Source organism: Xenopus tropicalis, chromosome 2 (genome assembly GCF_000004195.4).
Source record: "Xenopus tropicalis strain Nigerian chromosome 2, UCB_Xtro_10.0, whole genome shotgun sequence".
Lineage (NCBI taxonomy): Eukaryota > Metazoa > Chordata > Amphibia > Anura > Pipidae > Xenopus > Xenopus tropicalis.
The window spans coordinates 2,402,309-2,546,487 of NC_030678.2; the positions used below are offsets into that span (position 1 = coordinate 2,402,309).

At 51.8% G+C, this 144,179-nt stretch overlaps 3 protein-coding genes across 4 annotated transcripts in view; 1 reads left to right on the forward strand and 2 right to left on the reverse strand.

The window, feature by feature from the left end:
• spag17 (sperm associated antigen 17) overlaps nucleotides 1-27,121 on the forward strand; it is a gene marked incomplete in the record, with an annotated part of 127,296 nt that extends 100,175 nt beyond the window's left edge. Inside the window, 18 exon segments of the mRNA NM_001130282.1 lie at nucleotides 151-331; nucleotides 690-907; nucleotides 1,197-1,338; nucleotides 1,472-1,626; nucleotides 1,872-2,057; nucleotides 2,155-2,291; nucleotides 2,516-2,646; nucleotides 3,157-3,284; nucleotides 4,368-4,550; nucleotides 4,634-4,735; nucleotides 11,504-11,557; nucleotides 13,104-13,209; nucleotides 13,432-13,542; nucleotides 14,631-14,803; nucleotides 20,286-20,473; nucleotides 24,966-25,026; nucleotides 25,196-25,340; nucleotides 26,904-27,121. Coding sequence (NP_001123754.1) covers nucleotides 151-331; nucleotides 690-907; nucleotides 1,197-1,338; nucleotides 1,472-1,626; nucleotides 1,872-2,057; nucleotides 2,155-2,291; nucleotides 2,516-2,646; nucleotides 3,157-3,284; nucleotides 4,368-4,550; nucleotides 4,634-4,735; nucleotides 11,504-11,557; nucleotides 13,104-13,209; nucleotides 13,432-13,542; nucleotides 14,631-14,803; nucleotides 20,286-20,473; nucleotides 24,966-25,026; nucleotides 25,196-25,340; nucleotides 26,904-27,055 — 2,553 coding nt within the window.
• Nucleotides 27,122-27,981: 860 nt separating this feature from the next.
• On the reverse strand, nucleotides 27,982-29,626 carry cstb (cystatin B). The gene is given in 3 exon segments (NM_001113100.1): nucleotides 27,982-28,305; nucleotides 28,649-28,750; nucleotides 29,508-29,626. Coding segments are annotated over 3 exon segments (297 nt in total). The 5' UTR covers nucleotides 29,574-29,626; the 3' UTR covers nucleotides 27,982-28,176.
• Nucleotides 29,627-50,534: 20,908 nt separating this feature from the next.
• casr (calcium-sensing receptor) lies at nucleotides 50,535-111,593 on the reverse strand. 2 transcript variants are annotated; one of them, XM_031896429.1, is made up of 7 exons: nucleotides 110,846-111,593; nucleotides 82,407-82,816; nucleotides 81,715-82,021; nucleotides 79,963-80,835; nucleotides 60,616-60,846; nucleotides 58,894-59,017; nucleotides 50,535-52,255 (listed from the first exon to the last, which is right to left on the reverse strand). In XM_031896429.1, exons 2-7 carry the CDS (start codon nucleotides 82,601-82,603, stop codon nucleotides 50,862-50,864), a joined length of 3,126 nt encoding a protein of 1,041 aa, XP_031752289.1. In that variant the 5' UTR covers nucleotides 82,604-82,816; nucleotides 110,846-111,593; the 3' UTR covers nucleotides 50,535-50,861. The 2 variants fall into 2 exon arrangements, with proteins under 2 accessions (XP_031752289.1, XP_031752290.1); XM_031896430.1 differs by lacking the exon at nucleotides 110,846-111,593 and adding an exon at nucleotides 91,832-92,157.
• Between the last annotated feature and the right edge of the window lie 32,586 nt (nucleotides 111,594-144,179).

Consider the following 144,179-nt stretch of genomic DNA (forward strand, 5'->3'; position numbering starts at 1 on the left):
AGCAGTAAAGTCTATAGAGGTAGCTTTGATCTAGAATCTGGCCAGCAGTAAAGTATATAGAGGTAGCTCTGATCTAGAACCTGGCCAGTAGTATAGTAGACAGAGGTAGCTCTGATATATGTTTATCTTATTACCAATGTCCTGTGCTAGGTTCTGTTTCCTGATGGGACAATCAGCAGAAGTCCAGACTCTGGTCCCATTGTCCAGCCCCAGACACCCCCGCCATCATCATCTGGAGAGGCTTCAGCACATGCCGAGACGGAGCCACCACCTCAGTCACTTCCCACGACCCCCCAGGAATCTAAAGAGGCAGCGGCAGAAGTTAGGAAAGGTACTTCCTGTTTCCTGTTATGGATTCGGAGTCATTGTCTGACGGGGGATGATGGGAACTGGGATGGTGCAGGTTGGTGACCAGGCTTCTGGCTGTTATATTACTGCCCCCTAGTGGTGTCAGTTGGAAATGCAGGCAGTGCTGTAATTAGCAGCATAATGGAGTCTGTGCAAGTGGAAGCCCTTGAAATGGGCCCAATAAGTCCATATAATTAACCCCTGGGACCTTCAGACTGGGACTTGGCAACACTGCTGCATAGAATTATGGGTATTTCTACATGGGCACGCTGAGTGGGAAACATTATCTGCAATTGTCACTTATTTTATTAAGTCCTGATTGTTCTCTCTCTGCTCAATAGGCAAAAGTGGCCAAAAAGTGCCAGTGGGCAAGATGGAGATTCCGGAACCCTCTTTTCCCGAAACTTCCCCTTTAACTTCAAGCGCCACTAATGTCAAGCCAGCGGGCACCTGGATTACAACCACCTCCTCTGGGCAACAGATTGGTACCAGGGGCTCTGAGAGGCTGGAGCTGAACCCCCTTATGTCCTACATGGCTACCGACCCTGTAAATGGAACGGTGAGTGGTCCCCATGGAGATCCGTACTGGTGTCCAACGGTGCCACAGTGCTCCTGGGGGGAACTTGTACCCTATTGGGCTAATTACTGCCATAGCGGTGCCACAGCGCTAATGGGGGGGCTTGTACCCTATTGGGCTAATTACTGCCATAGCGGTGCCACAGCGCTAATGGGGGGGCTTGTACCCTATTGGGCTAATTACTGCCATAGCGGTGCCACAGCGCTCCTGGGGGGGACTTGTACCCTATTGGGCAGTAGTCCCCTTAACCCTTATTGTTCCATGTCCCAAGGTGATGATCACTCGAGAAGATCAGGTTGTTACTGTGCTCAAGTCCGATGGGACCAAGATCGTAGAACACGCAGACGGTACCAGGATCACAACATTCTACCAGGAGACTGAGATGCCGGTACTGCGGGACCACATGGAAACAGGTACTGGGGGGCCATCCACTTGCACCCCTAATATTTCTATGGGCATTAAATCTGTTATGGTATCGTTCTGCATTGTATGGTGCTGATCCATATCCACACATGGCACTGAGTGGAACCCTTTCCTGTTTCACAGGGGAAGTCCCGCCCACTGTCATAAAGAGGGTGGAGTTTGTACGAGTTGAGAGCCCAGACTTCGCCACCGTTATACTGAACCAGGAAGAGAATATCTGCTGCGTCGTGTTTGGGGATGGGACTGAGGTTCTGGCAACGCCTCAGGGGACCTATCAGGTATTCTGTTCTAGATAAATAGCCCCTCCCACCCCTGTGCATGGATCTAGGGATGGAGAATGGGAGATCTGTCTTCCTACCTTGGGGGGGTCCACAGTGCTGTCTGTTGTGGGGGACCCTGGGTGGCAAGTGTAGAACAGTGAATGAATGGGGCGGTGCCAGTGTCAGAAAGTGACCAATGACAGGGCACATACAGCTGGAGCTCCATCTCTTGCTCAATCTGGTTCTGTCCCTGTTTCGGGTAGGTGCACCCCTCCATGTCTGGCACCCTGACCATCAACCAGGATGGCGACGCAGTCTACTCTCCTCGCACAAGCGCCTCCATTTTGGCCTCCCCCAGGCAGAAGGACCTGCCCCCAGGAAGTTACATCATGAGTCACACGGCGCCAGTGATCTGTGAGGTTCTAGATCCAGAGGGGAACCTCTTCCAGGTAACCTTGGCACCATTGATTCAGCCGCTGGGCCTGGCAGATGTTGGGCACCGGGAGTGGCACAGACCCCTATAAACTGGTACAATATCCCCCCCAGGTGCTGGTAGATGGGAGCACATCGGTGCATATTGCCAGTGGGGAGAGCGGCGAGGAAGAGGAGGATGGTGAGAAAGGCCTGGCAGAGGCTGATACCAGGGAACCCAGCCCTGAGGTGTATGATCTGCACGTGCCCAGGTACGAGGAACATGTATAGAACATATATGATGGTACCACCCAGTCTTTGCATGGCCCCCCCCGTACTGGGCTGCACTGGGGGGTCCTGGTACCCCTAGTGTTGGTGTTGGGTATTGGAGACCATTCTATATGAATGATTTGCACTAATAGGAAGCTCCGGCCCAGTAGGGAGCCCATGGCCAATATGGACCAGTTCCCCTCAGTCCTTGTTGCCATTCCATTAGGTTCTTCATTGTAAATGCCGACGGCTCCGGGGGGGAGATTCTCCGCAATCGGGAAGTGGAAGATTTCTTGGCTTCTTGTTACTCCGACCCTGCGACTGCGGTGATCCGGGAACCGGCGCCGGAACTGCCAGGTGGGTCACAGGAATTGCCCCCTCTCTGCCCAACTATGCCATAACCCCCTGCGGTGCATCCTACTGGGCATGGAGTGTGGCTGTTGTCTGAGACAATTTGCAGTTGGTCTTCATTTTTATTATTTGTGGTTTTTCAATCATTTAGCTTTTTGTTTAGAAGTTCCTCAGCAGCTCTCTAGTTGCTAGGGTCCTGGTTACCTTAGCAACCAGACAGTGGTTTGAATCCAAGACAGGAATATGAATAGGGGAGGGGCTGAATAGAAAGATAAGGAATAAAAAGTAACAATAACAATAAAACTGGAGCCTCACAGAGCAATAGGGTTTGGCTGCCGGGGTCAGTGACCCCCATTTGAAAGCTGCAAAAAGGCAAATAATTCAAAAACTACAGAAAATAAATAATGAAAACCAATTTCAAAGTTGCTAAGAATAGGCCATTCTATTACTTATTAAAAGTTAACTTTAAGGTGAGCCCCCCCCCATCCTTTAATATATTTCCATCCGATCTCTCAGGAATCCAGTTCATCACCGTCCTGAAGCCTCTCCCCGAAACGTCTCCGTGGGTCGTACAGAAAGAAACAAGTGACCTGGTTCCCCCCAACCTCATCTCCCGACCGTGGCACAACTTTCCCCCTATAGAGGTAAGTGATTGGTACAGTCCCACCCCCCCCCCCCCCCAGCCCTGGCACATACCCACCCCCCCCCCCCAGCTTGTAATGCCCTTACTGTATCTTCTCTTCCTATACCTTCTCCCTGAGTGATTGGTACAGTCCCAGCCCTGGCACATACCCCACAACTTTCCCCTATAGAGGTAAGTGATTGGTACAGTCCCACCCCCCCCCCCCCTCCCCAGCTTGTAATGCCCTTACTGTATCTTCTCTTCCTATACCTTCTCCCCTGAGTGATTGGTACAGTCCCAGCCCTGGCACATACCCACAACTTTCCCCCTATAGAGGTAAGTGATTGGTACAGTCCCACCCCCCCCCTCCCCAGCTTGTAATGCCCTTACTGTATCTTCTCTTCCTATACCTTCTCCCCTGAGTGATTGGTACAGTCCCAGCCCTGGCACATACCCCACAACTTTCCCCCTATAGAGGTAAGTGATTGGTACAGTCCCACCCCCCCCCCTCCCCAGCTTGTAATGCCCTTACTGTATCTTCTCTTCCTATACCTTCTCCCCTGAGTGATTGGTACAGTCCCCCCCCCCACCAGCTTGTAATGCCCTTACTGTATATTCTCTTCCTATATCTTCTCCCCTGAGTGATTGGTACAATCCCCCCCCCCCCCCCAGCCCTGGCACATACCCCCCCCAGCTTGTAATGCCCTTACTGTATCTTCTCTTCCTATACCTTCTCCCCTGAGTGATTGGTACAGTCCCCCCCCCCCCCCAGCTTGTAATGCCCTTACTGTATAATCTCTTCCTATATCTTCTCCCCTGAGTGATTGTACAGTCCCCCCCCCCCAGCCCTGGCACATACCCCCCCCAGCTTGTAATGCTCTTACTATAAATTCTCTTCCTATACCTTCTCCCCTGAGTGATTGGTACAGTCCCCCCCCGCCAGCCCTGGCACATACCCCCCCTTACCCCCCTGCTAATGTACTTACTGTACCCACAACTGGTGCAATCCCACCCCCAGCCCTGGCTTTACCCCAGGAGGTGCTATACTTACTGTATCCCATAGAGAACACAGGACAGACCCGTATTTACCCCCCTTTGCTTACAGAGGGTACGTGCGGGGCCGCCGTTGGGCATTGGAGTTTGGAAAGGGCTCAGTATTGGGGCTAAAGGGGAAGCCAGATCTCACCCCCCAGCACTGAAATGCCCCAAGGTTCTCCAGATCCGCCAGCTCTCTTGCTATGAGCCAATCAGTAAAGAGCAGCGCGAGAGGCTGCAGTTATCTCTCAAGGTAAGGGGGCAGGGGCACTGAGCGGGGGCAGATAACAGCAGAGGGTGGGAATATGCACCCACATTCACTGGGCTTATTTGCAGGGATACATTGATCATGTGCGCAAGAAGGAGGCGGAGCTAATGGAGGCAGCCAATAAGGAACCCAGGACAGAGAATTCCACAGACCTGCTAAAGCTGGTCCTGGTGAGTCTGTTGTGCCCCTCCTACTCTGCTGTACAGGGAATTGGCCCCTCCTACTCTGCTGTACAGGGAATCGGCCCCTCCTACTCTGTACTGTACAGGGAATCAGCCCCTCCTACTCTGCTGTACAGGGAATCGGCCCCTCCTACTCTGTACTGTACAGGGAATCAGCCCCTCCTACTCTGCTGTACAGGGAATTGGCCCCTCCTACTCTGCTGTACAGGGAATCGGCCCCTCCTACTCTGCTGTACAGGGAATCGGCCCCTCCTACTCTGTACTGTACAGGGAATCGGCCCCTCCTACTCTGTACTGTACAGGGAATCGGCCCCTCCTACTCTGTACTGTACAGGGGATTGGCCCCCCCATACTCTGTACTGTACAGGGGATTGGCCCCCCATACTCTGTGCTGTACAGGGGATTGGCCCCCCCATACTCTGTACTGTACAAGGGATTGCCCCCCCCATACTCTGTACTGTACAGGGGATTGGCCCCCCATACTCTGTGCTGTACAGGGGATTGGCCCCCCCATACTCTGTACTGTACAAGGGACTGCCCCCCCCATACTCTGTACTGTACAGGGGATTGGCCCCCCCATACTCTGCACTGTACAGGGGACTGCCCCCCCATACTCTGTACTGTACAGGGGATTGCCCCCCCCCATACTCTGTACTGTACAGGGGATTGCCCCGCCCCCATACTCTGTACTGTACAGGGGACTGCCCCCCCCATACTCTGTACTGTACAGGAGACCGCCCCCCCCATACTCTGTACTGTACAGGGGACCGGCCCCCCCCATACTCTGTACTGTACAGGGGACTGCCCCCCCCATACTCTGTACTGTACAGGGGACTGCCCCCCCCATACTCTGTACTGTACAGGGGACTGCCCCCCCCATACTCTGTACTGTACAGGGGATTGCCCCGCCCCCATACTCTGTACTGTACAGGGGACTGCCCCCCCCATACTCTGTACTGTACAGGGGACTGCCCCCCCCATACTCTGTACTGTACAGGGGATTGCCCCGCCCCCATACTCTGTACTGTACAGGGGACTGCCCCCCCCATACTCTGTACTGTACAGGAGACCGCCCCCCCATACTCTGTACTGTACAGGGGACTGCCCCCCCCATACTCTGTACTGTACAGGGGATTGCCCCCCCCCCATACTCTGTACTGTACAGGGGACTGCCCCCCCCCCCATACTCTGTACTGTACAGGGGATTGCCCCGCCCCCATACTCTGTACTGTACAGGGGACTGCCCCCCCATACTCTGTACTGTACAGGGGACTGCCCCCCCCATACTCTGTACTGTACAGGGGATTGCCCCGCCCCCATACTCTGTACTGTACAGGGGACTGCCCCCCCCATACTCTGTACTGTACAGGGGACTGCCCCCCCATACTCTGTACTGTACAGGGGATTGCCCCGCCCCCATACTCTGTACTGTACAGGGGACTGCCCCCCCCATACTCTGTACTGTACAGGAGACCGCCCCCCATACTCTGTACTGTACAGGGGACTGCCCCCCCCATACTCTGTACTGTACAGGGGATTGCCCCCCCCCATACTCTGTACTGTACAGGGGACTGCCCCCCCCCCATACTCTGTACTGTACAGGGGACTGCCCCCCCATACTCTGTACTGTACAGGGGATTGCCCCGCCCCCATACTCTGTACTGTACAGGGGACTGCCCCCCCCATACTCTGTACTGTACAGGGGACCGGCCCCCCCATACTCTGTACTGTACAGGGGACTGCCCCCCCCATACTCTGTACTGTACAGGGGACTGCCCCCCCCATACTCTGTACTGTACAGGGGATTGCCCGCCCCCATACTCTGTACTGTACAGGGGACTGCCCCCCCCATACTCTGTACTGTACAGGGGATTGCCCCGCCCCCATACTCTGTACTGTACAGGGGATTGCCCCGCCCCCATACTCTGTACTGTACAGGGGGACCGCCCCCCCATACTCTGTACTGTACAGGAGACCGCCCCTCCCATACTCTGTACTGTACAGGGGACCGGCCCCCCCATACTCTGTACTGTACAGGGGACTGCCCCCCCATACTCTGTACTGTACAGGGGACTGCCCCCCCCATACTCTGTACTGTACAGGGGACCGGCCCCCCCATACTCTGTACTGTACAGGGGACTGCCCCCCCATACTCTGTACTGTACAGGGGACCGCCCCCCCATACTCTGTACTGTACAGGGGACTGCCCCCCCATACTCTGTACTGTACAGGGGATTGCCCCGCCCCATACTCTGTACTGTACAGGGGACCGCCCCCCCCATACTCTGTACTGTACAGGAGACCGCCCCTCCCATACTCTGTACTGTACAGGGGACCGGCCCCCCATACTCTGTACTGTACAGGGGACTGCCCCCCCCATACTCTGTACTGTACAGGGGACTGCCCCCCCCATACTCTGTACTGTACAGGGGACTGCCCCCCCCATACTCTGTACTGTACAGGGGACCGGCCCCCCCATACTCTGTACTGTACAGGGGACTGCCCCCCCCCATACTCTGTACTGTACAGGAGACCGCCCCCCCCCATACTCTGTACTGTACAGGGGACCGGCCCCCCCATACTCTGTACTGTACAGGGGACTGCCCCCCCATACTCTGTACTGTACAGGGGACTGCCCCCCCATACTCTGTACTGTACAGGGGACTGCCCCCCATACTGTGTACTGTACAGGGGATTGCCCCCCCCCATACTCTGTACTGTACAGGGGACTGCCCCCCCATACTCTGTACTGTACAGGGGACTGCCCCCCCCATACTCTGTACTGTACAGGGGACTGCCCCCCCCCATACTCTGTACTGTACAGGGGACTGCCCCCCCATACTCTGTACTGTACAGGGGATTGCCCCCCCCCCATACTCTGTACTGTACAGGGGACTGCCCCCCCATACTCTGTACTGTACAGGGGACTGCCCCCCCCATACTCTGTACTGTACAGGGGACTGCCCCCCCATACTCTGTACTGTACAGGGGACTGCCCCCCCCATACTCTGTACTGTACAGGGGACTGCCCCCCCATACTCTGTACTGTACAGGGGACTGCCCCCCATACTCTGTACTGTACAGGGGACTGCCCCCCCATACTCTGTACTGTACAGGGGACTGCCCCCCCCATACTCTGTACTGTCGGACCCCCCCATACTCTGTACTGTACAGGGGACTGCCCCCCCCCATACTCTGTACTGTACAGGGGACTGCCCCCCCATACTCTGTACTGTACAGGGGACTGCCCCCCCATACTCTGTACTGTACAGGGGACTGCCCCCCCCATACTCTGTACTGTACAGGGGATTGGCCCCCCCATACTCTGTACTGTACAGGGGACTGCCCCCCCCATACTCTGTACTGTACAGGGGACTGCCCCCCCCATACTCTGTACTTTACAGGGGACTGCCCCCCCATACTGTGTACTGTACAGGGGATTGCCCCCCCCCATACTCTGTACTGTACAGGGGGACTGCCCCCCCCATACTCTGTACTGTACAGGGGACTGCCCCCCCCCATACTCTGTACTGTACAGGGGACTGCCCCCCCCATACTCTGTACTGTACAGGGGACTGCCCCCCCATACTCTGTACTGTACAGGGGGACTGCCCCCCCCATACTCTGTACTGTACAGGGGACCGCCCCCCCCATACTCTGTACTGTACAGGGGACTGCCCCCCCCATACTCTGTACTGTACAGGGGACTGCCCCCCCATACTCTGTACTGTACAGGGGACTGCCCCCCCATACTCTGTACTGTACAGGGGACTGCCCCCCCCATACTCTGTACTGTACAGGGGACTGCCCCCCCCATACTCTGTACTGTACAGGGGACTGCCCCCCCATACTCTGTACTGTACAGGGGACTGCCCCCCCCATACTCTGTACTGTACAGGGGACTGCCCCCCCATACTCTGTACTGTACAGGGGATTGGCCCCCCCATACTCTGTACTGTACAGGGGACTGCCCCCCCCATACTCTGTACTGTACAGGGGACTGCCCCCCCATACTCTGTACTTTACAGGGGACTGCCCCCCATACTCTGTACTGTACAGGGGACTGCCCCCCCCATACTCTGTACTGTACAGGGGACTGCCCCCCCATACTCTGTACTGTACAGGGGACTGCCCCCCATACTCTGTACTGTACAGGGGACTGCCCCCCCATACTCTGTACTGTACAGGGGACTGCCCCCCCCCATACTCTGTACTGTACAGGGGATTGCCCCCCCCTTACAGGGCCCCCCATACTCTGTACTGTACAGGGGACTGCCCCCCCATACTCTGTACTGTACAGGGGACTGCCCCCCCCATACTCTGTACTGTACAGGGGACTGCCCCCCCCATACTCTGTACTGTACAGGGGACTGCCCCCCCCATACTCTGTACTGTACAGGGGACTGCCCCCCCATACTCTGTACTGTAGCAGGGGACTGCCCCCCCCATACTCTGTACTGTACAGGGGACTGCCCCCCCAACTCTGTACTGTACAGGGATGCCCCCCCATACTCTGTACTGTACAGGGGACTGCCCCCCCCATACTCTGTACTGTACAGGGGACTGCCCCCCCCATACTCTGTACTGTACAGGGGACTGCCCCCCCATACTCTGTACTGTACAGGGGACTGCCCCCCCCATACTCTGTACTGTACAGGGGACTGCCCCCCCCATACTCTGTACTGTACAGGGGATTGGCCCCCCATACTCTGTACTGTACAGGGGACTGCCCCCCCCATACTCTGTACTGTACAGGGGACTGCCCCCCCATACTCTGTACTTTACAGGGGACTGCCCCCCCCATACTGTGTACTGTACAGGGGATTGCCCCCCCCCCCATACTCTGTACTGTACAGGGGACTGCCCCCCCCATACTCTGTACTGTACAGGGGACTGCCCCCCCATACTCTGTACTGTACAGGGGACTGCCCCCCCCATACTCTGTACTGTACAGGGGACTGCCCCCCCCCATACTCTGTACTGTACAGGGGATTGCCCCCCCCCCATACTCTGTACTGTACAGGGGACTGCCCCCCATACTCTGTACTGTACAGGGGACTGCCCCCCCCATACTCTGTACTGTACAGGGGACTGCCCCCCCCATACTCTGTACTGTACAGGGGACTGCCCCCCCCCATACTCTGTACTGTACAGGGGACTGCCCCCCCATACTCTGTACTGTACAGGGGACTGCCCCCCCATACTCTGTACTGTACAGGGGACTGCCCCCCCCATACTCTGTACTGTACAGGGGACTGCCCCCCCCATACTCTGTACTGTACAGGGGACTGCCCCCCCCATACTCTGTACTGTACAGGGGACTGCCCCCCATACTCTGTACTGTACAGGGGACTGCCCCCCCCATACTCTGTACTGTACAGGGGACTGCCCCCCCCATACTCTGTACTGTACAGGGGATTGGCCCCCCCATACTCTGTACTGTACAGGGACTGCCCCCCCCATACTCTGTACTGTACAGGGGACTGCCCCCCCATACTCTGTACTTTACAGGGGACTGCCCCCCCCATACTGTGTACTGTACAGGGGATTGCCCCCCCCATACTCTGTACTGTACAGGGGACTGCCCCCCCCCATACTCTGTACTGTACAGGGGACTGCCCCCCCCATACTCTGTACTGTACAGGGGACTGCCCCCCCCATACTCTGTACTGTACAGGGGACTGCCCCCCCCCATACTCTGTACTGTACAGGGGACTGCCCCCCCCATACTCTGTACTGTACAGGGGACTGCCCCCCATACTCTGTACTGTACAGGGGACTGCCCCCCCCATACTCTGTACTGTACAGGGGACTTGCCCCCCCCATACTCTGTACTGTACAGGGGATTGGCCCCCCCATACTCCTGTACTGTACAGGGGACTGCCCCCCCATACTCTGTACTGTACAGGGGACTGCCCCCCATACTCTGTACTGTACAGGGGACTGCCCCCCCATCTGTACTGTACGGGGACTGCCCCCCATACTCTGTACTGTACAGGGGACTGCCCCCCCATACTGTGTACTGTACAGGGGATTGCCCCCCCCCATACTCTGTACTGTACAGGGGACTGCCCCCCCCATACTCTGTACTGTACAGGGGACTGCCCCCCCCCATACTCTTTACTGTACAGGGGACTGCCCCCCCCCCATACTCTGTACTGTACAGGGGACTGCCCCCCCCATACTCTTTACTGTACAGGGGACTGCCCCCCCCATACTCTGTACTGTACAGGGGACTGCCCCCCCCCCATACTCTGTACTGTACAGGGGACTGCCCCCCCCATACTCTGTACTGTACAGGGGACTGCCCCCCCATACTCTGTACTGTACAGGGGATTGGCCCCCCATACTCTGTACTGTACAGGGGATTGGCCCCCCATACTCTGTACTGTACAGGGGACTGCCCCCCATACTCTGTACTGTACAGGGGATTGGCCCCCCCATACTCTGTACTGTACAGGGGACTGCCCCCCCATACTCTGTACTGTACAGGGGATTGGCCCCCCATACTCTGTACTGTACAGGGGATTGGCCCCCCCCATACTCTGTACTGTACAGGGGACTGCCCCCCCATACTCTGTACTGTACAGGGGATTGGCCCCCCCATACTCTGTACTGTACAGGGGACTGCCCCCCCATACTCTGTACTGTACAGGGGATTGGCCCCCCCATACTCTGTACTGTACAGGGGATTGGCCCCCCCATACTCTGTACTGTACACATAACCAATGTTTCCCATCTTCCTCTGTTTTTCAGTCGTTTCCAGAATCCAGAGAATCATCACAAATATCAAGTTTGGACCAAGTTCAAGGTACAACCCCCTATTCTGCCCTGGACCCGCCCATTTGAGTCCAAACCAATGAGACTCACCTCCCTGTTTCCCCTCTGTTTATTTCCAGATGACATTGTTACCCTGTATGAGAGCGCAGTTGCCCCCAGCCCAGAGCCTCCTGCCCCCCCAGCCCAGCCGCACAGACATGGGGGAGACTGGCAAGAGATAAGGTGAGTGGCTGGGGGTGTAATTCCACATTGGGGGCACTAGGTGGCACTAGGTACCAAGAACTGCAGGGGCTGTAACTAGTTTTATTCCATTAAATCCTACTCCAAGTGCAGCAATTAGATGTATGTGGCCAATGAGAGCTCTGGTAGCCTTGGGGGGGGGGCTAAATAGCATCTCTTTTCTTCAGAGACAGACAGACAGACAGACCGAGGGCTGGGGGTCTCTCTGCCCATTCAGGGTAGAACAGGAAATGGGACCTTCTGCCTCAGTCGGGCACCATAGACAATATTCTTTCAGTACATTATAGAATGTCCTTTGCAATTGGTCTTCATTATTTATTTTTTTATAGTTTTTGAGTTATTTGCCATCTTCTAAATTTTTGCAGCTTTCAAATGGGGGTCACTGACCCCGGCAACCAAACCCTATTGCTCTGTGAGGCTCCAGTTTTATTGTTACTTTTTATTCCTTATCTTTTTATTCAGACCCCTCTCCTATTCATATTCCTGTCTGGTTGCTAAGGTAACCAGGACCCTAGCAACTAGAGAGCCGCTGAGGAACTTCTAAACAAAAAGCTAAACGATTGAAAAACCACAAATAATAAAAAATGAAGACCAATTGCAAATTGTCTCAGAATATCAATGTCTTTGTCATACTAGTTAAAGGTGAACTACCCCTTTAACTAGTCCAATTACACCAGGTCCATTACACACATCAGCCAATCAGATGTGCTGCTCTCCTTACTCTGGCCAGGCGTGTATATACCCAGGGGGGGTTATAATAATATAAAGGGACCCTTCATCTCACTCAGGACCTGCCTGTCTCCCATATTATGTTCTTGCTCAACTGCAGGTCTCACCTTCCCCTGATATAAGAGAGATTTATTGCCCCCCCCCAGGGCATTTCTCTTATACCAACTCCTTAATGAGCGGAGACTCAATGTCTCACTTACTCCCCCTACAGGAGAGAAATCCAGGAGCAGAAGGAGACCCTGGAGGCAATGAGGGGCCGGGACATCCCCCCCTACTTCCAGTCCGAGATGGGCAGGGCCTTCCTGGATACCCAGGTAAGTGCCAGTCACTGAGCGACAGTCAGGGTCTATAGGAAACTCCTATTTCCTCGTATGTTACTTGCCCTTTACTTGTCTCTGTCTCTTGCTTTGCACTCAATTGTGCTGCTCTTCCCAGGCTTGCAGGGGTTAAATCAGTCACATAAACACACGGAGAGGTAGGTGGTTCTACTGACCGCCGGGATCTGATTAACCCATGCAGTGCTGGCACAATGGTGCTTTACTGCTTAGAATACAGGAGCACGGAGCTGCCATACTGATCCTCCTTCATTCCCCCCCCCCCACCACAGGTGCCTGACATGGACCTGCTCTCCAGCCGGCTGCCCCCGTTCCCCCAGTCCCAGGAGAGAGAGGAGCAGCAGGAGTCCGGGTCCAGCGGTTCTGATCCTGCAGCAGGTACTGGTTTTTGGGCATTATGGGAAATCCCACAATTCCCTGCACTGCATCCAGCCAGTCAGATCTCTCTGGCCCTAATTAAAGTCAGGAGGGTGGGGCCAGGCCCAATGGGTTAGTGGGGGATCATTTCCTGATGGATTGTGAGCTCTGTGGCTCGCTGGGTGTGTAATGGGCAGGTCCAGGCAATAAGAATCTGACCCAACTGATATTTGTCTCTGGCAGACTTGAATCATGGGGAGGGGCCCTCCAGCTCTGAGGAGTCCGATGAACCCACCCGAAGCTCCAGCGCCCCCCGGAGAGACACAGAAGCAGCCAAGGAGCCCCCCCCATACGGTAACCCAATGCCCAAATCCTTATTGTACTGATATACAGGAACCGGGGTTAGCAGCGCATTACTGGGGCACTTACAGCCCATGAACCCCCGGTTCAACCTTCTGGCCACAGTATCTTCATACTAGCCATACCGGCCAACTGGCTACTGTCTCCCTGTGCCACATGGGGTGCAACCTCTCCCCTTGCAAAGTGCATACAGTGCCCCCCCCATATCCTCCCCCCTTATTTACTCATACACAGACCTCCAATTATCTGAACTACTCCTGGGCTGGTCAGACAGGAACCCCCCCCCCCCCCCTGGGTAAGTGAATCCAATCTCCCCCCAGTACTTACCCAGGTACAGAGCTCTGATTCTCTGTACTTCCTGCTCCTGGGCTGCTCTCTTTCCCATGGTCAGGCAGGAACCTCCCCCTGGGTAAGTGAATCCAATCTCCCCCCAGTACTTACCCAGGTACAGAGCTCTGATTCTCTGTACTTCCTGCTCCTGGGCTGCTCTCTTTCCCATGGTCAGGCAGGAACCTCCCCCTGGGTAAGTGAATCCAATCTCCCCCCAGTACTTACCCAGGTACAGAGCTCTGATTCTCTGTACTTCCTGCTCCTGGGCTGCTCTCTTTCCCATGGTCAGGCAGGAACCTCCCCCTGGGTAAGTGAATCCAATCTCCCCCCAGTACTTACCCAGGTACAGAGCTCTGATTCTCTGTATTTCCTGCTCCTGGGCTGCTCTCTTTCCCATGGTCAGGCAGGAACCCCACCCTGGGTAAGTGAATCCAATCTCCCCCCAGTACTTACCCAGGTACAGAGCTCTGATTCTCTGTACTTCCTGCTCCTGGGCTGCTCTCTTTCCCATGGTCAGACAGGAACCTCCCCCTGGGTAAGTGAATTCAATCTCCCCCCAGTACTTACCCAGGTACAGAGCTCTGATTCTCTGTACTTCCTGCTCCTGGGCTGCTCTCTTTCCCATGGTCAGACACAAATGATCACTTCACACTTGCTGCTGCCACAGTTCCAAACAAAACGTGAAAAGATTTAACCCTCGCCTGTTTAGGTGACGTGGATGGAACCCTGTCTGACACCTACATTTTCTTCAGTTCCAGAAAATTCTGAGCCGAACTTTAATTGGGCAGAGATAATCCCGCCCAGGAACTATTACCCAATGGCACGAAGTCTGAATTTTGATGTAACTGGGAGGCCAAGGAAAGGGAAAGTAAAACTGCCGACTTCCATCCTCAGTTCCAAACCTGCCTCTGTGCCCAACATTAAGGTGAGGGTCTTATGGGAGTGTCTCCTACTGTCTCCATCTTGCCCTACTGTCCCCATCTTGCCCTACTGTCCCCATCTTGCCCTACTGCCTCCATCTTGCCCTACTGTCCCCATCTTGCCCTACTGTCCCCATCTTGCCCTACTGTCCCCATCTTGCCCTACTGTCCCCATCTTGCCCTACTGTCCCCATCTTGCCCTACTGTCCCCATCTTGCCCTACTGTCCCCATCTTGCCCTACTGTCCCCATCTTGCCCTACTGTCCCCATCTTGCCCTACTGTCCCCATCTTGCCCTACTGTCCCCATCTTGCCCTACTGTCCCCATCTTGCCCTACTGTCCCCATCTTGCCCTACTGTCCCCATCTTGCCCTACTGTCCCCATCTTGCCCTACTGTCCCCATCTTGCCCTACTGTCCCCATCTTGCCCTACTGTCCCCATCTTGCCCTACTGTCCCCATCTTGCCCTACTGCCCCATCTTGCCCTACTGTCCCCATCTTGCCCTACTGTCCCCATCTTGCCCTACTGTCCCCCATCTTGCCCTACTGTCCCATCTTGCCCTACTGTCCCCATCTTGCCCTACTGTCCCCATCTTGCCCTACTGTCCCATCTTGCCCCTACTGCCTCCATCTTGCCCTACTGCCTCCATCTTGCCCTACTGTCTCCATCTTGCCCTACTGTCCCCATCTTGCCCTACTGTCTCCATCTTGCCCTACTGCCTCCATCTTGCCCTACTGCCTCCATCTTGCCCTACTGTCTCCATCTTGCCCTACTGTCTCCATCTTGTCCTACTGTCTCCATCTTGCCCTACTGTCTCCATCTTGCCCTACTGTCTCCATCTTGCCCTACTGTCCTCCATCTTGCCCCTACTGTCTCCATCTTGTCCTACTGTCTCCATCTTGTCCTACTGTCCCCATCTTGCCCTACTGTCCCCATCTTGCCCTACTGTCTCCATCTTGTCCTACTGTCTCCATCTTGCCCTACTGTCTCCATCCTCTCCTACTGTCTCCATCTTGCCCTACTGTCTCCATCCTCTCCTACTGTCTCCATCTTGTCCTACTGTCTCCATATTGCCCTACTGTCCCCATCTTGCCCTACTGTCCCCATCTTGCCCTACTGTCTCCATCCTCTCCTACTGTCTCCATCTTGTCCTACTGTCTCCATATTGCCCTACTGTCCCCATCTTGCCCTACTGTCTCCATCCTCTCCTACTGTCTCCATCTTGCCCTACTGTCCCCATCTTGCCCTACTGTCTCCATCCTCTCCTACTGTCTCCATCTTGTCCTACTGTCTCCATATTGCCCTACTGTCCCCATCTTGCCCTACTGTCTCCATCCTCTCCTACTGTCTCCATCTTGTCCTACTGTCTCCATCTTGTCCTACTGTCCCCATCTTGCCCTACTGTCTCCATCTTGTCCTACTGTCCCCATCTTGCCCTACTGTCCCCATCTTGCCCTACTGTCCCCATCTTGCCCTACTGTCTCCATCTTGTCCTACTGTCCCCATCTTGTCTTACTGTCTCCATCTTACATAGTTACATAGTTACATAGGGTTGAAAAAAGACCATTGTCCATCAAGTTCAACCCATCCGAGTAAACCCAGCACACAACCTATACTAACCAATCTATACACTCACATACATAAACTATATATACATTATACAACCAGTAATACTAACTGTAGATATTAGTATCACAATAGCCTTGGGTATTCTGATTGATCAAGAACTCATCCAGGCCCCTCTTATAGGCACTAACAGAATCTGCCATTACCCCATCACTAGGGGCATTCCCCAACCCCCTCACTGCCCTCATCTTGTCTTACTGTCTCCATCTTGCCCTACTGTCTCCATCTTGCCCTACTGTCTCCATCTTGCCCTACTGTCTCCATCTTGTCCTACTGTCTCCATCTTGTCCTACTGTCTCCATCTTGCCCTACTGTCTCCATCTTGCCCTACTGTCTCCATCTTGTCTTACTGTCTCCATCTTGTCTTACTGTCCCCATCTTGTCTTACTGTCTCCATCTTGTCTTACTGTCTCCATCTTGTCTTACTGTCTCCATCTTGCCCTACTGTCTCCATCTTGCCCTACTGTCTCCATCTTGCCCTACTGTCTCCATCTTGCCCTACTGTCTCCATCTTGCCCTACTGTCTCCATCTTGCCCTACTGTCCCCATCTTGCCCTACTGTCTCCATCTTGCCATACTGTCTCCATCTTGCCCTACTGTCCCCATCTTGCCCTACTGTCTCCCATCTTGCCCTACTGTCTCCATCTTGCCCTACTGTCTCCATCTTGCCCTACTGTCTCCATCTTGCCCTACTGTCTCCATCTTGCCCTACTGTCCCCATCTTGCCCTACTGTCTCCATCTTGCCCTACTGTCTCCATCTTGCCCTACTGTCCCCATCTTGCCCTACTGTCTCCATCTTGCCCTACTGTCCCCATCTTGCCCTACTGGCCTCCATCTTGCCCTACTGCCTCCATCTTGCCCTACTGCTCCATCTTCTCCTACTGTCCCCATCTTGCCCTACTGTCTCCCATCTTGTCCTACTGTCTCCATCTTGTCCTACTGTCCCCATCTTGCCCTACTGCCTCCATCTTGCCCTACTGTCTCCATCTTGCCCTACTGTCTCCATCTTGCCCTACTGTCTCCATCTTGCCCTACTGTCTCCATCTTGCCCTACTGTCTCCATCTTCTCCTACTGTCCCCATCTTGCCCCTACTGTCTCCATCTTGCCCTACTGTCCCCATCTTGCCCTACTGCCTCCATCTTGCCCTACTGTCTCCATCTTGCCCTACTGTCTCCATCTTGCCCTACTGTCTCCATCTTGTCCTACTGTCTCCATCTTGTCCTACTGTCCCATCTTGTCCTACTGCTCCATCTTGCCCCTACTGTCTCCATCTTGCCCTACTGTCTCCATCTTGCCCTACTGTCCCCATCTTGCCCTACTGTCCCCATCTTGCCCTACTGCCTCCATCTTGCCCTACTGTCTCCATCTTGCCCTACTGTCTCCATCTTCTCCTACTGTCCCCATCTTGCCCTACTGTCTCCATCTTGCCCTACTGTCTCCATCTTCTCCTACTGTCCCCATCTTGCCCTACTGTCTCCATCTTCTCCTACTGTCCCCATCTTGCCCTACTGTCTCCATCTTGCCCTACTGTCTCCATCTTCTCCTACTGTCCCCATCTTGCCCTACTGTCTCCATCTTCTCCTACTGTCCCCATCTTGCCCTACTGTCTCCATCTTGTCCTACTGACCCCATTTTGCCCTACTGTCTCCATCTTGCCCTACTGTCCTCCATCTTCTCCTACTGTCCCCATCTTGCCCTACTGTCTCCATCTTCTCCTACTGTCCCCATCTTGCCCTACTGTCTCCATCTTCTCCTACTGTCCCCATCTTGCCCTACTGTCTCCATCTTGCCCTACTGTCTCCATCTTCTCCTACTGTCCCCATCTTGCCCTACTGTCTCCATCTTGCCCTACTGTCTCCATCTTCTCCTACTGTCCCCATCTTGCCCTACTGTCTCCATCTTCTCCTACTGTCCCCATCTTGCCCTACTGTCTCCATCTTGTCCTACTGTCCCCATCTTGCCCTACTGTCTCCATCTTGCCCTACTGTCTCCATCTTCTCCTACTGTCCCCATCTTGCCCTACTGTCTCCATCTTCTCCTACTGTCCCCATCTTGCCCTACTGTCTCCATCTTCTCCTACTGTCCCCATCTTGCCCTACTGTCTCCATCTTGCCCTACTGTCTCCATCTTCTCCTACTGTCCCCATCTTGCCCTACTGTCTCCATCTTGCCCTACTGTCTCCATCTTGTCCTACTGTCCCCATCTTGCCCTACTGTCTCCATCTTGCCCTACTGTCTCCATCTTGTCCTACTGTCTCCATCTTGTCCTACTGTCTCCATCTTCTCCTACTGTCCCCATCTTGCCCTACTGTCCCCATCTTGCCCTACTGTCTCCATCTTCTCCTACTGTCCCCATCTTGCCCTACTGTCTCCATCTTCTCCTACTGTCCCCATCTTGCCCTACTGTCTCCATCTTCTCCTACTGTCCCCATCTTGCCCTACTGTCTCCATCTTGTCCTACTGTCCCCATCTTGCCCTACTGTCTCCATCTTGCCCTACTGTCTCCATCTTCTCCTACTGTCCCCATCTTGCCCTACTGTCTCCATCTTCTCCTACTGTCCCCATCTTGCCCTACTGTCTCCATCTTCTCCTACTGTCCCCATCTTGCCCTACTGTCTCCATCTTGCCCTACTGTCTCCATCTTGTCCTACTGTCCCCATCTTGCCCTACTGTCTCCATCTTGCCCTACTGTCTCCATCTTGCCCTACTGTCCCCATCTTGCCCTACTGTCTCCATCTTCTCCTACTGTCCCCATCTTGCCCTACTGTCTCCATCTTCTCCTACTGTCCCCATCTTGCCCTACTGTCTCCATCTTGCCCTACTGTCTCCATCTTCTCCTACTGTCCCCATCTTGCCCTACTGTCTCCATCTTGCCCTACTGTCTCCATCTTGTCCTACTGTCCCCATCTTGCCCTACTGTCTCCATCTTGCCCTACTGTCTCCATCTTGCCCTACTGTCTCCATCTTCTCCTACTGTCCCCATCTTGCCTACTGTCTCCATCTTGCCCTACTGTCTCCATCTTGTCCTACTGTCCCCATCTTGCCCTACTGTCTCCATCTTGTCCTACTGTCTCCATCTTGTCCTACTGTCTCCATCTTGTCCTACTGTCTCCATCTTGCCCTACTGTCTCCATCTTGCCCTACTGTCTCCATCTTCTCCTACTGTCCCCATCTTGCCCTACTGTCTCCATCTTCTCCTACTGTCCCCATCTTGCCCTACTGTCTCCATCTTCTCCTACTGTCCCCATCTTGCCCTACTGTCTCCATCTTGCCCTACTGTCTCCATCTTCTCCTACTGTCCCCATCTTGCCCTACTGTCTCCATCTTGCCCTACTGTCTCCATCTTGTCCTACTGTCCCCATCTTGCCCTACTGTCTCCATCTTGCCCTACTGTCTCCATCTTGCCCTACTGTCCCCATCTTGCCCTACTGTCTCCATCTTCTCCTACTGTCCCCATCTTGCCCTACTGTCTCCATCTTCTCCTACTGTCCCCATCTTGCCCTACTGTCTCCATCTTGCCCTACTGTCTCCATCTTCTCCTACTGTCCCCATCTTGCCCTACTGTCTCCATCTTGCCCTACTGTCTCCATCTTGTCCTACTGTCCCCATCTTGCCCTACTGTCTCCATCTTGCCCTACTGTCTCCATCTTGCCCTACTGTCTCCATCTTCTCCTACTGTCCCCATCTTGCCCTACTGTCTCCATCTTGCCCTACTGTCTCCATCTTGTCCTACTGTCCCCATCTTGCCCTACTGTCTCCATCTTGTCCTACTGTCTCCATCTTGTCCTACTGTCTCCATCTTGTCCTACTGTCCCCATCTTGTCCTACTGTCCCCATCTTTATTTGCTTGTTGCCCCCAGCATGCAGTGGCAGAAGATGCAGCGCGACACAGAGGGAACATGGGTTCCGCCCCTTTAGGGGTTTGTACCAGACACGTGCCGCGAGGTTTCCATCTCTCCCCGCCCGCTGTGCAGTTTGGGGTCCTGCGGGAAGGCTACACCTACACAGCGACAGTCACAATAAAGAATGTGGGGGTGGATCTCTGCAGGTACCGTCCAACCAACTGGGCCGCATTCTCCTCGGTACCCACTGATACACAAGATGCTGCCTACTTACCCTGCTGGGCTCAATAGGCCATTGTATATATATATAGGGCTATGGGGTTTAGTTGAGTCTCAAGGGGCAGCAGAGAGTTACGCCCCCCCCCCCCCCCAATCCTTAGTCATGTGATTCTCTTGCAAAGTGAAATGGCTTCCCCATCAGGAACACAGATCCTTTCTCTTCTCCTGAAACAATGTAACAGTCAGTTCCCTTTCAGATCTACTTACATGCCGTCTGCTACATTATATCAGGAGTCAGAACCAGCAGTGCAGGGAAGGGAAAGGGACAGACACAGTGACAGTTACACATAACTATAAACCCAGTGAGAATGAGGGATGAATGGGTATTGGGGAGTTGTATCAGGAGTCAGAACCAGCAGTGCAGGGAAGGGAAAGGGACAGACACAGTGACAGTTACACATAACTATAAACCCAGTGAGAATGAGGAATGAATGGATATTGGGGAGTTGTATCAGGAGTCAGAACCAGCAGTGCAGGGAAGGGACAGACACAGTGACAGTTACACATAACTATAAACCCAGTGAGAATGAGGGATGAATGGGTATTGGGGAGTTGTATCAGGAGTCAGAACCAGCAGTGCAGAGAAGGGAAAGGGACAGACACAGTGACAGTTACACATAACTATAAACCCAGTGAGAATGAGGAATGAATGGATATTGGGGAGTTGTATCAGGAGTCAGAACCAGCAGTGCAGGGAAGGGAAAGGGACAGACACAGTGACAGTTACACATAACTATAAACCCAGTGAGAATGAGGGATGAATGGGTATTGGGGAGTTGTATCAGGAGTCAGAACCAGCAGTGCAGGGAAGGGAAAGGGACAGACACAGTGACAGTTACACATAACTATAAACCCAGTGAGAATCAGGAATGAATGGATATTGGGGAGTTGTATCAGGAGTCAGAACCAGCAGTGCAGGGAAGGGAAAGGGACAGACACAGTGACAGTTACACATAACTATAAACCCAGTGAGAATGAGGAATGAATGGATATTGGGGAGTTGTATCAGGAGTCAGAACCGCAAGTGCAGGGAAGGGAAAGGGACAGACACAGTGACAGTTACACATAACTATAAACCCAGTGAGAATGAGGAATGAATGGGTATTGGGGAGTTGTATCAGGAGTCAGAACCAGCAGTGCAGGGAAGGGACAGACACAGTGACAGTTACACATAACTATAAACCCAGTGAGAATGAGGGATGAATGGATATTGGGGAGTTGTATCAGGAGTCAGAACCGCAAGTGCAGGGAAGGGAAAGGGACAGACACAGTGACAGTTACACATAACTATAAACCCAGTGAGAATGAGGAATGAATGGATATTGGGGAGTTGTATCAGGAGTCAGAACCGCAAGTGCAGGGAAGGGAAAGGGACAGACACAGTGACAGTTACACATAACTATAAACCCAGTGAGAATGAGGAATGAATGGGTATTGGGGAGTTGTATCAGGAGTCAGAACCAGCAGTGCAGGGAAGGGACAGACACAGTGACAGTTACACATAACTATAAACCCAGTGAGAATGAGGGATGAATGGATATTGGGGAGTTGTATCAGGAGTCAGAACCAGCAGTGCAGGGAAGGGAAAGGGACAGACACAGTGACAGTTACACATAACTATAAACCCCAGTGAGAATGAGGGATGAATGGATATTGGGGAGTTGTATCAGGAGTCAGAACCAGCAGTGCAGGGAAGGGAAAGGGACAGACACAGTGACAGTTACACATAACTATAAACCCAGTGAGAATGAGGGATGAATGGATATTGGGGAGTTGTATCAGGAGTCAGAACCAGCAGTGCAGGGAAGGGAAAGGGACAGACACAGTGACAGTTACACATAACTATAAACCCAGTGAGAATGAGGAATGAATGGGTATTGGGGAGTTGTATCAGGAGTCAGAACCAGCAGTGCAGGGAAGGGAAAGGGACAGACACAGTGACAGTTACACATAACTATAAACCCAGTGAGAATGAGGGATGAATGGATATTGGGGAGTTGTATCAGGAGTCAGAACCAGCAGTGCAGGGAAGGGAAGGGACAGACACAGTGACAGTTACACATAACTATAAACCCAGTGAGAATGAGGGATGAATGGGTATTGGGGAGTTGTATCAGGAGTCAGAACCAGCAGTGCAGGGAAGGGAAAGGGACAGACACAGTGACAGTTACACATAACTATAAACCCAGTGAGAATGAGGGATGAATGGGTATTGGGGAGTTGTATCAGGAGTCAGAACCAGCAGTGCAGGGAAGGGAAAGGGACAGACACAGTGACAGTTACACATAACTATAAACCCAGTGAGAATGAGGGATGAATGGATATTGGGGAGTTGTATAAGGAGTCAGAACCAGCAGTGCAGGGAAGGGAAGGGACAGACACAGTGACAGTTACACATAACTATAAACCCAGTGAGAATGAGGAATGAATGGGTATTGGGGAGTTGTATCAGGAGTCAGAACCAGCAGTGCAGGGAAGGGAAGGGACAGACACAGTGACAGTTACACATAACTATAAACCCAGTGAGAATGAGGGATGAATGGGTATTGGGGAGTTGTATCAGGAGTCAGAACCAGCAGTGCAGGGAAGGGAAAGGGACAGACACAGTGACAGTTACACATAACTATAAACCCAGTGAGAATGAGGGATGAATGGATATTGGGGAGTTGTATAAGGAGTCAGAACCAGCAGTGCAGGGAAGGGAAGGGACAGACACAGTGACAGTTACACATAACTATAAACCCAGTGAGAATGAGGAATGAATGGGTATTGGGGAGTTGTATCAGGAGTCAGAACCAGCAGTGCAGGGAAGGGAAGGGACAGACACAGTGACAGTTACACATAACTATAAACCCAGTGAGAATGAGGGATGAATGGGTATTGGGGAGTTGTATCAGGAGTCAGAACCAGCAGTGCAGGGAAGGGAAAGGGACAGACACAGTGACAGTTACACATAACTATAAACCCAGTGAGAATGAGGGATGAATGGGTATTGGGGAGTTGTATCAGGAGTCAGAACCAGCAGTGCAGGGAAGGGAAAGGGACAGACACAGTGACAGTTACACATAACTATAAACCCAGTGAGAATGAGGGATGAATGGATATTGGGGAGTTGTATAAGGAGTCAGAACCAGCAGTGCAGGGAAGGGAAGGGACAGACACAGTGACAGTTACACATAACTATAAACCCAGTGAGAATGAGGAATGAATGGGTATTGGGGAGTTGTATCAGGAGTCAGAACCAGCAGTGCAGGGAAGGGAAAGGGACAGACACAGTGACAGTTACACATAACTATAAACCCAGTGAGAATGAGGGATGAATGGATATTGGGGAGTTGTATCAGGAGTCAGAACCAGCAGTGCAGGGAAGGGAAAGGGACAGACACAGTGACAGTTACACATAACTATAAACCCAGTGAGAATGAGGGATGAATGGATATTGGGGAGTTGTATCAGGAGTCAGAACCAGCAGTGCAGGGAAGGGACAGACACAGTGACAGTTACACATAACTATAAACCCAGTGAGAATGAGGGATGAATGGATATTGGGGAGTTGTATCAGGAGTCAGAACCAGCAGTGCAGGGAAGGGAAAGGGACAGACACAGTGACAGTTACACATAACTATAAACCCAGTGAGAATGAGGGATGAATGGATATTGGGGAGTTGTATCAGGAGTCAGAACCAGCAGTGCAGGGAAGGGACAGACACAGTGACAGTTACACATAACTATAAACCCAGTGAGAATGAGGGATGAATGGATATTGGGGAGTTGTATCAGGAGTCAGAACCAGCAGTGCAGGGAAGGGAAAGGGACAGACACAGTGACAGTTACACATAACTATAAACCCAGTGAGAATGAGGGATGAATGGATATTGGGGAGTTGTATCAGGAGTCAGAACCAGCAGTGCAGGGAAGGGAAAGGGACAGACACAGTGACAGTTACACATAACTATAAACCCAGTGAGAATGAGGAATGAATGGGTATTGGGGAGTTGTATCAGGAGTCAGAACCAGCAGTGCAGGGAAGGGAAAGGGACAGACACAGTGACAGTTACACATAACTATAAACCCAGTGAGAATGAGGAATGAATGGATATTGGGGAGTTGTATCAGGAGTCAGAACCAGCAGTGCAGGGAAGGGAAAGGGACAGTGACAGTTACACATAACTATAAACCCAGTGAGAATGAGGAATGAATGGATATTGGGGAGTTGTATCAGGAGTCAGAACCAGCAGTGCAGGGAAGGGAAAGGGACAGTGACACATATTGGGAACTGCGCAGAATTATACTTTGTTTTATTAGATAAACAAAATCATTTCAGGGTGTATTTCCCCTTTAAGGACAGGAATATAAGTTGCTTTATTACCATTGGCTCTCAGGGTATCAGCCAATCAGTTTTGACATTTTCCCCAACAGGTTCCGAGTGAAGCAGCCGCCGCCCAGCACTGGTTTGAGGGTGACGTACACCCCGGGACCGGTGAGTGACCCCAGAGAACAGGCTTTGCTTACTGTGGGGCTCTGTGGGTGGGACTGAGTGGGAGGGGGTATTAAGGGCAGCAGGGGGTATTTGCATTGGGACATGTGGGCAGGAGCTGCCATGTTGGTTGCGCTTGAGGAAATTCTCACTGTATTTGCTTTCTGTGCAGGTGGCGCCAGGGATGGAGAGCGACTTGGAGGTGGAGCTATTTGCTATGGCGGTGGGACTGGGGGGGCCGGAGGGGGCGGCAGAATGGTCTCACTGCATAGAGATCCACAGCGAGACTGAGATTCTCTTCCTCCCAGTCACTGGCAATATCCTTTCCCTGCTGAGGTTTAGCGCCCCCTGTGGCTCTTACTGGTTCTAATCACAAACCAGATATGTAATGGGGGAGGAGCTTAGAGAGAGGGGGAATGAGTGATTCATTGGGGGTGGGGAGGAAAGGGGATCTCACCATCAGCATAGGAAGGGATTCCTTACTGTAAGGGCAGTCAGGTTATGGGGTTCCCTACCCAGAGAGGGGGAATGAGTGATTCATTGGGGGTGGGGAGGAAAGGAGATCTCACCATCAGCATAGGAAGGGTTCCTTACTGTAAGGGCAGTCAGGTTATGGGGTTCCCTACCCAGAGAGGGGGAATGAGTGATTCATTGGGGGTGGGGAGGAAAGGGGATCTCACCATCAGCATAGGAAGGGATTCCTTACTGTAAGGGCAGTCAGGTTATGGGGTTCCCTACCCAGAGAGGGGGAATGAGTGATTCATTGGGGGTGGGGAGGAAAGGAGATCTCACCATCAGCATAGGAAGGGGTTCCTTACTGTAAGGGCAGTCAGGTTATGGGGTTCCCTACCCAGAGAGGGGGAATGAGTGATACATTGGGGGTGGGGAGGAAAGGGGATCTCACCATCAGCATAGGAAGGGGTTCCTTACTGTAAGGGCAGTCAGGTTATGGGGTTCCCTACCCAGAGAGGGGGAATGAGTGATACATTGGGGGGGGGGAGGGAAGGGGGTCTCACCATCAGCATAGGAAGGGGTTCCTTACTGTAAGGGCAGTCAGGTTATGGGGTTCCCTACCAAGAGAGGGGGAATGAGTGATACATTGGGGGGGGGGAGGAAAGGGGGTCTCACCATCAGCATAGGAAGGGGTTCCTTACTGTAAGGGCAGTCAGGTTATGGGGTTCCCTACCAAGAGAGGGGGAATGAGTGATACATTGGGGGGGGGGGAGGAAAGGGGATCTCACCATCAGCATAGGAAGGGGTTCCTTACTGTAAGGGCAGTCAGGTTATGGGGTTCCCTACCCAGAGAGGGGGAATGAGTGATACATTGGGGGTGGGGAGGAAAGGGGATCTCACTATCAGCATAGGAAGGGGCTCCTTACTGTAAGGGCAGTCAGGTTATGGGGTTCCCTACCCAGAGAGGGGGAATGAGTGATACATTGGGGGGGGGGAGGGAAGGGGATCTCACCATCAGCATAGGAAGGGGTTCCTTACTGTAAGGGCAGTCAGGTTATGGGGTTCCCTACCCAGAGAGGGGGAATGAGTGATACATTGGGGTGGGGGGGAAAGGGGATCTCACTATCAGCATAGGAAGGGGTTCCTTACTGTAAGGGCAGTCAGGTTATGGGATTCCCTACCAAGAGAGGGGGAATGAGTGATACATTGGGGGTGGGGAGGAAAGGGGATCTCACTATCAGCATAGGAAGGGGCTCCTTACTGTAAGGGCAGTCAGGTTATGGGGTTCCCTACCCAGAGAGGGGGAATGAGTGATACATTGGGGGGGGGGGAGGAAAGGGGATCTCACTATCAGCATAGGAAGGGGTTCCTTACTGAGAGGGGGAATGAGTGAATTATCAGTGGGGCTTTCCTTAACCCTTTCCCACCAGTTCTCACTGACTCAGTGTATGAGGCTGGAAGACTCCCCTGCGGGGGGAGGGCCCCCGGCATCAGATTAGTCAGCACCGTCCCAAACTCCCGACTCCAGATCCTGCGGCCCAGACGGACACCCGACACAGTGTCATCCCTGGGATCCTGAGCGTCTGACCCCCGACCAACAGCTTCATCTCTGCTCCCCCAGCCAATAAAATCATTCCTCTCATCATCCCGTCACAGAGTATCACTCATGTATTATAAGGGATAATGTACCCCCTACTGTAAATGATAAGGATATTAGCAGTCACTGAGGGGTTCTGTGCCCATATAAAGGCACAAGGCTGCAGGCTGAGTTATACAGGGAACTCTGAGTATCACTCATGTATTATAAGGGATAATGTACCCCCTACTGTAAATGATAAGGATATTAGCAGTCACTGAGGGGTTCTGTGCCCCCCATATAAAGGCACAAGGCTGCAGGCTGAGTTATACAGGGAACTCTGAGTATCACTCATGTATTATAAGGGATAATGTACCCCCTACTGTAAATGATAAGGATATTAGCAGTCACTGAGGGGTTCTGTGCCCCCCATATAAAGGCACAAGGCTGCAGGCTGAGTTATACAGGGAACTCTGAGTATCACTCATGTATTATAAGGGATAATGTACCCCCTACTGTAAATGATAAGGATATTAGCAGTCACTGAGGGGTCTGTATTATTAGTCAGTGGGGGCCCCAGGGGCCAAACAATCAGATCTGGACATTTTACCCAGAGCAAAGGTGATACTCTTCCCTCCTACCTGGGGACCCAGGAATGTTCTTACCCACTACCTGTTGGTTATTGCCCCACATAGAGGGGGGGGGGTAATTGCTTTGCTCAGTTACCCCTGTATTTCCACCTATTCTCCGGCACCCACTGGCCGAGCCCTCAGCCTTCCCAGAAGTATCTGTAGGGCCACCTTTAGTGACATTGGGGGGCACAGCCGATACAAGCACAACCCCCCCCCGTGAGTGCATTGGAAGCCCCGCCTCTATTATCCTTACTATACACACACAGCACAAGAGCAACAGAATAAATGAGAAAAGACTCAAGTTTACAGATTTCTATTTTTTTTTTATATATATATATAAAAATTAAATGGCGGATATAAAATGACAGTTAAGGCTGTTACCGGGCAGATTAGAGGGGGCACAAAGCAGGGGCAGATGGTCCCGCGGGAATTGCATTTAACCCCTTATGTGCCATCGGCGGTCGATCTACAGAAATGATCCGTGTTGCAGGGTTAGAAATAAACAACCTCCTCCTCCATGGTCTTGTCCAATAGGAATTTGTCAAGGCGCAGCGCCTCCTGCTGGTGGGGCAACATCCTATAGACCCGCAGATGGACACACTTGTTATCCCCAATGTGCGCCTGGGGGGGTGAGAAGAGAGACGGGGGGGGGGGGGGGTAAGAGCAAAGTTACACCGGTTCTGGGGGGACCCAGTATTCCAACCCCCAGTGGTTCTGATGCACACAGGGACAATGCTGGGGGGGCAGCATCATAAGTGGGGCAACAGCAAAGCCCCCGACCCCTGCTACTTACATACAAGCCCCACCCCATTTCAGCCAAGCCCCACCCCATTTCAGCCAAGCCCCACCCAGCCCATGGTGCCCAATGGAGCCTTATATTAAACATCTGCTAATGGGGGAGCTTTGGGGGAGGGGCAGTAGTGGGCTCCGCCCCTGAGGAACCTGCCCTTAGGGCCCCACTCACCTTAATGAAGAAGTTGGTTCCGGCCACCTGCTGAGTTTTGTAGGAAATGGGAACGAAGAGGTCGGTGTTGAGCCCGGATTTCTCTATGAACTGGTCCCTGATCTGCGGAGAGAGGGGTCCGATTAGCGGGGGGTTCTGTGGGCCGGGTTTGGGGGGGGCATTACAGCCTGTTCCATTCTACCCTGGGGGGGGCACCAGTCACAGAACCATAGAACACCCATAAGTTCCGCCCATTGGGTTCTTGGGTCGGTTCTGGGGCAGAAGTACCAGTGAGAGGTACAAGAAAGCTACATACCGGGTCTGGGTTCCGACCCATGTCCTGCTGATGGGTTTGGGCTACTGGAATGGCAGTACCGGGGGGGGGGGCAGATCCAATTGGGCCCCTCAGTGTCTGGGGCCCCCCAGTCTCTCCAACAGGGAACGGACCCGGGGCCCCAAGTGTCTCTCCGGGTTTATTCTCATTATTATCACACAGAACCCAAGTGTCGGCCGGTACCGGCCCATATATCCCTATAGCAGCTCCTTATACACCATCCCTAGGGGGTTCTGCCCATGGGGGGGGCACAAGCCAAATAACCCCCAGGAACATACAGTAAGGATGAGGGAAAGTGCCCAGAATTCCGCAGCACAAATGCCCGGGGGGGGGGGGGGGGGGGGGGGGGGAGTGCCGGTACCTGTGGGCGGGGCATCACACGGAGCCGAGTCACCGGCACATGATCACTCAGCCTGAGGGGCCACTTCTACCGGGACGGGCAGGTACCCCCGATACAGCCCAAGGCTCAGCCCCCCCCCAGTGACCCAGTGGGGCCCCTCTCCCCCCCCAGTGACCCAGTGGGGCCCCTCTCTCTCTCTCTCTCACCTTCTGGCAGATTTCCTGTACTACCGCATCCGCCGGCTGAGAGGCCCCGGTCCCGCCGCACATTATCCCCGCCATGGCTCCGCACTGTAACTACCCGGCACCGCCGCTCAGAGAAGGAGAAGAGGCGCCGCTGTCACCTGACTCACTCGCTCTGGTATTTATGGGCCTCTCTGTGGGCGGGGCCTGAAGGGGCGGGGTCTGAGTCCTGAAAATGCGGAAGGAAAGGAATAAATAACCACGCCCACTCAGAGCGCTAGTTGGGCTGCTGGGGCCGGAGGGAGGGGTTGTTACTCCTATTGGGGCCGGTCTGTGATATAGAGGGTACCGTATGTACCTGTGTATATGGGAATGAGTGATATAGAGGGTACCGTATGTACCTGTGTATATGGGAATGAGTGATATAGAGGGTACCGTATGTACCTGTGTATATGGGAATGAGTGATATAGAGGGTACCGTATGTACCTGTGTATATGGGAATGAGTGATATAGAGGGTACCGTATGTACCTGTGTATAGGGGAATGAGTGATATAGAGGGTACCGTATGATACTGTATATGCCTTGGCAATAGTGCAGGCACCACTGCAAGTGACTTGCCCCCCCCGGGGGTAATAACACACAAGCCTGGGCACATTTATAGGCACCAATGTCCCAGACACGAGGAAGCTCCTGGGGGCAGTGGGGGGGGGGGGGGCAAGCTGATCCCCCAGACACTTATATGAGATTCACAAATGATCCAGGGATCGTGTTGATTTGCCCACTGGGCATTTGTGTAACAGCCCCCGGTGCTGCTGGGGTAGATATTTGGGGCAGAAATACTGATGCGGCCTGAGCTGTGACGCTGTCCCTTTAAGAGCTGCCCAGGTGATTTCTAATAAAAAGGAGTTGCTGCCGGAGTCAGTGATGGGGTAACAAGGCTGGGGTTGATGGGGTAACAAGGCTGGGGTTGATGGGGTAACAAGGCTGGGGCCGATGGGGTAACAAGGCTGGGGCCGATGGGGTAACAAGGCTGGGGCCGATGGGGTAACAAGGCTGGGGCCGATGGGGTAACAAGGCTGGGGCCGATGGGGTAACAAGGCTGGGGCCGATGGGGTAACAAGGCTGGGGCCGATGGGGTAAGAAGGCTGGGGCCGATGGGGTAACAAGGCTGGGGCCGATGGGGTAACAAGGCTGGGGTTGATGGGTAACAAGGCTGGGGCCGATGGGGTAACAAGGCTGGGGCCGATGGGGTAACAAGGCTGGGGCCGATGGGGTAACAAGGCTGGGGCCGATGGGGTAACAAGGCTGGGGTTGATGGGGTAACAAGGCTGGGGCTGATGGGGTAACAAGGCTGGGGTTGATGGGGTAACAAGGCTGGGGCTGATGGGGTAACAAGGCTGGGGTTGATGGGGTAACAAGGCTGGGGCTGATGGGGTAACAAGGCTGGGGCTGATGGGGTAACAAGGCTGGGGTTGATGGGGTAACAAGGCTGGGGCTGATGGGGTAACAAGGCTGGGGCCCATGGGGTAACAAGGCTGGGGTTGATGGGGTAACAAGGCTGGGGTTGATGGGGTAACAAGGCTGGGGTTGATGGGGTAACAAGGCTGGGGCTGATGGGGTAACAAGGCTGGGGCTGATGGGGTAACAAGGCTGGGGCTGATGGGGTAACAAGGCTGGGGCTGATGGGGTAACAAGGCTGGGGCCCATGGGGTAACAAGGCTGGGGCTGATGGGAAGAGCTGTCTCTCCTGTAGGAATGTGTCGGGCCCCGGGGCAGTACCTGGTTCTGTATCAGCCTGTCCCTCGTTGCACTTGGGTGGCTCCTGAGTGGGGGAAGGGCTGAGAGCCCCCCGGGGCCAATTACCCCCCCCCCCCCCAACTTCTCTGGAAATTGTCTGACAGGTTCATGACATCAGGTTGCAGAGCTCCGAGGGGTCCGACAGGGCCGGGGCCCCCCCCTGTGATCCTTATATTTCCTGTATCTGTACAACCTGCTGGGGGGGCAAAGGCGCCCCAGCCAGTCTATGTGCAGGATTTCTGTCTTTCTAAGCAGGAATGTAGCTATGTACAGGGGTACATACCCCCCCCCCCCTGCCAAGTGCTGGAGGGGTAAACTCCGCATGTGAGGGGCAAAAAGCCTAAAGGCAGCCCTGAACTATGGGGGATCAAGTTGGATATTGGGGCCCCCCCCCCATCAGCCCTGTATATGGCCCTCACACACGGGGAGCAGTCTGATTGGCTCACAGCACAACAGTACATAGATATACCCTAAGGGCAGCGGCTCCCCAGGCTGAACTGCACCTCTCAGCTTCTCTGGGTCGGGACGTAATGGAGCAGCGGCACATTCTGGGGGCCCAGGGGGGATTGGGGGGATCTGAACAGGTTCATTTGTCAAATAGGGGTCCCTATAAAACTATTTCTAAGGGTCCGAGCACATACCCCCCCCCCCTTCCTGTTCCGCGGAACATTCTATGCACATAACATAATATCCAGGCTACAGTTACATTGCGGGGAAGTTGCCACTGGGCCCTTTACCCTGTAGCTCTATCCCTGTACATGGGGGGGAGCAGAGTATATGGGGGGGCACTGGCAGTTTGTGGGGTACATATCGGCTGATAGAGACAATATTTATCCCTGTATGGGATCCCTTATCCGGAATGGGTGGCGCATTAGGCAGATTGGGGCAGGGGTTGGTCAGCACTGTATTGGTGCCCCCTCATATACACACAGCCTGCCCCACTGTGTTACCCCCACCCATTATACCCCCAGTGACTCCCCCAGTCACAGCCTGCCCCACTGTGTTACCCCCACCCATTATACCCCCCGTGACTCCCCCAGTCACAGCCTGCCCCACTGTGTTACCCCCACCCATTATACCCCCAGTGACTCCCCCAGTCACAGCCTGCCCCACTGTGTTACCCCCACCCATTATACCCCCAGTGACTCCCCCAGTCACAGCCTGCCCCACTGTATCACCCCCACCCATTATACCCCCAGTGACTCCCCCAGTCACAGCCTGCCCCACTGTGTTACCCCCACCCATTATACCCCCAGTGACTCCCCCAGTCACAGCCTGCCCCACTGTGTCACCCCCCACCCATTATACCCCCAGTGACTCCCCAGTCACAGCCTGCCCCACTGTATCACCCCCACCCATTATACCCCCAGTGACTCCCCCAGTCACAGCCTGCCCCACTGTGTCACCCCCACCCATTATACCCCCAGTGACTCCCCCAGTCACAGCCTGCCCCACTGTGTATCCCCCACCCATTATACCCCCAGTGACTCCCCCAGTCACAGCCTGCCCCACTGTGTCACCCCCACCCATTATACCCCCAGTGACTCCCCCAGTCACAGCCTGCCCCACTGTATCACCCCCACCCATTATACCCCCAGTGACTCCCCCAGTCACAGCCTGCCCCACTGTGTTACCCCCACCCATTATACCCCCAGTGACTCCCCCAGTCACAGCCTGCCCCACTGTATCACCCCCACCCATTATACCCCCAGTGACTCCCCCAGTCACAGCCTGCCCCACTGTATCACCCCCACCCATTATACCCCCAGTGACTCCCCCAGTCACAGCCTGCCCCACTGTGTTACCCCCACCCATTATACCCCCAGTGACTCCCCCAGTCACAGCCTGCCCCACTGTGTTACCCCCACCCATTATACCCCAGTGACTCCCCCAGTCACAGCCTGCCCCACTGTATCACCCCCACCATTATACCCCCAGTGACTCCCCCAGTCACAGCCTGCCCCACTGTATCACCCCCACCCATTATACCCCCAGTGACTCCCCAGTCACAGCCTGCCCCACTGTGTTACCCCCACCCATTATACCCCCAGTGACTCCCCCAGTCACAGCCTGCCCCACTGTATCACCCCCACCCATTATACCCCCAGTGACTCCCCCAGTCACAGCCTGCCCCACTGTATCACCCCCACCCATTATACCCCCAGTGACTCCCCAGTCACAGCCTGCCCCACTGTATCACCCCCACCCATTATACCCCCAGTGACTCCCCCAGTCACAGCCTGCCCCACTGTGTTACCCCCACCCATTATACCCCCAGTGACTCCCCCAGTCACAGCCTGCCCCACTGTGTTACCCCCACCCATTATACCCCCAGTGACTCCCCCAGTCACAGCCTGCCCCACTGTATCACCCCCACCCATTATACCCCCAGTGACTCCCCCAGTCACAGCCTGCCCCACTGTGTTACCCCCACCCATTATACCCCAGTGACTCCCCCAGTCACAGCCTGCCCACTGTATCACCCCCACCCATTATACCCCCCAGTGACTCCCCCAGTCACAGCCTGCCCCACTGTGTACCCCCACCCATTATACCCCCAGTGACTCCCCCAGTCACAGCCTGCCCCACTGTGTTACCCCCACCCATTATAACCCCCAGTGACTCCCCCAGTCACAGCCTGCCCACTGTGTACCCCCACCCATTATACCCCAGTGACTCCCCCAGTCAACAGCCTGCCCACTGGTATCACCCCCACCCATTATACCCCAGTGACTCCCCAGTCACAGCCTGCCCCACTGTATACCCCCACCCCATTATACCCCCAGTGACTCCCCCAGTCACAGCCTGCCCCACTGTGTTACCCCACCCATTATACCCCCAGTGACTCCCCCAGTCACAGCCTGCCCCACTGTATCACCCCACACCAATTATACCCCAGTGACTCCCCAGTCACAGCCTGCCCCACTGTGTTACCCCCACCTTAACCCGTGACCCCCCAGCACAGCCTGCCCACTGTGTTACCCACCCTTATACCCCCAGTGACTCCCCCAGTCACAGCCTGCCCCACTGTATCACCCCCCACCCATTATACCCCCAGGACTCCCCCAGTCACAGCCTGCCCCACTGTTTATCACCCCCACCCATTATACCCCCAGTGACTCCCCCAGTCACAGCCTGCCCCACTGTATCACCCCCACCCATTATACCCCGCAGTGACTCCCCCAGTCACAGCCTGCCCCACTGTATCACCCCCCACCATTATACCCCCAGTGGACTCCCCCAGTCACAGCCTGCCCCACTGTATTACCCCCACCCATTATACCCCAGTGACTCCCCAGTCACAGCCTGCCCACTGTGTTACCCCACCCATTATACCCCCAGTGAACTCCCCCAGTCCACAGCCTGCCCCACTGTATCACCCCCACCCATTATACCCCCAGTGACTCCCCCAGTCACAGCCTGCCCCACTGTATCACCCACCCATTTACCCCAGTGACTCCCCCAGCACAGCCTGCCCCACTGTATCACCCCCACCCATTATACCCCCAGTGACTCCCCCAGTCACAGCCTGCCCCACTGTGTTACCCCCACCCATTATACCCCCAGTGACTCCCCCAGTCACAGCCTGCCCCACTGTTTACCCCACCCATTATACCCCCAGTGACTCCCCCAGTCACAGCCTGCCCCACTGTATCACCCCCACCCATTATACCCCCATGACTCCCCCAGTCACACCTGCCCACTGTTACCCCCACCATTATACCCCCGTGACTCCCCAGTCACAGCCTGCCCCACGTGTTACCCCACCCATTATACCCCCAGTGACTCCCCAGTCACAGCCTGCCCCACTGTATCACCCCCACCCATTATACCCCCAGTGACTCCCCCAGTCACAGCCTGCCCCACTGTATCACCCCCACCCATTATACCCCCAGTGACTCCCCCAGTCACAGCCTGCCCCACTGTATCACCCCCACCCATTATACCCCCAGTGGACTCCCCCAGTCACAGGCCTGCCCACTGTATTACCCCACCCATTATAACCCCAGTGACTCCCCCAGTCACAGCCTGCCCCACTGTGTTACCCCCACGCCATTATACCCCAGTGACTCCCCCAGTCACCAGCCTGCCCCAACTGTGCACCCGCCACCCATTATACCCCCCCAGTGACTCCCCAGTCACAGCCTTGCCCCCACGTATCACCCCGCCACCCATTATACCCCCAGTGACTCCCCCAGTCACAGCCTGCCCCCACCTCGTATCACCCCCCCACCCATTATACCCCCAGTGAGCGCCCCCCAGTCCACAAGGCCTGCCCCACGTGTATCCCCACCCATTATACCCCCAGTGACTCCCCCAGTCACAGCCCGCCCACTGTATTACCCCCACCCATTTATACCCCCAGTGACTCCCCCCAGTCACAGCCTGCCCCACGTGTATCACACCCCCCACCCATTATACCCCCAGTGACTCCCCCAGTCACAGCCTGCCCCCACTGTATCACCCCCACCCATATATACCCCCCGTGACTCCCCAGTCACAAGCCTGCCCCACTGTGTTACCCCCACCCATTATACCCCCAGTGACTCCCCCAGTCACAGCCTGCCCCACTGTGTTACCCCCACCCATTATACCCCCAGTGACTCCCCCAGTCACAGCCTGCCCCACTGTGTTACCCCCACCCATTATACCCCCAGTGACTCCCCCAGTCACAGCCTGCCCCACTGTGTCACCCCACCCATTATACCCCCAGTGACTCCCCCAGTCACAGCCTGCCCCACTGTGTTACCCCCACCCATTATACCCCCAGTGACTCCCCAGTCACAGCCTGCCCCACTGTGTATCACCCCCACCCATTATACCCCAGTGACTCCCCAGTCACAGCCTGCCCCACTGTATCACCCCCACCCATTATACCCCCCAGTGACTCCCCCAGTCACAGCCTGCCCCACTGTGTTACCCCCACCCATTATACCCCCAGTGACTCCCCCAGTCACAGCCTGCCCCACTGTATCACCCCCACCCATTATACCCCCAGTGACTCCCCCAGTCACAGCCTGCCCCACTGTATTACCCCCACCCATTATACCCCCAGTGACTCCCCCAGTTCACAGCCTGCCCCACTGTGTTACCCCCACCCATTATACCCCCAGTGACTCCCCAGTCACAGCCTGCCCCACTGGTTGCCCCCACCCATTTACCCCAGTGACTCCCCAGTCACAGCTGCCCACTGTTACCCCCACCATTATACCCGCCAGTGACTCCCAGTCACAGCCTGCCCCCACTGTGTTACCCCCACCCATTATACCCCCAGTGACTCCCCCAGTCACAGCCTGCCCCACTGTATCACCCCCCACCCATTATACCCCAGTGACTCCCCCAGTCACAGCCTGCCCCACTGTGTTACCCCCACCCATTATACCCCCAGTGACTCCCCAGTCACAGCCTGCCCCACGTGTACCCCCACCATTATACCCCCAGTGACTCCCCCAGTCACAGCCTGCCCCACTGTGTTACCCCCACCCATTATACCCCCCCAGTGACTCCCCCCAGTCACAGCCTGCCCCACTGTATCACCCCCACCCATTATACCCCCAGTGACTCCCCCAGTCACAGCCTGCCCACTGTATCACCCCCACCCATTTACCCCCAGTGACTCCCCCAGTCACAGCCTGCCCCACTGTATTCAACCCCCACCCATTATACCCCCAGTGACTCCCCCAGTCACAGCCTGCCCCACTGGTATCACCCCCACCCATTATACCCCCCAGTGACTCCCCCAGTCACAGCCTGCCCACTGTTTACCCGCCCACCCATTATACCCCCAGTGACTCCCCCAGTCACAGCCTGCCCCACTGTTTACCCCCACCCATTATACCCCCAGTGACTCCCCCAGTCACAGCCTGCCCCACTGTGTTACCACCCCACCCATTATACCCCCAGTGACTCCCCCAGTCACAGCCTGCCCCACTGTATCACCCCCCACCCATTATACCCCAGTGACTCCCCCAGTCACAGCCTGCCCACTGTGTTACCCCCACCCATTATACCCCAGTGACTCCCCCAGTCACAGCCTGCCCCAACTGTGTTACCCCCCACCCATTATACCCCCCAGTGACTCCCCCAGTCACAGCCTGCCCCACTGTGTACCCCCACCCATTATACCCCCAGTGACTCCCCCAGTCACAGCCTGCCCCACGTGTCACCCCCACCCATTATACCCCCCAGTGACTCCCCCAGTCACAGCCTGCCCCACTGTATCCCCCACCCATTATACCCCAGTGACTCCCCCAGTCACAGCCTGCCCCACTGTATCCCCCCACCCATTATACCCCCAGTGACTCCCCCAGTCACAGCCTGCCCCACTGTATTCACCCCCACCCATTATACCCCCAGTGACTCCCCCAGTCACAGCCTGCCCCACTGTGTTACCCCCACCCATTATACCCCCAGTGACTCCCCCAGTCACAGCCTGCCCCACTGTGTTACCCCCACCATTATACCCCCAGTGACTCCCCAGTCACAGCCTGCCCCACTGTGTACCCCCCACCCATTATACCCCAGTGACTCCCCAGTCACAGCCTGCCCCACTGTATCACCCCCACCCATTATACCCCAGTGACTCCCCCAGTCAACAGCCTGCCCCACTGTATCACCCCCACCCATTATACCCCCCAGTGACTCCCCAGTCACAGCCTGCCCGCCACTGTATTCACCCCCACCCATTATACCCCGCAGTGACTCCCCCAGTCACAGCCTGCCCCACTGTGTACCCCCCACCCATTATACCCCCAGTGACTCCCCCAGTCACAGCCTGCCCCACTGTATCACCCCCACCCATTATACCCCCAGTGGACTCCCCACCAGTCACAGCCTGCCCCACTGTGTTACCACCCACCACATTATACCCCCAGTGACTCCCCCAGTCACAGCCTGCCCCACTTGTATCACCCCACCACATTATACCCCAGTGACTCCCCCCAGTCACAGCCTGCCCCACTGTATTACCCCCACCCATTATACCCCCAGTGACTCCCCCAGTCACAGCCTGCCCACTGTTTCACCCCCACCCATTATACCCCCAGTGACTCCCCCAGTCACAGCCTGCCCCACTGTATCACCCCCACCCATTATACCCCCAGTGACTCCCCCAGTCACAGCCTGCCCCACTGTATCACCCCCCACCCATTATACCCCAGTGACTCCCCCAGTCACAGCCTGCCCCACTGTATCACCCCCACCCATTATACCCCCAGTGACTCCCCAGTCACAGCCTGCCCCACTGTATCACCCCCACCCATTATACCCCCAGTGACTCCCCCAGTCACAGCCTGCCCCACTGTATCACCCCCACCCATTATACCCCCAGTGACTCCCCCAGTCACAGCCTGCCCCACTGTATCACCCCCACCCATTATACCCCCAGTGACTCCCCCAGTCACAGCCTGCCCCACTGTGTTACCCCCACCATTTACCCCCAGTGACTCCCCCAGTCACAGCCTGCCCCACTGTGATACCCCCACCCATTATACCCCCAGTGACTCCCCCAGTCACAGCCTTGCCCCACTGTATCACCCCCACCCATTATACCCCCAGTGACTCTCCCCAGTCACAGCCTGCCCCATGTGTTACCCCCACCCATTATACCCCCAGTGACTCCCCCAGTCACAGCCTGCCCCACTGTATCACCCCCACCCATTATACCCCAGTGACTCCCCCAGTCACAGCCTGCCCCACTGTGTTACCCCCCACCCATTATACCCCCAGTGACTCCCCCAGTCACAGCCTGCCCCACTGTGTTACCCCCACCCATTATCCCCCAGTGACTCCCCCAGTCACAGCCTGCCCCACTGTGTTACCCCCACCCATTATACCCCCCAGTGACTCCCCCAGTCACAGCCTGCCCCACTGTGTTACCCCCAGCCATTATACCCCCAGTGACTCCCCCAGTCACAGCCTGCCCCACTGTATCACCCCCACCCATTATACCCCCAGTGACTCCCCCAGTCACAGCCTGCCCCACTGTATCACCCCCACCCATTATACCCCCAGTGACTCCCCCGTCACAGCCTGCCCCACTGTGTTACCCCCCACCCATTATACCCCAGTGACTCCCCAGTCACAGCCTGCCCCACTGTATCACCCCCACCCATTATACCCCCAGTGACTCCCCCAGTCACAGCCTGCCCCACTGTATTACCCCCACCCATTATACCCCCAGTGACTCCCCCAGTCACAGCCTGCCCCACTGTGTTACCCCCACCCATTATACCCCCAGTGACTCCCCCAGTCACCAGCCTGCCCACTGTGTTTACCCCCACCCATTATACCCCCAGTGACTCCCCCAGTCACAGCCTGCCCCACTGGTATCACCCCCACCCATTATACCCCCAGTGACTCCCCCAGTCACAGCCTGCCCCACTGTGTTACCCCCACCCATTATACCCCCAGTGACTCCCCCAGTCACAGCCTGCCCCACTGTGTTTACCCCCACCCATTATACCCCCAGTGACTCCCCAGTCACAGCCTGCCCCACTGTACCCACCATTATACCCCAGTGACTCCCCCAGTCACAGCCTGCCCACTGTATCACCCCCACCCATTATACCCCCAGTGACTCCCCCAGTCACAGCCTGCCCCACTGTATCACCCCCACCCATTATACCCCCAGTGACTCCCCCAGTCACAGCCTGCCCCACTGTATCACCCCCCACCCATTATACCCCAGTGACTCCCCAGTCACAGCCTGCCCCACTGTATACCCCCACCATTATACCCCAGTGACTCCCCCAGTCACAGCCTGCCCCACTGTGTTACCCCCACCCATTATACCCCCAGTGACTCCCCCAGTCACAGCCTGCCCCACTGTATCACCCCCACCCATTATACCCCCAGTGACTCCCCCAGTCACAGCCTGCCCCACTGTGTTACCCCCACCCATTATACCCCCAGTGACTCCCCCAGTCACAGCCTGCCCCACTGTGTTACCCCCACCCATTATACCCCCAGTGACTCCCCCAGTCCACAGCCTGCCCCACTGTGTTACCCCCACCCATTATACCCCCAGTGACTCCCCCAGTCACAGCCTGCCCCACTGTATCACCCCACCCATTATACCCCCAGTGACTCCCCCAGTCACAGCCTGCCCCACTGTATCACCCCCACCCATTATACCCCCAGTAACTCTCCCAGTCACAGCCTGCCCCACTGTATCACCCCCACCCATTGTTACCCCCAGTGACTCCCCCAGTCACAGCCTGCCCCACTGTATCACCCCCACCCATTATACCCCCAGTGACTCCCCCAGTCACAGCCTGCCCCACTGTGTTACCCCACCCATTATACCCCCAGTGACTCCCCCAGTCACAGCCTGCCCCACTGTATCACCCCCACCCATTATACCCCCAGTGACTCCCCCAGTCACAGCCTGCCCCACTGTATCACCCCCACCCATTATACCCCCAGTGACTCCCCCAGTCACAGCCTGCCCCACTGTGTTACCCCCACCCATTATACCCCCAGTGACTCCCCCAGTCACAGCCTGCCCCACTGTGTTACCCCCACCCATTATACCCCCAGTGACTCCCCCAGTCACAGCCTGCCCCACTGTGTTACCCCCACCCATTATACCCCCAGTGACTCCCCCAGTCACAGCCTGCCCCACTGTATCACCCCCACCCATTATACCCCCAGTGGACTCCCCCAGTCACAGCCTGCCCCACTGTATCACCCCCCACCCATTATACCCCCAGTAACTCTCCCAGTCACAGCCTGCCCCACTGTATCACCCCCACCCATTGTACCCCCAGTGACTCCCCCAGTCACAGCCTGCCCCACTGTATCACCCCCACCCATTGTACCCCCAGTGACTCCCCCAGTCACAGCCTGCCCCACTGTATCACCCCCACCCATTATACCCCCAGTGACTCCCCCAGTCACAGCCTGCCCCACTGTGTTACCCCCACCCATTATACCCCCAGTGACTCCCCAGTCACAGCCTGCCCCACTGTATTACCCCCACCCATTATACCCCCAGTGACTCCCCCAGTCACAGCCTGCCCCACTGTATCACCCCCCACCCATTATACCCCCAGTGACTCCCCCAGTCACAGCCTGCCCCCACTGTATCACCCCCCACCCATTATACCCCCAGTGACTCCCCCAGTCACAGCCTGCCCCACTGTATCACCCCCCACCCATTATACCCCCAGTGACTCCCCCAGTCACAGCCTGCCCCCACTGTATCACCCCCACCCATTATACCCCAGTGACTACCCCAGTCACAGCCTGCCCCACTGTATTACCCCCCACCCATTATACTCCCAGTGACTCCCCCAGTCACAGCCTGCCCCACTGTATCACCCCCACCCATTATACCCCAGTGACTCCCCCAGTCACAGCCTGCCCCACTGTGTTACCCCCACCCATTATACCCCCAGTGACTCCCCCAGTCACAGCCTGCCCCACTGTGTTACCCCCACCCATTATACCCCCAGTGACTCCCCCAGTCACAGCCTGCCCCACTGTATCACCCCCACCCATTATACCCCCAGTGACTCCCCCAGTCACAGCCTGCCCCACTGTATCACCCCCACCCATTATACCCCCAGTGACTCCCCCAGTCACAGCCTGCCCCACTGTGTTACCCCCACCCATTATACCCCCAGTGACTCCCCCAGTCACAGCCTGCCCCACTGTATCACCCCCACCCATTATACCCCCAGTGACTCCCCCCAGTCACAGCCTGCCCCACTGTGTTACCCCCACCCATTATACCCCAGTGACTCCCCCAGTCACAGCCTGCCCCACTGTGTTACCCCACCCATTATACCCCCAGTGACTCCCCCAGTCACAGCCTGCCCCACTGTATCACCCCCACCCATTATACCCCCAGTGACTCCCCCAGTCACAGCCTGCCCCACTGTGTTACCCCCACCCATTATACCCCCCGTGACTCCCCCAGTCACAGCCTGCCCCACTGTGTTACCCCCACCCATTATACCCCCAGTGACTCCCCCAGTCACAGCCTGCCCCACTGTGTTACCCCCACCCATTATACCCCCAGTGACTCCCCCAGTCACAGCCTGCCCCACTGTATCACCCCCACCCATTATACCCCCAGTGACTCCCCAGTCACAGCCTGCCCCACTGTGTTACCCCCACCCATTATACCCCCAGTGACTCCCCCAGTCACAGCCTGCCCCACTGTATCACCCCCACCCATTATACCCCCAGTGACTCCCCCAGTCACAGCCTGCCCCACTGTATTACCCCCACCCATTATACCCCCAGTGACTCCCCCAGTCACAGCCTGCCCCACTGTATCACCCCCCACCCATTATACCCCCAGTGACTCCCCCAGTCACAGCCTGCCCCACTGTATCACCCCCCACCCATTATACCCCCAGTGACTCCCCCAGTCACAGCCTGCCCCACTGTATCACCCCCACCCATTATACCCCCAGTGACTACCCCCAGTCACAGCCTGCCCCACTGTATTACCCCCACCCATTATACTCCCAGTGACTCCCCCAGTCACAGCCTGCCCCACTGTGTTACCCCCACCCATTATACCCCCAGTGACTCCCCCAGTCACAGCCTGCCCCACTGTATCACCCCCACCCATTATACGCCCAGTGACTCCCCCAGTCACAGCCTGCCCCACTGTGTTACCCCCACCCATTATACCCCCAGTGACTCCCCAGTCACAGCCTGCCCCACTGTGTTACCCCACCCATTATACCCCCAGTGACTCCCCCAGTCACAGCCTGCCCCACTGTGTTTACCCCCACCCATTATACCCCCAGTGACTCCCCCAGTCACAGCCTGCCCCACTGTGTTACCCCCAGCCATTATACCCCCAGTGACTCCCCCAGTCACAGCCTGCCCCACTGTATCACCCCCACCCATTATACCCCCAGTGACTCCCCCAGTCCACAGCCTGCCCCACTGTATCACCCCCACCCATTATACCCCCAGTGACTCCCCCAGTCACAGCCTGCCCCCACTGTGTTACCCCCACCCATTATACCCCCAGTGACTCCCCCAGTCACAGCCTGCCCCACTGTATCACCCCCACCATTATACCCCAGTGACTCCCCCAGTCACAGCCTGCCCCACTGTGTTACCCCCACCCATTATACCCCCAGTGACTCCCCCAGTCACAGCCTGCCCCACTGTGTTACCCCCACCCATTATTACCCCCAGTGACTCCCCCAGTCACAGCCTGCCCCACTGTGTTACCCCCACCCATTATACCCCCAGTGACTCCCCCAGTCACAGCCTGCCCCACTGTATCACCCCCACCCATTATACCCCCAGTGACTCCCCCAGTCACAGCCTGCCCCACTGTATCACCCCCACCCATTATACCCCCAGTAACTCTCCAGTCACAGCCTGCCCCACTGTATCACCCCCACCCATTGTACCCCAGTGACTCCCCCAGTCACAGCCTGCCCCACTGTGTTACCCCCACCCATTATACCCCCAGTAACTCTCCCAGTCACAGCCTGCCCCACTGTATCACCCCCACCCATTGTACCCCCAGTGACTCCCCCAGTCACAGCCTGCCCCACTGTATCACCCCCACCCATTATACCCCCAGTAACTCTCCCAGTCACAGCCTGCCCCACTGTATCACCCCCACCATTATACCCCCAGTGACTCCCCCAGTCACAGCCTGCCCCACTGTATCACCCCCACCCATTATACCCCCAGTAACTCTCCCAGTCACAGCCTGCCCCACTGTATCACCCCCACCCATTGTACCCCCAGTGACTCCCCCAGTCACAGCCTGCCCCCACTGTATCACCCCCACCCATTATACCCCCAGTGACTCCCCCAGTCACAGCCTGCCCCACTGTATCACCCCCACCCTTTATACCCCCAGTGACTCCCCCAGTAACAGCCTGCCCCACTGTATTACCCCCACCCATTATACCCCCAGTGACTCCCCCAGTCACAGCCTGCCCCACTGTGTTACCCCCACCCATTATACCCCCAGTGACTCCCCCAGTCACAGCCTGCCCCACTGTGTTACCCCCACCCATTATACCCCCAGTGACTCCCCCAGTCACAGCCTGCCCCACTGTATCACCCCCACCCATTATACCCCCAGTGACTCCCCCAGTCACAGCCTGCCCCACTGTATCACCCCCCACCCCATTATACCCCCAGTAACTCTCCCAGTCACAGCCTGCCCCACTGTATCACCCCCACCCATTGTACCCCCAGTGACTCCCCCAGTCACAGCCTGCCCCACTGTATCACCCCCACCCATTATACCCCCAGTGACTCCCCCAGTCACAGCCTGCCCCACTGTATCACCCCCACCCATTATACCCCAGTGACTCCCCTAGTCACAGCCTGCCCCACTGTGTTACCCCCACCCATTATACCCCCAGTGACTCCCCCCAGTCACAGCCTGCCCCACTGTATTACCCCCACCCATTATACCCCCAGTGACTCCCCCAGTCACAGCCTGCCCCACTGTATCACCCCCACCCATTATACCCCCAGTGACTCCCCCAGTCACAGCCTGCCCCACTGTATCACCCCCCACCCATTATACCCCCAGTGACTCCCCCAGTCACAGCCTGCCCCACTGTATCACCCCCCACCCATTATACCCCCAGTGACTCCCCCAGTCACAGCCTGCCCCACTGTGTTACCCCCACCCATTATACCCCCAGTGACTCCCCCAGTCACAGCCTGCCCCACTGTATTACCCCCACCCATTATACCCCCAGTGACTCCCCCAGTCACAGCCTGCCCCACTGTATCACCCCCACCCATTATACCCCCAGTGACTCCCCCAGTCACAGCCTGCCCCACTGTATCACCCCCACCCATTATACCCCCAGTGACTCCCCCAGTAACAGCCTGCCCCACTGTATTACCCCCACCCATTATACCCCCAGTGACTCCCCCAGTCACAGCCTGCCCCACTGTATCACCCCCACCCATTATACCCCCAGTGACTCCCCCAGTCACAGCCTGCCCCACTGTATCACCCCCACCCATTATACCCCCAGTGACTCCCCCAGTCACAGCCTGCCCCACTGTGTTACCCCCACCCATTATACCCCCCTGTCCCCCTGGGGCTGTTATACTGGGGCTGTTATACTGGGGCTGTTATACTGGGGCTGTTATACTGGGCTCTTGCATAGCAGTTTCAGCTACTTTCTCCCATTACAGCTACCAATCTGCCCCCTGTGTGGGTAACTGTAGGAAAAGAAATGTTTTTTGTTGTTTGTTATTTTTAGCAGATCCCTATGGGGTGAGTAAGCGCTTGTGACTGTCAGCTGTTTGTGTGACTGGGTATAAAGCCTCGCTTGGTGGCAAATGTGTAACTGTGACTTACTCAGCGTTTCCCCCGCAGGGAGGGGCAGTGCCAGTAACAGCCTGGCAGTATCTATAGTATATATATAGTAATAATATCTGTACTGTATATATAGTAATAATATCTGTATGTATATATATAGTAATAATATCTGTATGTATATATAGTAATAATATCTGTACTGTATATATAGTAATAATATCTGTATGTATATATAGTAATAATATCTGTACTGTATATATAGTAATAATATCTGTATGTATATATAGTAATAATATCTGTATGTATATATAGTAATAATATCTGTATGTATATATAGTAATAATATCTGTATGTATATATAGTAATAATATCTGTACTGTATATATAGTAATAATATCTGTATGTATATATAGTAATAATATCTGTACTGTATATATAGTAATAATATCTGTATGTATATATAGTAATAATATCTGTATGTATATATAGTAATAATATCTGTATGTATATATAGTAATAATATCTGTACTGTATATATATGAATAATATCTGTATGTATATATATAGTAATAATACTGTACTGTATATATAGTAATAATATCTGTATGTATATATATAGTAATAATATCTGTATGTATATATATAGTAATAATATCTGTACTGTATATATATAGTAATAATATCTGTATATATATAGTAATAATATCTGTACTGTATATATAGTAATAATATCTGTATGTATATATAGTAATAATATCTGTACTGTATATATAGTAATAATATCTGTATGTATATATAGTAATAATATCTGTACTGTATATATAGTAATAATATCTGTATGTATATATAGTAATAATATCTGTACTGTATATATATAGTAATAATATCTGTACTGTATATATATAGTAATAATATCTGTATATATATAGTAATAATATCTGTACTGTATATATATAGTAATAATATCTGTACTGTATATATATAGTAATAATATCTGTATATATATATAGTAATAATATCTTTATGTATATATATAGTAATAATATCTGTACTGTATATATATAGTAATAATATCTGTATATATATATAGTAATAATATCTGTATGTATATATATAGTAATAATATCTGTACTGTATATATAGTAATAATATCTGTACTGTATATATAGTAATAATATCTGTATGTATATATATATAGTAATAATATCTGTATGTATATATATAGTAATAATATCTGTATATATATATATATATAGTAATAATATCTGTATGTATATATAGAGTAATAATATCTGTATGTATATATATAGTAATAATATCTGTATGTATATATATAGTAATAATATCTGTATATATATATAGTAATAATATCTGTATGTATATATAGTAATAATATCTGTATGTATATATATATAGTAATAATATCTGTACTGTATATATATATATAGTAATAATATCTGTACTGTATATATATAGTAATAATATCTGTATGTATATATATATAGTAATAATATCTGTACTGTATATATATAGTAATAATATCTGTACTGTATATATAGTAATAATATCTGTACTGTATATATATAGTAATAATATCTGTATATATATATAGTAATAATATCTGTATGTATATATATAGTAATAATATCTGTATGTATATATATATAGTAATAATATCTGTACTGTATATATAGTAATAATATCTGTACTGTATATATATAGTAATAATATCTGTACTGTATATATAGTAATAATATCTGTACTGTATATATATAGTAATAATATCTGTACTGTATATATATAGTAATAATATCTGTACTGTATATATAGTAATAATATCTGTACTGTATATATATAGTAATAATATCTGTATGTATATATATAGTAATAATATCTGTACTGTATATATATAGTAATAATATCTGTACTGTATATATAGTAATAATATCTGTATGTATATATAGTAATAATATCTGTACTGTATATATAGTAATAATATCTGTATGTATATATAGTAATAATATCTGTACTGTATATATAGTAATAATATCTGTACTGTATATATAGTAATAATATCTGTATGTATATATATAGTAATAATATCTGTATGTATATATATAGTAATAATATCTGTACTGTATATATAGTAATAATATCTGTATGTATATATATAGTAATAATATCTGTATATATATATATATAGTAATAATATCTGTATGTATATATAGTAATAATATCTGTATGTATATATATAGTAATAATATCTGTATATATATATATATAGTAATAATATCTGTATGTATATATATAGTAATAATATCTGTATATATATATATAGTAATAATATCTGTATGTATATATAGTAATAATATCTGTATGTATATATAGTAATAATATCTGTATGTATATATATAGTAATAATATCTGTACTGTATATATATAGTAATAATATCTGTACTGTATAAATAGTAATAATATCTGTATGTATATATAGTAATAATATCTGTACTGTATATATAGTAATAATATCTGTATATATATATATAGTAATAATATCTGTATGTATATATAGTAATAATATCTGTATGTATATATAGTAATAATATCTGTACTGTATATATAGTAATAATATCTGTATATATATATATAGTAATAATATCTGTATGTATATATATAGTAATAATATCTGTATGTATATATAGTAATAATATCTGTACTGTATATATAGTAATAATATCTGTATGTATATATAGTAATATCTGTATGTATATATAGTAATAACAGCTGCAATGGGTTAATCAGTGTTAGTTACCCTTAATCAGAGCTTCTGTCGGTGCCACCGCCCCCCCCCCCCAGCCAGTGAAGGGTTAAACTAGACAGAGACAGCGGGTTGCGCCGGGGCAGGAACTATTACCCCTCCTGTAGGAATGTGCCCTCTCTGGCTGTCGGGCCCCCGGGGGGCACTTAGTGCTGCCTGAACCTGTCCCTCTTCCCCTGAAACTCACTTTTCTCCCCTGACTGCTCCCTACAAAGGGAAAGGGGCCCCGGGGCCCAGTAATTACCCCCTGACCTCTCTGCTTTACAGGGTAATGACATAATGGTTAGGGCTAAATGCCCCGGGCCTTGCACTGTTTATTGCCCCATAGAGGGAATATTCCCCCTGTAGAACCTGCTCAGGAGCAAAGGCTTCAATATGCCGGTGGCTGCACAACAGGAATCAGGGGGCGGGCAGCTCGTGGGCAGGGGGTTGGTTATACTGTGGCACTGTACAGAGCGGCCATTGCATGGAAAAGCCCCACTGCAGCCCCTGAATGCATCTAACATAATAGCCAGAACACTACTCCCTGCTTTACAGCTGTTAGTAGTCTGTAGAAAATCAGTGACTTGAGGGGGGGCCACCTGGGACATAACTGTCAGTCTGTGAGCACTCGGGTCATGAGCAGTTATGTCCCATGTGCCCCCCCCTAATGTCACTGATTGGCTACTGACTGCTCACAGTCTCATCTGGACAAACATGCACCGATATTAACAAAAATGAGGTTTCGGACGATATTCGGCGCCAATTTCCCACAAGCCTCGGATATCAGTCGTCTCATCAATCGATTGGGCGGGACAAACGATTGTGATTAGGTTGAATGGACCCGAGCAGGGTGGGACTGAGCCAGCGGGACACTGGGAGAAAACCCAATGGGCCCCACCGGCCCTGACCCAAACGCCACAGGGGGCGGGAATAGCTCTCATTTTCCTATATATTTTCAACGTGCGCACAGGGGAGGGGGTTAGGCAGCCAGGGGGGGTCCCTAGGGGGGGCATGGGGGCCCCTTGGGGCAGTGGGGGGCTTTTGGGGCAGCAGCCCTGTTGGGCCCCATTCCCATCAGTCTGACCCTAGGCACAAGCAAAAGCTTGGCCACCTGAAAGCAGGAAGTAGTGTTCTGGCTATTATGTTAGACATCTGCCCGCTCCAGCCTGTATAGATGGCATTTGTGCCCAACTCACTATATTACAAATATTTTACTTATTTTTCGCTGTTAAACAGAACTGTTCCTTTAATACAGGTGCGTCTATACCTGTAAGCTCCTCCCCCATTGCTGGGTCCGTACAAGCGACTCGCATCACAACCCAAAATAGGGGTGTGGCCTTTGCCATCAATTGCTGATATCCCACAATCCAAGATGGATCCTGTATATCGGGGGGGGGGGGGGGCAGCAATAATTTCCCAACATTCCCAGCAAATATTTATTAATGTAAGTAACAGTATAACAGTATATTCCCTAATACAGGTTTCCCCTATAACATACACAGTGGAACACAGCACCCCCCCCCTCCCCCGGCCCAGCTATGCATCATGGGAATATTATTACTCTACAGTATTTACAGCATCTATGTGTCATTATGGGTAATGTGCTACATACAGACTATAGTGCGACATTGTAGGCTCCGTACAGACGTCTCATTGGGGGTCATCCTGTTGGGGGGTTGGGATTGGGGTGCACTGAATCCGCTACTTTAGGATCCGGCCGAACCCTCTGCCCCACGGCGCCCCCTAGTTTTGCTATAGGAGCTGCCAAAAAACATAATTATAGATGCAAGAAAATTCACCAATGAGAGTTCTACTCATTATAAATGCAAGAGAAGTGACCAATGAGAATGCTGATTCCCTGTGTCAGGCCCCTTGCTGGTACCTTACATATAGAGATAATGATGGCATTTTCCCGTCATTATATGGCACAGGAATCAGACATGGGGATAAAGGGACAGACTTGTTCAGTGCTGGGAAACTGTGCTTATTGCTCCCAACTCCAATTGCAGGAACAGAGAACAGGGAGCCGGATTTACTCACATCAGCTGGGATTCTCATTGGGGGAAAGTTTTTTTGGGCAATATTGCTTTAAGAATACAGCCCTGATGTTGCTGTACTACAGCTCCCAGCATGCCTCACCCTTCATTATATGTTACATTATTCTGGGATTTGTAGTCCTGCAACAGCTGAGTAACGTTTGGTTGAGCCGCAGGGTTTACTTCCCCTTTAATCATTCGGATTCGGTTAGGCCAGAGGAATGGATTCGGGCGAATCCTGGATTCCGTGCACCCCCACTTTGGAATGAACCCTATTTCCCACACTGATATGAATAAACATTTACAAGGCAGTAAGATTTGGGGGGGCTACGCCCGACGTATGTCTCGAAGGAACTGTCTTTGCTTCTCGGTGGAGCCGGGGCCCCAAGAGACAAGTTTAACAGAGTTCATATCTCCTAGCGGGTTCTGCAGAGCCACCGCTCCGTGTAAGTGCAAGTATTAGGAGTTCACCGCATTCTCTGTGATGGTTCCGTCGGTGACGCTCTTGGAGTTCCCCATCTGGGGCAGATCTGCGCTCTCGGGTTTGACCGATTCTAGGGATCCGGCCTCGTCGATGTTGGAGGCGGTTCTGAAACTGGACTCGCTGCCGGCGTCGCTGTTCTGCAGGGGGAGGAGAGCGCGGTGCCGCATCAGACTGTCGTCGCTGTTCTTGCCTTCCAGCGAGTTCTTGGCCCTGGTGGTTCTGTTGGACACGGCGTTCCTTTGGGTTTCGTCGAAGCTCAGCGACAGGGTGACGGTGCCGCTGCCGAAGCTGACTTTCTGCTTGCAGGCCCGGTTCTTGTCCCCTATGGAGAAATGCTCGTCGTGGTTGCTCTTGCTGCTGATGGAAGAGGACGGCGTGGAACCGGTGGACCCCCCGAGGCTGTTGGACCTCTTGTGCGAGACGTTGCTGCGCCTCAGGGTCGCCCTGGCCGCCACCTTGAAAGCGTGGGCTACGGTGCTGCAGCGCACTTCTTCTATGGTGTTCCTGGACGGTTTGAAGAGGATGATATAGACCTTGTTGAAGAAAATACAGGCCAGGAGGCCGAAGCTGGAGGCCAAGATGGCGATGACTTCGACCGCGGAGACAAATTTGCCGTAGGTGGAGGCGTAAGCGGGGATGAAGGAAATCCAGACGATGAAGAATATGAGCATGCTGAACGTGATGAACTTGGCCTCGTTGAAGTTCTCCGGAAGCTTCCGGGCCTTGAAGGCAAAGAAGAAGCAGATGGCAGCCAGGAGGCACGTGTAGCCAATGAGAAAGCCCAGGGCCATCAAGGAACCTTCGTTGCACGTAATGAAAATGATCTCGTCCTCCAGGTCCTGGTTTCTGTAGCTCCAGGGCGGCGCCGTGTACAGCCAGATAATGCAGGTCACGATCTGCACGAAGGTGCAAAGGAACACCAAAAGGAACTGCAGGTTCAGGCCCCACCACTTCCTCTGGAAACTGGTGGGGATTTTGGCTTCAAACACCAGCAGGATGCGGTTGGTCTTCACCAGGATGCAGGAGATGCACAGCACGAAGCTGATGCCGAACGCCGGCTGCCGCAGCCGACACGTCCAGTCCTGGGGCTCCCCGAGGAAAATCAGCGAGCTGGAGAAGCAGCAGATCAGGGAGAACAGGAGGAGGTAGGACAGTTCCCGGTTGGTGGCCTTGACGATGGGGGTGTTGCGGAACTTGATGAAGACGCCAAGGACAAAGGACGTCAGGCAGATCCCCAAGATGGCGAACATGGTCAGGGCGATGCCGAAGGGCTCCGTCCAAGACAGGAACTCGATCTGCTTGGCGATGCAGGAGGTGTGGTTGTCGTTGGACCAGTAGTCCTTGGCGCACTTCTCACAGGCGCTGGCATCTGGCAAAGCAAACACAAGCGCCGTTATTCATGGGCATAGCAACCGGGAGTTGGTTATGTATTGGCATAGCAACACTGGGAGCCGGTTATGTATTGGCATAGCAACCGGGAGTCGGTTATGTATTGGCATAGCAACCAGGAGACGGTTATGTATTGGCATAGCAACCGGGAGTCGGTTATGTATTGGCATAGCAACCAGGAGACGGTTATGTATTGGCATAGCAACCGGGAGTCGGTTATGTATTGGCATAGCAACACTGGGAGCCGGTTATGTATTGGCATAGCAACACTGGGAGATGGTTATGTATTGGCATAGCAACACTGGGAGCCGGTTATGTATTGGCATAGCAACACTGGGAGATGGTTATGTATTGGCATAGCAACCGGGAGCCGGTTATGTATTGGCATAGCAACACTGGGAGCCGGTTATGTATTGGCATAGCAACACTGGGAGATGGTTATCTATTGGCATAGCAACCGGGAGCCGGTTATGTATTGGCATAGCAACACTGGGAGCCGGTTATGTATTGGCATAGCAACACTGGGAGCCAGTTATGTAATGGCATAGCAACACTGGGAGATGGTTATGTATTGGCATAGCAACCGGGAGCCGGTTATGTATTGGCATAGCAACACTGGGAGATGGTTATGTATTGGCATAGCAACACTGGGAGATGGTTATGTATTGGCATAGCAACCGGGAGCCGGTTATGTATTGGCATAGCAACACTGGGAAATGGTTATGTATTGCCATAGCAACACTGGGAGATGGTTATGTATTGGCATAGCAACCAGGAGCCGGTTATGTATTGGCATAGCAACCGGGAGCCGGTTATGTATTGGCATAGCAACACTGGGAGCCGGTTATGTATTGGCATAGCAACACTGGGAGCCGGTTATGTATTGGCATAGCAACACTGGGAGCCGGTTATGTATTGGCATAGCAACACTGGGAGATGGTTATGTATTGGCATAGCAACACTGGGAGCCGGTTATGTATTGGCATAGCAACACTGGGAGATGGTTATGTATTGGCATAGCAACACTGGGAGCCAGTTATGTATTGGCATAGCAACACTGGGAGCCGGTTATGTATTGGCATAGCAACCGGGAGCCGGTTATGTATTGGCACAGCAACACTGGGAGATGGTTATGTATTGGCACAGCAACACTGGGAGCCGGTTATGTATTGGCATAGCAACCGGGAGCCGGTTATGTATTGGCACAGCAACACTGGGAGATGGTTATGTATTGGCATAGCAACACTGGGAGATGGTTATGTATTGGCACAGCAACACTGGGAGCCGGTTATGTATTGGCATAGCAACACTGGGAGATGGTTATGTATTGGCATAGCAACACTGGGAGCCGGTTATGTATTGGCATAGCAACACTGGGAGCCGGTTATGTATTGGCATAGCAACACTGGGAGATGGTTATGTATTGGCATAGCAACACTGGGAGATGGTTATGTATTGGCATAGCAACACTGGGAGATGGTTATGTATTGGCATAGCAACACTGGGAGCCGGTTATGTATTGGCATAGCAACACTGGGAGCCGGTTATGTATTGGCAACTGGGAGCCAGTAAAAATATCTATGGAAATGTTTATTATTTCACTTTAGCATGCCCTGATCCTAGTGAACTTCAAAGGAGCTGATTAAACAAATTACCAGTCCACTTAGAAGCCCCTAATAATCATCTTCTAAGTTTGTTCAGAGGTAGATATGGAGTTCTGAACAAATTGCTCTGTTTATAAAGGAAGGGAGGGGCTATAGGTGGATACTGTCCCTTTAAGACATGGAACAATTTTGGATGTGATTTTTAATCCTTGACGTTTATAGGAGTTTCCGGAAAGTTCCAGGCGGTTCCCAGACAAGCAGTGTATGTGGCAGTGGGCGGGTGGAAGGGGATTCGGGGCCCTTAGGCCCTTGTCTTTGGCCATTGTAGTAGGGAGTTGGCTCATGTGCCCCTACACCAATAAACAATGCTGTATTTTTTTGATAGGGTTTGTTTACCCTTTAGCAGGTTTACATTTAAAAAGATCAAATCTGGGAATAATATAATAATATAAGATTCTATAGTAGAAAAACTCTAACCATATGGGAGATACAGCAGAGAGCGGTGAGTTACCGGCCAAACTTGCCCCATTAATATCTGCCCAATTCTAGGCCAGCTATTGGTTGGGGAGGCCAGTTGGGAGGGGGGGGCCCATACACGGGCAGAATTGGTCCGAATTGGTCTCAAGTAAAGTAGCTAAAATCTGCCCGTGTAAGGGCGCCTTAAGGGGCCAGTTTATCAATAGTACTGTCTCTGTTGGAATCCTTTCTCGCTTTGTATCCCAGTCTGGGTGCAAATCTGCATTTGAATTAGGATGGATGAGTGTTAGCGCCCAGTGTTGCGGGTGTTAGCGCCCAGTGTTGCGGGTGTTAGCGCCCAGTGTTGCGGGTGTTAGCGCCCAGTGTTGCGGGTGTTAGCGCCCAGTGTTGCGGGTGTTAGCGCCCAGTGTTGCGGGTGTTACTGCGCAGTGTTGCGGGTGTTAGCGCCCAGTGTTGCTGGTGTTAGCGCCCAGTGTTGGGGTGTTAGCGCCCAGTGTTGCGGGTGTTAGCGCCCAGTGTTGCGGGTGTTAGCGCCCAGTGTTGCGGGTGTTACTGCGCAGTGTTGCGGGTGTTAGCGCCCAGTGTTGCGGGTGTTAGCGCCCAGTGTTGCGGGTGTTAGCGCTCAGTGTTGCGGGTGTTAGCGCCCAGTGTTGCGGGTGTTAGCGCCCAGTGTTGCGGGTGTTAGCGCCCAGTGTTGCGGGTGTTACTGCGCAGTGTTGCGGGTGTTAGCGGCCAGTGTTGCGGGTGTTACTGTGCAGTGTTGCGGGTGTTAGCGCGCAGTGTTGCGGGTGTTACTGCGCAGTGTTGCGGGTGTTAGCGCCCAGTGTTGCGGGTGTTAGCGCCCAGTGTTGCGGGTGTTACTGCGCAGTGTTGCGGGTGTTAGCGCCCAGTGTTGCGGGTGTTAGCGCCCAGTGTTGCGGGTGTTAGCGCCCAGTGTTGCGGGTGTTAGCGCCCAGTGTTGCGGGTGTTACTGCCCAGTGTTGCGGGTGTTAGCGCCCAGTGTTGCGGGTGTTAGCGCCCAGTGTTGCGGGTGTTAGCGCCCAGTGTTGCGGGTGTTACTGCGCAGTGTTGCGGGTGTTAGCGCCCAGTGTTGCGGGTGTTACTGCGCAGTGTTGCGGGTGTTAGCGCCCAGTGTTGCGGGTGTTAGCGCCCAGTGTTGCGGGTGTTACTGCGCAGTGTTGCGGGTGTTAGCGCCCAGTGTTGCGGGTGTTAGCGCCCAGTGTTGCGGGTGTTACTGCGCAGTGTTGCGGGTGTTAGCGCCCAGTGTTGCGGGTGTTACTGCGCAGTGTTGCGGGTGTTAGCGCCCAGTGTTGCGGGTGTTAGCGCCCAGTGTTGCGGGTGTTACTGCGCAGTGTTGCGGGTGTTAGCGCCCAGTGTTGCTGGTGTTAGCGCCCAGTGTTGCGGGTGTTAGCGCCCAGTGTTGCGGGTGTTAGCGCCCAGTGTTGCTGGTGTTAGCGCCCAGTGTTGCGGGTGTTAGCGCCCAGTGTTGCGGGTGTTAGCGCCCAGTGTTGCGGGTGTTGGAACAATTTTGGATGTGATTTTTAATCCTTGACGTTTATAGGAGTTTCCGGAAAGTTCCAGGCGGTTCCCAGACAAGCAGTGTATGTGGCAGTGGGCGGGTGGAAGGGGATTCGGGGCCCTTAGGCCCTTGTCTTTGGCCATTGTAGTAGGGAGTTGGCTCATGTGCCCCTACACCAATAAACAATGCTGTATTTTTTTGATAGGGTTTGTTTACCCTTTAGCAGGTTTACATTTAAAAAGATCAAATCTGGGAATAATATAATAATATAAGATTCTATAGTAGAAAAACTCTAACCATATGGGAGATACAGCAGAGAGCGGTGAGTTACCGGCCAAACTTGCCCCATTAATATCTGCCCAATTCTAGGCCAGCTATTGGTTGGGGAGGCCAGTTGGGAGGGGGGGGCCCATACACGGGCAGAATTGGTCCGAATTGGTCTCAAGTAAAGTAGCTAAAATCTGCCCGTGTAAGGGCGCCTTAAGGGGCCAGTTTATCAATAGTACTGTCTCTGTTGGAATCCTTTCTCGCTTTGTATCCCAGTCTGGGTGCAAATCTGCATTTGAATTAGGATGGATGAGTGTTAGCGCCCAGTGTTGCGGGTGTTAGCGCCCAGTGTTGCGGGTGTTAGCGCCCAGTGTTGCGGGTGTTAGCGCCCAGTGTTGCGGGTGTTAGCGCCCAGTGTTGCGGGTGTTAGCGCCCAGTGTTGCGGGTGTTAGCGCCCAGTGTTGCGGGTGTTACTGCGCAGTGTTGCGGGTGTTACTGCCCAGTGTTGCGGGTGTTACTGCCCAGTGTTGCGGGTGTTACTGCCCAGTGTTGCGGGTGTTACTGCCCAGTGTTGCAGGTGTTACTGCCCAGTGTTGCAGGTGTTACTGCCCAGTGTTGGGGGTGTTACTGCCCAGTGTTGCAGGTGTTACGGCCCAGTGTTGCGGGTGTTACGGCCCAGTGTTGCGGGTGTTACGGCCCAGTGTTGCGGGTGTTACGGCCCAGTGTTGCGGGTGTTACGGCCCAGTGTTGCGGGTGTTACTGCCCAGTGTTGCGGGTGTTACTGCGCAGTGTTGCGGGTGTCAGCGCCCAGTGTTAGCGCGCAGTACCTGCTGAACACCCAACTGACCATTCTGCTGAACTGACCCAGGACCTTTAATTGGTACAAGTACCGGCCCGTCACGCCCGCCCCTGCCCAAAGGGACCCTTCGCATTCCCGAGCGCTGGATAATAACCCCCCGTGTGCCGGGTGGGAAGGAAAAGGAAGATTCTCGGCAGAGGAGCGAGAGATGGGGGTGAATTCCTGCACGAATGTCTCTGCTAATTGGGCAGCTGGGTGCAGGGAATGTAAAGCCCCAGGGGCAGAAATCTAATGGCCATAAGGAATCATGGGTAATGAATCCCTGTTCCCCAGGTTCTGCCCAAGCGAGTTGCTTAGTTATGTACAGGGGAAAGGTTACATTCCTGGGTCAGGCACCTTTAAATTAACTCTTAGTTTGATACAGAGAGTCATATTCTGGGACAGTTTGCAATTGGTCTTCATTTTTTATTATTTGTGGTTTTTCAGTTATTCAGCTTTTTGTTCAGCAGCTGGAATTTCAGTAGCTGGTTGCTAGGGTCTTGTTTACCTTAGCAACCAGGCAGTGAGTTGAATAAGAGACTGGAATATGAATAGGGGAGGGGCTAAGAGATAAGGAATAAAAAGTAACAATAAAACTGGAGCCTCACAGAGCAATAGGGTTTGGCTGCCAGGGTCAGTGACCCCCATTTGATAGGTGGGAAGATGTAGCAGGGGAAGGCAAATTATTGTTTGTTTTTTTATAGTTTTTAAATACATTCTATAATATACTGAAAGTATTTGGAAGGGCCGCCCTGCTGTGTAACTGCACATCTCTGCTTTAGGGAAAGGGAAACGTTACAGCGCTGTGTAGGTTGCGACTCATGAATTCTTTCAACAGAAACAGAATCCACAAAAGCAAAAGTACAAAAATGATTCTGTGTGCGGAAATATCCTACATCAGCCTCCGAGTAAGGATTTTGCCTGGGGAACGTTAGTGTTGGGGGGGGAACGTTAGTGCCCGGGGGGGGGGAACCATAGTGACGGGGGGGGGGACCTTAGTGCCGGGGGGGGGGGGGGGGGGGGGGAACGTTATTGCCGGGGGGGAACCTTAGTGCCGGGGGGGGGAACGTTAGTGCCGGGGGGGAAGCATAGTGACGGGGGGGTGGGGGGGGAACGTCAGTGCCAGGGGGGGGGAACCTTAGTGACGGGGGGGAACCTTAGTGCTGGGGGGGGGGGAACGTTATTGCCGTGGGGGAACCATAGTGACGGGGGGGGACCTTAGTGCCGGGGGGGGGGAACCTTAGTGACGGGGGGGAACCTTAGTGACGGGGGGGGAACCTTAGTGGGGGGGGGGGGGACCTTAGTGCCTGCAAGTTCCATTACCGTGCCAGTGCCAGATGGTTCCATGGAGCGTCAGCGATTAAACTAAACTTGGCCCCTTCCAATAGGCTGCTGATCCCCATTAATCTGCTAATGACCCCCCCAATGGGGCCCCTACAAGAGATGGGAAATGGAGGCTGGGGGGAAACAAAGTGAAACAGAAGAGCTTAGAGCTGATCTGACAGTTACACTGAGATTTCCTCCATTTTGAAAATGTCGTTTAAAAGACAAATTCACAAAACTGTCAGTCTGTCACCAAAAACTAAAAAGTGGCGGCTGAGGGGGAATTTGGGGGGATTTCTGTGAATACGGGGGAGGGGTTTCACACCGGTTTTACTGACACTTTTACTCCAAAATGGGCTCTCTGCACTTTTATGAATTCCCCCCAAAGTGTCGGCTAAACGTCACAGTCTGGAAACTGTCGGTTTAAAGACAAATCCCCAAAAGTGACAGAGACAGAGGTTTGTTAATAAGGTGGGAAATCCGATAGTTCTGTCTCCCCTTTATTTTGTCTCAGTATCACCCCCCCCCCCAGGATTCCCACACACAGACAGATACAGAGAGGCGGAGCTATGCCGGGGGCGGGGCTGTACCTGTCTCGTCGCTGTATTCCCCATCGGGGCAGTCAACGCATTCGAAGCAGCAGGTGGGTTTCCCCTCGATGATTCCCTTCCGGGTCCCTTCCTGGCAGATTTGGCTGCAGTTGGAGAAGGGGACCTGCCCCCACGGGAGAGTTGGTGTTAGTGGCGCCCCCCCATACAGTACAGCTGAACCCCCACATCACTCATAAAGGGGATGTTCCTCTGTGAGTTACTGTGGTGTAGAGAGGGATATTCTGAGACAATTTGGCCTTAATTTTTTATTATTTGTAGTTTTTTAATCCTTTCCCTTTCAGTTCAGCAGCTCTCCGGAGAGACCCTGAATGCACAGCTAAACAAAATAACTAAAACACTACAAATTATACAAAAAGAAGACCAATTGCAAACTGTCTGAGAATATCACTCTCTACTAAGAGTTAACTCACATCCCCTATAAGAAGCCGAGGGCAATGGGCTGAGAGTTTATAATGGATTCCTTTTCTGGCAATCAGCCCCAATCCCTGATACAGATATCAATGTGTCTCTGCTGTTATTGCCCCCTCACCCTGCCCCCAGCCCAGCACCCAAGCCCTTCTGCTCAGCTCCCAAGCCCTCCTGCCCAGCTCCCAAGCCCTCCTGCCCAGCTCCCAAGCCCTTCTGCCAGCTCCCAAGCCCTCCTGCCCAGCACCCAAGCCCTTCTGCCCAGCACCCAAGCCCTTCTGCCAGCTCCCAAGCCCTCCTGCCCAGCACCCAAGCCCTTCTGCCCAGCTCCCAAGCCCTCCTGCCCAGCTCCCAAGCCCTCCTGCCCAGCTCCCAAGCCCTCCTGCCCAGCACCCAAGCCCTTCTGCCCAGCTCCCAAGCCCTCCTGCCCAGCTCCCAAGCCCTTCTGCTCAGCTCCCAAGCGCTCCTGCCATCTCCCAAGCCCTTCTGCCCAGCTCCCAAGACCTTCTGCTCAGCACCCAAGCCCTTCTGCCCAGCACCCAAGCCCTCCTGCCCAGCACCCAAGCCCTTCTGCCAGCTCCCAAGCCCTCCTGCCCAGCACCCAAGCCCTTCTGCCAGCTCCCAAGCCCTTCTGCTCAGCTCCCAAGCCCTCCTGCCAGCTCCCAAGCCCTCCTGCCCTGCACCCAAGCCCTTCTGCCCAGCTCCCAAGCCCTTCTGCTCAGCTCCCAAGCCCTCCTGCCAGCTCCCAAGCCCTCCTGCCAGCTCCCAAGCCCTTCTGCTCAGCTCCCAAGCCCTTCTGCCCAGCTCCCAAGCCCTTCTGCCCAGCTCCCAAGCCCTTCTGCTCAGCACCCAAGCCCTTCTGCTCAGCTCCCAAGCCCTTCTGCTCAGCTCCCAAGCCCTTCTGCTCAGCTCCCAAGCCCTTCTGCTCAGCTCCCAAGCCCTTCTGCCCAGCTCCCAAGCCCTTCTGCTCAGCTCCCAAGCCCTTCTGCTCAGCTCCCAAGCCCTTCTGCCCAGCTTCCAAGCCCTTCTGCTCAGCTCCCAAGCCCTTCTGCCCAGCTCTCAAGCCCTTCTGCCCAGCACCCAAGCCCTTCTGCCCAGCTCCCAAGCCCTTCTGCCCAGCTTCCAAGCCCTTCTGCCCAGCTTCCAAGCCCTTCTGCCCAGCTTCCAAGCCCTTCTGCCCTGCACCCAAGCCCTCCTCCTGCCAGCACCCAAGCCCTTCTGCCCAGCACCCAAGCCCTTCTGCCCAGCACCCAAGCCCTCCTGCCCAGCACCCAAGCCCTCCTGCCCAGCACCCACCTCTCGGGAGAAGCCGTTCCACAGGATTTTGCTCTCGTTGATGAAGAGGCGCTCGCCCACCTTGGCATAGACGTTATAGTACCCGACCTCCTCGAACACAATGGAGTCGTCCTCCTGGGAGAGGTGCCAGTTGATGATCGAGTAGTTTCCCACCAGGTCCCCGGAGTCATTGAAGTCCACCTGCTCCCCCATATTGTTGGTGAAGTTGAGGTGCCGCAAGTGTTTCAGCAGCTGCGGGGGGGGGGGGGGGAGATATTATTAGTTAAGCAATAACATTGCTTATTGAAGTGTTAAGAATCACCCTATGTGGCTTAACTCTGAGGTAAAGAAGTTTATAGGGAAAAAAAGGAAAGCTTTTAAGAAATATAAGTCAGAGGGGACAGTAGCTGCGTTTAATGAATATAAACACTATAACAAGTGTTGTAAAACAGCAATCCGGAAGGCAAAGATAGAAAATGAGGAGCGCATCGCGGCCGAGGCCAAGACTAACCCCAAAAAGTTTTTTAAGTATATTAATAGTAAAAAGATGCAGGTTGAGGGTGTGGCCCCATTGAGTTATAATAACAATATGGTTACAGCGGATACAGAAAAGGCAGATGTGCTTAACCAGTTCTTTTCTTCTGTGTATACAGTAGGGGGAGCCAGTGGGCCAAGTCCCACCCAATAGCTGCACTGTTGCCTCAGCTCCAACTATACAGTGGTTGGCACAGGATATGGTGCTTAAAGGGTTACACACGATAAATGTAAACAAGGCACCTGGGCCAGATGGAATACACCCTCGGGTACTGAGAGAGCTAGGGGCAGAATTGCAGTGGCCCTTGTTTCTGATATTCTCAGACTCTCTTTCATCAGGTATGGTACCTAGGGATTGGAAGAAGGCGAATGTCACTCCCATATTTAAAAAGGGAGTAAGATCTCAGCCTGGCAATTATAGGCCTGTAAGTTTGACATCCGTGGTGGGCAAGTTATTTGAAGGCTTGTTAAGGGATCACATTCAAAATTATGTAGTGGAGAATGGCATTATGGGTAGGAATCAGCATGGCTTTATGAAGGACAGGTCATGTCAGACCAATTTAATTGCTTTTTATGATGAGGTAAGTAAGAAGCTGGACAGTGGGGGGCAGTAGTGGGACAGTGGGGATGCAGTAGATATAATCTATTTGGATTTTGCCAAAGCATTTGATACCGTTCCCCACAAACGACTGCTTTCTAAGCTAAGGTCTATTGGTCTTAGTGAAGCCGTTTGCACATGGATAGAAAACTGGCTACAGGATCGGGTACAGAGGGGGGTTGTTAATGGCACATTCTCTACTTGGAATAAGGTTCTCAGTGGGGTCCCTCAGGGTTCTGTACTGGGTCCACTTTTGTTTAATTTGTTCATAAATGACTTGGGGGAGGGTATTATGGGTAATGTATCAGTGTTTGCAGATGACACAAAACTCTGCAGACCAGTCAATTCTATCCAGGATGTGACATCCCTGCAGCAGGATCTTGACCAACTGGCAATCTGGGCAGCTAAGTGGCAGATGAGATTTAATGTGGATAAATGTAAGGTCATGCACCTGGGATGTAAAAACATGCAAGCCCCGTATACCCTTAATGGGACTGCACTAGGCAAATCCATAATGGAGAAGGACCTTGGAGTCCTTGTAGATAATAAACTTGGCTGTAGCAAGCAATGCCAGGCAGCAGCTGCAAGGGCAAACAAGGTTTTGAGCTGTATTAAAAGGGGTATAGATTCACGGGAGGAGGGGGTTATTCTTCCCCTTTACAGAGCGCTGGTAAGGCCCCATCTAGAATATGCTGTTCAGTTTTGGTCTCCAGTGCTCAAACGGGACATTACTGAGTTAGAGAGGGTCCAGAGAAGGGCAACTAAGCTGGTAAAGGGTATGGGAAGTCTCAGTTATGGGGAAAGACTGGCCCAGTTGGGTCTGTTTACACTGGAGAAGAGGCGCTTAAGAGGTGACATGATAACTATGTATAAATATATAAAGGGATCATATAATAACCTTTCTAATGTTTTATTTACCAGTAGGTCCTTCCAACGGACACGAGGGCACCCACTCCGTTTAGAAGAAGGGAGGTTCCATTTAAACATTCGGAAAGGATTTTTTACAGTGAGAGCTGTGAGGTTGTGGAATTCCCTCCCCGAATCAGTCGTACTGGCTGATACATTATATAACTTTATATAGGGGCTGGATGGATTCTTAGCAAGTGAGGGAATACAGGGGTAGGGGAGATAGCTCTCAGTACAAGTGAGGGAATACAGGGGTAGGGGGATAGCTCTCAGTACAAGTGAGGGAATACAGGGGTAGGGGAGATAGCTCTCAGTACAAGTGAGGGAATACAGGGGTAGGGGGGATAGCTCTCAGTACAAGTGAGGGAATACAGGGGTATGGGGGATAGCTCTCAGTACAAGTGAGGGAATACAGGGGTAGGGGGGATAGCTCTCAGTACAAGTGAGGGAATACAGGGGTAGGGGAGATAGCTCTCAGTACAAGTGAGGGAATACAGGGGTAGGGGAGATAGCTCTCAGTACAAGTGAGGGAATACAGGGGTATGGGAGATAGCTCTTAGTACAAGTGAGGGAATACAGGGGTATGGGAGATAGCTCTCAGTACAAGTGAGGGAATACAGGGGTAGGGGGGATAGCTCTCAGTACAAGTGAGGGAATACAGGGGTAGGGGAGATAGCTCTCAGTACAAGTGAGGGAATACAGGGGTAGGGGAGATAGCTCTCAGTACAAGTGAGGGAATACAGGGGTAGGGGAGATAGCTCTCAGTACAAGTGAGGGAATACAGGGGTATGGGAGATAGCTCTTAGTACAAGTGAGGGAATACAGGGGTATGGGAGATAGCTCTCAGTACAAGTGAGGGAATACAGGGGTAGGGGGGATAGCTCTCAGTACAAGTGAGGGAATACAGGGGTATGGGAGATAGCTCTTAGTACAAGTGAGGGAATACAGGGGTATGGGAGATAGCTCTCAGTACAAGTGAGGGAATACAGGGGTAGGGGGGATAGCTCTCAGTACAAGTGAGGGAATACAGGGGTAGGGGAGATAGCTCTCAGTACAAGTGAGGGAATACAGGGGTATGGGGGATAGCTCTCAGTACAAGTGAGGGAATACAGGGGTAGGGGGGATAGCTCTCAGTACAAGTGAGGGAATACAGGGGTATGGGAGATAGCTCTCAGTACAAGTGAGGGAATACAGGGGTATGGGAGATAGCTCTTAGTACAAGTGAGGGAATACAGGGTTATGGGAGATAGCTCTTAGTACAAGTTGATCCAGGGACTGGTCCGATTGCCATCTTGGAGTCAGGAAGGAATTTTTTCCCCTCTGAGGCAAATTAGAGAGGCTTCAGATGGGGTTTTTTGCCTTCCTCTGGATCAACTAGTAGTTAGGCAGGTTATATATAGGCATTATGGTTGAACTTGATGGACGTATGTCTTTTTTCAACCCAACTTACTATGTAAACATAAACCCCACTGTGAGCAACTCATTGGCTACTGTGCAGCACTGGGTCTCTATCTGCAGCGAGTGAGACTGGGGGTCCCCTGGGTACTTCCCCCCGTACCCCAAATACCTGCAGCTTCATTGGCTCCACATACAACTCACCCAATGGCCAGAACCCCATCCTTCTACTGTTGTATGTGACCTGTATGTTGGTGTGTGCGGCTACTGTACAGCGCTCTGGAATATGTTGCTGCTATACAAATACATATTAATATAATAATACGTCATCCTATAAAATGGGAAAGAACTTCAAGGATAGGGGAGGGGCCTCTGCCATCGGTTTCTACATGAACTCGGCGAGTTTAACCCGGCAAATTGTCGAATTCGAGTTTTTAGCCGTTTAGACCCAGAAAAGTCACAGCAGCTTTTTCTAAAAAAAATCTGAATCAAGATTAAAATAAAAAATTGATGGTAAATGAGCCCTTTAGTGTATATAGTCAGTATCTATATCGCCACCTTGTGGGGCAAAGTGGGAAGTGTGGGCTGTGAGTGTAGCGCCAGGATTCCCTGCCGCCCCGTACCCATATACAGTATGTAAGCGACTGCCCGCCCCGTACCCATATACAGTATGTAAGCGACTGCCCGCCCCGTACCCATATACAGTATGTAAGCGACTGCCCGCCCCGTACCCATATACAGTATGTAAGCGACTGCCCGCCCCGTACCCATATACAGTATGTAAGCGACTGCCCGCCCCGTACCCATATACAGTATGTAAGCGACTGCCCGCCCCGTACCCATATACAGTATGTAAGCGACTGCCCCTCCGTACCCATATACAGTATGTAAGCGACTGCCCCCCCGTACCCATATACAGTATGTAAGCGACTGCCCCCCCGTACCCATATACAGTATGTAAGCGACTGCCCGCCCCGTACCCATATACAGTATGTAAGCGACTGCCCCTCCGTACCCATATACAGTATGTAAGCGACTGCCCCCCCGTACCCATATACAGTATGTAAGCGACTGCCCGCCCCGTACCCATATACAGTATGTAAGCGACTGCCCCTCCGTACCCATATACAGTATGTAAGCGACTGCCCGCCCCGTACCCATATACAGTATGTAAGCGACTGCCCCCCCGTACCCATATACAGTATGTAAGCGACTGCCCCTCCGTACCCATATACAGTATGTAAGCGACTGCCCCTCCGTACCCATATACAGTATGTAAGCGACTGCCCCTCCGTACCCATATACAGTATGTAAGCGACTGCCCCTCCGTACCCATATACAGTATGTAAGCGACTGCCCGCCCCGTACCCATATACAGTATGTAAGCGACTGCCCCTCCGTACCCATATACAGTATGTAAGCAACTGCCCGCCCCGTACCCATATACAGTATGTAAGCGACTGCCCCTCCGTACCCATATACAGTATGTAAGCGACTGCCCGCCCCGTACCCATATACAGTATGTAAGCGACTGCCCCCCCGTACCCATATACAGTATGTAAGCGACTGCCCGCCCCGTACCCATATACAGTATGTAAGCGACTGCCCGCCCCGTACCCATATACAGTATGTAAGCGACTGCCCGCCCCGTACCCATATACAGTATGTAAGCGACTGCCCGCCCCGTACCCATATACAGTATGTAAGCGACTGCCCGCCCCGTACCCATATACAGTATGTAAGCGACTGCCCGCCCCGTACCCATATACAGTATGTAAGCGACTGCCCGCCCCGTACCCATATACAGTATGTAAGCGACTGCCCGCCCCGTACCCATATACAGTATGTAAGCGACTGCCCGCCCCGTACCCATATACAGTATGTAAGCGACTGCCCGCCCCGTACCCATATACAGTATGTAAGCGACTGCCCGCCCCGTACCCATATACAGTATGTAAGCGACTGCCCCCCCGTACCCATATACAGTATGTAAGCGACTGCCCGCCCCGTACCCATATACAGTATGTAAGCGACTGCCCGCCCCGTACCCATATACAGTATGTAAGCGACTGCCCGCCACGTACCCATATACAGTATGTAAGCGACTGCCCGCCCCGTACCCATATACAGTATGTAAGCGACTGCCCGCCACGTACCCATATACAGTATGTAAGCGACTGCCCGCCCCGTACCCATATACAGTATGTAAGCGACTGCCCCCCCGTACCCATATACAGTATGTAAGCGACTGCCCGCCCCGTACCCATATACAGTATGTAAGCGACTGCCCGCCCCGTACCCATATACAGTATGTAAGCGACTGCCCGCCCCGTACCCATATACAGTATGTAAGCGACTGCCCGCCCCGTACCCATATACAGTATGTAAGCGACTGCCCGCCCCGTACCCATATACAGTATGTAAGCGACTGCCCGCCCCGTACCCATATACAGTATGTAAGCGACTGCCCCCCCGTACCCATATACAGTATGTAAGCGACTGCCCCCCCGTACCCATATACAGTATGTAAGCGACTGCCCGCCCCGTACCCATATACAGTATGTAAGCGACTGCCCGCCCCGTACCCATATACAGTATGTAAGCGACTGCCCCCCCGTACCCATATACAGTATGTAAGCGACTGCCCCCCCGTACCCATATACAGTATGTAAGCGACTGCCCGCCCCGTACCCATATACAGTATGTAAGCGACTGCCCCCCCGTACCCATATACAGTATGTAAGCGACTGCCCGCCCCGTACCCATATACAGTATGTAAGCGACTGCCCGCCCCGTACCCATATACAGTATGTAAGCGACTGCCCGCCCCGTACCCATATACAGTATGTAAGCGACTGCCCGCCCCGTACCCATATACAGTATGTAAGCGACTGCCCCCCGTACCCATATACAGTATGTAAGCGACTGCCCCCCCGTACCCATATACAGTATGTAAGCGACTGCCCGCCCCGTACCCATATACAGTATGTAAGCGACTGCCCGCCCGTACCCATATACAGTATGTAAGCGACTGCCCGCCCCGTACCCATATACAGTATGTAAGCGACTGCCCGCCCCGTACCCATATACAGTATGTAAGCGACTGCCCGCCCGTACCCATATACAGTATGTAAGCGACTGCCCGCCCGTACCCATATACAGTATGTAAGCGACTGCCCGCCCCGTACCCATATACAGTATGTAAGCGACTGCCCCTCCGTACCCATATACAGTATGTAAGCGACTGCCCGCCCCGTACCCATATACAGTATGTAAGCGACTGCCCCCCCGTACCCATATACAGTATGTAAGCGACTGCCCGCCCCGTACCCATATACAGTATGTAAGCGACTGCCCGCCCCGTACCCATATACAGTATGTAAGCGACTGCCCGCCCCGTACCCATATACAGTATGTAAGCGACTGCCCGCCCCGTACCCATATACAGTATGTAAGCGACTGCCCGCCCCGTACCCATATACAGTATGTAAGCGACTGCCCGCCCCGTACCCATATACAGTATGTAAGCGACTGCCCGCCCCGTACCCATATACAGTATGTAAGCGACTGCCCGCCCCGTACCCATATACAGTATGTAAGCGACTGCCCGCCCCGTACCCATATACAGTATGTAAGCGACTGCCCGCCCCGTACCCATATACAGTATGTAAGCGACTGCCCGCCCCGTACCCATATACAGTATGTAAGCGACTGCCCCCCCGTACCCATATACAGTATGTAAGCGACTGCCCGCCCGTACCCATATACAGTATGTAAGCGACTGCCCGCCCCGTACCCATATACAGTATGTAAGCGACTGCCCGCCCCGTACCCATATACAGTATGTAAGCGACTGCCCGCCACGTACCCATATACAGTATGTAAGCGACTGCCCGCCCCGTACCCATATACAGTATGTAAGCGACTGCCCGCCACGTACCCATATACAGTATGTAAGCGACTGCCCGCCCCGTACCCATATACAGTATGTAAGCGACTGCCCCCCCGTACCCATATACAGTATGTAAGCGACTGCCCGCCCCGTACCCATATACAGTATGTAAGCGACTGCCCGCCCCGTACCCATATACAGTATGTAAGCGACTGCCCGCCCCGTACCCATATACAGTATGTAAGCGACTGCCCGCCCCGTACCCATATACAGTATGTAAGCGACTGCCCGCCCCGTACCCATATACAGTATGTAAGCGACTGCCCGCCCCGTACCCATATACAGTATGTAAGCGACTGCCCCCCCGTACCCATATACAGTATGTAAGCGACTGCCCCCCCGTACCCATATACAGTATGTAAGCGACTGCCCGCCCCGTACCCATATACAGTATGTAAGCGACTGCCCGCCCCGTACCCATATACAGTATGTAAGCGACTGCCCCCCCGTACCCATATACAGTATGTAAGCGACTGCCCCCCCGTACCCATATACAGTATGTAAGCGACTGCCCGCCCCGTACCCATATACAGTATGTAAGCGACTGCCCCCCCGTACCCATATACAGTATGTAAGCGACTGCCCGCCCCGTACCCATATACAGTATGTAAGCGACTGCCCGCCCCGTACCCATATACAGTATGTAAGCGACTGCCCGCCCCGTACCCATATACAGTATGTAAGCGACTGCCCGCCCCGTACCCATATACAGTATGTAAGCGACTGCCCACACAGGCAATGCAGCCCCCACTCACACCAACAGGGGTCTCTGTTACCAGCGTGGAGCAAAATGACCAGTGAATGTGCCCCGTGTTACTCCTCCATATACCCCGTAAAGCCCCTCTGATCAAATGACTGCCCTGTACCTGCCGCACCGGTAGTAGAACTGCACCTATTGATTGTGCCTCTATATCCGCCATCACCAATGAGAATTCTACTGACCCAAAACTTCATTATAAATGCAGGAGAAGTGACCAATGAGAATGCTGATTCCCTGTGTCAGGCCCCTTGCTGGTACCTTACATATAGAGATAATGATGGCATTTTCCCGTCATTATATGGCACAGGAATCAGACATGGGGATAAAGGGACAGACTTGTTCAGTGCTGGGAAACTGTGCTTATTGCTCCCAACTCCAATTGCAGGAACAGAGAACAGGGAGCCGGATTTACTCACATCAGCTGGGATTCTCATTGGGGGATTTGGGGGAAAGTTTTATTGGGCAATATTGCTTTAAGAATACAACCCTGATGTTCCTGGACTACAGCTCCCAGCATGCCTCACCCTTCATAATGTTACATTATTCTGGGATTTGTAGTCCAGTAATAGCTGAGTAACGTTTGGTTGAGCCGCGCTGTGCAGCAGGGTTTAGTTCCCCTTTAAAATGACAGGGCCTATTCTGAGCCCCCAGTAGCCTCAGGTTCGGCTCCCTGTACCCCAGGTAATAGGGAATCCCCAGCTGCTGTACAGAGAACAGTGTTGCAACCTAAATGGTTAAATCAGTAAGAGTAAAATAACAATAACTAATCTGTCCCAGAAGCTGCTGCTTTATTATTAGTAGGAGTGTTGTTCTGCACCATACACCAAAACCATTTCTGTATCTATATTTCTATATTTCATGGTCTTTATAATAATGCCTTGGAACATGAGCACCACCTAGTGGTGACTGACAGGCAGACAGGAAGGCCCCTGATAAGTTGCTGATTTGGTCTGACTGGGCTCAGTCCGCAGACATGATTGGCCTGTGTATGGGCCCTGTATATAAATATCTGTACAATAATACACGTCCGCTGGGGACCACTGGGTTTTTTCCCACTGCACTGCTGGCCCAGTCCAACCTTAAAGGAGAACTAAAGTCTAAAATAGAAAATCATTAGAAATGCTGTATTCTGTATACTAAACATAAATATAAACATTATGAACTTACTGCCCAAGCCCAGGGGCTGAGAAGCCAATTTAAAATAATGATTTATGCTTTCAAAGTTGCCCACAGGGGGCCGCCATCTTGTTACTTTGTTATACCATCTTCTATAAGATCTGGCTCCTGCACATGCTCAGTGGGCTCTGGGCTGCTGTTGGGAGGCGGAGCTTAGGGAACATAGTAAATTATCAAAACAACAGCACAAAGCCAGCGGCTGCATTACTATGCACAGTATTCCCCCAATGAGAATCCCAGCTGATGTGAGTAAATCCGGCTCCCTGTTCTCTGTTCCTGCAATTGGAGTTGGGAGCAATAAGCACAGTTTCCCAGCACTGAACAAGTCTGTCCCTTTATCCCCATGTCTGATTCCTGTGCCATATAATGACGGGAAAATGCCATCATTATCTCTATATGTAAGGTACCAGCAAGGGGCCTGACACAGGGAATCAGCATTCTCATTGGTCAGTTCTCCTGTGTGTATAAGTTTTTCTTCAACCCCCATAGAGAACTGGGCGGAACCTACAAATGATCCCATTGGCACAGAGACACAGGTGCATCATGGGTACAGGTACATATAAACTAGTGCTGCCCTATTATACACACTGTATTACAGGATATCAATACAAACAAGCTTTAGCTCAGTATTTACACATAACTTGTTTATAACAGACTCCCAAATATTCCCATATCCTCACCCCCCAAAATATCAGCTCAGGAGATAATTGGGGCTTTTCTAACAAAAACACAATCTGAATTCTCTCCTTCTACAAACAACTCTCTCTGACACTCACATTACACTGACCCAAGCAAAGGCAGCTGAGCAGCCTGGGGGTGCCATACAGCCTGGGGGTGCCATACAGACTGGGGGTGCCATACAGACTGGGGGTGCCATACAGACTGGGGGTGCCATGCAGACTGGGGGTGCCATGCAGACTGGGGGTGCCATGCAGGCTGGGGGTGCCATGCAGGCTGGGGGTGCCATACAGACTGGGGGTGCCATACAGACTGGGGGGGTGCCATACAGACTGGGGGTGCCATACAGACTGGGGGTGCCATACAGACTGGGGGGTGCCATACAGCCTGGGGGTGCCATACAGACTGGGGGGTGCCATACAGCCTGGGGGTGCCATACAGCCTGGGGGTGCCATACAGGCTGGGGGTGACATACAGGCTGGGGGTGCCATACAGGCTGGGGGTGCCATACAGGCTGGGGGGGTGCCATACAGACTGGGGGTGCCATACAGACTGGGGGTGCCATACAGGCTGGGGGTGCCATACAGGCTGGGGGTGACATACAGACTGGGGGTGCCATACAGGCTGGGGGTGACATACAGGCTGGGGGTGCCATACAGGCTGGGGGTGCCATACAGGCTGGGGGGGTGCCATACAGACTGGGGGTGCCATACAGAATGGGGGTGCCATACAGGCTGGGGGTGCCATACAGGCTGGGGGTGCCATACAGGCTGGGGGTGCCATACAGGCTGGGGGGGGTGCCATACAGACTGGGGGTGCCATACAGAATGGGGGTGCCATACAGGCTGGGGGTGCCATACAGGCTGGGGGTGCCATACAGGCTGGGGGTGCCATACAGCCTGGGGGTGCCATACAGGCTGGGGGTGACATACAGGCTGGGGGTGCCATACAGGCTGGGGGTGCCATACAGGCTGGGGGGGTGCCATACAGACTGGGGGTGCCATACAGACTGGGGGTGCCATACAGGCTGGGGGTGACATACAGACTGGGGGTGCCATACAGACTGGGGGTGCCATACAGACTGGGGGGGTGCCATACAGACTGGGGGTGCCATACAGACTGGGGGGTGCCATACAGCCTGGGGGTGCCATACAGACTGGGGGTGCCATACAGCCTGGGGGTGCCATACAGCCTGGGGGTGCCATACAGACTGGGGGTGCCATACAGACTGGGGTGCCATACAGACTGGGGGTGCCATACAGACTGGGGGTGCCATACAGACTGGGGGTGCCATGCAGACTGGGGGTGCCATACAGACTGGGGGTGCCATACACAGCCTGTTTATAATAGTGAGACACAAACTCTGAGCTCAGTGTCAGTCACTTTGCATCCTGGGAAGGAACATAGTGTTTGTGCAGAGGTTCCCCTGTACATGTTGTTCTGCCTATACACCTACTGGCACAGTTTGGCCTCTCCCCGTGTGTAATGCACACACCCCCCCCCCCCCCAAAAAAAAAAACAAACCAGAAAACAAAAATAACACAACAGTACAATACTAAAGCTAATAATATTCTGTACCTTAGCCTTGGGGGGGAGTGTAAGGGGCAGATACAGTCACTGTGTTACATACAGACAAACCTTCCCAATGGGGCAGTTTATTCCCAGAGGGGCTGTTTGTAACAGCAAAGTGACTGGAACTTTTGTCACAGCTTCTGCCTCTGTTTCCAACCTCTGTAACTTATATTTGTTACACAGCTCAGTATTTGGGATCATTACAAGGGGGAAAGAAAAGTCACACAATAAGGATTCAGCTAAAGTCTCGCCCCAAGCTCAAAAGAACTTCAGTTTTTTAGAGAGCAGCCAGACAGGCCTGTGATTGGTTGGCTAGTATGCATGTTTAATAGTGACCAGACCAAGCAGGCAGGGAAAGAAGAATATTGTGAGTCGCTCCCTAAGCTCAGTGACATCAGCCAAGAGCAGACTGAGCATGTGCAGTAGTTGGGCAAAAGATGGAGAGCTACTGTGGGCATCTTCAGGGGCATGGGGCTTTATTTCTATAGAGCTTTGGGGGCTTTGGGCTGGTACAGGGGCCCAAACTCACAGCTAAACATTTCTAGCCATAGGCTTTTTTAGGCTTTAGTTGTCCTTTAAAGGGAAACCTGAATGAATACGTAACCAACTGAATCTCCCCAAACTGGAATATATATATCAGTAAGTATTCAGTATTTCAGTATATATATTACTGTGTGCTCCCTCAGAGATCAGCTGACAGGAAGTGATGCCGCTCTAACTGTAACAGGAAGTAGGGTGGGAGTAAAAGGCAGAACTCTGCCCATTCATTGGCTGATGGGGCCTAGCATGTATGCGTGCCTTGGCTTGTTTATGTGCACTGTGACTCCTATAATCCCAGGGGGCTATATATTTATACAGACCTACATTGTTTCGGGGTATAGTTTCCCTTTAACCACAGTACCTTCTGTAGCCCTAATAATGGCAGCACTCCCAGTGGGTGGCACAGAGGAACAAGGGGGCACGGCTGGCTAGCAAGTGATGTTTGGCCCCAGTGCTGGGTACCTCGGGATACTGCTTACTAACATGGCCGTATAGTGAAAAGCAAGGTGCCAGCAGGGGCGGGCCAAGCCGACCGGGCGCCCTAGGCAACCCGGTCAGCCAACTCCGCCCACCTCCCGCCCCCGAATGGTGCATGCGCGCCAAAGCACAGGAGGAGGTGCAGGGGGGCGGTGCGATTCGATCAGTCATTGCCTCCACCGCTAATGATAAGCGGCAGAGGCAATGACAAAGTAGAACTAGGGGTGGGCAGGAAAGGCTGCCTGGCGCCCCTCAATCGTTGCGCCCTAGGCAGCTGCCTCTTCTGCCTACCCCTAGTTCCGGCCCTGGGTGCCAGTATGTGCCAGTGTGTGCCAGGGCCCAGCTCAGCCGGGTCACTAAACAGCCAAATAGCAGTTACAGTTTTGACCACTGTGTGGCACTCTCTCTCCTCTGATTGGCTGAATTTATCAGTACAAGGTTTCCATAACCATATCTCTGATTGGGGCCAACAGCTGATCCGTTATATTGCCATAATAATATCGGTAATTATTATTATTAATAATAATAATAATAATATCGGTAATGAATAATATTAATATCAGTAATTATTATTTTTATTAGTCAGCTGCTAACTACTGGCCAGAGGCTAGTGCTCCTGTAGCCCCGGCTTGTGTTCTGCCTGCAGCTCATTGTGTTGGGTACAACCCAGGCAGCGACTACTTACCCCTATAGGGAAACGCTGTCTCACATACACCTCATTGTTATAGGGGAACTGAATGGATATTGGGGAGTTTGTAGAATTACATTTTCTTTAATCAGGCAAAAACTGTTTTTTGGGGGGAATATCATGAAATAATACTTTCTGCAATTAAATAATATATTATTATCCTTTATTCCTATAGCACCAACATATACTCAGAGCTGTATAGAGATTATACATATCAGTCCTTGCCCCAGTGGCTTACACTTTAATGTTCCTATCCCACACTTGGCCCAATTATATAAGGTGCCAATTAACCTGCCTGTATGTATTTGGGGTATGCTAGGAACCTTGGATACCCAGAGAAAAGTCATACAGATACAGGGAGAACCCCCTGCACATAGATCTACATACAGTCATATGAAAAAGTTTCATTTATAAAATGTATAAATGATCAAATAAACACAGTTCCTGGTGGTGGACAAGAAACATTGGGGTAACAGTCACCCCGCTATAGTTCCAGGGGTACCCAGGGCACAAATAAGCACTCACCCCAAATCCCCCCCTAACTGGCCTTCAGGCTGGGCCCCCTTAGCCCATAACAAGGTTACAGATATATAGAAACATTGGGGTAACAGTCACCCCGCTATAGTTCCAGGGGTACCCAGGGCACAAATAAGCACTCACCCCAAATCTCCCCCTAACTGGCCTTCAGGCTGGGCCCCCTTAGCCCATAACAAGGTTACAGATATATAGAAACATTGGGGTAACAGTCACCCCGCTATAGTTCCAGGGGTACCCAGGGCACAAATAAGCACTCACCCCAAATCCCCCCCTAACTGGCCTTCAGGCTGGGCCCCCTTAGCCCATAACAAGGTTACAGATATATAGAAACATTGGGGTAACAGTCACCCCGCTATAGTTCCAGGGGTACCCAGGGCACAAATAAGCACTCACCCCAAATCCCCCCCTAACTGGCCTTCAGGCTGGGCCCCCTTAGCCCATAACAAGGTTACAGATATATAGAAACATTGGGGTAACAGTCACCCTGCTATAGTTCCAGGGGTACCCAGGGCACAAATAAGCACTCACCCCAAATCCCCCACTAACTGGCCTTCAGGCTGGGCCCCCTTATCCCATAACAAGGTTACAGATATATAGAAACATTGGGGTAACAGTCACCCCGCTATAGTTCCAGGGGTACCCAGGGCACAAATAAGCACTCACCCCAAATCCCCCCCTAACTGGCCTTCAGGCTGGGCCCCCTTAGCCCATAACAAGGTTACAGATATATAGAAACATTGGGGTAACAGTCACCCCGCTATAGTTCCAGGGGTACCCAGGGCACAAATAAGCACTCACCCCAAATCCCCCCTAACTGGCCTTCAGGCTGGGCCCCCTTAGCCCATAACAAGGTTACAGATATATAGAAACATTGGGGTAACAGTCACCCCGCTATAGTTCCAGGGGTACCCAGGGCACAAATAAGCACTCACCCCAAATCCCCCCCTAACTGGCCTTCAGGCTGGGCCCCCTTAGCCCATAACAAGGTTACAGATATATAGAAACATTGGGGTAACAGTCACCCCGCTATAGTTCCAGGGGTACCCAGGGCACAAATAAGCACTCACCCCAAATCCCCCCCTAACTGGCCTTCAGGCTGGGCCCCCTTAGCCCATAACAAGGTTACAGATATATAGAAACATTGGGGTAACAGACACCCCGCTATAGTTCCAGGGGTACCCAGGGCACAAATAAGCACTCACCCCAAATCCCCCCCTAACTGGCCTTCAGGCTGGGCCCCCTTAGCCCATAACAAGGTTACAGATATATAGAAACATTGGGGTAACAGACACCCCGCTATAGTTCCAGGGGTACCCAGGGCACAAATAAGCACTCACCCCAAATCCCCCCCTAACTGGCCTTCAGGCTGGGCCCCCTTAGCCCATAACAAGGTTACAGATATATAGAAACATTGGGGTAACAGACACCCCGCTATAGTTCCAGGGGTACCCAGGGCACAAATAAGCACTCACCCCAAATCCCCCCTAACTGGCCTTCAGGCTGGGCCCCCTTAGCCCATAACAAGGTTACAGATATATAGAAACATTGGGGTAACAGACACCCCGCTATAGTTCCAGGGGTACCCAGGGCACAAATAAGCACTCACCCCAAATCCCCCCCTAACTGGCCTTCAGGCTGGGCCCCCTTAGCCCATAACAAGGTTACAGATATATAGAAACATTGGGGTAACAGTCACCCCGCTATAGTTCCAGGGGTACCCAGGGCACAAATAAGCACTCACCCCAAATCCCCCCCTAACTGGCCTTCAGGCTGGGCCCCCTTAGCCCATAACAAGGTTACAGATATATAGAAACATTGGGGTAACAGACACCCCGCTATAGTTCCAGGGGTACCCAGGGCACAAATAAGCACTCACCCCAAATCCCCCCCTAACTGGCCTTCAGGCTGGGCCCCCTTAGCCCATAACAAGGTTACAGATATATAGAAACATTGGGGTAACAGTCACCCCGCTATAGTTCCAGGGGTACCCAGGGCACAAATAAGCACTCACCCCAAATCCCCCCCTAACTGGCCTTCAGGCTGGGCCCCCTTAGCCCATAACAAGGTTACAGATATATAGAAACATTGGGGTAACAGACACCCCGCTATAGTTCCAGGGGTACCCAGGGCACAAATAAGCACTCACTGATGCAAATTCTGCATCCTGGGTCTCCTCTTATCTCTCTAACCGTTCCCTCACTGTCTCCTATGCTAATAAAACCTCATCTCCAGTTCCTCTTAATGTGGGGGTACCCCAAGGCTCTGTACTTAATGTGGGGGTACCCCAAGGCTCTGTACTTGGGCCGTTGTTGTTCTCCCTCTACACGCTGTCCTTGGGAGATCTTATCCGTTCATTTGGCTTCAAATCCCATCTGTATGCTGATGATATCCAAATTTATCTGTCAACCCCTTCATTAACAGCTGAAACTGAGACTCAAATCTCTAACTGCCTCCTGGCTATCTCTAACTGCCTCCTAGCTATCTCTAACTGCCTCCTAGCTATCTCTAACTGCCTCCTAGCTATCTCTAACTGCCTCCTAGCTATCTCTAACTGCCTCCTAGCTATCTCTAACTGCCTCCTAGCTATCTCTAACCGGATGAACCAACGCCACCTCAAACTGAACCTAACAAAAACTGAACTAATGATCTTTCCGCCTAAGCCTGGTCCTACCCCCCCTTTTCCATCTCTATTGATGGCACCCTCATCAACCCCGTCGATTCGGTGTGTTGTTTGGGGGGGATCTTTGACTCCAGTCTCTCCTTTTCTAACCACATTAACACCACTGTCAAAACCTGTCACTTTTTCTTACGCAATATTGCCAGAATTTGTCCCTTTCTTTCTACTGTAACAGCTAGGCTGCTCATGCATGCTCTCATCCTATCCCGACTGGACTACTGCAACCTGCTATTAACCGGCCTCCCTAACTCCCATCTTTCCCCCCTACAGTCTATATTAAACTCTGCTGCCAGAATTCTCCTCCTCTCATCCAGGAGAGTTCAGGCCCTTCCTCTGCTAAAGGCCTTATCGTGGCTTCCTATCAAACAAAGAATTTCTTACAAACTCCTTCTCTTAACCTTCCCCCCATTCCTCTGCTCCTCACTACATCCCTTCCCTTGTGTCTCCGTTTGTTCCTGGCCGACTCCTTCGTTCCTCGCAGAGCAATCGTTTGGTTGCGCCCCCCACTACTACTGCGCTTTCCCGCCATAACCCTTTCTGCCTGGCTGCCCCCTACATTTGGAATGCCCCCCCTGATTTCCTCCGGAGAGAATCCTCCCCCAGTCCTTTTGGAGCACTCGCCCAGCACCTGATCTGGGAACTGGCACTTATATTGTAGTGTCACCCACTGTGACCTACAGCACTTATATTTGCCTATTTGTGTCTGTTAGTTACCCCTCCCATATAGATTGTAAGCTCTACGGGGCAGGGACCTCCTTCCTCTTGTGTCCTCGACTCTTAACTTATTACTGCTGTATTTATCTGTATTTATTATTATACTTTGTATTTATCTATTATCTTATTAACACCCTGTTTGTATTAATGGATTCTACTGTACAGCGCTGCGTACATAAGTAGCACTTTATAAATAAAAATATACATACATACCCCAAATCCCCCCCTAACTGGCCTTCAGGCTGGGCCCCCTTAGCCCATAACAAGGTTACAGATATATAGAAACATTGGGGTAACAGTCACCCCGCTATAGTTCCAGGGGTACCCAGGGCACAAATAAGCACTCACCCCAAATCCCCCCCTAACTGGCCTTCAGGCTGGGCCCCCTTAGCCCATAACAAGGTTACAGATATATAGAAACATTGGGGTAACAGTCACCCCGCTATAGTTCCAGGGGTACCCAGGGCACAAATAAGCACTCACCCCAAATCCCCCCCTAACTGGCCTTCAGGCTGGGCCCCCTTAGCCCATAACAAGGTTACAGATATATAGAAACATTGGGGTAACAGTCACCCCGCTATAGTTCCAGGGGTACCCAGGGCACAAATAAGCACTCACCCCAAATCCCCCCCTAACTGGCCTTCAGGCTGGGCCCCCTTAGCCCATAACAAGGTTACAGATATATAGAAACATTGGGGTAACAGTCACCCCGCTATAGTTCCAGGGGTAACCAGGGCACAAATAAGCACTCACCCCAAATCCCCCCTAACTGGCCTTCAGGCTGGGCCCCCTTAGCCCATAACAAGGTTACAGATATATAGAAACATTGGGGTAACAGTCACCCCGCTATAGTTCCAGGGGTACCCAGGGCACAAATAAGCACTCACCCCAAATCCCCCCCTAACTGGCCTTCAGGCTGGGCCCCCTTAGCCCATAACAAGGTTACAGATATATAGAAACATTGGGGTAACAGTCACCCCGCTATAGTTCCAGGGGTAACCAGGGCACAAATAAGCACTCACCCCAAATCCCCCCCTAACTGGAAATACAGTCTCTCCCTGTGTATCTCAGTCCCTGCAGGAAACACAAAGCTACGAGGGCCTGGTCAGTAATCAGGAGAGTAATTAGGAGAGTAATTAGGAGACAGAAGGCTGATGCCCAGGAAGGAAGCCGGGGGATTATTAGAGGAAGGAATTGTGAGACACAGGAAGAAGCGAATCTATTAAACCCTCTGCTCTCAGGCTCATACTCTGTGTATCTCTATAATATTCTGCACCCACAATAAGCAATGTGCCAAGCCACATGACAGCTCACACCCATAAGTTGCTCACACAATAAGCTATTCCCCAATGTTATTAAAGGGGACATTGTGTGGAAAACATCATTGGGCCAATAAATTGTACTCATCTAAATATAGAAGGAATGTGCTTTAAAAAATAGTGTTTCGGGCTGATTTATTGAAAAATTCTGCAAAAACCCTACTAGCCCCGCCCACCTGTTCCACTTCCTGCTTCCTGGCTGAGTAGTAGTGATGTGCTGGTAGAGTTTTTCTGGACCCTAGCCCACTCACTCCCAGCCAGAACCCTACCTGCCCCAGCTAATTCCCTCTATGCATAGAGCCGTGCCAGACCCACCCACCGCTGACATCACTAAAGGGGCAGGGCATGGGCGGACCTATAAATTAGAGAGCCAGAACCGGGAAGCCGGCAGTGTAAGGTCACGGAGAGGGGAGGGCAAGCAGAGGAGCTCAACCCAAACCCGCCCACAACCCAAAACTGTAGTGCAGAGGTCGTCCAGAACCTGCCTGAACCATGGGTTGGACCGGCCCATACATCACTACTGTGCAGGGGGGCGGCGGCACTGTAGCATAGGAACCAATCAGCAGCTAGGCTGACCTGATAGGGAACTGAAGCCTGTCTGTGCTTGTGTGACTCAAGGGCTGTGATTGGCTCTCCACCTCCTACTGTGCTTCTGGCAGGGACCGTTAGGACACACCCACCCCTCATTTGAAACCCAGACAGGGACCTGAGAGGATCTATAGGGAGCTCCAATAAAGGGGCCATTGTTACAGATAGGGTTAATGTGTGAAACCAGCACCGTATACAATTCATAATTGCCTACGGGGGGGGGGGTGTTTGTTTTATTTTGCTCACTGAGCAGTTACCTGCCAGGCTTCCACTTTCTTGATGTCGGCGCAGGAGTTGTTGGCAAACAGCCCCTTCCCGGGGGTGCAGGAGTAAATATCTTGCAGCGCGTAAGCGATGGAATAGACGGCGAGGTACACGTTGTACGATATCCGTAAATGGGTGAAGTCCAGATACGGGGTCTCCACGCTCGAGATGTTTTCCTTCCCGCTGCACGGAAGCCGGAAAGAAGAACTGTTGCCCCATCTGTTGGGATCCTCGGGGCTCCCCATGAAAGAAGAAGGGGAAGAAAGGCTTTTGGACGGAAGGTGGCAATTAAAGGTCTCTTCCCAGAATTCCTTGAGGAAGCCGTTGACGTTGGACATTTTGACATTGACGTTGCGGAGATATTCGCGGAAGCCTGGAATCTGCCCGGCTCTCAGGGCAAAGCCGATGGTTCCCCCCATCACGTCGAAGAAGTTGGGCAGGGCTATGAGCGAAGAGCTGGCCCAGGCCTCGCTGGCCAACCAGATACGGCCGGTAATGTTCCGCTTGACGATCTCCTTGATGAGCGGCTCCAGGTCCGGCCCACTGGAGAAGACCACGATGACCCTGGCGGTGGAGTTTTGGATCACTGAGGCCACCCTGTCTATCTCCTCTTCCTCCATGTACTGAGAGATGAGCTCACTGAAATCAAAGCAGATCTCCCTTTCCTCCGCCTCCTCGCGGAACTTCTCAATCCCCGGGCGCCCGTAGTCATCGTCGGCCGCGATGGTCCCGACCCAGTTCCACTGGAAGTACTCGATGATATCCGCCATGCCGGTGGCTTGGTGCTCGTCATTCGGCATAGTGCGCAGGAACGACTTGTACTGGTTCTTGTTGCTTAGGAGCCGGCTTGACGAGGCGTAACTGACCTGCAACACCAAGTGGTGACCCCTGTTAGCCGGACTGGCCAATATAACTTGCCAACAATATAACTGTGTGCAGTTACCCAGGTACAGAGCTCTGATTCTCTGTACTTCCTGCTCCTGGGCTGCTCTCTTTCCCATGGTCAGGCAGGAACCCCCCCCTGGGTAAGTGAATCCAATCTCCCCCCAGTACTTACCCAGGTACAGAGCTCTGATTCTCTGTACTTCCTGCTCCTGGGCTGCTCTCTTTCCCATGGTCAGACAGGAACCTCCCCCTGGGTAAGTGAATCCAATCTCCCCCCAGTACTTACCCAGGTACAGAGCTCTGATTCTCTGTACTTCCTGCTCCTGGGCTGCTCTCTTTCCCATGGTCAGACAGGAACCTCCCCCTGGGTAAGTGAATCCAGTCTCCCCCCAGTACTTACCCAGGTACAGAGCTCTGATTCTCTGTACTTCCTGCTCCTGGGCTGCTCTCTTTCCCATGGTCAGACAGAAACTTCCCCCTGGGTAAGTGAATCCAATCTCCCCCCAGTACTTACCCAGGTACAGAGCTCTGATTCTCTGTACTTCCTGCTCCTGGGCTGCTCTCTTTCCCATGGTCAGACAGGAACCTCCCCCTGGGTAAGTGAATCCAATCTCCCCCCAGAACTTACCCAGGTACAGAGCTCTGATTCTCTGTACTTCCTGCTCCTGGGCTGCTCTCTTTCCCATGGTCAGACAGGAACCCCCCCTGGGTAAGTGAATCCAATCTCCCCCCAGTACTTACCCAGGTACAGAGCTCTGATTCTCTGTACTTCCTGCTCCTGGGCTGCTCTCTTTCCCATGGTCAGACAGGAACCTCCCCCTGGGTAAATGAACCCCATTGCCCCACTGTGCATCTGTTACCTGAGGAATATGGAAGAGTCCGAGCAGATTGGCTACAGCAGTGGAGACGCCAGAGCCGGTGGCCCCTACCACAGCGATAGTGGAGGGCATATGCTCGGAACAATTACAGAACTCGTCCAGATTGAGGGAGTCGATTTTGTTCTGAGCGACGAAGCTGAGCGTGGCCTCCAGGGCCTTGGAGACGGTGTTACATGTGTCGAAGATTCTGTACCCCAGAGTGATGTTGGGGAGCAGCGTAGGGGAGCTGTTGATTTCCTCGATGGCAAAGATCATTGCCTGTAACCAGCGGAAGCCGCGGAAATTGTATCTGCGGGCAGAAAAGGTAACAATTAGGGGGGTAATTATTCCACTGCCATTGTGACTTCATCTCGTTACCCCAGGGAGAGTCTGTGACTCAAGCAGTGGGTGGGGCTACAACACTGAGTGGCAGCTTGAAGCAAGAGGGACAGGAAGTCTGTGACTATAAGGGGGAGGGGATAGAAGACACACAATGGGTGGGGCTAGGACAGGGGGAGGGCCAGAGGAGCTGCCACTTATATAGGGGGCCTATGAGTTTGCAGGGGTACGGAGAGGGTGGAGCAGTAGACCAGACTGGAGAAGTCATGTTATTAGACTTTAGTTCATTTAGACTGTAAGCTCCATGGGGCAGTTACGGGATGATACACCTCCCACCCCTCCAGCCGAGCCCTTACCTGACGCACTCAAGTGATTCCGGCCTTGATTCCAGGTCCTCGTCCTTGGAAGCCACCCCAAAATGTATGGGGAAAAGCCCGCCCAGGATGATGTCTCCCTTCTTCTGAGCTCTCTTGTCCGGCCCATAGGCGGAGCCATGGGGAACGAGGCAGAGGAGGAAGAGGAGCGGGGGCACCAAGCCGGTAAGAGGATTCATGCTGCTCCGGTGAGGGGTGAGAGTCCACAAGGATGGAAGGGGTACGGGGCGTCAGGTTGGGGTGCAGAGCTCAGCGGGGGCTGGGTGCTCCTACTAAGAAGTACAGCAAACATGGCTACCGCTTAGGGAATAGATGGGTGGGAGCCCGTGTATCGGGGGATTTTTCTGGGTGCCCTTCTCCATTGCCGACTGTCTCAGGTAGAACTCATTGTGCTGAAAAGGAACCAGTAAAAGTGAAGATTTGGATAAAGGTTTTTCTATTTCACACATTTTCAAGGGGAAGTTAGTAACATGATTGTTTTCTATTTCACCCAGTTTCCAGGGGAAGTTAGTCACATGATTGTTTTCTATTTCACCCAGTTTCCAGGGGAAGTTAGTAACATGATTGTTTTCTATTTCACCCAGTTTCCAGGGGAAGTTAGTAACATGATTGATTTCTATTTCACCCAGTTTCAAGGGGAAGTTAGTCACATGATTGTTTTCTATTTCACCCAGTTTCCAGGGGAAGTTAGTCACATGATTGTTTTCTATTTCACCCAGTTTCCAGGGGAAGTTAGTCACATGATTGTTTTCTATTTCACCCAGTTTCCAGGGGAAGTTAGTAACATGATTGATTTCTATTTCACCCAGTTTCAAGGGGAAGTTAGTCACATGATTGTTTTCCATTTCACCCAGTTTCAAGGGGAAGTTAGTCACATGATTGTTTTCTATTTCACCCAGTTTCAAGGGGAAGTTAATTCCATCATTGTTTTCTATTTCACCCAGTTTCAAGGGGGAAATTAGTCACATCATTGTTTCCTATTTCACGTGAAATGTAAACACATCATTGTTTTCTAAAAATGAGCACCAATGCTCCCCATTGGATCTCTGTAAGGAGACCCAGGAACTCCCCACTGACTCTATGATGGGAAAACCTGAGAGGACCCTATTGGCTCTTTGATGGAAGACCACAGATGACCCTATTGGATCTATGGAATGTCCCCACTGGCTCTAAGGTAGGGAAACCAGGAAGACACTACTGGCTCTATGGTAGGAGACCCAGGTAGACCCTATTGGCTCTTTGATGGAAGACCACAGAAGACCCCATTGGATCTATGGAAAGTCTCCACTGGCTTTATCATAAGGAAAACCCAGGAGGACCCTACTAGCTTTTTGGGGACCCCACTGGTTCTGTGGAAATAAACCCATGAATTCTCCACTGGCTCTGTGGTAGGAGAACCAAGAAGTCTCCACTGGCTCTATGGTAAGAGACCCAGGAGGACCCTATTTGGTAGGAGACCCCATTGGATCTCTATAAAAAGACCCAGGAAGTCCTCACTGGCTGTGTGATAGGAAAACCCGAGAGGACCCTATTGGCTCTTTGATAGAAGACCAAAGAAGACCCCATTGGATCTATGGAATGTCCCCACTGGCTCTATGGTAGGGAAACCAGGAAGACACTACTGGCTCTTTGGTAGGAGACCCAGGTAGACCCTATTGGCTCTTTGATGGAAGACCACAGAAGACCCCATTGGATCTATGGAAAGTCTCCACTGGCTCTATATGATAAGGAAAACCCAGGAGGACCCTACTAGCTTTTTGGGTAGGTGACCCATGAAGACCCCACTGGTTCTATGAAAGGAGACCCAGGGAATCCCCCTGGTTCTATTGTAGGAGAGCCAAGAAGACCCTACTATGATTTTTTTTTTTTTAAAAAAGCGCAAAGGGGCCAATATTTTTGCCCAAGGCAGTATGTGCCTGTATGGGTGTATGGGGCACATTTCTGTCATCAGAGAAAACATGTGGCGTAACAGTAGCCTTACTGCTTTATATAACAATAGGGCATATGAACTTTATTAGTGAAAAATTTAGGCAGAAAACACTTGTCATATAATGAGGTAATGACATATAGCAGGCAATACTTCCCCTTTAAAGCAGAGGGAGTGTGAGCAAGAGACACCGAGCAGCTAATTATAGTTTTGGCGGTTAGTAGGTATGGGGCTAATGAAACAGATACATTAACTAACGCGCCTGTGGTCCCAGCCAGTCTCCTATATCAGCTCCTCCATCTCCTATTGATCCTGGAGCCCTGCCCACCCTGCAGGTACCAACCCCCCCCCCCCGTGTTCCCGCATCTCCCTCCTACAGCCCACCGCGAGCAGCACCCTCACATCAATCTGCCCTGTAACCCCCACACTCACACCTGCAGGGAACTCTGAGTATCACTCATATATTATAAGGGGTAATGTACCCCCTACTGTAAATGATAAGGATATTAGCAGTCACTGAGGGGTTCTGTGCCCATATAAAGGCACAAGGCTGCAGGCTGAGTTATACAGGGAACTCTGAGTATCACTCATGTATTATAAGGGATAATGTACCCCCTACTGTAAATGATAAGGATATTAGCAGTCACTGAGGGGTTCTGTGCCCATATAAAGGCACAAGGCTGCAGGCTGAGTTATACAGGGAACTCTGAGTATCACTCATGTATTATAAGGGATAATGTACCCCCTACTGTAAATGATAAGGATATTAGCAGTCACTGAGGGGTTCTGTGCCCCCCATATAAAGGCACAAGGCTGCAGGCTGAGTTATACAGGGAACTCTGAGTATCACTCATGTATTATAAGGGATAATGTACCCCCTACTGTAAATGATAAGGATATTAGCAGTCACTGAGGGGTTCTGTGCCCCCCATATAAAGGCACAAGGCTGCAGGCTGAGTTATACAGGGAACTCTGAGTATCACTCATGTATTATAAGGGGAATTATTAGTTGGTTACACAGCTGGTGTATATAGGAGTCTGTACAGCAGCATTAAGCAGATATGAAGCTGTGGGGGTGAGTGGGGGGGACGGGGGATACACTGGAGCATTTGGGGGTTCGGGGTGGCACTACATGAAGCAGGGGACCCAGTGCCCATAAATAACAGTGAGTAGAAGAGATAGAGGCACATCGGCGCATCCTGCCCATAAGATAAGTCAATAGGTAAGTGCTCAGAGAGAGGCACAATCAATGCCCGGCTCGGGCGCCGTGCCAACGGGGACCTTCAGCCAATAAATACTGTTGTTCAGGAAGGAAGATAAAAGCAATAAAAACAATAAAACAAGAGAGCTGATAATTTGTGAGCGCAGCAAATGCAGAAGCAGCAGCTGCTCCAGTCTGTGGGGCAAATATAGGTACCCCCCCAGCAGCCACCTACTGTCACCTACCTGCCCTTTGTCTATTTACTATAACTGCCCTGGCAGGGATGCTTTGGGAACAAAGGCACAAATGGTTGAATATACCCACAATGCACCTTGCCTCCTAACTCCGCCCCTTCACAAGTTATATGTCAGTTCTATGTTACATTACGTTATAGGGCAGGCAGAGTATGGCACACACAGGCAGCATAGGGCAGGCAGAGTATGGCACACACAGGCAGCATAGGGCAGACAGAGTATGGCACACACAGGCAGGGTAGGGCAGGCAGAGTATGGCACACACAGGCAGCATAGGGCAGGCAGAGTATGGCACACACAGGCAGCATAGGGCAGGCAGAGTATGACACCCACAGGCAGCATAGGGCAGGCAGAGTATGGCACACACAGGCAGCATAGGGCAGGCAGAGTATGGCACACACAGGCAGCATAGGGCAGGCAGAGTATGGCACACACAGGCAGCATAGGGAGGCAGAGTATGGCACACACAGGCAGCGTAGGTCAGGCAGAGTATGGCACACACAGGCAGCATAGGGCAGGCAGAGTATGGCACACACAAGCAGCGTAGGGCAGGCAGAGTATGGCACAAACAGGCAGCGTAGGGCAGACAGAGTATGGCACACACAGGCAGCATAGGGTAGTCAGATTATGGCACACACATGCAGCATAGGGCAGGCAGAGTATGGCACACACAGGCAGCATAGGGCAGGCAGAGTATGGCACACACAGGCAGCATAGGGTAGGCATATTATGGCACACACAGGCAGCATAGGGCAGGCAGAGTATGGCACACACAGGCAGCGTAGGGCAGGCAGAGTATGGCACACAGGCAGCATAGGGCAGGCAGAGTATGGCACACACAGGCAGCATAGGGCAGGCAGAGTATGGCACACACAGGCAGCATAGGGCAGGCAGAGTATGGCACACACAGGCAGCGTAGGGCAGGCAGAGTATGGCACACACAGGCAGCATAAGGCAGGCAGAGTATGGCACACACAGGCAGGGTAGGGCAGGCAGAGTATGGCACACACAGGCAGCGTAGGGCAGGCAGAGTATGGCAAACACAGGCAGTGTAGGGCAGGCAAAGTATGGCAGACACAGGCAGCGTAGGGCAGGCAAAGTATGGCACACACAGGCAGCATAGGTCAGGCAGAGTATGGCACACACAGGCAGCATAGGGCAGGCAGAGTATCGCTATAGACACTAAACTGGAATAACTTTGGGAGAAACCTTAACACTGAGTTAAACAAAGTGCCGGAAAAGGGGCATAATTTCCAAAAAGGGAACAGAGCGAGACTTTGCCTTTAAATCCAGAGAGCAGTAGATTGCTGCAGCCCCATTATAGGATGAGAGAATGGCGAGAGCTCAGCAGATGAATCGGATGAGCTGATTGGAACTGGGCTCGCACACCGAACAAACATCAGCCAGTATCAATAATAATCAATAATTCAGGGGGCAATTAGAGCAAACACTGGTACCAAATTATCTCCCCGCTTATTTCCCATGTGGGCTGTTCCTGCTCTCCAACCCCCATTACCCTCTCCCCTTCCCTAGCGACTCTGCTGCTCCTCTCAGTCCCCTGGTAAATACCCCTATGATTGGTGTCTGCACTTCCCCCTGAATTCTACACTCGGCCGTACTGATTGGCTGCTGATTGTACCGCTTTAGCCTCTCACTGATTGGCTGCTGATTGTACCTCCTTAGCCTCTCACTGACTGGCTCCTACTTAAACCACTTTAGCTTCTTACTGATTGGTTGTCTCTTTACCGCTTTAGTTTGTCACTGATTGGCTCCTATTTAAACTGCTTTAGCCTCCCAATGATTGCCTCCTACTTATAAGGCTTTAGTCTCTCACTGATTGGCTCCTACTATTACCCCTTTAGCCCCTCACTGATTGGCAGGGCTAAAGAGGCACCTGCCTAGGGCACAATGATAGGGATTCCCCTGTACTAAGCACAATTCAGCAGGAACAGCCCCCTAAGTTTGCTCATAGCCTGTACAGAGAGATACCATAAAACTATGGCACATAGGGATTCCCCTGTACTAAGCACAATTCAGCAGGAACAGTCCCCTAAGTTTGCTCATAGCCTGTACAGAGAGATACCATAAAACTATGGCACATAGGGATTCCCCTGTACTAAGCACAATTCAGCAGGAACAGCCCCCTAAGTTTGCCCATAGCCTGTACAGAGAGATACCATAAAACTATGGCACATAGGGATTCCCCTGTACTAAGCACAATTCAGCAGGAACAGCCCCCTAAGTTTGCCCATAGCCTGTACAGAGAGATACCATAAAACTATGGCACATAGGGATTCCCCTGTACTAAGCACAATTCAGCAGGAACAGCCCCCTAAGTTTGCCCATAGCCTGTACAGAGAGATCCCATAAAACTATGGCACATAGGGATTCCCCTGTACTAAGCACAATTCAGCAGGAACAGCCCCCTAAGTTTGCTCATAGCATGTACAGCTTTGCAAGCTATTTATAATTTTGTCTTAAAAGTATTTGCCCAATACCTTTACATTCCCCAACTGAGCCCCCATGTTTCTCTACAAGGGGGCGGCCATATTTGCGCTGCAGGAGCCCGTTAGCGTTAGAAGCAGTAACTGACAGGCTGAGAAGGGACAGTCGGGTTCAGGTACCAGTTACTATCCGAGCTATCAACTGGAAACTTACGTACATTCAGATTTTGTGATTTCGTTTTTTAGTGTCACTATCACTTTAAGGAAGCAAAATAGACAATTATAGAAAATATTTCTCTAGTTCAGTGTAATTCAAATTGTGGTTGAACCAGATTAAAATTCAATTAAAAGATCATGATGTCATAATTCCCAGCACTTCATGATGTCATTACTGATGTCATACAGTTCTCCTGTATATTTACTGTATAGTATTATTGTAGCTAGGGTAAGTGACTCCTGATAAACACAAATACCCCAGTATGTGTGAGTGCCCTGCAGATAATATTGCTGCACTGTTCCAATCCTATTATTTATCAGGGAATATTATAGGAGATTATCAGAGGGTTCTCTCTCAGTACAAAGGGAGGAGGCACAAACACAAGCGCAGGGAATGTAAAACTGATTATAATTCCATTTGCTCCCGAGAAGAGTCATTAATGAGTAATGGATGGACTGGGAGCGGTGCCATTACCATCTAATAACCCGGCCAATCACATCCACACAGAGAGCGGCTGGGGGGGGGGGGGGCAGCAAATTGTACCTGTGATTAATGTCTTGGTAAGTGAAGCTCAGGCATTGGGGACCATTATGTACCCACATATTCATTTGGCTGATTGTTCTCTTCATTCTCATATCAGTCTGTATATTATATCTCTCTCTTATCTATTGGTCTGTCTATATTATATCTATCTCTCTCTTTCTCTTATCTATTGGTCTGTCTATATTATATATATCTCTCTCTTATCTATTGGTCTGTCTATATTATATATATCTCTCTCTCTCTCTTATCCATTGGTCTGTCTATATTATTTATCTCTCTCTCTCTTATCTATTCGTCTGTCTATATTATATCTATCTCTCTCTCTCTTATCTATTGGTCTGTCTATATTATATCTATCTCTCTCTCTCTTATCTATTGGTCTGTCTATATTTTATCTATCTCTCTCTCTTATCTACTGGTCTGTCTATATTATCTCTCTCTCTCTCTCATCTATTGGTCTGTCTATATTTTATCTATCTCTCTCTCTTATCTACTGGTCTGTCTATATTATCTCTCTCTCTCTTATCTATTGGTCTGCCTATATTTTATCTATCTCTCTCTCTTATCTACTGGTGTCTATATTATCTCTCTCTCTCTCTCTCTCTCATCTATTGGTCTGTCTATATTTTATCTATCTCTCTCTCTCTCTCTCATCTATTGGTCTGTCTGTCTATATTATATCTATCTCTCTCTCCTTATTAATCTTTATATCTATTCCTATTCTGTCTCTATTAATTATATCAGTGGAAATGAACACTTTGTCTAAAGGTGGCCATACACATAGTGATCCTATTCCTGATATGGCCACCTTAGGTGGGTGATATCGGGCTAATTTGATGATTTGGCCCTAGAGCTAACAATCAAATTTAAAATGGTGGGAATAAGTGCCGTTGCGGTCTCCGATCCGACAGCAAATATTACCTTCCCGATCGAGATCTGGGCAATTTTAGACCATATATCCATTGGGGAGGCCGTTTACGGATTCCCAGACCTGCTGATTTGAGTCCTTTAGACCAATTTGGCAACTTATCTGCCCATGTATGGGCACCCCCAACGTGCCTCCCCGATTGATATTAGGCCTAAAATTGGGCAGATCTCGATTGGGAAGGTTTGATTTTCCATCGGATAGGGGACCACGTTGGCTTCTTAATGAAGTGCTTGGTCTGACGTCATCTATGTCCGCTTTTTTAATTCGATCATTGGCTCTAGGGTCTCTAGACGATCGAATCAGCCTGATATTGCCCACCTAAGGTGAACCTGCCGATCGACATCTGGCTAATTGTAGGCCAGTTATTGATCATGGAGGCCCGCCGGGGGTGCCTATACACGGGCAGGTAAGCTGCCAAATCAGTCTGAAGGACTTGAATCAGGGGCTGAAATCTGCCTGTGTATGGCCACCTCTAGTGAGAGAACTAACAGATAGTCACAAAGGGGCAAGATGGAGGCAATAAAGCAAGATGGCAGTCACTGCATATATCCCAAACTCTTCAGCAGCACCAGAAAGCATAAGCCCCCCTTTGAAGACATCTCCACCTTTCTCTGACATTGCTGGACTTTGACTTTAGGTCAGACAGTAGGTTGGATTGGGCAAGGCCCCACCCAGGTACAACCTGAGCAGGGTCGCCAGATTGATTATTTTCCAAACCAGCCAAATCAGTTCTAAAACCAGCCCAAAACTAGCTGAAAGCCACTTCAAAAGTAGCCCAATATACGCAATGAAAAAATAAAAGTATATATGTAAAAACCTGCCTTATTAAAGCGTATAATCACTCCCCATGCCCTGCGCCCCCTCTCCAGTTACTGGGATGGCTGATAATTCCCTCTGTGCCCAGTCCAGCTGAGAAGTCCCTACAGAAATGGATTCAGAATGTTGCATTAACCCCAGACATGATATACATATGGGTGCGTTGCACTACAACTCCCAGCAGCCCCAAGGGATCCTGAAAATTATAGCTTAAGGATCAACTGCAGAAAGTAACAAATGGCAGCCCCCCCACATCACAGTAGAAAATAATGGTACAATCCCATACCCTATAGAGCAGGGAGCAGGAGCCACTGTCTATACTGACCCATTGCATGCTGGGTATTGTAGTTTTATATTAATCCTAGCTGTAGGCTAATTGTTAGGTACAAACTACATTACCCAGCATGCAGTGGGACAGGCACGGCAGGTTTACTAGGGGGAAAAACTTTGGTTAGTTTCCAAACTACAAACCCGCCAAAAAATAGCCCAAATCTGTACCATGGCGGGTTTGTACTTTGGTGGAAAAACCACCAACCCGGCAACCCTGAAACCTGAGAGTCAGAACATGCCCTGGCAGTTCAGATACATATAGACCCCAAGTGCCCAATACGGAATAAATGTGTCTGTGGCATCCTACCGTAGCCCCTTTGGCATTACCAGGATCTACAGGTTGCAAGTCCAGGCCTGGCCCTACCTGTGCATTACTACAAGCCAAACAAAAGCCAAAGGTGCTGGGAGTTGTAGTTCAACAGGGCCTCAGGTAAATCAACCCTCACATAAATGAGACCCACAAAGTCCATTTTTGCGCTAGGCCCTCACCGCTACTTGGGACAGGCCATTGTGTTTCCCCAACAGAGTGCAAAGAAAGTTCTGGCCCCATGACAAAAAGATATATCATAATCAGGATCTCCATAGTTACAGGGGTAGTTGTACTATGAAGGAGCTGCAGATCTGTATTCTTATGAAATATAATAATAAAAAAATGAATATCTGAATTCTGAATCCACGTTAGTAAGAGTTAATGTCACTCACAGGACAACCAATGTTTTACATAAGGGACAATAAAAAGAAATATACATTTCCACTGAGGCCAGTGTGGGTTTCCCGCGCAGCGCTCTGATTGGCTAATCGTCTGGAAAACAAGATGGCGGCGCTGCGGTGACGTGAGGAAGGAGTAACAGGAGCCTGCGGGGAGGCCTAAGAATGTGAAGGTGACAGGTAGAAAGTAAGAGCGCTACGGTCACACCCGGCTGCCTTCCTCCAATGGAAGCGACACGCCCCGTCACCCCGGCGATGGTGTGACTTTTCAGAGCCTCCATGGCTCATTTAGCCTTAGTAATAACCTAATTGGGCTGGAAAAATGCAGAGGCAGGAGCGCCCAGGCCCCGGCCCCACAGCCGCTTGGGGATCAGGCAGCCACTGGAACACTGATGCACCGATAACTCAGACACTTTCTCTGCCACTTACTGGGCCCGGGACAGGGGGGCGCTGGGAAATAACGCTGGGCGGGAACTGCGGCCTCCGGGCTCAGGGGAAACTGAGTGCAGACTGAGGGGAAACTGAGTGCAGTCTGAGGGGAAGCTGAGGGGAAACTGAGTGCAGTCTGAGGGGAAGCTGAGTGCAGTCTGAGGGGAAACTGAGTGCAGTCTGAGGGGAAACTGAGTGCAGTCTGAGGGGAAACTGAGTGGAGTCTGAGGGGAAACTGAGTGCAGTCTGAGGGGAAACTGAGTGGAGTCTGAGGGGAAACTGAGTGGAGTCTGAGGGGAAACTGAGTGCAGACTGAGGGGAAGCTGAGTGCAGTCTGAGGGGAAACTGAGTGCAGTCTGAGGGGAAACTGAGTGCAGTCTGAGGGGAAACTGAGTGCAGTCTGAGGGGAAACTGAGTGCAGTCTGAGGGGAAACTGAGTGCAGTCTGAGGGGAAACTGAGTGCAGTCTGAGGGGAAACTGAGTGGAGTCTGAGGGGAAACTGAGTGCAGTCTGAGGGGAATCTGAGGGGAAACTGAGTGCAGTCTGAGGGGAAGCTGAGTGCAGTCTGAGGGGAAGCTGAGTGCAGTCTGAGGGGAAACTGAGTGCAGTCTGAGGGGAATCTGAGGGGAAACTGAGTGCAGTCTGAGGGGAATCTGAGGGGAAACTGAGTGCAGTCTGAGGGGAAGCTGAGTGCAGTCTGAGGGGAAACTGAGTGCAGTCTGAGGGGAAGCTGAGTGCAGTCTGAGGGGAAACTGAGTGGAGTCTGAGGGGAAACTGAGTGGAGTCTGAGGGGAAACTGAGTGGAGTCTGAGGGGAAGCTGAGTGCAGTCTGAGGGGAAACTGAGTGGAGTCTGAGGGGAAACTGAGTGCAGTCTGAGGGGAAACTGAGTGCAGTCTGAGGGGAAACTGAGTGCAGTCTGAGGGGAAACTGAGTGCAGTCTGAGGGGAAGCTGAGTGCAGTCTGAGGGGAAGCTGAGTGCAGTCTGAGGGGAAGCTGAGTGCAGTCTGAGGGGAAGCTGAGTGCAGTCTGAGGGGAAACTGAGTGCAGTCTGAGGGGAAACTGAGTGCAGTCTGAGGGGAAACTGAGTGCAGACTGAGGGGAAGCTGAGTGCAGTCTGAGGGGAAACTGAGTGCAGTCTGAGGGGAAACTGAGTGCAGTCTGAGGGGAAACTGAGTGCAGTCTGAGGGGAAACTGAGTGCAGTCTGAGGGGAAACTGAGTGCAGTCTGAGGGGAAACTGAGTGCAGTCTGAGGGGAAACTGAGTGCAGTCTGAGGGGAAACTGAGTGCAGTCTGAGGGGAAACTGAGTGGAGTCTGAGGGGAAACTGAGTGGAGTCTGAGGGGAAACTGAGTGGAGTCTGAGGGGAATCTGAGGGGAAACTTGAGTGCAGTCTGAGGGGAAACTGAGTGCAGTCTGAGGGGAAACTGAGTGCAGTCTGAGGGGAAGCTGAGTGCAGTCTGAGGGGAAGCTGAGTGCAGTCTGAGGGGAAACTGAGTGCAGTCTGAGGGGAAACTGAGTGCAGTCTGAGGGGAAGCTGAGTGCAGTCTGAGGGGAAGCTGAGTGCAGTCTGAGGGGAAGCTGAGTGGAGTCTGAGGGGAAACTGAGTGGAGTCTGAGGGGAAACTGAGTGGAGTCTGAGGGGAAACTGAGTGGAGTCTGAGGGGAAACTGAGTGGAGTCTGAGGGGAAGCTGAGTGGAGTCTGAGGGGAAGCTGAGTGGAGTCTGAGGGGAAGCTGAGTGCAGTCTGAGGGGAAACTGAGTGCAGTCTGAGGGGAAACTGAGTGCAGTCTGAGGGGAAACTGAGTGCAGTCTGAGGGGAAACTGAGTGCAGTCTGAGGGGAAACTGAGTGGAGTCTGAGGGGAAACTGAGTGGAGTCTGAGGGGAAACTGAGTGGAGTCTGAGGGGAAACTGAGTGGAGTCTGAGGGGAAGCTGAGTGGAGTCTGAGGGGAAGCTGAGTGCAGTCTGAGGGGAAGCTGAGTGCAGTCTGAGGGGAAACTGAGTGGAGTCTGAGGGGAAACTGAGTGCAGTCTGAGGGGAAACTGAGTGCAGTCTGAGGGGAAACTGAGGGGAAACTGAGTGGAGTCTGAGGGGAAACTGAGTGTGGAGTCTGAGGGGAAACTGAGTGTGGAGTCTGAGGGGAAACTGAGTGTGGAGTCTGAGGGGAAGCTGAGTGGAGCCTGAGGGGAAACTGAGTGGAGCCTGAGGGGAAGCTGAGTGGAGTCTGAGGGGAAGCTGAGTGGAGTCTGAGGGGAAGCTGAGTGGAGTCTGAGGGGAAGCTGAGTGGAGTCTGAGGGGAAGCTGAGTGGAGTCTGAGGGGAAGCTGAGTGGAGTCTGAGGGGAAGCTGAGTGGAGTCTGAGGGGAAGCTGAGTGGAGTCTGAGGGGAAACTGAGAGGAGTCTGAGTGGAAGCTGAGAGGAGTCTGAGTGGAGCCTGAGGGGAAACTGAGTGGAAGCTGAGAGGAGTCTGAGTGGAGCCTGAGGGGAAACTGAGTGGAAGCTGAGAGGAGTCTGAGTGGAGCCTGAGGGGAAGCTGAGAGGAGTCGCTATGTGCTGCTAATGTATATAAATACCGTATAATCTCAGTACAGCGCCGTGTATGTGCCGCGTATGTATATAAATACCGTATAATCTCAGTACAGCGCCGTGTATGTGCCGCGTATGTATATAAATACCGTATAATCTCAGTACAGCGCCGTGTATGTGCCGCGTATGTATATAAATACCGTATAATCTCAGTACAGCGCCGTGTATGTGCCGCGTATGTATATAAATACCGTATAATCTCAGTACAGTGCCGCGTATGTATATAAATACCGTATAATCTCAGTACAGTGCCGCGTATGTATATAAATACTGTATAATCTCAGTACAGTGCCGCGTATGTATATAAATACCGTATAATCTCAGTACAGCGCCGTGTATGTATATAAATACCGTATAATCTCAGTACAGTGCCGCGTATGTATATAAATACCGTATAATCTCAGTACAGTGCCGCGTATGTATATAAATACCGTATAATCTCAGTACAGCGCCGTGTATGTATATAAATACCGTATAATCTCAGTACAGTGCCGCGTATGTATATAAATACCGTATAATCTCAGTACAGTGCCGCGTATGTATATAAATACCGTATAATCTCAGTACAGCGCCGTGTATGTGCCGCGTATGTATATAAATACCGTATAATCTCAGTACAGTGCCGTGTATGTATATAAATACCGTATAATCTCAGTACAGCGCCGTGTATGTATATAAATACCGTATAATCTCAGTACAGCGCCGTGTATGTATATAAATACCGTATAATCTCAGTACAGTGCCGTGTATGTGCCGCGTATGTATATAAATACCGTATAATCTCAGTACAGCGCCGTGTATGTGCCGCGTATGTATATAAATACCGTATAATCTCAGTACAGTGCCGTGTATGTGCCGCGTATGTATATAAATACCGTATAATCTCAGTACAGCGCCGTGTATGTATATAAATACTGTATAATCTCAGTACAGCGCCGTGTATGTATATAAATACCGTATAATCTCAGTACAGCGCCGTGTATGTGCCGCGTATGTATATAAATACCGTATAATCTCAGTACAGCGCCGTGTATGTGCCGCGTATGTATATAAATACCGTATAATCTCAGTACAGCGCCGTGTATGTGCCGTGTATGTATATAAATACCGTATAATCTCAGTACAGCGCCGTGTATGTATATAAATACCGTATAATCTCAGTACAGCGCCGTGTATGTATATAAATACCGTATAATCTCAGTACAGCGCCGTGTATGTATATAAATACCGTATCATCTCAGTACAGCGCCGTGTATGTATATAAATACCGTATAATCTCAGTACAGCGCCGTGTATGTATATAAATACCGTATAATCTCAGTACAGCGCCGTGTATGTATATAAATACCGTATAATCTCAGTACAGCGCCGTGTATGTATATAAATACCGTATAATCTCAGTACAGCGCCGTGTATGTATATAAATACCGTATAATCTCAGTACAGTGCCGTGTATGTATATAAATACCGTATAATCTCAGTACAGCGCCGTGTATGTATATAAATACCGTATAATCTCAGTACAGCGCCGTGTATGTATATAAATACCGTATAATCTCAGTACAGCGCCGTGTATGTATATAAATAAGATGAATAAGAGGTTTCAGCCCCGGCTGTTCCTTCCCCGCAGGCAGACGTGGGGCCGGGCAGCAGAAGACGTTGGAGAGGAAGGAGGTAACACTGAGTCCAAATTAATTTGCCATTTTTAATAATCTTTGTCTTAATCCCGGTAAATCCGACCTATTGTGTGTCCCCCCCAGGCTCGCGCAGGAGCCGCTGATGTAAGAGACACAATATAAAGTCTGTGCTTTACTACAGCGCTGTGTCATTTACTGGTTAAAAGGGGAGATATTGTGTGAAAAACATTGTGCCAATACAGTGGTGTGAAAAACTATTTGCCCCCTTCCTGATTTCTTATTCTTTTGCATGTTTGTCACACAAAATGTTTCTGATCATCAAACACATTTAACTATTAGTCAAAGATAACACAAGTAAACACAAAATGCAGTTTTTAAATGAAGGTTTACATTATTAAGGGAGAAAAAAATCTCCAAATCTACATGGCCCTGTGTGAAAAAGTGATTGCCCCCCTTGTTAAAAAATAACTTAACTGTGGTTTATCACACCTGAGTTCAATTTCTGTAGTCACCCCCAGGCCTGATTACTGCCACACCTGTTTCAATCAAGAAATCAGTTAAATAGGAGCTACCTGACACAGAGAAGTAGCCCAAAAGCACCTCAAAAGCTACACATCATGCCAAGATCCAAAGAAATTCAGGAACAAATGAGAACAAAAGTAATTGAGATCTATCAGTCTGGTAAAGGTTATAAAGCCATTTCTAAAGCTTTGGGACTCCAGCGAACCACAGTGAGAGCCATTATCCACAAATGGCAAAAACATGGAACAGTGGGGAACCTTCCCAGGAGTGGCCGGCCGACCAAAATTACCCCAAGAGCGCAGAGACAACTCATCCGAGAGGCCACAAAAGACCCCAGGACAACATCTAAAGAACTGCAGGCCTCACTTGCCTCAATTAAGGTCAGTGTTCATGGTTCCATCTATCACAGCAAGCCTTCCAGGTCCTGAAGCAGCAAAACAACCCCAGACCATCACACTACCACCACCATATTTTACTGTTGGTATGATGTTCTTTTTCTGAAATGCTGTGTTACTTTTACGCCAGATGTAACGGGACATGCACCTTCCAAAAAGTTCAACTTTTGTCTCGTCGGTCCAAAAGGTATTTTCCCAAAAGTCTTGGCAATAATTGAGATGTTTTTTGGCAAAATTGAGACGAGCCTTAATGTTCTTTTTGCTTAAAAGTGGTTTGCGCCTTGGAAATCTGCCATGCAGGCCGTTTTTGCCCAGTCTCTTTCTTATGGTGGAGTCGTGAACACTGACCTTAATTGAGGCAAGTGAGGCCTGCAGTTCTTTAGATGTTGTCCTGGGGTCTTTTGTGGCCTCTCGGATGAGTTGTCTCTGCGCTCTTGGGGTAATTTTGGTCGGCCGGCCACTCCTGGGAAGGTTCCCCACTGTTCCATGTTTTTGCCATTTATGGATAATGGCTCTCACTGTGGTTCGCTGGAGTCCCAAAGCTTTAGAAATGGCTTTATAACCTTTACCAGACTGATAGATCTCAATTACTTTTGTTCTCATTTGTTCCTGAATTTCTTTGGATCTTGGCATGATGTGTAGCTTTTGAGGTGCTTTTGGGCTACTTCTCTGTGTCAGGTAGCTCCTATTTAAGTGATTTCTTGATTGAAACAGGTGTGGCAGTAATCAGGCCTGGGGGTGACTACACAAATTGAACTCAGGTGGGATAAACCACAGTTAAGTTATTTTTTAACAAGGGGGGCAATCACTTTTTCACACAGGGCCATGTAGATTTGGAGATTTTTTTCTCCCTTAATAATGTAAACCTTCATTTAAAAACTGCATTTTGTGTTTACTTGTGTTATCTTTGACTAATAGTTAAATGTGTTTGATGAGCAGAAACATTTTGTGTGACAAACATGCAAAAGAATAAGAAATCAGGAAGGGGGCAAATAGTTTTTCACACCACTGTATATATCTAAATATAGAAGGAATGGGCTTTAAAAAGTAGTGTTTTGCACTGATTTATTGAAAATGTCTCCCAAACCCCCACTAGCCCCGCCCATCAGTTCCACTTCCTGCCGCCTCCTTTCCCAGGCTGTGCAGGGGGGGGCGGCGGCAGCACTGTAGGATAGGAACCAATCAGCAGCTAGGCTGACCTGATAGGGAACTGAAGCCTGTCTGTGCTTGTGTGAGCGCAGGGCTGTGATTGGATACTTTGCTTCTGGCAGGGACCCTTAGGACACGCCCACCCCTCATTTAAAACCCAGGCAGGGACCTGAGAGGATCTATAGGGAGCTCCAATAAAGGGGCCATTGTTACAGATAGGGTTAATGTTTAGCCCAAAGGGAAACCAGCACCGTATATTATTCATAATTATCCGACATGTCTCCTTTAAGGAGCACAGATCATTTTTGCCGTAAGAGACCTGAGTGGGTTCTGTCTGGAAGACCCTGATTTGCTGCTCCATGGGATAGAAAAGAGCCGCTACCTTATAGGTAGGGGATGGGCTTCCCGGATGGGTCAGTAACTACAGAACCATAGAACCTGCTAGAAGAAAGTCTAGTACAGCGCTGCTCTGAGCAGGAAGGATCCAATGTAACTGGACCCAGGCCCGGGCTGGCAATGTGTAGGATCTGGCTAATGCCCTAGGGGCTGCAGTAAGATGCCACAGTCACTTTGTATGGGGCCTTTGGGGCTGTTTGGACCTGTTTTAAATCTCAGTATGGACCCGGTGTGGCCTAAATTGCCCTTCAGTGTTGAACTGGGAGAGGGGGACCCTCTAGAAAACTGACCCAAGGGCCCACCACTCTGGCCCCACCCTGCCCCCAAGCTAAGGGCTGACCACTCTAGCCCCACCCTGCCCCCCAGCTAAGGGCCCACCACTCTGGCCCCTCACTGCCCCCCAGCTAAGGGCCCACCACTCTAGCCCCACCCTGCCCCCCAGCTAAGGGCCCACCACTCTCATTAATACCAGCACCAATGAAGTATGGGGCAATGGATTGCACCCCCTAGTGCCCCACTACACAGCCTGCTGGTATGCTTGGGCCCCAACAGGATCGGGGGGGGGGGCAGTCTGACCCTGCTTCCCTTCCCCTGGCTGGTTAGGGTAAATACATCACGTGACTCAAGACTCAACATTCAGCATAACAAATCCCTAAATTATCATGAAATAATATTTCCTAATTTTGCTCTGAAGTCACAAAAGCCATTGGCAGCCGACTGGGTTCCAGATGGAGGATAGCGGGAAGGGCAGCAGCGGGATACTTCTGGCCTGTAAGTAATATCTAGTGTTTGTAATCAAATAAACCATTAAACTGGGGGGGGGGGGCAGTTATTTCCTGTATTCTATCTTCTGCCACCCATATTGGTTTCCTGGCACAGAAGTCTCTTAGTGACCCATTAGAGGCTCAGGCCATTAGCCAGCGGGTCACTCGGTTTGTTGTTTTCAGTTTGCTTCTTACAATTGGGTATTTATCCTGCTAAGATTGCACTTTAAAGGGAAAGTGGAGCCTGTATATCGGCATTGGGGAATTTGTATGTAATTGGTGTCTCCAGCCGCCTATAAGTGCAACAGGATCCCTCACTGTATCTTTACCCATAGTCCCCAGAAAGGGCATTACTCTGCCCCCAGTGCATCCCATGGCCTCACAGTACCCACAGCAGTGCATACATTGCCCCCACAGTGCAGCATTTAGGGTGAAGACATACAGAGCTACTTAGTAGTAGCTACTTTTTTAAGGCTACTAAACTCCAGAAAATCCCCTGCCATAGACAATACTAAGAATGTCACTACTAAACACATGTAGAAACAGTTATCAGTAAATGATCGGCACTGTCTATTTTAGTAGCCGTGACAAGTAGCTGCTACTAGTAGCTCCGTGTGTCCTCACCCTTACACCTCAGCATGTAATGTGCTCCTTAGGGCTGCGGCAGACGGGGAGATTAGTTGCCAGCGAGAAATCTCCCTTGTTGCGGGCGACTCTCAAGGCAACTTCCGGGACTTCGGGGAAATAGTGGCGCTGCGTATGCCATCCTACCGGCGATTTACATTCTAGCTGGTGGGATGGCATTTTGGGGAGATTAGTCCCCGCGACAAGGGAGATTTGTTGTGGGTGACTAATCTCCCCGTCTGCCATGGCCCTAACCCCACAAACACACTGGGTCATTTATCAACACTGGGCAAATTTGCCCATGGGCAGTAACCTATGGCAACCAATCAAATAGTTGCATTCATTGTTCTACCTGCAGCTGGCCAATCACTGATTGGTTGCTATGGGTTACTGCTCATGGGTAAATTTGCCCAGTGTTGATAAATGATCCCCACTGTGCCCCCAGCATCTGGGTCTGTGCCCCCCTAGAGAGGCTATTTGTGCTTGTGTGTGGGAATTCCCGTGGGAAACACACTGCAGTGTTGTCTCACTTTACAGCAGGGATTCTAGATACACTCGTGGGCAGAGCAATAACTGGGATTATAGCAAAGGGGGGCAATTGGGTGCCGGCAGCATCAGAACACATTCCCTCCCTCCCCACCTCCCGCACACCTTAGCCTTAAAATAACTTGTGAAGTTTTCTTCCCCTTTGCAGATTAATAAATGACCAGACCGGGGGGGGGGGAAAGGGCCACTCAGCGGGATTTAGGAGCACGTTCTCTAGAGAGTCCATTAATTCCCTGTAAAACCGCCGCTCTGTCACTGAGCCCGCGAGATGCCAACTGCCAGCCAATGTGCCACTTACAGCCCTGTGAGGGGATGCTGGGAAACTGCACCAGAGTAAATAATATCAATGCAAATCAGCCCAGATCCCCTGGGGTAAATCTTGCTCCAATCGGTTTTACTCAGTCTGCTATCCGTTAGAGAAATGTAAGCAAATATCTGATTGGTTGCTTTGGGCTGTTGCACTGGTGCTATTTTAGCACCCATATTGGTAAATTAGCCCCTCTGTGTGGGGTAACAGTTTGGAACAAACCAGTAGCCAATCAGAGATTAAAACCAGTGACCCAACTAAAAGAGAGAGCCAATGAGAGCAGAATATAAAATGGTATTAAACCTTGTGTCTCAACCCTTTCTCCTTGTAGAGTGTAAGCTCTTTTGGGCAGGGCTCTCTTCCCCTCCTGTATCGGTTACTGATTGCTTTATATGTTACTCCTTGTAGAGTGTAAGCTCTTTTGGGCAGGGCTCTCTTCCCCTCTTGTATCGGTTACTGATTGCTTTATATGTTACTCCTTGTAGAGTGTAAGCTCTTTTGGGCAGGGCTCTCTTCCCCTCTTGTATCGGTTACTGATTGCTTTATATGTTACTCCTTGTAGAGTGTAAGCTCTTTTGGGCAGGGCTCCCTTCCCCTCCTGTATCGGTTACTGATTGCTTTATATGTTACTCCTTGTAGAGTGTAAGCTCTTTTGGGCAGGGCTCTCTTCCCCTCTTGTATCGGTTACTGATTGCTTTATATGTTACTCCTTGTAGAGTGTAAGCTCTTTTGGGCAGGGCTCCCTTCCCCTCCTGTATCGGTTACTGATTGCTTTATATGTTACTCCTTGTAGAGTGTAAGCTCTTTTGGGCAGGGCTCTCTTCCCCTCCTGTATCGGTTACTGATTGCTTTATATGTTACTCCTTGTAGAGTGTAAGCTCTTTTGGGCAGGGCTCTCTTCCCCTCCTGTATCGGTTACTGATTGCTTTATATGTTACTCCTTGTAGATTGTAAGCTCTTTGGGGCAGGGCTCTCTTCCCCTCCTGTATCAGTTATTGATTGCTTTATATGTTACTCCTTGTAGAGTGTAAGCTCTTTTGGGCAGGGCTCCCTTCCCCTCCTGTATCGGTTACTGATTGCTTTATATGTTACTCCTTGTAGAGTGTAAGCTCTTTTGGGCAGGGCTCCCTTCCCCTCCTGTATCGGTTACTGATTGCTTTATATGTTACTCCTTGTAGAGTGTAAGCTCTTTGGGGCAGGGCTCTCTTCCCCTCCTGTATCGGTTACTGATTGCTTTATATGTTACTCCTTGTAGATTGTAAGCTCTTTGGGGCAGGGCTCTCTTCCCCTCCTGTATCGGTTATTGATTGCTTTATATGTTACTCCTTGTAGAGTGTAAGCTCTTTTGGGCAGGGCTCCCTTCCCCTCCTGTATCGGTTACTGATTGCTTTATATGTTACTCCTTGTAGAGTGTAAGCTCTTTTGGGCAGGGCTCCCTTCCCCTCCTGTATCAGTTACTGATTGCTTTATATGTTACTCCTTGTAGAGTGTAAGCTCTTTGGGGCAGGGCTCTCTTCCCCTCCTGTATCGGTTACTGATTGCTTTATATGTTACTCCTTGTAGATTGTAAGCTCTTTGGGGCAGGGCTCTCTTCCCCTCCTGTATCGGTTATTGATTGCTTTATATGTTACTCCTTGTAGAGTGTAAGCTCTTTTGGGCAGGGCTCTCTTCCCCTCCTGTATCGGTTACTGATTGCTTTATATGTTACTCCTTGTAGATTGTAAGCTCTTTGGGGCAGGACTCTCTTCCCCTCCTGTATTGGTTAATGATTGCTTTATATGTTACTCCTTGTAGATTGTAAGCTCTTTGGGGCAGGGCTCTCTTCCCCTCCTGTATCGGTTACTGATTGCTTTATATGTTACTCCTTGTAGAGTGTAAGCTCTTTGGGGCAGGGCTCTCTTCCCCTCCTGTATCGGTTACTGATTGCTTTATATGTTACTCCTTGTAGAGTGTAAGCTCTTTTGGGCAGGGCTCCCTTCCCCTCCTGTATCGGTTACTGATTGCTTTATATGTTACTCCTTGTAGAGTGTAAGCTCTTTGGGGCAGGGCTCCCTTCCCCTCCTGTATCGGTTACTGATTGCTTTATATGTTACTCCTTGTAGAGTGTAAGCTCTTTGGGGCAGGGCTCCCTTCCCCTCCTGTATCGATTACTGATTGCTTTATATGTTACTCCTTGTAGAGTGTAAGCTCTTTTGGGCAGGGCTCCCTTCCCCTCCTGTATCGGTAACTGATTGCTTTATATGTTACTCTGTATGCCCAATGTATGTAACCCACTTATTGTACAGCGCTGCGGGGTATGTTGGCGCTTTATAAATAAATGTTAATAATAATAATGGTAGGAGCGAGGAGCCAATCAGAGTGTGAAAATGGAGCAAATAGCCAATCGGCATTAGAATGTTTACATGTCATTTGCTGCCAGCTCCAATACCAAATAAGCTTTATTATAGAACCAAGTGCCCCAACCAATGTCAGACTGGGCCCCCCCAGGGCCCACAATGCTAAATGTGATAGGTGCCATGTAGGCAGGGATAGAAAGGGCTGATGGGAATTGCCCGTGGCTGGGGCCCATGGGGCAATCTAGAGAAGCCAGGAACTATTGTTATTGGGCAAATACATTGTGTTTCATAGGGTGCTGGGAGTTGTAGGGAGCCCCAGGTTACAGTAGGTGGAAATGATTGGGGTAAAGGCAGCCGCTTCCCACCCCCCACCTTATGTTGCCACGAATTCTCTCACCGGTTACAGGGTCATTCAATCATTCACTGGGTCCCCATCACATGACTCGGGACCGGCGTGTTCACTACTATATATACCCCCCCCCTCCAGAGTAGGTCTGAGCAGGGAATATGTGCTGTGTTACATGGCAGTCCTTGTAAATACCCTGTTACATAAGCGCCGGCTGCACGGCCTGACAACCTTTTTAAAGGGGAAGTAAACTTCAGACCAGGGTATTATTTCTTCTCTAGGGCCCCAATGCACTGATTTATATGAGCGCAGTGATTTATCCAACAGGAGCGGAAAGGCGTCTTTAAACAGGGCAGGATTGTTTGTATCACAGGAAAGGACTATTATTTACTAAAGTGGTTTTATATTTATGTTTTTGTGCGTTGCCCCTAGAGGCGCATTAATGGGCTGCACACACCCAAGGCCGGGGTCCCTGACTCCTTCTATATAAGATCCTTGTAGTTTATAAAAGGGAAATGCAATAAGGATGGGAAATAGCACAGACAATGCAGCATTGGTTGGGGTCAAGCAGGAACAGCCCACGCTGGGAAGCAATGGAGACTGATAGGTGCAGAGTGTTGCACAGAGCAGCGGGTTCATTCCAGGTGATACTAGGAGAGCAGATCAATACTCCCAGCTATCTGTCTGCTCCGCTGGGAGCTCTGCGGCCTCTCCCAGCCTGGCGGTGAGACGGTTAATGAGCTGCTCCTGGTTCAGCAATTAAGCATCAAAGCCCATTGCGGGATGCCACGTATTACATCACCGTGGCGCTATTAATGCTGGGCACAGATGGCACAAAGAGGCACATTTACCCTTTACTGGCCCTAGGCAGGCAGCCAATCAGCAGTTAGCTTTTACTGGTCCAGTCAGGTGATGTAAGGAATGATGGGACCCTTACAGGGGGGCCTGTGTAACCCACCTCTTTTCTACTCCTAAGGGGGCTGGTGGGTATGGGGGTTAGTAGCCCACGGGGCACCCAAACACATTAGGAACTGTGGAAATTGCCTTGGGCAGCGTGGGGCGAGTGATGGGCAGGACAGGGGCACAGAGTGAATGTATAACCGCCTTCCCGTCAATAACAAAATATTCTGTGTCAGAGATGTTCATTTGTGCCGGAGTCGCACACTCACACTGGGAGTTGTTTCCTGTAACAGATTGGCCCCCGCTGCATTATTCATCCCCACTCAATCAGCCCAAGCAATTTGTTTGTACAGCTAATTCCTCCCTGACTTATCCACCTCATCCCACGGGGACAGTGTCTGTATAGTGTGCCCCTGGCCCTTACGTGTGTGTGTGCCCCTGGCCCTTACGTGTGTGTGTGCCCCTGGCCCTTACGTGTGTGTGTGCCCCTGGCCCTTACGTGTGTGTGCCCCTGGCCCTTACGTGTGTGTGCCCCTGGCCCTTACGTGTGTGTGCCCCTGGCCCTTACGTGTGTGTGCCCCTGGCCCTTACGTGTGTGTGCCCCTGGCCCTTACGTGTGTGTGCCCCTGGCCCTTACGTGTGTGTGCCCCTGGCCCTTACGTGTGTGTGCCCCTGGCCCTTACGTGTGTGTGCCCCTGGCCCTTACGTGTGTGTGCCCCTGGCCCTTACGTGTGTGTGCCCCTGGCCCTTACGTGTGTGTGCCCCTGGCCCTTACGTGTGTGTGCCCCTGGCCCTTACGTGTGTGTGTGTGTGTGTGCCCCTGGCCCTTACGTGTGTGTGTGTGCCCCTGGCCCTTACGTGTGTGTGCCCCTGGCCCTTACGTGTGTGTGTGTGTGCGTGCCCCTGGCCCTTACGTGTGTGTGCCCCTGGCCCTTATGTGTGTGTGTGTGCCCCTGGCCCTTATGTGTGTGTGCCCCTGGCCCTTACGTGTGTGTGTGTGTGCCCCTGGCCCTTACGTGTGTGTGTGTGCCCCTGGCCCTTACGTGTGTGTGTGTGTGTGTGCCCCTGGCCCTTATGTGTGTGTGCCCCTGGCCCTTATGTGTGTGTGCCCCTGGCCCTTACGTGTGTGTGTGTGCCCCTGGCCCTTACGTGTGTGTGTGTGTGTGCCCCTGGCCCTTACGTGTGTGTGCCCCTGGCCCTTATGTGTGTGTGCCCCTGGCCCTTACGTGTGTGTGTGTGCCCCTGGCCCTTACGTGTGTGTGTGTGTGCGTGCCCCTGGCCCTTACGTGTGTGTGCCCCTGGCCCTTACGTGTGTGTGTGTGTGCGTGCCCCTGGCCCTTACGTGTGTGTGTGTGCCCCTGGCCCTTACGTGTGTGTGCCCCTGGCCCTTACGTGTGTGTGCCCCTGGCCCTTACGTGTGTGTGTGTGCCCCTGGCCCTTACGTGTGTGTGTGTGCCCCTGGCCCTTACGTGTGTGTGCCCCTGGCCCTTATGTGTGTGTGTGTGCCCCTGGCCCTTATGTGTGTGTGTGTGTGTGCCCCTGGCCCTTGTGTGTGTGTGCCCCTGGCCCTTACGTGTGTGTGTGTGCCCCTGGCCCTTACGTGTGTGTGTGTGCGCCCCTGGCCCTTACGTGTGTGTGTGTGCCCCTGGCCCTTACGTGTGTGTGTGTGCCCCTGGCCCTTACGTGTGTGTGTGTGCCCCTGGCCCTTACGTGTGTGTGTGTGCCCCTGGCCCTTACGTGTGTGTGTGTGCCCCTGGCCCTTACGTGTGTGTGTGTGCCCCTGGCCCTTACGTGTGTGTGTGTGCCCCTGGCCCTTACGTGTGTGTGTGTGCCCCTGGCCCTTACGTGTGTGTGTGTGCCCCTGGCCCTTACGTGTGTGTGCCCCTGGCCTTTACGTGTGTGTGCCCCTGGCCCTTACGTGTGTGTGCCCCTGGCCCTTACGTGTGTGTGCCCCTGGCCCTTACGTGTGTGTGCCCCTGGCCCTTACGTGTGTGTGTGTGTGCGTGTGCCCCTGGCCCTTACGTGTGTGTGTGTGCCCCTGGCCCTTACGTGTGTGTGTGTGCCCCTGGCCCTTACGTGTGTGTGTGTGCCCCTGGCCCTTACGTGTGTGTGTGTGTGCCCCTGGCCCTTACGTGTGTGTGTGTGTGTGTGTGCCCCTGGCTATACTGTGCCCAAAACCTCCCAATGCTGCTTTGGTTGATGAGAAAGACGTGTATTTAAGCTGAAGGCCGGGGTGTAAGGGCCCCAGTATTACGCAGCCTATGGGAGGCGCTGATGCATTCACTGACATTCTGTATTGGCCACTCATTTACTCATTGGAGGAAATTGTCCAATTAACCCTTTCCTGAATAAACAAATCAGGTTCTGCTGATCTGAAAGGTGGTTTTGTGATTGTCATACTGTCGGCTGCACATTGTGTCTGTTTCCTTTCCTATTGCACACGGAACCAGAACTGTCTCTGGGGAGCGGTCTAAACTACTCTGGGCCTTGTAAAGGGAGGAGACAGTAGGGCAAGATGGAGACAGTAGGACAAGATGGAGACAGTAGGGCAAGATGGAGACACTAGGGCAAGATGGAGACAGTAGGGCAAGATGGAGACAGTAGGGCAAGATGGAGACAGTAGGGAAAGATGGGGACACTAGGGCAAGATGGAGGCAGTAGGGCAAGATGGAGGCAGTAGGGCAAGATGGAGACAGTAGGGCAAGATGGGGACAGTAGGGCAAGATGGAGGCAGTAGGGCAAGATGGAGGCAGTAGGGCAAGATGGAGGCAGTAGGGCAAGATGGAGGCAGTAGGGCAAGATGGAGGCAGTAGGGCAAGATGGAGACAGTAGGGCAAGATGGGGACAGTAGGGCAAGATGGAGGCAGTAGGGCAAGATGGAGGCAGTAGGGCAAGATGGGGACAGTAGGGCAAGATGGAGGCAGTAGGGCAAGATGGAGGCAGTAGGGCAAGATGGAGGCAGTAGGGCAAGATGGAGGCAGTAGGGCAAGATGGGGACAGTAGGGCAAGATGGGGACAGTAGGGCAAGATGGAGACAGTAGGGCAAGATGGAGACAGTAGGGCAAGATGGAGACAGTAGGAGAGGATGGAGACAGTAGGGCAAGATGGAGACAGTAGGGCAAGATGGAGGCAGTAGGGCAAGATGGAGGCAGTAGGACAAGATGGAGACAGTAGGGCAAGATGGAGGCAGTAGGGCAAGATGGAGACAGTAGGAGAGGATGGAGACAGTAGGGCAAGATGGAGGCAGTAGGAGAGGATGGAGACAGTAGGACAAGATGGAGACAGTAGGAGAGGATGGAGACAGTAGGGCACGATGGAGACAGTAGGAGAGGATGGAGGACAAGATGGAGACAGCCGGGCAAGATGGAGACAGCCGGGCAAGATGGAGAGAGCGGGGCAAGATGGAGAGAGCGGGGCAAGATGGGGAGAGAGCGGGGCAAGATGGAGAGAGAGCGGGGCAAGATGGAGACAGCCGGGCAAGATGGAGAGAGCGGGGCAAGATGGAGAGAGCGGGGCAAGATGGAGAGAGCGGGGCAAGATGGAGAGAGAGCGGGGCAAGATGGAGAGAGAGCGGGGCAAGATGGAGAGAGCGGGGCAAGATGGAGAGAGAGCGGGGCAAGATGGAGACAGCCGGGCAAGATGGAGAGAGCGGGGCAAGATGGAGAGAGAGCGGGGCAAGATGGAGAGAGCGGGGCAAGATGGAGAGAGCGGGGCAAGATGGAGAGAGAGCGGGGCAAGATGGAGAGAGCGGGGCAAGATGGAGAGAGTGGGGCAGGTTTAGCAACACAGGCCTGTTTTCCCATCAAACCAATCAGTGATTAGCTTTGATCAGACAACCAAGACAAAGTAAAACAATGAAAGCACAGGTTGGATTGGTTGCCATGGGTTACTGCTCAGGTGAAAATGCTGTTAGTGAGTGTGAGTGACACAGTGAAGCCGCCTCACCAATCTCCTCACTGGGAGCCACAGACAGAGCTAGAGAATAAATAATCCCTATACAGATAGGAGCTGCCATACTGCTGCCTCTGCACAGCCCTGATCCAATCCCAGCGCCCAAATGCTCATACACTGGCACGGGGCTCCCCTGGCGCTGCCAAGCAGTAACCTTTGTCTCTCCGGCTAATGCCCTGGCACTGCCAAGCAGTAACCTTTGTCTCTCGGGCTAATGCCCTGGCGCTGCCAAGCAGTACCCTTTGTCTCTCGGGCTAATGCCCTGGCGCTGCCAAGCAGTAACCTTTGTCTCTCGGGCTAATGCCCTGGCGCTGCCAAGCAGTAACCTTTGTCTCTCGGGCTAATGCCCTGGCGCTGCCAAGCAGTAACCTTTGTCTCTCGGGCTAATGCCCTGGCGCTGCCAAGCAGTACCCTTTGTCTCTCGGGCTAATGCCCTGGCGCTGCCAAGCAGTACCCTTTGTCTCTCGGGCTAATGCCCTGGCGCTGCCAAGCAGTAACCTTTGTCTCTCGGGCTAATGCCCTGGCGCTGCCAAGCAGTACCCTTTGTCTCTCGGGCTAATGCCCTGGCGCTGCCAAGCAGTAACCTTTGTCTCTCGGGCTAATGCCCTGGCGCTGCCAAGCAGTACCCTTTGTCTCTCGGGCTAATGCCCTGGCGCTGCCAAGCAGTACCCTTTGTCTCGCGGGCTAATGCCCTGGCGCTGCCAAGCAGTACCCTTTGTCTCGCGGGCTAATGCCCTGGCGCTGCCAAGCAGTACCCTTTGTCTCTCGGGCTAATGCCCTGGCGCTGCCAAGCAGTACCCTTTGTCTCTCGGGCTAATGCCCTGGCGCTGCCAAGCAGTACCCTTTGTCTCGCGGGCTAATGCCCTGGCGCTGCCAAGCAGTACCCTTTGTCTCTCGGGCTAATGCCCTGGCGCTGCCAAGCAGTACCCTTTGTCTCTCGGGCTAATGCCCTGGCGCTGCCAAGCAGTACCCTTTGTCTCTCGGGCTAATGCCCTGGCGCTGCCAAGCAGTACCCTTTGTCTCTCGGGCTAATGCCCTGGCGCTGCCAAGCAGTACCCTTTGTCTCTCGGGCTAATGCCCTGGCGCTGCCAAGCAGTACCCTTTGTCTCTCGGGCTAATGCCCTGGCGCTGCCAAGCAGTACCCTTTGTCTCTCGGGCTAATGCCCTGGCGCTGCCAAGCAGTAACCTTTGTCTCTCGGGCTAATGCCCTGGCACTGCCAGGATACCCACCCTGTAGCTGGGGTGGGGGCGGGGGCGGGGGGTTAATAGATATATATATTTCCTATAGAAGCCATTTTACCCTAGGGGAGTGTCAAACAGCCCTGTTACTGCACCCTAGGGGCAAATGAATGATCTGACCCCAAATGAGAGGAAATTGCAGTTTCACCTTGTGGCCCCTGAGAAACAGATTGAGCCCGGGGCCCTAGAGAAGCCGCCTCCTGGGGGGCCAATGCTTTCCATTAGCTAATGTGCCCCAAACAGAATCAGTCTTCAACAAACGAGCGATTGGCGACTTCAACAAACGAGCGGATCTTGCCGACTTTGGTCGCCTTTACCCGCAACTCCCGCAGTCGCTCTCTCAGTCCCACGCAATTTATTATCTACACAAAAATCGCTGCGGCCGCATTTATGTTCTGCGCTGCTGGGGGCTCAGTATGGGGAATGGGGGCCGCCCCCGGGGGTTCTGTCGCACAGTTCGTTAGTGCAGGCGCAGCAACAAGTTGCAGCTACAAATCTGAAATAAACCTGACGCACAGATTGGTGACCTTGCGGGGTCAGTGCGGAGTGGAAGTATAAAGGGTGAATGTAGGGGCACAGTCCCACTGATATAGGGCCCCCCCATGTCTCCCAGGGGGCAACAGAGCGCAAACTGGGCGCAGTCACACAATCCCTATTCATAACATCTCGGTGCCCAACTCCCTCTATAGAGCCCAGAGCCCCCCTATAGTCTGACTTTCCCCCCAAATCTCTTGCTTTTCCGTCGGAGAAACATCGTCTATTCCTTTTAACCCTGTACCTGCCGGCGGGCTGTGCCCACTCACTGGATGCGCTATTGCTACTAAGGATACAGGAGTGGGGGTGCCTAATGGGGGGCACATGCTACAGAGCAGCTCTCCCCTGGCACTGCCCACCCTGGCACTGCTGCCCCCCTACAGACTGGCACTTACCTGGAGTCGGGCGGAGGGGAATTCAGGCAGCCGGACCGAGTTGGAGGCACAGAACGATCCGGAGGGGCTGGAGGTCAGATCAGGGACACCCCGCCGGATCCATCCCACTGGCTGAGGCGCAGAGTTGGGGGGCAGTGCCCCGAAATCCTTACTTTTACCCCGGGAGTGAAGGAGATGCCACTGAGTCAGCCCCCCAGCAGTGAGTTGTGCCCGCTCAGTCCTACCCCCCTAGCGCCCCTGCCCCCCCCCCTGCGACTCGCACACCGCTCAGAGCTCACAGGCAATGGATGAACTGGGGGCGCAGCTAATACCCCCATGTACCCTCAGCGCCTATTGCGCAAAGTGTCTCCACTCCCTATTCTGTACCCGCACCCTCAGCGCAACTTTCCCCCCTTCTTTATTCTATAGCCCCAACACCCAGCAGTTACCCCTCTCCCCTATTGTGTTGCCCCAACAGTAAGTGCACCCACATGCAGCTCCCTCGTACAGACCCCTAGGGCCCCCCCTTACTATTCCCTGATACCCCAATACCCACCCGGTGCCCCACAGCCGATATATATGGAACTCCCCACTGACTATCCCTGGCCGACCAACCGGATCGTGTGCCCAGACTGCTCCCCCTGAACCCCAAGTCCGTAGCTACGTTTCTGACGGAGATCCCGGCGCTCTACCTGAATCCAGCGAGTGATTACCAGTTCCCTGCAGGGTCCGCCATATGCTGGGAGTTCTACTGCCCCTGTGTGGCCAGTCCCGTACCCTCCACCGGCAACATCAGCCCCCCCAGTGTTCCCTCTGTCCCAGATCCTCTAGTACTGCCCTACACCCCAGTCTGATCTGCCCCACTGCCTAATTCTGCCCCTTCTTTTTACTTCCCTCGTCTGAAATTTTCCTGCGGAAAAATACTTAATACCCTGGTACCTGCCCTCTCTACCCTGTAATGCCCCCACTGCTCACAATTGCCCTTCTGTGTGCCCAGCACTGCTCCTTCCTATCTGCCCCTCCTCTCAGCCAGCAGCCCCTGTAGAATCCCAGTGCCCCTTCTCTCTGAGTTATTGCCCTACAGTGTACCAGCCCGTTGCGCCCCGGAATCCCCTCCCCGCCCCCCCAGTCACAGAGGAGGCGCAGCGCTGAGCCGGGGAAGCGAATAACCGGCACCTGGGGAGCACTTCCCTGTCTCTCCTCTAGGGGGCGGCAAAGCTCTCGGCTCCCATAGGAAAAAGCAGGATTTTACCTGTAACCAGTGTTGTCGGCTTATTCATTGATGTAATTTGGGGTCGGGGGGGCATGAACTGCCCCCCTAATATAAAGGGGAACATAACCTCTTTATTAATACTATTCAGTTGATTATTCTACATGGCCAAATTGGACCCGATGCCTTGTGATTGGGGGTACTTCATGTGTATATGCCCTGGTACCCACCCCCTGTTGAGGTCCTGCTAGGGATAGGGGGGCTATGGCTACCTGGGGGCACAGGGCTGCCGTACAGGCCTGGACTGGTAGTCAATATAAGCCCTGGCATTTAAAGTACCCAGAGGCCCAAACAGCCCCCACACTGGCCCAATAGTAACTGTCTGTGGCATCTCACAGCAGCCCCCCTAATTATTCATGGGCTCCCCCCTTGGCAAGGCCTTGCAGAAGTCACATGGGCCCATTAACTCCTTGTTACCCCAACTGAGAGGCCCAGGCTTGTTTGGACACCTTGGCATTTAATGGGTGAGGGGGACATTTGCCTAAAGGTAGTGTTTGGGCTGTGCCACTGGCACCGCTGGATTGGGTTGAGTCTGTTAAGAGTATGGGGGGGCGGCCCTGGTAAGGACGGGGTACAGCAAAGGATCCCAGACAGTAACTGGAGATTAGGGGCCCAGTAGGTTGGTATTGGGCCCCACCAGTGAGGGGATGGGAGGTGCAAGTGGGTGTCTGAGATCATGTGACCATAAGTTCAGGGCCATAAAGGGCACAAACCCCAGTAATTACATTTAACTGCCCAGAGGGGGGGTTCCTCTGTGACCCACCCTATGCCCAGTGCAGCCCTACCGGCCACTGGCACCTTCTGTTCCCTGTGGGTGGCAGTCGGGGCTGCTGGGAGTTGCAGCAGGAGGGGTGCAGGTACTGACAGTATCCAGATATCTCTCTTTGCCCCACCGGTGCTGCCTACCCCTGCCACCCCAGTCCCATAACCAACCTGCCCCCCTTATTTAACCTGCTCAAAGCAGCCCCTTTGGGTCATGAGCGGAGCCCCCCGGCTGCAGTGGGAGCCCCCCATGTTATTCACAGGGTGGAACCTTAAGGTACTTGATCCGGTTCTGCCGACTCAGCAGGTTCCGTCCCTGTGAGTGAGTCTCTATCTCCTGAGCCAGTGAAACCCAACTCCTGTGGGAAGGGCAAAATATATAAATAATGCTCAGCCCCAGTGCATGATGGGATGGCTTGTGGGCCTGGGGGGGGCAACGTTGCTCTTTCACTCTTACTGACATGGGTACCAGGGGGTGATGCCCTCAGGTTTTATACCCACAATGCACTCATTACCCAGCATTCCTAGTTTAATGCCACTTGCCACCATCTGGGGCAAATATTTGTGCTAAATAGTGAATGGTGCAAAGAGCAGGCTATGGGCAAACTTAGGGGCTGTTCCTGCTGAATTGTGCTTAGTACAGGGGAATCCCTATGCTGCCATAGTTTTATGGTATCTCTCTGTACAGGCTGTGGGCAAACTTAGGGGCTGTTCCTGCTGAATTGTGCTTAGTACAGGGGAATCCCTATGCTGCCATAGTTTTATGGTATCTCTCTGTACAGGCTATGGGCAAACTTAGGGGCTGTTCCTGCTGAATTGTGCTTAGTACAGGGGAATCCCTATGTGCCATAGTTTTATGGTATCTCTCTGTACAGGCTATGAGCAAACTTAGGGGGCTGTTCCTGCTGAATTGTGCTTAGTACAGGGGAATCCCTATGTGCCATAGTTTTATGGTATCTCTCTGTACAGGCTATGAGCAAACGTAGGGGGCTGTTCCTGCTGAATTATGCTTAGTACAGGGGAATCCCTATGTGCCATAGTTTTATGGTATCTCTCTGTACAGGCTATGGGCAAACTTAGGGGGCTGTTCCTGCTGAATTGTGCTTAGTACAGGGGAATCCCTATGTGCCATAGTTTTATGGTATCTCTCTGTACAGGCTATGGGCAAACTTAGGGGGCTGTTCCTGCTGAATTGTGCTTAGTACAGGGGAATCCCTATGTGCCATAGTTTTATGGTATCTCTCTGTACAGGCTATGGGCAAACTTAGGGGGCTGTTCCTGCTGAATTGTGCTTAGTACAGGGGAATCCCTATGTGCCATAGTTTTATGGTATCTCTCTGTACAGGCTATGGGCAAACTTAGGGGGCTGTTCCTGCTGAATTGTGCTTAGTACAGGGGAATCCCTATGTGCCATAGTTTATGGTATCTCTCTGTACAGGCTATGGGCAAACTTAGGGGCTGTTCCTGCTGAATTGTGCTTAGTACAGGGGAATCCCTATGTGCCATAGTGTTATGGTATCTCTCTGTACAGGCTATGAGCAAACTTAGGGGGCTGTTCCTGCTGAATTGTGCTTAGTACAGGGGAATCCCTATGTGCCATAGTTTTATGGTATCTCATGAAACAAGATGCTGCTGTTGTACTGGGGGGGGGGGGGCACTAAATGTGACGCGGTGGGGGGGGGTGGTGACATTCCCATCTCTCCGTGGTTACGAGAATGAATAGGAAGGGCAGATCCTGTTGGTTTCTGGGAGGTGTAATTTACCCCCAGTCGCTGGTGAATGAGCAGAACGGGAGATAAATATCTGCCCCTCGTACAGGGCTGTGAATGGGCTGAGTGAACCCCCCTATCAGGGCATCTGTAGCCCCTATAGGAACTGTTCCCTGAATGTGCTGACACGGGCAGAACGGGCAGAACCAGCGGCGCCCACATTCCCTGCAGGGAAAACAACAAGGAGCGGCCGGCTGTGCGCACACAATTGTATTAATACATACGGGCTGGAGCTGCCATATCGCTTCCCCCCTAAGGTATGAGGGTAAGTGGTGATGTTGCCCCTGATGAAGCTGAATATACACTGGGGCAGTTGCAGGCTGCTGGGGTATAACGTGCAGTGGGGGGGGGGGAGAAGCTGAAGGAGGGCTGAGAGACATTAGCTGTGAGACAGGGGCATTAGGGGCAACTATTATCCAATTACATTACACCCAATGGGCACATAGTGTTGCTGCATGAGGGGGGGCCCTATTTTATCATCATCATCATCCCTTATTTTTATAAGCATTTCTTTGTCAGATGTTATATTTTTACTATACAGAAATTTGGGGGGGCAGACTTTAGGGGCCCTATTTCTATTAGCTGTCAGTGTTGGCTACTGGGAATTTGGGGGGGGGGGGGCAGTCTTTAGGGGCCCCATTTCCATTAGCTGTCCGTGTTCGGTACTGGGAATTTGGGGGGGGGGCAGTCATTAGGGGCCCCATTTCCATTAGCTGTCAGTGTTGGCTACTGGGAATTTGGGGGGGGGGGCAGTCTTTAGGGGCCCCATTTCCATTAGCTGTCAGTGTTGGCTACTGGGAATTTGGGGGGGGGGGCAGTCTTTAGGGGCCCCATTTCCATTAGCTGTCAGTGTTGGCTACTGGGAATTTGGGGGGGGGGGCAGTCTTTAGGGGCCCCATTTCCATTAGCTGTCAGTGTTGGCTACTGGGAATTTGGGGGGGGGGCAGTCTTTAGGGGCCCCATTTCCATTAGCTGTCAGTGTTGGCTACTGGGAATTTGGGGGGGGGGGCAGTCTTTAGGGGCTCATTTCCATTAGCTGTCAGTGTTGGCTACTGGGAATTTGGTTGGGGCAGTCTTTAGGGGCCCCATTTCCATTAGCTGTCAGTGTTGGCTACTGGGAATTTGGGGGGGGGGGCAGTCTTTAGGGGCCCCATTTCCATTAGCTGTCAGTGTTGGCTACTGGGAATTTGGGGGGGGGGGCAGTCTTTAGGGGCCCCATTTCCATTAGCTGTCAGTGTTGGCTACTGGGAATTTGGGGGGGGGCAGTCTTTAGGGGCCCCATTTCCATTAGCTGTCAGTGTTGGCTACTGGGAATTTGGGGGGGGGGGGCAGTCTTTAGGGGCCCCATTTCCATTAGCTGTCCGTGTTCGGTACTGGGAATTTGGGGGGGGGGGCAGTCTTTAGGGGCCCCATTTCCATTAGCTGTCAGTGTTGGCTACTGGGAATTTGGGGGGGGGGCAGTCTTTAGGGGCTCATTTCCATTAGCTGTCAGTGTTGGCTACTGGGAATTTGGTTGGGGCAGTCTTTAGGGGGCCCCATTTCCATTAGCTGTCCGTGTTGGCTACTGGGAATTTGGGGGGGGGCAGTCTTTAGGGGCCCCATTTCCATTAGCTGTCCGTGTTGGCTACTGGGAATTTGGGGGGGGGCAGTCTTTAGGGGCCCCATTTCCATTAGCTGTCCGTGTTGGCTACTGGGAATTTGGGGGGGGCAGTCTTTAGGGGCCCCATTTCCATTAGCTGTCAGTGTTGGCTACTGGGAATTTGGGGGGGGGGGGCAGTCTTTAGGGGCCCCATTTCCATTAGCTGTCAGTGTTGGCTACTGGGAATTTGGGGGGGGGGCAGTCTTTAGGGGCCCCATTTCCATTAGCTGTCAGTGTTGGCTACTGGGAATTTGGTTGGGGCAGTCTTTAGGGGCCCCATTTCCATTAGCTGTCCGTGTTCGGTACTGGGAATTTGGGGGGGGGGCAGTCTTTAGGGGCCCCATTTCCATTAGCTGTCAGTGTTGGCTACTGGGAATTTGGGGGGGGCAGTCTTTAGGGGCTCATTTCCATTAGCTGTCAGTGTTGGCTACTGGGACTTTGGTTGGGGCAGTCTTTAGGGGCCCCATTTCCATTAGCTGTCAGTGTTGGCTACTGGGAATTTGGGGGGGGGGGCAGTCTTTAGGGGCCCCATTTCCATTAGCTGTCAGTGTTGGCTACTGGGAGAGGCCACGCTGACACCTAGTGGGCAGGATGAATACTGCACCTTGTGCTATTTACATGCAAAGGGTAAGTAATGCTCAGCTTTGTTACACACACAATGCAATTCCTACTGTACAGAAAAATAACTAGACACAATCTTTGGCTATGGCCTATTGTCACGCTATGGGCGGAGCTTGTATAACCATACGAGATGAAGCAGCCCCCAGCGCTCAGAGCAAATATCTTTCCACCATAATAGAAACCAAAGCCAAAGGCCCAGATGTCATTGTGGTTTTAACTTTCCTGCCTGTTGGGCAGTGGGGGCCAGACTCACCGGCTCGTATAGACCTGCACTAGCTTTGTCTGTATAAAGGCTCCTTAGGTACCATTTAAGTCTATGGCCCATGGAACTTATTCACCTTCAAGGTTTTTAAATGCAAGCCACCAATCATAGCCTCTCATTCTATTCAATAAAATCTGCCTGGTAACAGGTGGACTTTGGCCGCAAAATGCTGAAAATATAAACTCTGCTGAGAGAGGGTCCTGTTGGGAATTGAACTCAGGCCCCTGGATCAGCAGGAAGTGCTGCTAAGCATTGTGCCCCCATGTGACTAATGATTGGCAGGGGGCGGGGCTAACTGGTTTATACACAGGTAGGTGTCCCCTCTAGGTGCTATGGAGGTGCAGCTTCAGCCTTGCACACAGTAACTGATAATAACGACTAACTGCAAGGTCGCTCCCAAGTCTGCAGTTTAGGGGGGTCCCTCCCGGAGTAGGAGATACTAGGAAGTACCAAGGGATGCTAACAATGAGCCAGGTTCCCATGGTGACGGCGGTTGCTGGGTGCCTGTGTGAAGTTTAGGGGGTCCCTCCCGGAGTGGGAGATACTAGGAAGTACCAAGGGATACTAACGATGAGCCAGGTTCCCATGGTGACGGCGGTTGCTGGGTGCCTGTGTGAAGTTTAGGGGGTCCCTCCCGGAGTAGGAGATACTAGGAAGTACCAAGGGATACTAACGATGAGCCCAGGTTCCCATGGTGACGGCGGTTGCTGGGTGCCTGTGTGCAGTCTCCGTCCCATCGCCCCGGGGGTTAATTGTTTCTCTAAGCAAACTGGGACCTTATTTCCTCGGGACGGAGCCAACAAGCAGAATAATCATTGGGCCCCCACTGTCTGCGGCCCCCCACCCCCTCCATCTTGTCTCCTGCCTAGGCCGGCCAATAAGGCTCCAGCTGGGTGCTGCCCTGGGAATGTGACCCCCATCACTGATAGCGAGGGGAACGCGTCTCCCATTATCCACTGGGTAAATACTGTGGGTGGGGGGCCCCACAAGGCGCTGCCTGGGAGATTGGGAGGTTAGAGATACACTGGCTCCCTATTAGTCCTATTTATCCGCTAAATCACATGTTCCCATCAGCCCCTGCCCCGGGGGCCCCCATGTACTCCCCCTGCCACATACAGTAGGGCCACTCTATCCAGGAGCCAATAACCTCCCAGCAGGGCCCAGAATGGAACCCACAGAACCAGAGAGAGTCCAAACAGAACGCTGGTTGGATTCAAACTCCGGGCCCCGGGGTGTAAGCGGCACCGATACCGACTGTGTCACCGAGACCCCCACATGGCACCCAGCTGGCACTGCCCAGGGGTCTAGCACAGCAATGCCCCCGTACCCCCTGTGTCCCTTTGTGTCACTGGCAATGGCCATGTGGGGCCCCAAATGGCAGAGTATTACAGAGTAACAGGCCAGTGAGTGGGGGGGGGGGAGTAAGGCCAAACAGTTGGGGGGGGAATAGAAAAGGAAAGGAGAGGGGATGAGAGACAGAAGGAGAGAGGGGAAGGGAAAGGGGGTTCGGGGAGTAGAGAGACAAATGGGGGGAGAGGGGAAATATAGAAGGGGGGAGAAGAGGGAGGATGGGGGGGAGTAGAAAAGGAAAGGGGTGCAGATAGGAGAGAATTGGGGGGGCAGTGAGTGTAGTAGTTGAACTATACAATTGTTACAAGGGAAGTGAGTAGAAGACAAACTGCTCTTTGCTGATCTCTGTCTTTTCCAGTTCTGATTCTTTGGGCTGGAACATCCTGCTGGGCCCGGCAGGGTAGGGGCCCCCGAACTTATACGTGGGGGGGGGGGGAACTGTGTCTGATTATTTACAGGATAAACAAACTGTCAGATTTGGCCCCAGACCCCACGTTGTGTTATTCTGTTACATGAGAAATGCACCCAGCTGTGTCACTGAGATCCTGACTGGTTTGTACTGGGGGTTATAGCTTGGTTATAGTTCTCTTGGTAGGGAACCCCATAACCTGACTGCCCTTACAGTAAGGAACCCCTTCCTATGCTGATGGTGAGATCCCCTTTCCTCCCCACCCCCAATGAATCACTCATTCCCCCTCTCTTGGTAGGGAATCCCATAACCTGACTGCCCTTACAGTAAGGAACCCCTTCCTATGCTGATGGTGAGATCCCCTTTCCTCCCCACCCCCAATGTATCACTCATTCCCCCTCTCTGGGTAGGGAACCCCATAACCTGACTGCCCTTACAGTAAGGAACCCCTTCCTATGCTGATGGTGAGATCTCCTTTCCTCCCCACCCCCAATGAATCACTCATTCCCCCTCTCTTGGTAGGGAATCCCATAACCTGACTGCCCTTACAGTAAGGAACCCCTTCCTATGCTGGTGGTGAGATCCCCTTTCCTCCCCACCCCCAATGTATCACTCATTCCCCCTCTCTTGGTAGGGAACCCCATAACCTGACTGCCCTTACAGTAAGGAACCCCTTCCTATGCTGATGGTGAGATTCCCTTTCCTCCCCACCCCCAATGTATCACTCATTCCCCCTCTCTTGGTAGGGAATCCCATAACCTGACTGCCCTTACAGTAAGGAACCCCTTCCTATGCTGATGGTGAGATCCCCTTTCCTCCCCACCCCCAATGTATCACTCATTCCCCCTCTCTTGGTAGGGAACCCCATAACCTGACTGCCCTTACAGTAAGGAACCCCTTCCTATGCTGATGGTGAGATCCCCTTTCCTCCCCACCCCCAATGTATCACTCATTCCCCCTCTCTTGGTAGGGAACCCCATAACCTGACTGCCCTTACAGTAAGGAACCCTTCCTATGCTGATGGTGAGATCCCCTTTCCTCCCCACCCCCAATGTATCACTCATTCCCCTCTCTTGGTAGGGAACCCCATAACCTGACTGCCCTTACAGTAAGGAACCCCTTCCTATGCTGATGGTGAGATCCCCTTTCCTCCCCACCCCCAATGTATCACTCATTCCCCCTCTCTGGGTAGGGAATCCCATAACCTGACTGCCCTTACAGTAAGGAACCCCTTCCTATGCTGATGGTGAGATCCCCTTTCCCCCCCACCCCCAATGTATCACTCATTCCCCCTCTCTTGGTAGGGAACCCCATAACCTGACTGCCCTTACAGTAAGGAACCCCTTCCTATGCTGATGGTGAGATCCCCTTTCCTCCCCACCCCCAATGTATCACTCATTCCCCCTCTCTTGGTAGGGAACCCCATAACCTAAAACACAGAAAGAAATCGCCAGCGCTCGGTCTAACCCACAATCTGGAGTTGACCAGCTGCTAGAAACAATAAAAAGCCATTAATTATACACAAAGAGAAAGAACGTTTGCCAGCGCTTAGTTTGCCTTTAAAAATAAATTTTACAAAAACTTTTATACCCGTGAGCCACATTCAAATGGAAAAAGGGTTGGAGAGAATCACAAGCATAAACAAGGTTCCTGGTGGTGCCAATGAGAGCAATAATTGGCTATTTAATAGGCCCCATGTAGACTGGCAGCCTACTGAAGGCTCTGTTTGGCATTACATTGGCTTTGTATGCAACCAAAACTTGCCTCCAAGCCAAGAATTCAACAATGAGCACCTGCTTTGAGGCCACTGGGAGCAACATCCAAGGGGTTGGGGATCACTGCCTTACAGTAAGGAACCCCTTCCTATGCTGATGGTGAGATCCCCTTTCCTCCCCACCCCCAATGAATCACTCATTCCCCCTCTCTTGGTAGGGAATCCCATAACCTGACTGCCCTTACAGTAAGGAACCCCTTCCTATGCTGATGGTGAGATCCCCTTTCCTCCCCACCCCCAATGTATCACTCATTCCCCCTCTCTTGGTAGGGAATCCCATAACCTGACTGCCCTTACAGTAAGGAACCCCTTCCTATGCTGACAGGGGAAGATGTTGGGGGAAATATAATGATTTCTGTATTAGAGAGATTATATCTCAGTTGGAGCTGAGACTTCCAGGAAGAGACTGTCTCCTGCCTCGACCATCAGACTCTCCCCCTCCTTCCAGACTTTCCAACGCTCCCTAAAGACCCATCTGTATCAGACATTTATATATGTGTCCTAAATCATCAATTATTATCCACATTCCTTGTGTTCCAAATGTACCCTTAACCCCTTTAGATTGTAAGCTCTTGCGAGTAGGGCCCTCTGATCCTCTGATATGGCCACTAGATGGCAGTAGCGCACAGTGTGTGTATAAGAGAGTGCAACATGAGATACTGCGTGTAGCCCCCAAAACCCATACAGCCCTGGTACATAAGAGACTTTAGACGGACCCTTAGTGGTGAATAAAATGGGGGGCCACACTGGCACAAACCATTTGGGTCACTTTCACAGCTACTCCGGCCCCCACAGAAGTAGAAGAGAGTACAGGGGTCCCCAGCACCCAGTGTCATGGTGCCACCCACCCTCCTGTGATTCTCCCTCCACTCATAGTAACATAGTAACATAGTAAGTTGGGTTGAAAAAAGACATACGTCCATCAAGTTCAACCATAATGCCTATACCTAACCTGCCTAACTACAAGTTGATCCAGAGGAAGGCAAAAAACCCCATCTGAAGCCTCTCTAATTTGCCTCAGAGGGGAAAAAATTCCTTCCTGACTCCAAGATGGCAATCGGACCAGTCCCTGTATCAACTTGTACTAAGAGCTATCTCCCACTCAGGTCAAGGTTGGCTTGAGGTCCACTCAAGCCTAACAGGTGTCTGGCTTCCATAGACCCACACATAGGGGTTCTGCTGACAACAGTATTGGGGGGACCCAGTTAGCCCTCACCCTATTCCTGTGGCCCCAACTGCTAAAGTGCCACCGGGGTGCTGTCCCTTCCTGTCTCCCTGATGGAGCCCCAGTTGCTCAGCTCACTGACCTGCCCACCCAGGTGAGCCCCCCAGAAGCCCGACACTCGCTGGCCTGTATAAGATACAAATGGCTCTCATCTGGGCCACTGCGGCCCCTCACACCGAGACTGCAGGAAGGGAGGGGCCGTGGGGCCAAACTTGTATTTATTTAGTTGTTATGGAACAGAGAGAAACCACAGAGCTTGAGTTTCCACTCGTAGCTGTGACTAAGGGACTGTCACTCACCCACTCACTGTGCCCGTCACAAAAGAGACAGTGCCGCTTGAGTGGAGTCACAACTGCCAGGAGTGTGCGGGAATGGTGTCGCTCATGTCTGCTGCCCTCTCACTGCTGCTTGTGCCCTGCCTGCTGCTCAGCTCAGGTACCGACCCCTCCCGGGGTAACAGGGGATCCTGGGAAACTGGTCTGGGCAACTAATAGGGGAGGGGGGATCCTGGGATACTGGTCTGGGCAACCAATAGGGGAGGGGGGATCCTGGGATACTGGTCTGGGCAACCAATAGGGGAGGGGGGATCCTGGGATACTGGTCTGTGCAACCAATAGGGGGATCCTGGGATACTGGTCTGTGCAACCAATAGGGGGGTTCCTGGGATACTTGTCTGTGCAACCAATAGGGGGGTTCCTGGGATACTTGTCTGTGTAACCAATAGGGGGGTTCCTGGGATACTTGTCTGTGCAACCAATAGGGGGGTTCCTGGGATACTTGTCTGTGTAACCAATAAGGGGGTTCCTGGGATACTGGTCTGTGTAACCAATAGGGAGGTTCCTGGGATACTTGTCTGTGCAACCAATAGGGGGGTTCCTGGGATACTTGTCTGTGCAACCAATAGGGGGATCCTGGGATACTGGTCTGTGCAACCAATAGGGGGATCCTGGGATACTGGTCTGTGCAACCAATAGGGGGATCCTGGGATACTGGTCTGTGCAACCAATAGGGGGTTCCTGGGATACTTGTCTGTGCAACCAATAGGGGGATCCTGGGATACTGGTCTGTGCAACCAATAGGGGGTTCCTGGGATACTGGTCTGTGCAACCAATAGGGAGGTTCCTGGGATACTGGTCTGTGCAACCATAGGGGGGTTCCTGGGATACTTGTCTGTGCAACCAATAGGGGGGATCCTGGGATACTGGTCTGTGCAAACCAATAGGGAGGTTCCTGGGATACTGGTCTGTGCAACCAATAGGGGGGTTCCTGGGATACTTGTCTGTGCAACCAATAGGGGGGTTCCTGGGATACTGGTCTGTGCAACCAATAGGGGGATCCTGGGATACTGGTCTGTGCAACCAATAGGGAGGTTCCTGGGATACTTGTCTGTGCAACCAATAGGGGGGTTCCTGGGATACTTGTCTGTGCAACCAATAGGGAGGTTCCTGGGATACTGGTCTGTGCAACCAATAGGGAGGTTCCTGGGATACTTGTCTGTGCAACCAATAGGGAGGTTCCTGGGATACTGGTCTGTGCAAACCAATAGGGAGGTTCCTGGGATACTGGGTCTGTGCAACCAATAGGGAGGTTCCTGGGATACTTGTCTGTGCAACCAATAGGGGGGTTCCTGGGATAACTTGTCTGTGCAACCAATAGGGGGGTTCCTGGGAATACTTGTCTGTGTAACCAATAGGGGTTCCTGGGATACCTTGTCTGTGTAACCAATAGGGGAGGTTCCTGGGATACTGGTCTGTGCAACCAATAGGGAGGTTCCTGGATACTTGTCTGGTGCAACCAATAGGGGGGTTCCTGGGATACTTGTCTGTGCAACCAATAAGGGGGGTTTCCTGGGATACTTGTCTGTGCAACCAATAGGGGGGTTCCTGGGATATCTTGTCTGTGCAACCAATAGGGGGGTTTCCTGGGATACTTGTCTGTGCAACCAATAGGGGGTTCCTGGGATACTTGTCTGTGTAACCAATAGGGGGTTCTGGATACTTGTCTGTGCAACCAATAGGGAGGTTCCTGGGATACTTGTCTGTGCAACCCAATAGGGAGGTTCCTGGGATACTGGTCTGTGCAACCAATAGGGAGGTTCCTGGGATACTTGTCTGTGCAACCCAATAGGGGGGTTCCTGGGATACTTGTCTGTGGCAACCAAATAGGGGGGTTCCTGGGATAAACTTGTCTGTGTAACCAATAGGGGGTTCCTGGGATACTTGTCTGTGTAACCAATAGGGGGTTCCTGGGAATACTTGTCTGTGCAACCAATAGGGGGGTTCCTGGGATACTTGTCTGTGTAACCAATAGGGGGGTTCCTGGGATACTTGTCTGTGCAACCAATAGGGGGATCCTGGGATACTGGTCTTGTGCACCAATAGGGGGATCCTGGGATACTTGTCTGTGCAACCAATAGGGGGGTTCCTGGATACTGGTCTGTGCAACCAATAGGGGGTTCCTGGGATACCTTGTCTGTGTAACCAATAGGGGGGTTCCTGGGATACTTGTCTGTGCAACCCAATAGGGGGATCCTGGGATACTTGTCTGTGCAACCAATAGGGGGGTTCCTGGGATACTTGTCTGTGCAAACAATAGGGGGGTTCCTGGGATACTTGTCTGTGCAACCAATAGGGGGGTTCCTGGGATACTTGTCTGTGCAACCAATAGGGGGTTCCTGGGATACTTGTCTGTGCAACCAATAGGGGGATCCTGGGATACTGGTCTGTGCAACCAATAGGGGGGTTCCTGGGATACTGGTCTGTGCAACCAATAGGGGGGTTCCTGGGATACTGGTCTGTGCAACCAATAGGGGGGTTCCTGGGATACTGGTCTGTGCAACCAATAGGGGGGTTCCTGGGATACTGGTCTGTGCAACCAATAGGGGGGTTCCTGGGATACTGGTCTGTGCAACCAATAGGGGGGTTCCTGGGATCCCCTAAGAGACCTTTTTCGCTTATTAGTTACACTTGTATCTCAGTGCAGGGGGGGGCTTGTTAACTTTCTGGGCTCTGCCAAAAGCTACTTTTTAATTAAATTTGTATCTTTTTTAGCGCTCAGTGCAGGGGGTGCATCACACACACATAGGAACTGTGAGTAATTAAAGAGCTGCACAATGATTGGCTGGAATCCTATGTACCCCAGGGGTCACCCCTTCATCTTGTCTCATCTGATGCTTCCTATTCAGGTTACGGCCGGGGGTCGCACTTTGTTCCTGGGGAGACGGTGATGCTGAACTGCTCAGAGGGAATCCCTATAGGGACCATAAGGCAGATTACCTGGAGCAAAGAGAACGGATCCCACACACTGAGTTTCATGTTCCTGAACCAGTCTGCAAACACCACTCTGTGGAGTAGCTTCAGTGATGCCAGCCTACTGACCCATTATGTATATAGTAACTTTACCAACCCCAAAATATGGTTCCTAAGCCCAGAGATGCCACTGACCCTACAGATCCGCAGCGCTCAGCCTTCCGACTCCGGCAATTACACCTGTAACGTCACCACCAGCAGAGGAGGGGTTAATTCTACATGTTGGGAAGTGCGAGTATCAGGTACAGTGAGTGACACTTAGGGGGGGGTAACTAGAAGCCCATGGGCTCAGGTGTGGGGCTTCCTTCTTGTGACCCCTAAACCCTCCGAACCCCCGGTTTATGTCACCCCCAGTACTCCCACATAACACCCAGTGTCTGGTCCCTCATTAAGGTGACAATATATTACAATTAGTAAGGAAGCCCCCACATGTTCTGTATTTTGCTTCCATTTGCTGGAGCTGCAGGGCTTGGGGCAGATTGTAGCGCTCAGTAGGAGTAGTAAGATCTGTAGTAGGAAGGGACTAAGAGACAGGATCAGGGTAGTTAGTGGAGCAGCCAGTGGCGCCAACAAGGAGGCCAGTATGGGTCAGTACCCTGCAGTTTGCCCCCCAGTATGGGGGCTCAAGTGGTCAGACTCAGGGATAGGGGGTTCCTGGGTGCTGGGGACAAGTTCACTGGTCTGTGAGTTGTGCCCCTGGGTGTGTGACAGACACTGGGGGGTGAAAGCGTCTGAGGCATTTATTATTATTGTACTGCACATACGAGAGACCCCCATCCCAAAAGGACTTATTTCCGATAAGCACCAGTGGCACCCTAATTCATTATCCCTGTGATAGGTCCCAGGTGATTCCTTGTGAGTTGGGCTGGTCTGTTCCCCCCCCCCCCCCCCATTAACCCTCTATAATGTACCTTGTGTTTATACAGAGCTGCCCTATAGATCCCCCGGCGTCTGGAGATGGATAATAATGGTAGCAGCGGTTCTGTTGGGCCTCCTCGTGGTTTTGGTGATTGGTCTCTGCCACAGGTACCAGGCTTTACCAATGAATGACTGGGTGGCAGGGCTTCTGGGGATCAGTTCTGGCCAATGGGTGATTGGCTGGCAGGGCTGCTGGGGATCAGTTCTGACCAATGGGAGATTAGGAGGCAGGGCTGCTGGGGATCAGTTCTGGCCAATGGGTGATTGGGTGGCAGGGCTGCTGGGGATCAGTTCTGACCAATGGGAGATTGGGTGGCAGGGCTGCTGGGGATCAGTTCTGGCCAATGGGGGATTGGGTGGCAGGGCTGCTGGGGATCAGTTCTGGCCAATGGGAGATTGGGTGGCAGGGCTGCTGGGGATCAGTTCTGGCCAATGGGAGATTGGGTGGCAGGGCTGCTGGGGATCAGTTCTGGCCAATGGGAGATTGGGTGGCAGGGCTGCTGGGGATCAGTTCTGGCCAATGGGAGATTGGCTGGCAGGGCTGCTGGGGATCAGTTCTGACCAATGGGAGATTGGCTGGCAGGGCTGCTGGGGATCAGTTCTGGCCAATGGGAGATTGGGTGGCAGGGCTGCTGGGGATCAGTTCTGACCAATGGGAGATTGGCTGGCAGGGCTGCTGGGGATCAGTTGTGGCCAATGGGAGATTGGCTGGCAGGGCTGCTGGGGATCAGTTCTGGCCAATGGGAGATTGGGTGGCAGGGCTGCTGGGGATCAGTTCTGACCAATGGGAGATTGGGTGGCAGGGCTGCTGGGGATCAGCTCTGACCAATGGGGGATTGGGTGGCAGGGCTGCTGGGAATCAGTTCTGGCCAATGGGAGATTGGGAGGCAGGGCTGCTGGGGATCAGTTCTGACCAATGGGAGATTGGGTGGCAGGGCTGCTGGGGATCAGTTCTGACCAATGGGGGATTAGGTGGCAGGGCTGCTGGGGATCAGTTCTGGCCAATGGGAGATTGGGTGGCAGGGCTGCTGGGGATCAGTTCTGGCCAATGGGAGATTGGGTGGCAGCACCGCTGGGGATCAGTTCTGGCCAATGGGAGATTGGGTGGCAGGGCTGCTGGGGATCAGTTCTGGCCAATGGGAGATTGGGTGGCAGCACCGCTGGGGATCAGTGGAGTCTTTGGCTGTTTCGGTTCATGAGTCTAAACATCTGGTGCAGCTGTTACACCCCCCCATGTCCCTGACACCCACTGGTCCCTTCCCAAGATTTATATTCTCCTCATACACTTACACACACACTCACTCACACACTCACTCCCCCCAGTAACAGTCTAACCCAGGGGGTGGCCAGACTTGACCGGACCGACGCGGAAGAGCGGCGTGTGTACAGACACATTCACGGAGCACTGCCACATCCCCAGCTTGATCGCGCTCCACAAGGAATCCTCAGGGGATCGACTGGTTAACCCCCCCCGGTCTAACCTGACTGCTTTGATGTCTGTCTCATTATTTCATTTGACCTCAACTGAGATTCATTTCTTTTATCTTTTTAGGGGACGGTGACACTTTCAGCAGCGCTTTATGGCAGAATGAGGGGGTCGTATGGAGAAGATCTTGCCACTGGGGTACAATGTACAGATATAGGCTGTATAGATACAGAAAGTGGGGGTACATAGAGCGGTACTGGGGTAGAATGTACAGATAGGGGCTGTATAGATACAGATAATTGGGGGGGGGAGAGAATGGGTTCATTGTGGGGAATGGGGGGAACGTGGGGGCCACATAAAGAGGAATAGGCGCCTCAGGTCTGTACATGGGAGAAGATCAGAGACTGTGAGTGAGATTCTCGCAGCTAAAATAGAAAAAGCGGAAGCGGCTGCTAAATAAAGTAACTTCCCACAATCCCCTCTCACGAGTAATTACATGGGGGGGCACATTACGTACATGAGTATATATAGTATATCCGGGCTGCCGGGGGCACTAGAGGAACATGCACTGACTGTTACACTTTATTTACTACAAGGAGTAACGCTCTTACACAGGAGTAGTACAGAAGGTTCCGCCATAATGAATGTGACCCAAACTGCCCGGGACAGGGGGGCCCTTACAGAACACTGGTATATGTGAGAGGGATTTAAAGAAGTACGAGCCAATCCCATTCTAAAAGAACTTCAACCAATCAGAGCTACAGTATGTGTAACTGATTGGTTGTGCTTGGGAAGAAGATTCCCATTGGCTGTAAAAAGGTCCAATTGTGTAACAGCCGCAGGAATATCAGCACCGGATACAGAGTTATAATCCCACCCACAGAATATCCACCATAACAGGATCCATTGTGTTTATCATTTAACCCTTCAGCTTGCCTAGTGCCCATATACAGGATCCATTTTGGTTTCTTTTTTAATTAATTCCCCTAATTATATCCCCGCCTGTAAGATTGGGAATCACTCTATCAGTCCCGATCCCAGTCAGATCCGATAACGACCCATTTGAACACTCACAGAAGCATCTCACAACTCTTGTGTTGCTTTGTGTATCTGTAATGTTCCGGGCGCGTCTCTAATTCTTCCATTTTCTGCCAGTTTGTCCCGTGTATTCTATCCGCCATTTCCCTCATTCTATTAAATAAACAGCACATTTGGTGTTACAGTTACTGAAATGTCTGATTTATACGTCTTATTCCTATACAGTGTGAGTAACAAATGCAGTTGAGAGATGGGTTCCTGGGATACTTGTCTGTGAACCAATAGGGGTTCTGGGATACTTGCTGTGTAACCAATAGGGAGGTTCCTGGGAATACTGGTCTGTGCAACCAATAGGGAGGTTCCTGGGATACTTGTCTGTGCAACCAATAGGGGGGTTCCTGGGATACTTGTCTGTGCAACCAATAGGGGGGTTCCTGGGATACTTGTCTGTGCAACCAATAGGGGGGTTCCTGGGATACTTGTCTGTGCAACCAATAGGGGGGTTCCTGGGATACTTGTCTGTGCAACCAATAGGGGGGTCCTGGGATACTTGTCTGTGCAACCAATAGGGGGGTTCCTGGGATACTTGTCTGTGCAACCAATAGGGGGTTCCTGGGATACTTGTCTGTGCAACCAATAGGGAGGTTCCTGGGATACTGGTCTGTGCAACCAATAGGGAGGTTCCTGGGATACTTGTCTGTGCAACCAATAGGGGGGTTCCTGGGATACTTGTCTGTGCAACCAATAGGGGGGTTCCTGGGATACTTGTCTGTGTAACCAATAGGGGGTTCCTGGGATACTTGTCTGTGTAACCATAGGGGGTTCCTGGGATACTTGTCTGTGCAACCAATAGGGGGTTCCTGGGATACTTGTCTGTGTAACCAATAGGGGGGTTCCTGGGATACTTGTCTGTGCAACCAATAGGGGGATCCTGGGATAACTGGTCTGTGCAACCAATAGGGGATCCTGGGATACTGTCTGTGCAACCAATAGGGGGGTTCCTGGGATACTGGTCTGTGCAACCAATAGGGGGTTCCTGGGATACTTTGCTGTGTAACCAATAGGGGGTTCCTGGGATACTTGTCTGTGCAACCAATAGGGGGATCCTGGGATACTTGTCTGTGCAACCAATAGGGGGGTTCCTGGGATACTTGTCTGTGCAACCAATAGGGGGTTCCTGGGATACTTGTCTGTGCAACCAATAGGGGGTTCCTGGGATACTTGTCTGTGCAACCAATAGAGGGGTTCCTGGGATACTTGTCTGTGCAACCAATAGGGGGATCCTGGGATACTGGTCTGTGCAACCAATAGGGGGGTCTGGATACTGGTACTGGTCTGTGCAACAATAGGGGGGTTCCTGGGATACTGGTCTGTGCAACCAATAGGGGGGTTCCTGGGATACTGGTCTGTGCAACCAATAGGGGGTTCCTGGGATACTGGTCTGTGCAACCAATAGGGGGTTTCCTGGGATACTGGTCTGTGCAACCAATAGGGGGGTTCCTGGGATCCCCTAAGAGACCTTTTTCGCTTATTAGTTACACTTGTATCTCAGTGCAGGGGGGGGCTTGTTAACTTTCTGGGCTCTGCCAAAAGCTACTTTTTAATTAAATTTGTATCTTTTTTAGCGCTCAGTGCAGGGGGTGCATCACACACACATAGGAACTGTGAGTAATTAAAGAGCTGCACAATGATTGGCTGGAATCCTATGTACCCCAGGGGTCACCCCTTCATCTTGTCTCATCTGATGCTTCCTATTCAGGTTACGGCCGGGGGTCGCACTTTGTTCCTGGGGAGACGGTGATGCTGAACTGCTCAGAGGGAATCCTATAGGGACCAATAAGGCAGATTACCTGGGAGCAAAGAGAACGGATCCCACACACTGAGTTTCATGTTCCTGAACCAGTCTGCAAACACCACTCTGTGGAAGTAGCTTCAGTGATGCCAGCCTACTGACCCATTATGTATATAGTAACTTTACCAACCCCAAAATATGGTTCGCTAGCCCAGAGATGCCACTGACCCTACAGAATCGCAGCGCTCAGCCTTCCGACTCCGGGCAATTACACCTGTAACGTCACCACCAAGCAGAGGAGGGGTTAATTCTACATGTTGGGAAGTGCGAGTATCCAGGTACAGTGAGTGACACTTAGGGGGGGTAACTAGAAGCCATGGGCTCAGGTGTGGGGCTTCCTTCTTGTGACCCCTAAACCCTCCGAACCCCCGGTTTATGTCACCCCCAGTACTCCCACATAACACCCAGTGTCTGGTCCCTCATTAAGGTGACAATATATTACAATTAGTAAGGAAGCCCCCACATGTTCTGTATTTTGCTTCCCATTTGCTGGAGCTGCAGGGCTTGGGGCAGATGTAGGCTCAGTAGGAGTAGTAAGATCTGTAGTAGGAAGGGACTAAGAGACAGGATCAGGGTAGTTAGTGGAGCAGCCAGTGGCGCCAACAAGGAGGCCAGTATGGGTCAGTACCCTGCAGTTTGCCCCCCAGTATGGGGGCTCAAGTGGTCAGACTCAGGGATAGGGGGTTCCTGGGGTGCTGGGGACAAGTTCACTGGTCTGTGAGTTGTGCCCCTGGGTGTGTGACAGACACTGGGGGGTGAAAGCGTCTGAGGCATTTATTATTATTGTACTGCACATACGAGAGACCCCCATCCCAAAAGGACTTATTTCCGGATAAGCACCAGTGGCACCCTAATTCATTATCCCTGTGATAGGTCCCAGGTGATTCCTTGTGAGTTGGGCTGGTCTGTTCCCCCCCCCCCCCCCATTAACCCTCTATATGTACCTTGTGTTTATACAGAGCTGCCCTATAGATCCCCCGGCGTCTGGAGATGGATAATAATGGTAGCAGCGGTTCTGTTGGGCCTCCTCGTGGTTTTGGTGATTGGTCTCTGCACAGGTACCAGGCTTTACCAATGAATGACTGGGTGGCAGGGCTTCTGGGACAGTTCTGGCCAATGGGTGATTGGCTGCAGGGCTGCTGGGGATCAGTTCTGACCAATGGGAGATTAGGAGGCAGGGCTGCTGGGGGATCAGTTCTGGCCAATGGTGATTGGGTGGCAGGGCTGCTGGGGATCAGTTCTGACCAATGGGAGATTGGGTGGCAGGGCTGCTGGGGATCAGTTCTGGCCAATGGGGGATTGGGTGGCAGGGCTGCTGGGGATCAGTTCTGGCCAATGGGAGATTGGGTGGCAGGGCTGCTGGGATCAGGTTCCTGGCCAATGGGAGATTGGGTGGCAGGGCTGCTGGGGATCAGTTCTGGCCAATGGGAGATTGGGTGGCAGGCTGCTGGGGATCAGTTCTGGCCAATGGGAGATTGGCTGGCAGGGCTGCTGGGATCAGTTCTGACCAATGGGAGTTGGCTGCAGGCGCTGGGATCAGTTCTGCCAATGGGAGATTGGGTGGCAGGGCTGCTGGGGATCAGTTCTGACCAATGGGAGATTGGCTGGCAGGGCTGCTGGGGGATCAGTTGTGGCCAATGGGCAGATTGGCTGGCAGGGGCTGCTGGGGATCAGTTTCTGGCCAATGGGAGATTGGTGGCAGGGGCTGCTGGGGATCAGTTTCTGACCAATGGGAATTGGGTGGCAGGGCTGCTGGGGATCAGCTCTGACCAATGGGGGATTGGGTGGCAGGGCTGCTGGGGAATCAGTTCTGGCCAATGGGAGATTGGAGGCAGGGCTGCTGGGGATCAGTTCTGACCAATGGGAGATTGGGTGGCAGGGCTGCTGGGGATCAGTTCTGACCAATGGGGGATTAGGGTGGCAGGGCTGCTGGGGATCAGTTCTGGCCAATGGGAGATTGGGTGGCAGGGCTGCTGGGATCAGTTCTGGCCAATGGGAGATTGGGTGGCAGCACCGCTGGGGATCAGTTCTGGCCAATGGGAGATTGGGTGGCAGGGCTGCTGGGGATCAGTTTCTGGCCAATGGGAGATTGGCGTGGCAAGCACCGCTGGGGATCAGTGGAGTCTTTGGCTGTTTTCGGTTCATGAGTCTAAACATCTGGTGCAGCTGTTACACCCCCCATGTCCCTGACACCCACTGGTCCCTTCCCAGATTTATATTCTCCTCATACACTTACACACACACTCACTCACACACTCACTCCCCCCAGTAACAGTCTAACCCAGGGGGTGGCCAGACTTGACCGGACCGACGCGGAAGAGCGGCGTGTGTACAGACACATTCACGGAGCACTGCCACATCCCCAGCTTGATCGCGCTCCACAAGGAATCCTCAGGGGATCGACTGGTTAACCCCCCCCGGTCTAACCTGACTGCTTTGATGTCTGTCTCATTATTTCATTTGACCTCAACTGAGATTCATTTCTTTTATCTTTTTAGGGGACGGTGACACTTTCAGCAGCGCTTTATGGCAGAATGAGGGGGTCGTATGGAGAAGATCTTGCCACTGGGGTACAATGTACAGATAGGGGCTGTATAGATACAGAAAGTGGGGGTACATAGAGCGGTACTGGGGTAGAATGTACAGATAGGGGCTGTATAGATACAGATATTGGGGGGGGGGAGAGAATGGGTTCATTGTGGGGAATGGGGGGAACGTGGGGGCCACATAAAGAGGAATAGGCGCCTCAGGTCTGTACATGGGAGAAGATACAGAGACTGTGAGTGAGATTCTCGCAGCTAAAATAGAAAAAGCGGAAGCGGCTGCTAAATAAAGTAACTTCCCACAATCCCCTCTCACGAGTAATTACATGGGGGGGGCACATTACGTACATGAGTATATATAGTATATCCGGGCTGCCGGGGGCACTAGAGGAACATGCACTGACTGTTACACTTTATTTACTACAAGGAGTAACGCTCTTACACAGGAGTAGTACAGAAGGTTCCGCCATAATGAATGTGACCCAAACTGCCCGGGACAGGGGGGGCCCTTACAGAACACTGGTATATGTGAGAGGGATTTAAAGAAGTACGAGCCAATCCCATTCTAAAAGAACTTCAACCAATCAGAGCTACAGTATGTGTAACTGATTGGTTGTGCTTGGGAAGAAGATTCCCATTGGCTGTAAAAAGGTCCAATTGTGTAACAGCCGCAGGAATATCAGCACCGGATACAGAGTTATAATCCCACCCACAGAATATCCACCATAACAGGATCCATTGTGTTTATCATTTAACCCTTCAGCTTGCCTAGTGCCCATATACAGGATCCATTTGGTTTCTTTTTTAATTAATTCCCTAATTATATCCCCGCCTGTAAGATTGGGAATCACTCTATCAGTCCCGATCCCAGTCAGATCCGATAACGACCCATTTGAACACTCACAGAAGCATCTCACAACTCTTGTGTTGCTTTGTGTATCTGTAATGTTCCGGGCGCGTCTCTAATTCTTCCATTTTCTGCCAGTTTGTCCCGTGTATTCTATCCGCCATTTCCCTCATTCTATTAAATAAACAGCACATTTGGTGTTACAGTTACTGAAATGTCTGATTTATACGTCTTATTCCTATACAGTGTGAGTAACAAATGCAGTTTGATGAATGTGACTGCAGGTAATACAGGTATGGGACCTGTTATCCACAATGCTCAGGGCCTGGGGTTTTCCGGATAAGGGATCTTTCCGTAATTTGGATCTCCTACCTTAAGTCTACTAAATATCATTTAACCATTAAATAAACCCAATAGGACTGTTCTGCCCCAATAAGGGGTAATTATATCTTAGTTGGGATCAAGTACAGGTACTGTTTTATTATTACAGAGAAAAGGGAATCATTTAACCATTAAATAAACCCAATAGGGCTGTTCTGCCCCAATAAGGGGTAATTATATCTTAGTTGGGATCAAGTACAGGTACTGTTTTATTATTACAGAGAAAAGGGGAATCATTTAACCATTAAATAAACCCAATAGGGCTGTTTCTGCCCCAATAAGGGGTAATTATATCTTAGTTGGGATCAAGTACAGGTACTGTTTTATTATTACAGAGAAAAGGGAATCATTTAACCATGAAATAAACCCAATAGGACTGTTCTGCCCCAATAAGGGGTAATTATATCTTAGTTGGGATCAAGTACAGGTACTGTTTTATTATTACAGAGAAAAGGGAATCATTTAACCATGAAATAAACCCAATAGGGCTGTTCTGCCCCAATAAGGGGTAATTATATCTTAGTTGGGATCAAGTACAGGTATTGTTTTATTATTACAGAGAAAAGGGAATCATTTAACCATGAAATAAACCCAATAGGGGCTGTTCTGCCCCCAATAAGGGTAATTATATCTTAGTTGGGATCAAGTACAGGTACTGTTTTATTATTACAGAGAAAAGGGGAATCATTTAACCATGAAATAAACCCAATAGGGCTGTTCTGCCCCAATAAGGGGTAATTATATCTTAGTTGGGATCAAGTACAGGTACTGTTTTATTATTACAGAGAAAAGGGAATCATTTAACCATGAAATAAACCCATAGGACTGTTCTGCCCCAATAAGGGGTAATTATATCTTAGTTGGGATCAAGTACAGGTACTGTTTTATTATTACAGAGAAAAGGGAATCATTTAACCATGAAATAAACCCAATAGGGCTGTTCTGCCCCCAATAAGGGGTAATTATATCTTAGTTGGGATCAAGTACAGGTACTGTTTTATTATTACAGAGAAAAGGGAATCATTTAACCATTAAATAAACCCAATAGGGCTGTTCTGCCCCAATAAGGGGTAATTATATCTTAGTTGGGATCAAGTACAGGTACTGTTTTATTATTACAGAGAAAAGGGAATCATTTAACCATGAAATAAACCCAATAGGGCTGTTCTGCCCCCAATAAGGGGTAATTATATCTTAGTTGGATCAAGTACAGGTACTGTTTTATTATTACAGAGAAAAGGGAATCATTTAACCATGAAATAAACCCAATAGGGCTGTTCTGCCCCCAATAAGGGGTAATTATATCTTAGTTGGGATCAAGTACAGGTACTGTTTTATTATTACAGAGAAAAGGGAATCATTTAACCATGAAATAAACCCAATAGGGCTGTTCTGCCCCAATAAGGGGTAATTATATCTTAGTTGGGATCAAGTACAGGTACTGTTTTATTATTACAGAGAAAAGGGAATCATTTTAAAAAAATTATAATTATTTGCTTATAATGGAGTCTATGGGAGATGGCCTTTCCGTAATTCGGGAACTTTCTGGATAATAGGTTTCCAGATAAGAGATCCCATACCTGTACACCGTTTTGAACCACATTTAAATCTGTCTGCTGTGAGCAACCGAGTTTTATCAGTTTGAGTGGTTTCAGTGAGGCCGGGGGATAATCTGGCACTTGTGTGTGAAAGTGGGGTCAGTGTGTAAGATTATTAGATTATTGTCAATGATCTTTTCAATTTCATGGAACTGTGAGTGAGTAACAGGGGGCCCTTCTGTTTGGCCATTTTGTTTATTGTGCCGTTATCACTGGGGGAAGTTCCATTCTGTAGGGAAGGGGGGTCAGTACCATACGGCTCAGATGTATTGAATACATTTTCCCTTTCTGTGGCCCTTGCTCTGTTATAGGCTTTAGCTGAGCCTCCCTGTGCATAAGCCTTTCCATAAGCCCATTGGGCAAGTCTGTACATTTCAGCATGAAATCATCCTCCTTATATACATATATGTCTTAAAAAGGTGATGTCAAGTTTATTTATAGATGTAGAATCTATTTCATTAATATGTGTAATGAAATCTTGAAACTGGTCGGTTGTATCAGACTGAATTAGTATGATGGCGCCAATAAAGCGGCCATAATACTAAATGTGTTCCAAAAAGGGGTTGGTGTCAAAAATATGTCATTTTTCCCACAATCCTGTATTGTTTAAGGTGAAATTCTGTCACTTTAAGACCTAATTGATGGGGTATGTATGAATACAGGCGTCAATAGAAAATTATTTTCCCACTGAAATTTATTTAAAGCTTCTATTAAAGGAACAGTAACACCAAAAAATTAAAGAGCTTTAAAGTAATAAAAATATAACGCACTGTTGCCCTGCACTGGTACAGCTGGGGTGTTTGCTACAGAAACCCTACTATAGTTTATATAAATACCCCGCTGTGTAGCCCCGGGGGCAGCCATTCCTGCACTGGTACAGCTGGGGTGTTTGCTACAGAAACCCTACTATAGTTTATATAAATACCCCGCTGTGTAGCCCCGGGGGCAGCCATTCCTGCACTGGTACAGCTGGGGTGTTTGCTACAGAAACCCTACTATAGTTTATATAAATACCCCGCTGTGTAGCCCCGGGGGCAGCCATTCCTGCACTGGTACAGCTGGGGTGTTTGCTACAGAAACCCTACTATAGTTTATATAAATATCCCCGCTGTGTAGCCCCGGGGGCAGCCATTCCTGCACTGGTACAGCTGGGGTGTTTGCTACAGAAACCCTACTATAGTTTATATAAATACCCCGCTGTTTAGCCCCGGGGGCAGCCATTCCTGCACCGGTACAGCTGGGGTGTTTGCTACAGAAACCCTACTATAGTTTATATAAATACCCCGCTGTGTAGCCCCGGGGGCAGCCATTCCTGCACCGGTACAGCTGGGGTGTTTGCTACAGAAACCCTACTATAGTTTATATAAATACCCCGCTGTGTAGCCCCGGGGGCAGCCGTTCCTGCACTGGTACAGCTGGGGTGTTTGCTACAGAAACCCTACTATAGTTTATATAAATACCCCGCTGTGTAGCCCCGGGGGCAGCCATTCCTGCACTGGTACAGCTGGGGTGTTTGCTACAGAAACCCTACTATAGTTTATATAAATACCCCGCTGTGTAGCCCCGGGGGCAGCCATTCCTGCACTGGTACAGCTGGGGTGTTTGCTACAGAAACCCTACTATAGTTTATATAAATACCCCGCTGTGTAGCCCCGGGGGCAGCCGTTCCTGCACTGGTACAGCTGGGGTGTTTGCTACAGAAACCCTACTATAGTTTATATAAATACCCCGCTGTGTAGCCCCGGGGGCAGCCATTCCTGCACTGGTACAGCTGGGGTGTTTGCTACAGAAAACCCTACTATAGTTTATATAAATACCCCGCTGTGTAGCCCCGGGGGCAGCCATTCCTGCACCGGTACAGCTGGGGTGTTTGCTACAGAAACCCTACTATAGTTTATATAAATACCCCGCTGTGTAGCCCCGGGGGCAGCCATTCCTGCACCGGTACAGCTGGGGTGTTTGCTACAGAAACCCTACTATAGTTTATATAAATACCCCGCTGTGTAGCCCCGGGGGCAGCCGTTCCTGCACTGGTACAGCTGGGGTGTTTGCTACAGAAACCCTACTATAGTTTATATAAATACCCCACTGTGTAGCCCCGGGGGCAGCCGTTCCTGCACTGGTACAGCTGGGGTGTTTGCTACAGAAACCCTACTATAGTTTATATAAATACCCCGCTGTGTAGCCCCGGGGGCAGCCATTCCTGCACTGGTACAGCTGGGGTGTTTGCTACAGAAACCCTACTATAGTTTATATAAATACCCCGCTGTGTAGCCCCGGGGGCAGCCATTCCTGCACTGGTACAGCTGGGGTGTTTGCTACAGAAACCCTACTATAATTTATATAAATACCCCGCTGTGTAGCCCCGGGGGCAGCCATTCCTGCACTGGTACAGCTGGTGTGTTTGCTACAGAAACCCTACTATAGTTTATATAATAAGCTGCTGTGTAGCCCCGGGGGCAGCCATTCAAGTTGGAAAAAAGGAGAAAAGGCACAGGTTACATAGCAGATGTACTGATAAGCTCTGTAGAATACAATAGTGTTTTATCTGTTATCTGCTATGTGCCTGTGCCTTTTCTCCTTTGAATGGCTGCCCCCATGGCTACACAGCAGCTTATTATATAAATTATAGTAGACTTTCTGAAGTAAACACACAACTTTTACCAGTGCAGGCAGCAGCACATTATATTTTAGTTACTTTTATACACTTTCATTTTTTGGTGTTACTGTTCCTTTAAGTGGCTACTGTCTCTCAAATAACTGGGTAATATTACAACTAAAGGTTATAGAAAATAATCAATATATTCACAGCAGTTCTTGAAAATGGAGCCAATACCTGTTACTATAGGGCGGCCTCGAGCAGGTCTATCCGATATAAATGCAATATTGCTGCCTTTGGGCCTTAGTTAATAAATATTGTGCTAAATCATTAATTAGAGTTTCTAGTTCAGACTCCGATTGTTTTATTGGATTGTTATCTACAAGTCTGTAAGAGTCAGAGAGTTGCCTGTGAGCTCGGCAAGTAGTCGCTGTTGTTTAGTGAGACAATCTGACCACCATTAGCGTCTTTTCTTAGGAATACTGGGTAAAAGCTTGATTTAGATTTAGCGGCACCCACTCTTCCTATTTCAAGTGTAACAAAGGGTTTATTTCTTAGAAATTGGAAACGTGACTGCAAAAAGACGTTTATGTTGAAAGGAGGATGATTTCATGCTGAAATGTACAGACTTGCCCAATGGGCTTATGGAAAGGCTTATGCACAGGGAGGCTCAGCTAAAGCCTATAACAGAGCAAGGGCCACAGAAAGGGAAAATGTATTCAATACATCTGAGCCGTATGGTACTGACCCCCCTTCCCTACAGAATGGAACTTCCCCCAGTGATAACGGCACAATAAACAAAATGGCCGGACACAAGCGCCACCCGTTACTCACTCACAGGAGATGATTGGCAGTAATCTCACAGTCTTACACACTGACCCCACTTTCAGACCAGTTCTAAGTCCCGGTTACAGATATGTAAGTAGAAAACCTGATACCCTCGGTAAGGGATTATCCCCCGGCCTCACTGAAACCACTCAAACTAATAAACCTCGGAGGCCACAGTAGACAGGTTTAAATGTGGCTCAAAGCGGCGCATTACTCGCAGTCACATTCATCAAACTCCATTCATTACTTACACTGTAAGGAATAAGACGTATAAATTCAGACATTTATATTCATAATTTATTTTTTTAATTCCAAAATATTAAGGGTTAAATAACTATTAATATAAATGAATTTTGTTACAACAGCGCCACCTGCAATTGGTCGTCATTTTTTATTAATTTGGTCTGGTTGCTAGGGTCTTGTTTACCTTAGTAACCAGGCAGTGGTATAAATAAGAGACAGGAATATGAATAGGGGAGGGGCTGAATAGAAAGATAAGGAATAAAAAGTAACAATAACAATAAAACTGGAGCCCCAGCTGTACAGAGCCCCCCCCCCGCTTGAGTGACCCATTAAGGGGAACATATGGGCAAGAATAGAAGTGTGTGGCCCCTGTGAGCGGACAGGTCTGTGTGTGAGAGACTGCTACATGGGAGTGGCTGCCAGTGAGACAGACAGTCCCCCATGTGGCCTCATTGCAGGATTATACAATATATTAGATGCTGTTGTTTTTTTTTTTTATTTCTATATAAAGTTTCTATTTCTTTGCTGCAAAGCTCTGTGTATTTCATTTCTTCCTTTGTGGTGTTTCCCTCGGTGCCCACTAGGTGGCAGCGCTGCGCTGTAAAGTGTTCTTGTTTTACAGGAGCGTGCCAGTAAAGGGTTAATGATCGATAAGCATAGTGTAGGGCTGGCTGGCAGGGGTGCCAGGGTGGCAACTAAATGATTTATATATTTATGAGATGATAGTATAGTGGTTAGTATGGTGGCTAGTACGGTGGCTAGTACGGTGGCTAGCATAGGGTCCCATAATGTCAGGAACAGGGACCCACCTGGTGCCAGTGAGGTGCCAGTAAGCGGAGCTAATGGGCAGAGCCTGTATGTGGGTATAACAGGGACCCGCCCGGTGCCAGTGAGGTGCCAGTAAGCGGAGCTAATGGGCAGAGCCTGTATGTGGGTATAACAGGGACCCGCCCGGTGCCAGTGAGGTGCCAGTAAGCGGAGCTAATGGGCAGAGCCTGTATGTGGGTATAACAGGGACCCACCCGGTGCCAGTGAGGTGCCAGTAAGCGGAGCTAATGGGCAGAGCCTGTATGTGGGTATAACAGGGACCCACCCGGTGCCAGTGAGGTGCCATAAGCGGAGCTAATGGGCAGAGCCTGTATGTGGGTTATAACAGGACCCACCCGGTGCCAGTGAGGTGCCAGTAAAGCGGAGCTAATGGGCAGAGCCTGTATGTGGGTATAACAGGGACTCACCCGGTGCCAGTAAGCGGAGCTATGGGCAGAGCCTGTATGTGGGTATAACAGGGACCCACCCGGTGCCAGTGAGGCGCCAGTAAGCGGAGCTAATGGGCAGAGCCTGTTATGTGGGTATAACAGGGACCCACCCGGCTGCCAGTGAGGCGCCAGTAAGCGGAGCTAATGGGCAGAGCCTGTATGTGGGTATACAGGGACACACCCGGTGCCAGTGAAGCGCCAGTTAAGCGGAGCTAATGGGCAGAGCCTGTATGTGGGTATAACAGGGACCCACCCGGTGCCAGTGAGTGCCAGTAAGCGGAGCTAATGGGCAGAGCCTGTATGTGGGTATTACAGGGACCCACCCGGTGCCAGTGAGGCGCCAGTAAGCGGAGCTAATGGGCAGAGCCTGTATGTGGGTATAAAAGGGACCACCCGGTGCCAGTGAGGCGCCAGTAAGTGGAGCTAATGGGCAGAGCCTGTATGTGGGTATAACAGGGACCCACAAGGTGCCAGTGAGGCGCCAGTAAGCGGAGCTAATGGGCAAAGCCTGTATGTGGGTATAACAGGGACCCACCCGGTGCCAGTGAGGCGCCAGTAAGCGGAGCTAATGGGCAGAGCCTGTATGTGGGTATAACAGAGACCCACCCGGTGCCAGTAAGTGGAGCTAATGGGCAGAGCCTGTATGTGGGTATAACAGGGACCCACAAGGTGCCAGTGAGGCGCCAGTAAGCGGAGCTAATGGGCAAAGCCTGTATGTGGGTATAACAGGGACCCACCCGGTGCCAGTGAGGCGCCAGTAAGCGGAGCTAATGGGCAGAGCCTGTATGTGGGTATAACAGAGACCCACCCGGTGCCAGTGAGGCGCCAGTAAGCGGAGCTAATGGGCAGAGCCTGTATGTGGGTATAACAGAGACCCACCCGGTGCCAGTAAGTGGAGCTAATGGGCAGAGCCTGTATGTGGGTATAACAGGGACCCACCCGGTGCCAGTGAGGTGCCAGTAAGGGGAGCTAATGGGTAGAGCCAGTATGTGGGTATAACGGGGACACACCCGGTGCCAGTGAGGTGCCAGTAAGCGAAGCTAATGGGTAGAGCCTGTATGTGGGTATAACAGGGACACACCCGGTGCCAGTGAGGTGCCAGTAAGCGAAGCTAATGGGCAGAGCCTGTATGTGGGTATAATGGGGACACACCCGGTGCCAGTGAGGCGCCAGTAAGCGGAGCTAATGGGCAGAGCCTGTATGTGGGTATAACAGGGACCCACCCGGTGCCAGTGAGGTGCCAGTAAGCGGAGCTAATGGGTAGAGCCAGTATGTGGGTATAACGGGGACACACCCGGTGCCAGTGAGGTGCCAGTAAGGGGAGCTAATGGGTAGAGCCTGTATGTGGGTATAACAGGGACCCACCCGGTGCCAGTGAGGTGCCAGTAAGCAGAGCTAATGGGCAGAGCCAGTATGTGGGTATAACAGGGACCCACCCGGTGCCAGTGAGGTGCCAGTAAGCAGAGCTAATGGGCAGAGCCAGTATGTGGGTATAACGGGGACCCACCCGGTGCCAGTGAGGTGCCAGTAAGGGGAGCTAATGGGCAGAGCCTGTATGTGGGTATAACGGGGACACACCCAGTGCCAGTGAGGTGCCAGTAAGCAGAGCTAATGGGCAGAGCCTGTATGTGGGTATAACAGGGACACACCCGGTGCCAGTGAGGTGCCAGTAAGCGAAGCTAATGGGCAGAGCCAGTATGTGGGTATAACGGGGACCCACCCGGTGCCAGTGAGGTGCCAGTAAGGGGAGCTAATGGGCAGAGCCTGTATGTGGGTATAACAGGGACATACCCAGTGCCAGTGAGGTGCCAGTAAGCAAAGCTAATGGGCAGAGCCTGTATGTGGGTATAACAGGGACACACCCGGTGCCAGTGAGGTGCCAGTAAGCAGAGCTAATGGGCAGAGCCTGTATGTGGGTATAACAGGGACACACCCGGTGCCAGTGAGGTGCCAGTAAGGGGAGCTAATGGGCAGAGCCTGTATGTGGGTATAACAGGGACATACCCGGTGCCAGTGAGGTGCCAGTAAGCAGAGCTAATGGGCAGAGCCTGTATGTGGGTATAACGGGGACACACCCGGTGCCAGTGAGGTGCCAGTAAGCAGAGCTAATGGGCAGAGCCTGTATGTGGGTATAACAGGGACCCACCCGGTGCCAGTGAGGCGCCAGTAAGCAGAGCTAATGGGCAGAGCCTGTATGTGGGTATAACAGGGACCCGCCCGGTGCCAGTGAGGTGCCAGTAAGCGGAGCTAATGGCAGAGCCTGTATGTGGGTATACAGGGACCCACCCGGTGCCAGTGAGGTGCCAGTAAGCGGAGCTAATGGGCAGAGCCTGTATGTGGGTATAACAGGGACCCACCCGGTGCCAGTGAGGCCCCAGTAAGCGGAGCTAATGGGCAGAGCCTGTATGTGGGTATAACAGGGACCCACCCGGTGCCAGTGAGGTGCCAGTAAGCGGAGCTAATGGGCAGAGCCTGTATGTGGGTATAACAGGGACCCACCCGGTGCCAGTGAGGCGCCAGTAAGCGGAGCTAATGGGCAGAGCCTGTATGTGGGTATAACAGGGACCCACCCGGTGCCAGTGAGGCGCCAGTAAGGGGAGCTAATGGGCAGAGCCTGTATGTGGGTATAACAGGGACACACCCGGTGCCAGTGAGGCGCCAGTAAGCGGAGTTAATGGGCAGAGCCTGTATGTGGGTATAACAGGGACCCACCCGGTGCCAGTGAGGTGCCAGTAAGGGGAGTTAATGGCAGAGCCTGTATGTGGGTATAACAGGGACCCCCCCGGTGCCAGTGAGGTGCCAGTAAGCGGAGCTAATGGGCAGAGCCTGTATGTGGGTATAACGGGGACCCACCCGGTGCCAGTGAGGCGCCAGTAAGCGGAGCTAATGGGCAGAGCCTGTATGTGGGTATAACAGGGACCCACCCGGTGCCAGTGAGGTGCCAGTAAGGGGAGCTAATGGGCAGAGCCTGTATGTGGGTATAACAGGGACCCACCCGGTGCCAGTGAGGTGCCAGTAAGCGGAGCTAATGGGCAGAGCCTGTATGTGGGTATAACAGGGACCCACCCGGTGCCAGTGAGGTGCCAGTAAGCGGAGCTAATGGGCAGAGCCTGTATGTGGGTATAACGGGGACCCACCCGGTGCCAGTGAGGCCCCAGTAAGCGGAGCTAATGGGCAGAGCCAGTATGTGGGTATAACAGGGACCCACCCGGTGCCAGTGAGGCGCCAGTAAGCGGAGCTAATGGGCAGAGCCTGTATGTGGGTATAACAGGGACCCGCCCGGTGCCAGTGAGGCGCCAGTAAGCGGAGCTAATGGGCAGAGCCTGTATGTGGGTATAACGGGGACCCACCCGGTGCCAGTGAGGCGCCAGTAAGCGGAGCTAATGGGCAGAGCCAGTATGTGGGTATAACAGGGACCCACCCGGTGCCAGTGAGGT

Bases quoted from the DNA above. Each gene is read 5' to 3' on its own strand.
- casr (XM_031896429.1), bottom strand. From the start codon at position 82,603: ATGAATCCTCTTACCGGCTTGGTGCCCCCGCTCCTCTTCCTCCTCTGC. The intron at 59,018-60,615 runs GTGGGTGCTGGG...CCGTGGGGGCAG, and splicing joins GGAACGGCTTCTCCCGAGAG to GTCCCCTTCTCCAACTGCAG. The intron at 52,256-58,893 runs GTACAGCCCCGC...TTGCTTTGCCAG, and splicing joins GGAATACAGCGACGAGACAG to ATGCCAGCGCCTGTGAGAAG.